Source organism: Serinus canaria, chromosome 5 (assembly GCF_022539315.1).
Source record: "Serinus canaria isolate serCan28SL12 chromosome 5, serCan2020, whole genome shotgun sequence".
NCBI classification, from domain to species: Eukaryota; Metazoa; Chordata; class Aves; order Passeriformes; family Fringillidae; genus Serinus; species Serinus canaria.
In genome coordinates this window covers 13,503,675-13,607,455 of record NC_066319.1, presented here as the reverse complement: position 1 = coordinate 13,607,455, position 103,781 = coordinate 13,503,675, and the positions used below count along the sequence as shown (strand labels likewise).

The following is a 103,781-nucleotide window of genomic DNA, read 5'->3' as shown; positions in this document are numbered from 1 at the left end:
AAGGGCTGCTCGGATGTTTTGTACCAGCTAACAGAGAGTCACAGTAATGCACCAGTAAAGAACTGCAGTGCTTGATAAACACTGTCTCAGCACACTAAGAAACATAACAAAACTTGGAGGTTAGATATTAGAAATATTTCTATTGGTGTTTTTTTTTCAGACACAGAAGGAGCACAGAAGACTGAGCTGGGAAATCTGTGGGAGTACCAGCAGTTGAGTTGTAGCCTTGCTTCTTAGTCACAGAACTATGTTTCTTCTCCCCATCTACCCTGTTAACTTGGTTTGCTTGGATACAGCTTAAAAAGCATGAGAGGCAGTTGAGAAAATAGTTCCTGCTCAGTACTCCAGGTATATTAAGAAAGTGTTGCTTTAGGCAATGTAAGTACGTAGTGTCAGGAGAAAGGAGCCTGTCACTTCTGAAATCTTAAAATTAAGCCATTAGCCAGGTAGTTTTTTACTGTATTTCTGACTTTCAGTGCCCTAGAACTGCATCCCATCTTTCATCTGCCAGCTAGCTCAAGGGGTTGGAAAATGCTGCAAGAAAATACATTTTTCAGGCAACTTCTCTTTCAGTTACTTTGGTGTGTGAGCAGTGTCCCAGGTGTAAGTAATTTAAACAGGAGTGCCCAATTTGAGTTGCTACTGCATTGTTCTTTGGTGGCTGTCAGTCATTACCTGTGCTTGGGCCTCATCCCTGTTCAACAAGGCCAGCTTTGAAAAGATAACAGTAAGAGTAAATGGGACTTTCTCTTGCTCAGCCAATGCTGTTTCCTTTGGGAGTATGGAAACTGTGACCTGATGCACAAAGCAGGAAGAAGTCCAAGTACTTCACTGACAGTATCACAAATGCTTCAAACTACTTTTAAAAGATGGGTTTTTGTTTTTCATTTGCTGTAATCTCAGAGGGATTATGTGTAGTTTCTCAGAGCTGTTTGTTTGGTTAAGACTGCCAAACCACACTATCTCTCTCTATGGGATGATAACTCAGAGGAAGACTTTCTCAGAACTGTTAACAACCATTCTTATTCTCTCAGGAATTTCTTGGCCACGCTGTCTTTAGCAAACCCCCCACAGCTGCTGAACTGGAGCATGAATTACACTAGAGACTTGTGACTTTCACATTGCTCTGTGAGCCTGTGCGTGCCTTTGTGCAGGCAAAAAATGTGAGGCCCTATGGATCAGAACCACGGCATGCATTACAGGGTAGGAAATACCATGGTTTACTACTCATATGGATATTAGCATAGGGAGGTCTTTGATCTATTTATTACTGCCATTCTGCTAATTCATCATTTAGGTACTATTTATCATGTGGCTATGGCATCTTTTAGAAATTGTGCATACATTTCAGAGAAGCTGGGGTTTATTTTAAAAATGCTCTATTCACAAACAAATGTTCAGCATAAGGAGGGGTGTATGCATGTACATACACCAGTAAGGTTTTTGTAAAATCAACTTTATCTGAGGAGCACGCATGTACAAACAATCTTAGAACTTCATAAATATGAGACATAACCTCTGAATATATATAATTTGTTATAATTCCTCTCACCATAGAAAAAAGAGTGAACAATTATGGCTTTGTGTCAAAGGATGCCTATGTGGTTGTAAGGAACTTGAAATGCAATAGTTGATAAATGTCCTCCAGTTTGCTTCTGCTACCTGTTGACCCTGATAAAGTGTGGTCAGATTTTGGGTAGGTGCTGTGGAATTCTTAGCCATCTTTCAACATGGAAAAATCCTCCTGGGATCTCTGTTGATATGAACATACACCTTTACACCACCTAAGGATCGGGTCTAGTGTAGAAAAGCCAGTGTCTTAAATGTCAGTATGTGATCCTTATGATTATAAATCAGATGGATCTCTTGTAGTCAAGAGATGATAGGCTAATAAGTACTTGATCCTCATACTGAGTCTGACCTTCTCTTTTTTCTGCTGTCTGCCATTTTTATCTTTTGCCATTGTCCTTGATCTCACGAGGTTTCTGCTTTTATGACTAATGGAAATTTCTGGAACAGATTTCAAAATTGTTTTTCTGCAGGCTTGAGCTCTGAGGTGGCTCCAGGTGGGCCATTCATAGATCATGCAAACTTTTTTTAAGGACACTGACAAGGATGCCTGCTTTCCTTCTTCCTAGGGAAGGCATCTAAAGGTTTGCTTCTGCTGGAATTCTTCTTCCTCTATCACTAGGTCCACATTTGATGTGTTATTGAAGGACACAGATAATAGCACAACACTTTGGTGAGGCTCAGGAGCTACTTGTATTTACGACAATGTAACTTGAGCTACTTTGGTCTCTGCTGAAATCATCTAGGATGAAAGAGGAAGTGGAGACAGGCATAGGAAAAGCAATCTATAAAATTTCTGTTCTCTAGAAGGGAAGTTTTTGAAATGTAAAGTTTCAGAGGATCACAGCTTACAGTTCTCCAAACTGTGATGATGGATGCATACCATAATATCAATTATTAGTGTAAAAGCCACTGGAAGGAAGTTTTAAGGAGTTAATCTTGGGTAAGTAAGTTGCAGACTGGCAGCTCTTGGATATGTGAGTTTGAATGGCTGTTGTTGAACTCAGAATGTTTGTCTACGTGGAAGAACGTGGAGTCTGATGTCCTGCAGACATCCTGTCCTACTTCATGATTCACAAACCTGCTGCATGATTAGCAATGGGTATCCCTTGCACACCTGACTGTGCTTGACAGATATTTGGCACTTAGGAAGCAATCATAGACTGGAACAAGCAAAGCACTTAAGTACATGCTTAAATATAAGCATATGAGCTAATCTTCTTGACACAAGTTGAGTTCAATAATCCTGCTCAGGCTGGATTTTGCTGGATGGAGGCCTGAAGGCAATTGATGCCTGAAGGGAATCGATGTCTTAGTCCTGGACATGCTCAGTATGGAAACTTGTTAATGCTCAAGTTCTAGTATTCATACTGAATTTTAGTTCCTCCTCATTTTCTCAAATAATCTTCAAAGGTTATTCCTCCCACCAGCTCCAACTGCCCATTTTCTTGGCTTGTCCTCATCTTATCCTTTCTCACCATTTCTCTTCCAAACATCAGTAAAACTCATTAGTCCTCAATAGCTATAACAGAGGTTGTTTATATGGCGCTCAGAGTAAAGTTTGGGAGAAGGAGACTGAGACTTTCCCAACATAAACTGGGCAAGATAGAAATCAGCCTTTTTGAGGACAAGGACATTTCTAAACAGTAAGGATGTGAGAGGGAAAGTTGCTAATGGTTATTCTTCATGCAAAGCCAAACAGACGTATGTAAAACCAAGAGAGTTTCAAACTACTTTTTCTGAAATTTTGTTCTCATTTCTCTGCCTTTCCCCTAAGCAGTTCTGGGTGCTTTAGCACTGAGACCCTATGTTCATGTTGGCAACAGCCTGAGGCTCTTGAGGATTAATGCCACCTAACAGAGAACAAAGAGCATTAGATATAAAACATTTTTAGAAACACTCAAAAGAAAATTAAGCTTTGACAAAAATCTTGTAATTAGGATTTCCCTGACAGACTAAAATAACTTTTTAGGGTTATCCTTTGAAACTAAGTAGATTATAAGATTGCAAATATCAGTATTTTTGTTATTCTTTCTCCCCCAAGATAAAATGTGGAATTTTCAGAGTGGAGACATCCATTAACAGTCTTTAATTAGCAGCAATTCCAGCCTCAAGGAAGGACAGTGGGAAAGAAAGAGAAATGCATCTCCTTATTTTGATAATTCACAGAGAATTGTGATGAAGCAGATCTCTGAATGTTATTAACCTAGGACAGAATAAGTTGCATACTCTTCCTCAGTGGAAATCAGGCAGCTCCATGTAAATGCAGAGGAGTGACATGCAGAGCAAGAATCCATATTGAGTGGACACACAAGTATTTTCTCCAACTAATGTATAAATTTCTCATCAGTCATTTCAGAATTTACAGGTGGATGCAACATAATTTATAATGTTGTTTTTCTTCTTGGAGAATTTGATTGCAACAAATTTCTGTTAACACTCATAGGGCTGATTGAAACAGAGGTGGTGGGCATATTTTGTGGTTGGATGATTCACAGGGGAAAGTTGATTGTGTGTATTAAGTTGCCATTAAGTTGCAGTGATTTGTCCCATATTGTACTGCTGCAGGAAAGCTGTGTTTCTTTGTTGTCAGCTGTGACAATATTCACATTTCTTTGCCTCTAGCCAGACAAACAGATGCATAGATATTTTTTTTTATATTATACCATTGAAGTACATAAGGAATAGTATAACTTCTCAAGGATAAAGTTACCTAGTATTGCCTTTTCTAATGGTGTCTTTAAAACCATGTGTACCTGTTTAAACAGATGTTCAAAATAGTAAACCATAGTAAACAGATGGGGGAAAGTGGCTGGATTTATAAATGACACAAAGGGACAAAATACTTACCTCTTCTTTGCATTAGGACAATGCAAGTGACTTTTGTACAAGGAACATCACATTTTCCTAAGAAAAATCTGAGTATGAAATCTCAAGTATTCTTTCTTTAATAATGATGTGGTCTCTTAACCACAGGGCAATGATCACTGTAGCCAGCTGTGGAAGAGAGAGGAGCTTTTATCTACTTGTAGCATGATCCTTTCCTTATCTTATTCCTTATATCTTGAGCCTTCATTGCCCAAACTACAACCAAATGGGGAAATGGCAAGTGGTTTTTTTATGATGTGGTGAAAAGAACAGTCAGTTCAGAGCTTTAGTTTATTAAAGAAGCCATAGCCAGTTCCAGGACTGGGAATGTGTAAGAAGCAATCTTACTTTTTCTGCCCAGTTGCTGCAAGCATGTCCTGAGGATTTGTCCCTGGCACACGAGAGAATCATCCGTTGTCAGTGCTCTCCAGCTGGATGTGGTTGCTCTTGTCTCCACTGCATTGCTGCTTTGCTGCAGATGAAAAACAGCTGAGAGTTGCACGTGAGAAACCTCCATGGCTGAGCCTCAGCACTTGACATCACCCTTCACATTTGGGCTGCCAAAATGCAGACGTGCAGAACGTTTCCACTGGCTCATATTGCTGCCTTATCACAGGAGACAAATATAGCCCGGGGAAAGCATGCTGAGAAAGGCTACCTACAGCCATGAGAGAAAGAGAGAATTGGGAATAATTCCATGTGGGAGGGAAGATCAGAGTGTGGGAATTATGCCCTACATAGATGGTTCTGACACATCCCCTCGTAGTGTCGGGTGGGCAGCCAAGGGTGTTTGTGCCAGCACATGGCTGCCCAGGTACTTACTGGGACCCATGGCTTAGGCTGAGAAGTACCTGAGGCTGTTTTGGGATGAGTCTCTACCCAAAGAGACTCTGCAAACTCTCCACAACCTGATTCCTGTAAAGAAAGGCATTTCTATCTACTATGTTTTACAAACCGGTCTCATGGGCTATTTATTGGAAAAACTATAGAACCTACACAGTGTTCTTTCATGTTTCTGGTCAATTCTTGTTATATCCTCAGCATGATTTCAGCTCTATCAATCACAGTTGTGTTTACAGTTTTTGCACATTACAAATTGGCTGCTGCACTCACTAGTCACCACTGTTTTCATACCTAATGCTACAGACTCAGTGCAATATATGCTGTTAGGAAAAGAAAACATTCAGCTCTGAGAATTTTTAATTTTTTTTTTCAGAAAATCTACAACAAAAGAATATGGCTTCTCTTTTAAGAAGAGATTTACAATACAAAACATTATCTTCAGCCTTGTGGTATTGCCAGCCAAGAAAAATTAATATGTGGGCTGAGGGGTAAACTACTTCTGAAGGAAATAGAAATTATTCTCTTTATAACCATTATCAGGAATGCAAGGAACTTTCCCAGCTTTTTTTTTTTTTGTTACCACAACAGTGTAGATTTTTTTTTCTTTAATTATATGATTTTTCATAATAGGCACATCATATTTCTACCAATAGCTCATACTTTCTTCAGAGCAGTTCTTGTAGAGAGATCTGCAGCTGCTTTACAAGCTGCAATTATGTGGGTACCTAGAATTTTTGCTACCACTTCTATCGTAATAGTGCATGTAAGTGGCACTCAGCATCAGATTCCTGATATGTCTTAAACATTGTCCCACCTCTAAATATTCTTGTTTTCAGAGAGAGAATAATCCTATGTAGGAATAAAAGCAGAATCACAGAATTGCTGGTTTGGAAAAGATCTCTCAGGTCATCAAGTCCAAGACTTAACCCAGCACTGCCAAGTCCACCATTGAACCATGTCCCTAAATGCCACATTTAAATGGCTTTTAAATAACTCCAGGAATGCAGACTCAACCACTTCCCTGGACAGCCTCTTCCAGGGCCTGAAAACTCTCTTGGTGAAGAAATGTTTCCTGATATCCAATCTAAACCTCTCCAGCTACAACTTCAGGCTATTTCCTTCTGTCCTATTACTTGTTTTTGGGAGAAGATCAGCCCCCACCTGGCTCCAGCCTCCTTCCAGGCAGTTGCAGAGAGCGGTGAGGTCTCCCCTGAGCCTCCTTCTCTCCAGGCCGAGCACCCCCAGCTCCTTCAGCCTCTCCTCACAGGACTTGTGCCCCAGACCTTCCACCAGCCCCATTTCCCTTCTCTGGGCTCTCTCCATCCCCTCAATGCCTTTCTTGCAGTGAGGGGCCCAGAACTGGACACAGGATTCAAGGTGTGGCCTCACCAGTACAGGGGGACAATCCCTGCCTGGTCCTGCTGGCCGCACTATGGCTGATCCAGGCCAGGCTGCCCTCGGCCTTCTTGGCCACCTGGGCACTGCTGGCTCATGTCCAGCTGCTGTCAGCAGCAGCCCCAGGTTGTTTTCTGCCCAGCAGGGTCCCAGCCCCTCTGCCCCAGCCTGTGGCCCTGCCTGGGGCTGTTGTGACCCAAGGACAGGCCCCGGCGCTCGGCCTGGCTGCCCCTCACACAGCCGGCCTCGGCCATGGCTCCGGCCTGTCCCGATCCCTCTGCAGAGCCTTCCTGCCCTGCAGCAGATCAGCACTGCCACCCAGCCTGGTGTGGCTGCAGCTGGCTGAGGGTGCCCTCCATCCCCTCATCCAGGTCACTGACAAAGAGATCAAACAGAGCTGGGCCCAGCACTGAGCCCTGGGAGCACCACTGGCACTGGCTGCCAGCTGGATGGAATCCACTCACCCCCATCTCTGTGCTCAGCCATCCAGACAGTGTTTTACCCAGTGAAGAGTACACCTGCCCTCTCCATGGCAAGCCAGGAAAATGCTGCAGGAAATTGTGTCAAAGTCTTTCCTAAAGTCCAGATAGGAAACATCAACAGCCCTTCCCTCATCTACTAAGCAGGTCATTTTGTCATAAAAGGAAATCAGGTTGCTCAAGCTGGACTCGCCTTTCATGAACCCATCTGATCCCCTGGTTGTCCAGTTTGTGCCATATGATGGCACAAAGCTCTTGTTTCTATCATTTGTTCTTTAAAAAAGCAACTTGTTAATGTACACATTAAAGCTAATCTGAATATCCACTACTCCTACTCACCTATTACTTTAGCCACTTAAGGAATTCAGGTTGTAAGAGTGGAGTATGTTCAAAATACCAGGGCGTGATCAGTCCGTGAGGTGACTTCTCTGTGAGTCACAGTGTGAAGGACCTGTGGTATTTGCATGAACAGCTGAGACACTCCACGACCCTGAATCCTAAGGACAACCTATTTGCTGTCCAGAGGGCTGGAAGCCTGGCCTGTCTCAGCAAAGCCTGTTTCCTGAGTGCTAATGTGACTGCCATGGTGTTATTTTCTGTTATTTGCATTTGCTCCCTTAGAGGAGGAGTTTGGAATTTTCCCTCTTTTCTTTGGCTAAAAACACCAATTAAACGTGATCCAAACTTGTAAATAGTTTTAGCCCCCTTGACTCTGCATTATTTTGCCCAGCTTAAGGGGATTTTTGAAGGTTTGGTACTCAGTTAGCCTTATTTATTGCTGTTACAAATTTTTAACTTTCCTATTAAAAAATATAGACTATGTTAAAAAAAATTTCTCTTGCTGTGAAGAGAGTGAAAAATAATGCCAAATTTCAATACTGGAGGGAGTTGTACAGCTATTTCTTACTTCTTGCCTTTTTACAAAAGCTACTTAAATCCTCCTAAATACTGACTGTGTAAAGAATAATTACCCAGAGCAAAGGATCTCTGGCTGGTTTGAGGGCTGAGGCTGTGGATATCTGCCCTAAGTGAGTATATTCAAAAATTACTGCAGCCAGGTAAGAGTGTCATAAACAATTTAATTTCCTGCAGAGCTTTACACTTAAAAATCCAGGTTTAGCACTTTGCTGTACAAAAAAACAACACTATACTATTCCAAGAGATAATGAGCTTTGAAATCATCATGAAAATAGGAAAAAGATGGGAAAAAAACTTACTGGCTTTAAGTTCAATTACTAAACTATTAAATTAATTTTCTTTATATTTTTTATTGGTATTGATTGTTTTAACTCCCTTGAGCCTCTGAAAATCCTAAATGTAGTCTGCACGTGGGCTGAACTCAAGAGAAATGTCTCCTGGAATAGGCCTTTTAAAATTAATTAGGTGTATGATAAATTGCAACAGGGAATTAGCAGTATTTGCTATACAGGAACAAACCTTTTGTGCATACTCACATTTTGGGTTTTTTTATGAATCCAAAATATGATTTTTTTGTCATTTTTTTAAGATCTGGAATAAATGCTACATTGCAACCTATTAAAAAAGAAATAGAAGAAAATTCTGAAGTTCAAAACTTCATCAAACTACAGCACCTTTCTTGGTAATTTTCTGCATAATTTTGTCAAATAGTGGCACAAGATAAACACATTCCAAAATCAAGTCTGAACTGATAGCTTTGTTTCTCTCTAATTGGTGTGTCGATTTTACCCTCTGGAGAAATTGAGGGTAGCCTGGAACAATCCCTGGTGGTCAATAAACAAATCAACTAGAGCTCTACATGCCTAAGCAGAAAACTGTTTTATATTCTGAGAAGGAAAGATGGTATCTTTGGTTTGTTTCTAATAATCTTCAAAGAGCAATTCAAATCTTAGTGTTCAATCTAATTTGTGGTTTTTGAAAGGGTTCCAAGAAAGGACAGTGACTTTTAGCCCTGTTGGAAATGAATGGATATTTGTTATGGTTATTTGTTAGTGTGTGTAATTTTTTTAGTATAGACAGGCAGAATAATCTTTTATATACAAAAGGCCATATACAAGGCAAGCAGCATAACAGCACTGAACTGAACCAGTAACTAAAATAATATTTGCTGAAGAATACCACACTGGAGCCAGCACGCGAGTTGTTTATTGGCACGGGTTAGTTCACAGCACACAGCTCATTCCCCTGAGGAAAACACAACACTTGTACTTCAAGTACTACACAGGGAGTACTCAACACCTTAACCATTTAGATACTGGAGATGAAACCAAGGTGTGAGGTTAGCAGTGAGATCATGCAGAGATTGTACAAGTTCATCTGTGCACAAGGAGAGTCCAGGAGTGAATAAAAAGTTGGTTTAGCATGCATTGTTGTCGCTATGGAGAATCCTGGTGATTGAGGAGGGCAGGGGAGCATCAAGAATATCCTTAAGTGAAGCTGGTAAGGGAAATAGCCTGCAGCCCTTCAGGTGATTTGCCCTGAGTTGTGCCAGGTAGCCCCAAATGCATCGGTTTGATTAACACTGCAAAGGAGACTGAATGAACAGAAAAGTGAGATTTTTCATCAGGTTTCAGGTGCCAACTCAGCCCTGCTCTGGCTCTATTGAACCAGGAAGCTGCTGTTAAACTGAGGAGCTAGTTCAAGGCAAGATTAATTGACTGAATGTTATATTGGATGTTGGAGAATGTGTCTCATAAAATGACTTAATGATAGAGGTCATTGACGTGGCTGAAGCCACAAGATGTCTGAACACACTTAAAGATAAGCTGCTCCAATCTAAAACACTTGTCTGAAGATGATTGCCCAACAAACAGTTTGTATTTTGTTTCCTCTCCAAGATAGATCTGTTTGCTCATAAGTTCTTTCTTCATTTTTAATGAGGGACAGTAATTAAAAATTAATAAGGTTTATTTAGAGAAAAACAGCTATTTCTGTGAATCTCTTCATTATTATTAAACTGAAAGAGGGAAGGTTTCGTTTAGATATCAAGAAGAAATTCTTCACTATGAGGATGGTGAGGCACTGGCAGAGGTTTCCCAGAGAAGCTGTGGATGCCCTGTCTCTGGCAGTGTTCAAGGCCAGACCAGCTGTGGATGGACCTTTGGACAACCTGGTCTGGTGAAAGGTGTCCCTGCTCATAGCAAGGGAGTTGGAACTGGATAATCTTTAAGGTTCCTTCCATTCCCAACATTCTAGGATACTATGATTATACTCATTGTATGAATTTTAATAGCAGCAGCTTAGACTATTTTTCAAAGATTTTTTTTTGTTGTAGTTAAAAGATGTCTTCTATGAAATGATAGAATAGAGTTCTCTGTTACACAAGAATAAAATAACACTTTTCTCTGGAAGTTATTTTCTCCCATTTTTTCCCTCAGCCTTTCCCAATGTGCTTCAGAAAGGGATTGGTGGCTTCCTCCCACACATGTATATTGCTTTTCCTCTCTTCTTCCAAGAGATGAATTAAATAGGAACCAGAAGTCATAGTTTAGTGCATATTGTTTAGCTAATTCTAAATCACAATGAGAATTTACTTTGTGAGCATTTTTTCCTAAGATTTCCTTTTTATAATTGGTCTCAGTAATGACTTTAAAATACACAGGAAAGTGAAATTTTCCTGTGTGATGCCTAAATTTATTTACCTTACTATCCCAACTTCGAACATGGGCTGTGGCTGTTCAGAGCTTTCAAAACTTTGGGGTTTTTTCTATCTGTGTTTCTAGATGCAAACAAAAGCACAAAGCTGCAGAGTTTGCTACAGAAGCAAACCATGATTTTCAGGAAGAGAGCACTTCATTGATGAAAAAGAGAGGCCAGTGTGAAGCAGCTGAATAAGAGGTGTGATAAAAATGACAAAGGTAGGAAAGAAAAAATGAAAGCTCCCACATAAATGAATATCTTTTAAAAACAACTGAATTCTGACATGTCAATGTTTACTATAAAACCAACACTTGTAGACAAAGACAAATTTCAAGACAAGCATAAAAAGTGTTTTTCCCTTGAGTTAAAAATATTGTCCTTGTCTCTCTGGAAATCAATTTTACGTAATCAAAATGCTTTCAAAACATTTCCAGTCACCTACTGAATGTGCTAGTGGCTGCCAGCATCTAACTTGATGTCTCATTTCTAATAGATACACTGAAATAATGAAGTAGGAAACTGACTTCTTGTGAAATTGAAATAGCCAGGAGTAAGAGAAATGAGATGTAAAGGGACTTTAGTGGAAAATCAGGTTGCATTTGCAACATGCAGATACACATGGCTGTCTACCTGTTGGTTTCATATTTTCTTTGCCTTTTCTGTAGTTTGAAAAGGAATTTTGCTTTCACAAAGCTTCATGAAATTACAGTTTTGAGAGAGAAACTATTCCTCTGTGACCTACTCCAAAGCCCACAGGACCAGCAGAGATAGTCTGGGTAAGGAAGTTCATTCCTTTGACACCACAGTCACATCTAAGCATTTCCTAAGAAAAGGGTCAAACTATGTCTTAGCATTATTTTGTGAAGGCACAAAATGGATGTTTCACCATTTGTGAGTGAAAAGGAAATTGTTATTTAATGCTTTAGTAAGCAAGACCAGTATTTGTCCAGATTACTCACTTCATTTCTTTGTAACTAGGGACAAAACTGGAAGATTGTTATTGGAAGTGTGAGTTATTTAAAGAGTTTGGGTGTCTGTGTGTGTCCCAGTTTATTGCTATGAATGCTCACCTTACCAGTTTCAGTATACCAACTGTTTTGATTTCTGTCAGTCTGGGGTTTTTTCTGTATTTCATTAAGTCATAAATTCCTCATTTAATCCACCATCTCTCTGTTCAGGGTGCCAACACATTTCTGACTCAACTTTAGCTCTGTGACAGATGCAGATCTGTTGTAGGAGAACAATGAACTGAGAACATTAATCTTAACCACCACATTAACTATGCAATCCAGGCTGTGTCTGAAAATCAGTGGAAAGATAAATTTCAAATTCAAAACCATCGAGTTTCCTGACTTATTTGTCTGGGATAGACATTTTTTTAAATGTTATGATCAACACCTTGCAGGTTCAGAAAACATGCAGAGATTTGGCATGTGAGCTCAGTTGGATTTCTTCAGGGATTTTGGCAAATTTTAATTTCTGTGTTAAATTCTCTGGCCAGAGTTATTTCTTCCTCAAATCTTAACCATGATTTCAGCCTCCAGAGTGTAAACTGCCAAGAGTTCATTGTTGCTCTTTGTTCATGGTAACACAGAGATCTTGTGTCACTTGGGGACTCAGGAAATGCTAAAATATAAATTACTTTTAAATTATCTGCATGTAAACTGCTCATACTGTTTATTAAATAACAATTAGGGTAGCAGAGCTGAGCTTGACCAGAAGCTCAAATGAATGCTGGATTCTATCCAAAACTTAAAATAATTATAGTCTTTCCAGCGTGGGTGTAACTTGCACATTTGAGAATACATATACACAGGATTTGGCTTGGGGTTTGTCTTTTAATTTTTATTCTTAACCACACTGCTCTAGCTCCAAAAGACCATATATAGGAATTAACATTCCATGCAGAGAATTGCTTTTTCTTTGCTCCTGTCCAACAGCAAGATCAATAAAAGTAGCATGACAAAAGTAATTTTCAGGTCTATTAGCAAAGCTGTCTGTCCTAGAAATTGAATGTTATGTTGAAAGAAGAAGGAAATTTTTCATTTATGGGTTCATTTCCCTTAGAGGCATTTAGCCAACTTGTAGCTTTTGCATTTTGAAGGGTGAAGCCTGGATATATGGACTCTTTGTTATTTCATGGCTACCTACACACCAGAGATATTTGGACATTGATTCAGCCTGTGCTAGGAAGTGTGTGCCAGGCGCAGATTTCTGATCCACATCACATTTTACTTTCCAGTGCTATCCCCCAGCAGAGAGGTATTTGATCAGAGTTTTTGTTTGGCATTGGCTCAGCTGAGCCTAACTTCTGCTCAAGTAAAAAAGGAAATTTTGATTTGTAGATTACTTTGGTGTACATAAAAATGCTTAGGGAGTGATTTGGAGCCCACTCAGATTAATGATCTGATTCTCAGAGATTGAGGTAGTCTTGGTGGAGGGGGAAAAAGTTAGGGTTTAACAAATTTTAGGGGTAAAAAATGATAAGGCACAAACACAACAGCTGTTCAGGATATAATGTTGAAGTCTCCTTTGAGAGGAGGGTATGGCTGAATCCGTGACTTAATCTAATAATATCTTTACCAAAGTCGAGAAAAAAGCAAAAGCTGACAAGGTCGAAAGAACACACTTTCCGTAATCTGTAATTCCTGTCATCACTAATTTAGCGTTGGATGTTTAATGTTCTGTCATATTAACGATGCATAAACCACTCAATATCGTGTCCCGAGAGCCGTGGAACACGGGTCTGGTGCTCTGGGGTACCGAGGGCTGGCGCGCCCGCATCGGTCCCAGCCGCGTCCCCGCCGAGCGCTCCCGCAGCGCCCCGCTCGGGGCTGTTCGGGGGCGGTGCCGGGGCGGGGCAGCGCCGGGGCGGGCGGAGCGCGGGGCCGGGGCCGCGGCCGGGGCCGCCGCCGCTCCCGGCAGGTGCGGGCAGAGCCGCGGCCGCGCCGGCCCCGCCTGATGTGCGCGGAGGCGGAGGCGGCGCCCGGCTGCGCGCAGGGTCCCGCCATGGCCCTGGCGTTCTGCGGCGACGAGGGCAACTCCACCGCCTACAACGTGGACCACGGCGTGCTCAATAACGGCTGCTTCGTGGATGCGCTCAACGTGGTGCCGCACGTCTTCTTGCTCTTCATCACCTTCCCCATCCTCTTCATCGGTGGGTGCCTGTGCCTCTCCTATTTGCCGCCCTTTTCCTTCTGCCTCTCTGCCCCCGGTGCTGCTTTGCCGTGTCCCCCCGCCCGGCTTTGTCTCGCCGTGGGTTTCCCTCCCCCGCGCGTGTGCCGCGTTTCCCCCCGCCCGCCCGGCCGTCCCTTGCCGTATCCCCCAGCCTGGCCCTGCCCCCGTGCCGCGCGGGGAGGCTGCGCCGCTGTTGGGATGCGGTGCGAGCTGCGGGATGCTCCGGCGGCCCCCTCTCCTCGGGCAGCCCCCGCACCGCCCGCTGTCCGCCCGGGCAGCAGGACCCGTCTCCGTCTGTCGGGGCAGCCCCGCAGGTGAAATCCCTTGCGCAGGCAGGGCAGGAACGGGTGATGCTGGAAGGAACCGCAGGATTTGCTCTGCCGGTGTAGGGCAAGGAGCAAAAATAAATGCGCTATTAAAGCCCAGGAAACCTGACAAGTAAGTGTTGCGTTATGAAATATTAGTCCCAGCCATTACTGCGGGGTCACAGCCGCCTGGCAGCCCCCCTTCATTACAGGTCCTGCCCCGCTGGCTTCTGCGGTACCTGGGGCGGGTGCGATTTAATGTCACAAGCCCGGCGGGGCCGGTAGGTGGCCCGGTGGTTCAGCGCACGGGGCTCTCACTGCTCCGGATAGCCTCGTCCAAAGCCTGGATCGGCCCGCGGAGAGCCACGGCACGGGTTGGAGTAACACTCGCTCCTGGGGATGGGAGAAGGTCCAGTGGGGAAATAGCAGCCAGCGCGACTGTGAAAACGGGGTCAGCTGCTTAGGGTTCCCTGCGTTTATCTGGAATCTCTCAGTATTGCTAATTTTTAGCAAGATAAAGCTTCACACCTCATCCTTTTTTGTTTTGTTTTGTTGGGGTTTGTTTCTTACTTTTTAAAATAATTAAAGGGAAAAGAAGTAGTGCATTTATTAGTGTGACTGCGTGTATTTGTCAGAACGTTAATTTGCTGTTCATTTAAGCTGTGAATAGATTTGAGAAATGTTTAGTGCATGTAATTACTTGATAGTAAGTTGCTAGAAGTATAGGAATTTAAGTCTGTGTCCTGTGTGAATTATTGATTTTATTCCATATGAAGTGAGATAGTGAGAGCATAGTTCTGATAATATTCAAACGCATGTGTGTTTAACACAGCTGTCTCAATATTGATATGCAAGGTTGTTACATACATGGTTTGGAGTGTTTTCTAAGTGGGAACTTTGTGTGACACTCTTGTTGAGAAAGCTCTCTATAATTCTCTTTTCTCTTTTAGGATGGGGAAGTCAGAGTTCCAAAGTACATATACATCATAGCACATGGCTCCATTTTCCTGGCCACAATTTACGCTGGATACTGACTTTTATCCTCTTGTTTGTGCTGGTGTGTGAAATTGCAGAGGGCATAGTGTCTGATGGGTAAGTGCTTGTCTGCCTTCTCCAGGTAGCACTGAGCAGTTTAAAGGTTTCAGGGTAGATATTTCCTCCTTGTCTGAGTTCTCAGCTAAATGATATTCCTTGTGGTTATGAATGTATAATCTGTTTTCTTAGTGATTAACCTACCAACCTTGTATCAGAAATTCCACAGACCTTGCCAAGTGATGTACACAGGCACAACTGACCTTAATCATTTTTAGTTCAGCTTAATGACACTATCTTTCCAAAGAGTAATCATAGATAAATCCTAATGATTCAAGCAGATGGTGACATTTTCATTATATATTTTATGTCCAAAGACCCAATCCCACAGTTGTTACTTAGGAGGAGCTCCCATGTGCACAGTAGGTCACACCATTCACCCCCAAACTGAGTTCATCTAAATAAGAGGAATGAATCTGTTTGGCTTAAGTCAAACCCACAGGGTTTCTTCTGATGACTGTGCACTATATCTCCTATGTTACCTGGAGCAGAGCAGCTGATATTATGTGAGCATGAACCATAATATGTTATTCAGCTGAGGTTGTCACTAAACAGAAATCTGTGGAAAAAGATTATTCCAAGTGAAACAAGTGATACAGGAGAGTGATTTATTATGAAAACAGCTAATTATATAACAATGAATATGATCTTTCCATATGAAAACAGGCATGATTTTTCATAATAATTTTGAATTTGAACGCAAGGATTATGAAATGGAAGCTCCTAATTAAATAAGGAAAAAACTCCCTGATTAGCCATCTATAGAACAAGGATCCACCAACCAGTGTGAAATACACTGCACACTTCTGGTGTAGAAAATGATATCATCATTATTATTTTAACTTCTCTTAAACATATATAAATAGGATGTTTCTTGCTGCCAGTTTTTTTTTTTAAAGGATTTTTTCTCTTGCTTATTCAGAGTTATCAGGGTGTGGGATGCTCAGAGCAAAATCTCCTGCTTTGAGTTTTCTCCATTATTTTTTCTCGTTAGCAATGCCTCTCATTATGTTTATTTGCTACTTAACTTGACTCAGAACACTGCTGTTAAGTAATAGGTGTCACCTGATGAGAATCAAAGCTCAGAGCTCTGCTGGGGGAGTGCCAACCCACAGTCGTGCTTCCCAGCGCTCAGCAGGCTGGTGAGGGCTCCAGTGAATAGAAGAGAGTTTTGAGACTCATCAGCTTTCTAAGAACCAAAATGGATCCTGCTGGTGAGTCCTTTTGGCAGCAACTGGGTGCAAAAGGCTTTGGCATCTCAGCAACAGAAGCGGCCTATTGGAGGTACAGTTATATAGGGGAATTCCAGCAACTGTGAAATAAGTAGATTTTAAAAAGCCTCCCACTGCTGCAGTGTTACCTACTGAAGCTTAGGCTGTCTGAAGAAATCTGTTCTTGTTGGGCTTTTTTTTGTCTTTGCTGAGAATTCAGCCATGGTGTACAAAATCTCCTGGCATTACTAGGAATTTCAGAGGATCTTTTCTCATTTTGCTGTATTGACATTCCTTCTTTTAAACTGAAAGAAATTAAACACTTGCCCAAAATGCTTCTGTAGAAAATCTTGAACTGTGCTGTCAGTTGGTCTTATCTGCATATTTTGATGGACAGCTCCCAAACTAGTTTAGCTTAAATTAACTTTTCTCATTTTGGAGATGAGCTGCTTGTCCTAATTTAAACAAGTGTTCCAATTGATTTCAGTAGAAAATAGGAGTACACACCTTTCATTTTCAGCACAGGGGAGGAATTTGAAACCCAACTGTGTGATTTAGGAGCAAAAATTCAATTAAAGCTTGGAGGGGTTTGCATCCATAACTCATTCTAGAAAATCTTACATCAGAGCAAGGTACAGTTCATGAATTAAAAGGGAAACATTTAAATAGCTGAGAGGTTTGACTTTAACAGATATTTTTTTCTTTTGAAGGGTTTCCGAATCCCGCCACTTACACCTGTACATGCCGGCTGGAATGGCATTCCTGGCAGCCATCACATCAGTTGTTTATTACCACAATATTGAAACATCCAACTTCCCCAAACTCTTAATAGGTATGTCTCAAAATCTATGCACCTGGAAGCATGGCTGTGGTGCTTTGTGTCTTTTTCCTTAGTGACAGGTCACTGCAGTCTTCTATGACCCAAGATCCCCTCTATGTATGCTCAAACATTTCATTCCTTTTAATGCTTTTAACTTCTAATAATAGTCTGTGTAATGTTCTCAGGGATTCAATGAGCCAAAGTCTTCTCTAGGAAAAACTGCTTTTGTGGGAAAAGAAGCATGGGAAATTGTTAACTAAATCAAAACACCCTTGTCAGCCTGTTGTGTGGAAACGTGATGCAAGAGTGAAGAAATCTTTGTGTGCGTGGTCTGTTGAAATATGCAAGGAGCTAAGGAATGACATCCCTGACTTTCAGTTATGAATATATTACTCTGCCTGATGGCTCTTGTTTCATGTTCCTAAAACTCTCTTTGAAAACTGCTTTAAGGCCTTTTGAATGGAAAGTGCTATGAATGAGAACTACCTAGCCTACTCTGTATTTTGCCATATTGTGAGTAAGCTGTAACTGTAGAAAATCCACTGCTGCTGGTGGTCACATGCAGTTGTTCATGTGTTCTCATCTGTTTAAGTAGACTGCAGTCTGGGGACATCTACATGGTTAGTCACATCCTGTTACCTTAAGTTATTTCTTTGGTTCTGGCTCATCAAATTTTGTTTGAGCTGGATTTCTGTATCAATAGATTCTGCTAAAGTTTGTCTTGTGTCATTGTAGCTCTGTGTATCAAAGTTTTGTTCTAGTTTTTGTCAGATGGGGAAAAGTCAGTAATAACTAGATTTGAGAAAGCTTTTAAATATTGATGATTATTTTAATCTACATGTTGGGGTAAGTGAGAGTCCTGTTCTGCAGAAATAGGCTGTTACTCCTGGAAAAAAAAAGTCCTCTCCAAAGACTTAGATTTCTATCCAGGCTTAGCAACCTTTATGTTTTCTCATTTAGGACTGCTTTTCTTCCTGTACGTTTATTTTAAATAGGATCTTTTTTATCTTTTAAGAACAGGTGAGGTCATTTTGTTGCCTTTTAAATAAGTCAACAGAGTATTTTTAATGCTTTCTCACAGGAAGTCATTATGCCTCAGGAAGCATTGCTAGCCTGCTACAGTTGCCTGTAAAGCAAGCAGTGATTTTTGTGGTTTTGTTTTTTAGGTTGTTTTGTTGTTTGGGCTTTTTGTTGTTATTTCAGATGTATAATACAATGTTAAATAATTTAGTGTCACAGCCACATTCCTGCTGTTAAGTCTTTGAGAAGGCTAGCAAAGTTACAGCTGGTAGTTGATTACCCATTTTTGCATAATTCCTGCTCAGTAGAGATTTCTTTTTTATGATAATGTTTTTCAGTTATTAGAGTGCTGATAAACTCTGGACAATACTTGAATACTAAAAAGTTGTACCAACGAATACTGACACTTACTTAAGTATTATGGATGAATTTTAATTTTGCAACAATTTTCAAGGAATAGACTCTCTCACAAAATCCGGTCCTAATAGCTCTTAGGCAAAAAAGAAAATCAGACCATCACAGTCTCTCCCACTTAGTGTGTCTGAATTTGAATTTTAGTCCAAAATCCTCGCAAGCTGATGGTCTTTGGTTTTTATTTTATATTTTGTTTTGTTTTTCTTTTATTTGTCCTAAGACAGATGTTTCTGGAAATCTCTATGCTTTGTTCTTAACTGCACAAACTGGGAGGGTTGTTACTTGTCTTTCAGTCTTAATTGCAACTACTCAGTATTGACATCTGGGACGAGGCAATGAGCACTTCATGGAAATAAGCCCAGTATGGATAGTTAAATTATATCTTTACTCACCTGTCAACCCACTAGAGTGCAGTGTGGCCATGAAGCAGCTTTGCTTTACAGCCTCATTTTATGAGGTAAATGAGAACCAGGAGGGAAAGTTAAAGTTGGTGATAAGCTTTTTGCTGGGTGTATGGGAAACAGGGCTCATCTAGAAGAGATCTAATGTTGCACACAGAGAGCTAAGTAGAAGAGCTGATGTGACATCTTGCTGCTTCTGAACATCAGTGAATTTCCAGCAAACTGCTGGGTATCATCTGCCTCAGCTGCAGGATGAATGCTCTCAGCTGCAAAGAGTTGGTGGCTGTTTAAAACAAAGACTAACAGAGCCTTATCCAAAAACTGTTAAACCCAGCAGGGGAAATCTCACTGGTGCAGTGCAGTAGAGCATTACAGGTCTTATTATTAATTCTAAACAGGGTGAAATTTTCCAATTCCATGAAATTCTGAGATGTGTTGTTTCTTGAAGATGCTTTTCACTCTGTACACCAAATCCATTTGTAGCTATTCATAAACAAGGAAGAGGCAGATACCATGATAGACCAAGGGATTAGTGTGTTTCCTTGGCAATGCAAAAGGAGGACTCAAAGTTCCCCTGCTGATTCTGACCCTGCCTTTCAGCTTTAGCCCAGGCACTTGGCTATTTTGAAATAGTAATTATTAGTATTTCTTATCAATAAACATTGACAATATTTTGAATATTTATTCAATGAAGCTAATGACTGAATTCGTGAATGTGGTTGAATTACCCAACTATTGGAACACCCTGATCTGATGTTCTTTTTCTGTATGATTTTGGTCTGTAATTCTATTTCAACAAATGTAGCTGTTCCCATGTAGTGCTGTTTACCAGGGCACTCTCACAATAATATTAATTTTGATGCTTTTTGCACCACATGATTGCATGACATCTGTACAGTTAAGCAGGACTTGTTTTAGAATAGTTTTCATACTGGATTGGAAAAATCTGCTGCTCTCTCAATGTTTAAAATACACAACTGAATGGTAGCATCTGATTCCACTGTTTTTAAAGTTAGTTTCCTTGTTTTAAAGATAAATGAAACTTAAAAATTAATAGTAGGAGAAAACTACAAGATAACAACAGGACTTTGAGGTGTTAATCTGAAATGGGTGGTAGTGTGGGAACACATGGATGTCTTCATTTTAGAAAATTGTCCTTTTTTTAAAACTAATCCTAATTGTATGACTGCTTTACTGTTTTACATTATATCCCACAGCATATGTCACACTTGAGATGGCCACAATACACAGAGTGTCACCATACAATTTCAGAAAGCTTCAAGCCATACAGAGTCGCATCACTTCAAAAGGCTTCAAGCATCTGCTCTTTCTTGTTCTTTAGCCCAACCTTTTATAGCCCTCATGTTCATGCATTGCACCTGTGTGCCCTCTGTTCCCTTTGGTGATTGGTCAGTGCACCTGGGCACTCCAGGTCTCATTATCTTCAATATTATCCACCTGTCCTGCACAGCTGTAGCCCATTAGGGATGAGACTCTGCTGCAGCTCCACTCCCAATTACCACAAACTATCTACCTACACCTTACTACTACTAGACAAGCATCTATTTTTCTGATTCAAAATTTTTGTCCTTTTGCATTGTAGTTGTTTCCCTTGGAAATGGTTTATTCTCTAAAATGGAATTTCTTGCAGAAAAATATTGCTTATTGCTTAGTACAAAAAAAATTCTCTCCAAACAGGCACAGGTCAATTAATAAATCCCATCCAGTTAAATGTGTGGCTTTTTTGATTGGGCTTAATTCAATAAAGGTGTAGAAGAATTTGAGTTCCACATTGCCTTATTTTTCAGAGGTATGGCCCAGCTGAGAATCTACAACCTGGTGGTGTGGGTTGAGGTGTCTTACATGGCCCAAGAAAAAGCAAGGTCATTTAGGCATGTACAATAGGTCTAAAGCAATCCAGTAAATGTCTCTGTGGTTTGATCACTTCACAGTTCAGACCAGTGTAAGTTCTTAGAGGTAATTTCTAAAAGCTGTCAGCCAAAATGTACTCACCAGCCAGATGATAAAAGCATCATCTATAAGGACCAGAGCCACAATTGCATTTTCCAAGGAGCCTTGAGTGGCCTGTCAGCATTCTCCAGATCAGATTAGATACACTTGTTTTCAAAAGTGAAAAGCTAAGTAAATTCAAATGCTTCTAAGGAAGTGGGACTTGAGAATGTTGTGTTTGGCACTTATAATACTTCTTAGATAAACAATAAATTAACATTATAACAATAATAATAAAAGGTCATATAGACCCTTATTTAAGCCCTAAATAGGAGAATGGCTCTGCTAGTTCCTATTTATAATTCCAAGACCTACATAAATGCCTGTTGGCTTGGTTATTTTTTTGGAAGTCCTCCACTGGTGGATATTTTCAGTGGGCAATGTTTAAGTCCCTTTTATTCCAAGAGGGATGTGTTCTCAGCCTGTTGTTGGAAGAATGAAATAACAAGGTTTAACAGATGAAGGTGGTCAAGAGTAGAGCAGCATGGAATGTAATTCTTGGATGAAGTGAGACTTTATAGGCAGAAGTACTGCAAATAGGGAGGGATAGTGCCTTAAAGGAAGGAAGCAGTCTGAAACAGGATGGGAAGAGATCTAAGTTGGGGAGATGGTAGGAAGCCTCACATAAAAAAAGCTAAAGTTTTACAAGAGAAACTTGGTAAGTATATCTAGTATATCTTTAAATCCTCTCTGCAACCACACTGGCCACTGAAGTGCAGTGTGCAAATACTCTCCACTCAGTGTTTTCCTCTTATGAACTAGCCTCTTAATTTTAGAGGAAGAGAGACTCCCTTGGCAAATGTCCTAATGAACAGTGTTCCTGTACTGTTCCATTCACTGTCCTCATTAAAAGAAGAGGTTTTAACTTAATTTCTGTAGAAGCAGGACTGGCAGTCCCAAATCTCACATGGATTCTCTGCATTGAATTTCGCTTTGCTTGGAAGGCTAGCCCCAGAGCACATCTCCAGAGAGCTTTCTGGTGCCTCAGTGTAGCTGGAACACCACACATTCTTTGAAATTTATGCTGCTTCCTTATGATCATCCATATTTAAGCTAGACTTAGAGTTGCTAATGCCTTGGTTGAAGTCTTCTTTCTGTGGTGTTCCAGCAAGACACTTGGAAAGCACATCCAAGCTTTTCTTGGCAGTTAGAGCTCATTCCATCTGTTGCACCATGGCAGATACAGCAGCAATGAAAGGTTTATTTAGAAGAATATAATCCTGGGAGGCATTTCCATGAGAATAGGGAGCAGGAGCTGGCCTATGGTGTGATGAATGGTATGGAGAGTGCTTCCAAGCCACCAGAGCTTATTCCATGAATTATTTAGCTGTAGCTGCTGGTAGCATGGGCACCTTGAGACAAGAGGTTTCATAGAACACTAACAAATGAAAGTTGTATTCCATGAATGCCAGAATATCCTTCCTTGATGTGACTGTTTTATTTACATTGTGAATTACATATATGGAATTTTTGTTTAACAATACTGCAGCAGCAGTTTGGACAAAGTATTTTGATATCTGTTCCTGACACATCCCAGAGATTCACAGGGAATTTTCCTTCAAGCCACATTCATAGCAGTCTTGCAGCATTAACCAAATCTGAAAAACATTATTCACAGGCACCTTCACTTTTGGAGCAACAGCCTCCCTTGGCTGATCATGTGGACACAGTTTTACAACAGATGAAATTTCCTTCAGCAGACTTACTTTGTGAAACTTTTGAGATATCACTAAATCTAATAGAAATGGCATTTAGAACTAACATTATCTTACTATTTTAACGGTTTTGGAATTAAATTAAGTTTCTGTTAGACATGAGAAAGGCCATTCTCTGGTTTTCTATATTGTGTTGAATTCTTCTTGAATTATATTTTATAATGACTTTGTATATTTTTGCAACTATGGAACTGGTTAATTTGTTTGATTTTTTTCTCTACAGCATTGCTGTTCTACTGGACTTTGGCTTTCATAACTAAAACCATCAAATTTGTGAAGTTCTGTGATAATGGGGTTGGATTTTCTCAGCTTCGATTTTGCCTCACGGGACTCTTGGTTGTTCTTTATGGAATGCTACTAGCTGTAGAAATCAATGTCATCAGGGTGAGGGTAAGTAACTATGCTAGAAGTCTCCTTCTGTAGTTTTTATTGGTTGTTTTTTGGGTTATTGGTATTTTTTAAATCCTTTTTCTAGGTACTTGGTGTAAAATGTGTTACTAAAGGAGAATGAAAAATCCAGTTAGAAATTTGACTATCAAGGGTTAACAGTATTTTACTAGGCCAGATGAATGTGTAATTTCAAAAAATGCCAGACTCTGTTGTTGATAATTTAAGATCAATTTCATCTGTTCGAGTTTGCTGTAATTTTTTAAATTATTCTGTTTCAGTCATGAGAGCCAAGTATTTCTGATGCAAGGGAAGACTGGTAGAAAGGAATTGTCTGCTCTATCAGAGAATATCTTAGACACACAAATAGCATCTCTCATTTTCCAGGAGACAATCACAATAAGTGATTTATTTGGGCTACTAGGGTTCCTCCCAGCTATGGTTTTTTTTTTTCCCTCTGCAGTGTCTGCAGTCATAATCTACACTGAGACTTTGGAGACTGTTGGATATATAAATTCCAAACTTCCCTTCAGCTGGCACTCACCAACTGTGCACACAAAATAAATTTAGGAGGGAAAGAAATATTCCTGTGTAATTTTTTTTTTTTTTTTTTTTTTTTTTTTTTTTTTTTGCTGCAGCACCAGTAGCTCCATGTTCTGAGCTAACAAATGTGTAGCAGTGTGGTGTGGGTGATGAATCCCAGTGATAACCAGAGGGCTGCGCTTTAGCTCCTGTGTCCCATGTTGTGCTATGTGGAACTCAAAGTAATGCTGGGAGTGTCCTGTTTAAATAATTGAGGTGGTCAGTCTCTTCCAACATGTCTCAAGTGAAAGGACAAGAGGAGATGGTCTTCAGTTGCACCATGGAGGTTCAGATTAGTTACTAGAAAAACTTTTTTTAACTGAAACAGGGGGCAGGCACTGGAATAAGTTGTCCAGGGAGGTGATGAAGTCACTGCATCTGGAAGTGTTCCAGAGGTGTCTGGAGATATGGTATAGGGATGATTAGGGTGGTTCTGGCTTGGTGGTTGTACTGGATGACCCAACCATGATGATTCCGTTTCTATAAGGTGGTTTGGGTTTTTTTTTTTCCCCTGCAAGTATGCAAATTTTTGCACCATAAGCAGAGTCATAGTAAATGATAAGAATTACTTATTTCTATGCTGGATGCCTCTGATTATCCTCAGTATCTGAGGAAACTGGATTGCTGTATTGGTTGTACTTGAATGTCTTTTAAGAGACCAAGATTGATTCATTGATTATCTGCAATGTCCTTATCTGTTCTTTGTGCACTTGTATTTTCTACACGTTCACTGTGATTCTGCTGGTATTTTTCTGGATTTCAGAGGTATGTTTTCTTCAAAACTCCTAAAGAAGTTAAACCTCCTGAGGATCTCCAGGATCTTGGTGTGCGATTCTTGCAGCCCTTTGTGAATCTGTTATCCAAAGGAACATACTGGTGGATGAACACATTCATCAAGACTGCCCACAAAAAACCAATAGACTTGAAAACCATAGGCAAGCTTCCCATTGCTATGAGAGCTCTGACCAATTACATTCGCCTTAATGAGGCCTTTGAGGCACAGAAGGTATGCAAAGCATGGAGTTATGTCTGTCTGCTTACTCAGAGCTTATGTTTTTGATTATTTTTATTATCATATAAGCCTGACACAAAGAGATATAAACAGATATGATGCAAATGAAGTATTCATTGGCATAACAGCCCATATACCAAGAGACCACATTCTCAGTTGTGCCTCGTACAGGCAGTGACATTTCTCTAACCAAATGTGCATGTCAAGCACATTACTGGTTAAATGTGTGTAAAATGTGTACAGCCTCTATTTTGATGTGGAAAGCAATCATGGACTGTGTTTACTGCACACCATTATTCCTCCTAATAAGACCCTGGAAACATTCAATTACACAGTCTGCATTAATTAGGCCTTGCAGGGCTATTTTTTTTTCCATGTTATTTCAGTTACAGTTTGCCCATAGAAGAATTCAAAACTGAAGCTACCTCGGCTCGAATTAATTTTCACTCCTCAGTGGGACCTGAGTGCATACAGGATTCTAAGAGGACTTGTTTGCATCCTGCTTAAAAAGTGTATGCTTCCAGTCTCTGGCTTCACCAGAGAACCTGTCACTTCCCTCCCTCTTTTTTTTTCCTTCCTCAGCAGGCCACAAACAACACACTTACTTGGTCCCTATTAAGGGTAGGAAAGAAATCATGGTTCTTTTTATGGAGAAAAGTGCAAATTACTGTTCTAACTCTACAAAAAGAAACAATAAGTTGTAGTTCCTCTGCTTTCTACCTGTGAGATTACAAATGGTTGTCAATGAATTAAAGCAGTGATAAAAATACCAAGTATTTATCAGACCTGAGGTCAATGCATAACAAAATTCTTACTAATTTTAATTTAATTCTGACCAGAACAAAAGATCATCATCTCCCCAAGGATCCAGATCCATTTGGCGTGCTCTCTGCTGTGCTTTTGGAAGACCCTTACTTCTGAGCAGCACATTCCGTATTCTGGCTGACTTGCTTGGATTCGCCGGGCCGCTCTGCATCTCTGGGATTGTTCACAACGTTGGGAAAGGAAATAACACCATCCGCCCACAGGTACTGTCAAAGTGTCACCAAAAGAGAGGAGTCCAAAAAGGGATGCTGTGACTCTGTTTTGTTTGTCCTCAGGAAGGAAAGCGACTCTGTGCTGTGTTGGTGAGTGCTGGCAGTGCCAGTGTGAATGTGCTGCCTGATACCCACTCCTGTACTGTGATGGAGGGTCTGTACAGGGCAGCAAAGGTGATTAAGGGACTGGAGTGTGTCTGGCAAGGACAGCCTGAGGGAGCTGGACCTGTTCAGCCTCTAGAAGAAGTGACTGGGAAGGGACATCATCAATTTATATAAATATGCAAAGGGAGGGTCTCAAGAGGATGGAGCCAGGCTCTGCTTGGTGCTGCCAAGCAATAGGACAAGAAGCCATGGGCAGAAAATGATGCACAGAAAATTCCACCTGAATATGAGGTAAAGCTTCTTTACAGTGTGGGTGACTGAGTGCTGAAACAGGTTGCCCAGAGAGGTTGTGCAATCTCCCTCCCTGGAGATGCTCAAGAGCAGTTGGGATGAAATCCTCTGCCATGTGCTCAGGGAGGACTCTACTTGAGCAGAGAGGTTGGACTAGATGACCTCCAGTGGTCCCTTCCAACCTGATCCATTCTGTGATTCTTTTAAGGGCAAAATATGTGAGCCATGCATCTAGTCAGCCTTGCATTCTGGAAAATAACCTCAGTCAAGAGAACAGTGAAGCATATCCAGAATCCCATCAATATCATAAGGAATTTAGGTGCAGTCTTGAGTAGAGATTGAATCCAGTATGTGGCTGAGTGCTTTCCAGAAAGGAAAAGTGTGTTTTCAATAGGCTTGGCTTTTCATTTCAAAAATGAGGGATGTCTAAGAGGATTAAAGCAGAGTTCTGTCATCATTATAAAATGCCAAGTAATTTAACTGTGACCAAGCATTCCCTCTAGTGCCTTTGGGGAGGTTAGTTTTGAAAGATCAACTGAAACATATTTTTAAAGGATACTGTTTAAATGAATGCTCTCCAAGAGGAAGCAGAATATTTCTTGATTAACTGAAAATAAAGATGTAACTCAGGAAGCATCTTTTCATTATTAGGTGAGGTCACTCAGGCTGGGTTTCTATGAGATAGATCAGTTTATTTCTGCAGCTCACTTAGTGTCTGATGTAGGACTTTTTCTAAAGTCTGTTGACACTAATGGAAATATACCCATCCATTTAAGTACACTTTGGATTAGGTCCACTGTAAATATTGAAGTCCATCAGCTGCAGTGCAGAAAATTTAACAAAGGCCTCAGGCTAAAATTAACTGTTTGTCCATTTTGCAACCCTTATCCTAATATTTGGAAACTTGATTATAGTGAGTAGGTTCAATGGAAACCAGTTATAGCAGGAAATGAGAAAATTAGGACTATAGTATTATGTTGCAACAAAGTACTGTGGAAGCTCTTGAGCTCTGCTTTTCAATAATTTGTTTGGGACACTGTTTCAGCTGAAATTGTGATTTGATATAATTTACAGACTGTCCTATTTAATTTTCCTCTAAGATTGTCAGCAGCTGCTTCTCTGTGAAAAATAAAAAGTTCAGGTCTGGTCCTGACAGGCCCTAAGCAGAGCTTCACCAGCCTAGAATCCTCACTCACTAGCTGAGCAGTAACCTCACTGTTGTCATTGACACCAGTTTGGGATCACCTAACAGCAATATTTACTGATGGTCATAGTCCACAGGTGACACTTAAGGGTGTATTTTAGCTCTGCTTATGTTTTCCTTATGTTTTGACATTGTTTTCTGGTAAGGGTCTAACTACATTGAAGTTTGCAAATTGTTTTTGCTGGGTGAGATGAAATATCTTTCTAATGAAGAGCTTCTATTCAAACAATCTGGAAGCAGACTGGGGTGTTCAGGAGGGCTCCCATGTATATTCACATACCTAGCCAACTTGGTCTGTTTTGGAAAGAAATACCCCAGCTCTGCTGCTAGGAATGCTAAATCCCTGCTTGTAATGAGTCAAAAGAGGAAAACCTTGCCTTATAGTTTGCCCCTGTGAGCCTCATAGGTGTGAGAAACAAGCTTTCTAAAATTGTCATATGAAAGTGATGATAAGTGGAGGGAAATAGTGTTTGTTCTTGATGTGCTGTTGAGTTTGAGGGCTCTGGAAAGAGTTGCCACACAGTGGGACAGAATCAGATAAGCAATAGGAGTTGTGAGTACAATGGAGGGTGTTTTTACCCATCTCTTGCCCAGCTGCATCTTAAATATTTAGATTGAAATATTGAATGAGTCAACTGTATCTTTCAAAGAGAAATTCTCTTTGTGAAACTGAAGGCAAAGAGATAGAATAATTGTTCTGTTCCTCAGGTCCTTTGTGACAGATATAACCCACCATGGAGCTGTAACTCAGATCACATGGGTGTCACAGGCAGCATTAACTGCTCAAGTTAGTGCTGTAGTTAGTCAGAGCACAACAGTGTCCTAAATTCTGTCATGCTCTTCGTGTTTATTTATAACTCCAGTATCAATATTTATGGCCACCCCAGAACATTCCTGTGACACAGATTTCTCTGAGTGTTAATCATTTCAGACTGAAGAAGAGACTGACAGAATGATAACCTTTATCATTTGCTGGTAGCATCTTCCACGTTGCAACTTTAGGATTAGCAGTTCCAGTATTAGGAGTGGCTGCTGACATAACACATTCAGAGATGCAGCAAACTCATTATTTAAAAAGCTCTAGAAGTCATAGGGCCCCATGTAGCAAAAAGCCCAATATTGACACTAAGAATCTATGAGACTTGAGTCTTTAATCATTTAAATAGCAGCTTTTTGCTCAGTCTTTTACTGGTTAAAGCAACTTTTAAGAATTGGTGTTACCCTGAAGTTGTCAGGAAGGTGGGACACTGAATAGTCCCAAAGCCATTTCTGAAAATACAACATATGTCATCTTCTCAAACAAGGTTATTTGCCATATATGTGAAAGATTCAGGAAGTGTTCAGGTATTTCTGTGTCTCCTGCAGGCTGACAAGTGTGTATAGAACCTATTGTAGCTAAAACACAGGTAAGCTCAGTAAGCCATAGTGGCCTGATAATGCATCTGAGGCTTGGCAAACATCTTGCTATCAGCAGGTGTGTCATCTTTATGTATGTATGTTTGTCCTCTTCTTCTCTCAAGGGAGTACTAGAAGGAGGGATGAGAATATTCATCTCACTTTCCCTCCTTGTCTATTATATGTTTTGATGGGAATCAGTGCTGCACCAGAATGTCATTGCTAGACAAGCATGATTTGTCAAACATAGGTGTAGGGGAAAAAAGTGTTCTACATACAGTAAAAAGTGGTATTAGCTGTAGAGATTAGCAATACTGGCCAGATGTGTATGGAGGACACCACTGAAAACCTGAACTTTCGAGGCTGTAAATAATCTGGAAGAGAAACTCATTTTTAGTGTTCTGTAGACTATTTGTAGTATAAAATGCTGCTGTAGCCTATTTGAATTGCTATGGGATAAGTAATAAATTAGGGCTTTAAAATCCCTTCAGGGTGCAAATAGGTAAAATAGCAGTGAAATGTCTCTTTATCTGAACTATAATTGCTGACATGTACTGTAATTGTTCAGAGTTTTGCATTTAATACAGATTTTAAAATCTTCCTCCTTTTACATTCCTTGTCAACTCTGTTCCTCTTTTCTTCTGGCTTTATATCTCTGACACTGTTTGGGCACTTTTTTGGTTCATTTGGCCTATTATTCTTTTCCTGGGCTGATTTTCTTATCTCAATGATTTGAATTGGCTCAGGTAGAAATCCATTTAGCTCCCCAGCTAGTGCACAGTAAGCAACAGAAGCATGGAGGTTGGAGCAACCAGGGTATAAATAAGAGTAAGGAGAAGTTTTTTCTTTTCCAGCTGGCTCAGCCAAAAAAACAGCTGAAAAACCTAATTTTTGCCTCTGTATGAACTTGCCATATGGGGTTTTTATGAAGTTAACTGCAAGGTGCAGATCAGATTTAATAAAATGTACAGACACTGAGAGCTTGTGAAATGTAGCTGATTAAGTGTTATAGCAGTTGTGAAAACTTCAACAGCAAAGAAACTAAGTAGGCAAGAAAAAATGTGCTGAGCAAGGGATGCAGCAGGAGTATAAATCAAGAAGCCTTCTGAAGGGGACTAGAAGGAGTCATCTTCCTAATTTTGTCTTCAATGGAAGCCAAATCCAGCAGTCAAAGTTTTGAAGGAGCCTAAAGGAGAAAGAGGAAGATGGAGACATTTTAGTTACAGAAGGCTTCTCATGGTGAGCCAACCTCTCAACTTGTTGTGGCACCAAAGATGTCAGATTGTTAAATAAATGCACTGTTTTCCCATTGAGCTGTAGACATGCTTCAAAATGCACTTTGGTATCTCATGAGCTTGCTAGAAGGTAATGACCATATATAAAAGTGAACAAGGTGCTGCAGGCCAAACTAATTTGCATGGTTCCAGGAGTTTTGGGTTTTTTAAAAGTTCTGAAGGTCATTTTTAGTGTCCAGTAACCTGAGGTGTTAAAATCGAGAGACTGATTTTTTCCAAAGAATGTTAACTGTTCCTTTTTGATGATGGGCAGTGCATGTTTTTTAATAAATGACCATATGGAGTGTCCTAGAGTTTTGGAAGGATACCAGAAATCCTATAAACATCATTTTGCATTTAAGTGAAGCTTACTGAGTTGGCATGTTATGAGACTGTTTCTTGGAGGTGATAAACTGTGAGGATTCAGACAAGGTTGTGGGAGCATTTTCAAAGTAATAAACTGTGATTATCTCTGCTTATTAATTATGCAAATTACCACTGCATCTGATTTCTAACTTTCTTTTTACAGATTAAAATTCTTGGTGTTTTCTTTATTTCCTCACAAGAGTTCCTGTCCAATGCTTATGTTTTGGCTGTACTCTTATTTTTTGCCCTTCTACTGCAAAGGACGTTTCTGCAAGCATCATACTATGTTGCTATTGAAACAGGAATCAACTTGAGAGGTGCAATACAGGTACCCAATAATCACTAATTAACCTTTTCACACCCTCATAAACATGTAGATGTAAATATAAATTATATAGCTGTTAAATTCTGAAATGCTTCTCTGCTGAAATGTATTGAATGTACCATTGCTGTTAGCAATTGTGTTAGCCCTAAATTGTTTCCTTTGCATCTTATTTTGATGATTTGATGTAATTGCTTATTTTCAATATCCAATGCTGTATTTCTTCTTACCTTTAAGCAAAAATTTGCTGACAGTAAAACTGAATGTAACTTTTGAAGTAGTTTAAGTGTGAACTGCATCTCTCCCATTTCAAAGGTGTTTTTTGGTAGCATCACGTCCCATGCAAATAAAAAATCCTTAAAATGTATTGTAAATATATTTTGGACAGAAGGATAGGTTGTATTCCCAATGCATAAGTAGTGTTTTATCCCAGGGGTCATGCCAGAAAGTCTGCCTGGCACAGTGGAGTCTGTAAGCACTGATCATAAGTCAGATTGCAGAAATGGGGTCTGTAAAATCATTGTGTAGCTGACAACTATAGATCAAAGTTTGATGTGGCATACAAAGCTCTGTGCCTGGAAATGAGAGAATTTAGTGTAAGATTACAGTGTGGGATTGCCAAAGGCACTGACTGAAACCTACCCTGGACAGCATGAAATCCAGGCTTAGTGTAACTTATAAGTTACCCTATTTATCCCCTGAGCTGCATGGATCCTGTGGGGAGTCTCCATGATGGATGGATGCTTTCAATAGCAGCCTAATTGTTTAATTCTCTTTTGATCTTACACTTGGAAGCACTTATCAGCTGACAGACTTCTGGTTTCCATCCATTGGTTTTGCCTGACTAGAGTGAAGTAGAAAAATTCTACAGCAATAAAAATTTGACCCAAAAGTAAAAAAAAAAAAAAAAAAAAAAAAAAAAGTGACTTGTATCAAGTGTAAGAGCTGCAAATAACTGAAAAATACAAGGACCAAAGCAAGTGTAATAGGGTAATAGTTGGAAAAGAGTGCTAAATAAATTTTGTTTAAGAAAAGCTTTGTATTCACTGTTCTGGATAACAGAGGTCCAGATAATGCCAGTTGGACTATTCAAATTAGAAAATTTTTAGTCAGCACTCTAAGCAGCAGATCAGTGTTAATGGCAGTCTCCCTGCCAGCATTTTTATACTTTTTTTACTATGCTTTTTTCTTTAAATATTTTCTCTCCTCCTGTCCTGTATACATCTGCCACTGATTTTTACCAAACTAGGTGGTAAAAGTGTGCTTTCACTATTCTATACTATGTTATTTTTAACCTGGTGCCTGATTCTACACTGAGGCAACTGCTTAATTCAGTACAAAATTGTACCTGAGGCATTCACTGTCTGTGAATTAAACTGTGTAATGGAACTGAGTTCTCTAAGCAAAATGTATCAATGTTCTCAGCCAGGAACATTGTGCTGAGGTTGGATGGGACCTGAGTCAATTGCCAGAAAAAAATAACAAGGATTATAATACATTAAGAATTATATATTGAATCTAATAATATCTTAGTGTTAGTTACAGGAAGGGCACTCTGTGGAGATGCTGGAGGTGTAAATCAATAAGAGAGTGAAACCTTTACTGACCAAAAATGCTCAAGAACCACATTAGCTTGATTAACTATGAAGTTGCTAATGTGTTCTTGGGCATTTTTGGGCAGTAAAGGTTTTATTCTCTTACTGATGCACAGGGATCAAAAAAGGGAGTGCTTAGACAACCACAATGCAGGTAACAGCACTGTGCTTTGTGTCAGTGAAGATGAGTAGCTTTCAGTTTTATGGAATAACATAAAAGGGCCAAACTTTATTCTCTTCATTCAAGTTACTGGAAATGTTATTTGCCCTCAAGATGCTGGGCCTGGGGTTTAGATGGAGCTAGAAGTCTCATTTTATTTCTGTATGCTAGTACCTTTTGATCTCTCTTCCAGACAAAAATATACAATAAAATTATGCAGCTTTCAACTTCTAACATGTCTATGGGGGAGATGACAGCAGGCCAGATCTGTAACCTGGTTGCCATAGACACAAATCAACTGATGTGGTTCTTCTTCCTCTGCCCTAACCTTTGGGCTATGCCAGTACAGGTAAGGTGATTAGATGTGCTTTGGTTCTTAATGCACCTCAGTCTGTAATGGCTCATTGCATGCCAGTTTTATGAAAGTGGGGATATTAAAGAAGTTAAAGAATAACTTGAAATAAAATTTCAAGCTATTAACATCAAGAAATATTTTCTGTAATAGATTCCATATCTGTGACTGGACTTTAGGTGTTTATGATTATATTAGGATCTTGGCTGCTGCCAAAAATGCTTTGCATTTCTAACAAGAATTTATAGGGTGCAGCAGGTTGCAGTGCATTCATTTATTACATCAGGGAAGTTAACTGGAAGATATTGCAATCATTTGTCTTCTGAATCCCAGCAGAAGCAAGAAAAGTAGCATAAATATGATTACATAGAGATGATCCTTTGGACACGCCTTGAAACTATTGCTGCTTTTTGGATGACAAATTCCACAGTTTGTCACTGTTTTGGAGGCCTTTTTGTTGTTGTTGTTATAACATATTTATTTTGCAAAATAGTTTTGCTGCTTTATCCTCTGGTGTCTTTTGGCCTGTATCTAAATAGCAGTCTGATCCCTTCAGTCTCCTTTCCCATTTGGATCATCCTATACTTCTGTTTAGGAATTTCATGAAAAAGCTGGCAGTAAAGCATGAAGTTTCATCTGATACTCAGCATCCTGCAAGTCTTCCTGCTTCCTTCCAGCTGCTTGGTGCACTTTTGTTGGGTGTGCTTTTGGTTGTTCAGTGCTGGCAGTAAATACAAACAGAAGAGGCAGTAGAGTTTAAATTCTCTTTTTGGCGAATTTGGTATTTTCTAGATGTATAATTTCATTTCAAAAACGTGATGAAAACTTCATTGTTTTCATGTCACAAAGGCAGTCTGGTGCCAGCACCACACAGAGACTGATTTTGCTGGTGTGTAAGTCAGAAACCTGCAAGTAATCTATCAAGCAGCTTTGCATTTTGGGTTGCTTGCCCTTGCCCAAAAATTAAATGGTTTTCATAAGACTGTATATAGACACCAACTGGCAGATCATGTTCCCAGACAGTTTATAATGTTGTTTTAGGGGTGTTGCTTATGAATTTGTGTCCATCAGCATGTTATATAAATGATTTTTTTCTGTAAGATGGTAAGCACATAAGAAAATGGCATTGAAAAGCTGGGGGTGGGAAAGAAAAGCCACCCCCATTCAGATAAATTCAGATAATTAGATAAACTGTGTGAATGTCTGTCAAAGAGCGAGGTGTAAGACTGCTGGCCATCAGGACTTTTTCTGATAACAAAGTTATTTACTAAATTGAGTGGATTTTGTAATTGTTCCTGTTGAATACAGGTTTTTGTCAAGCTGCTACAGATCAGTAGAGCAATGCCCCTCAAAATCAGGTCTTCAAATCATCTGATCATGTGATAAACCAGATTAACTTCCTAACCTGGGGTAAAAAAAAAAAGCCTGATTTAGCTATTTGCCCTGATTTTTTTTTTTACCCTCATTGAGGAAAATACTTGGTGGGGGCAATGCAGGTCCTTTTATATTGTCAGTTACAGTGAGTCTTTGATTTCATCTTGTATCCTCTTGTGTAGTCTCAGTCTTGGGCAGTATCCATTCTCTGAAAAACCAGTAAGTGTCCTCCTGAAATACCCTGAATCTTCACATTTTTGCCACATGTTTGAAACCTGCTGTGTTATCACTGGTAGTATCTCTGGTAGTGGAGGTAGGTTGCTTCTGAGACTGCAGTAAGATGTGGAGGAACAAGTAATCTGTCTGAATCTCTGATAAATCTCTTGCTAGCTCCATGAGACTTGTGCAAAGCCTCAAATCAGGATAGAGAACCTATTGAGGTGTAAACAATCAGCAGTTTATTAACTGATGGCTTCTTATAACTGTGCTTTCTACATGTGAGATGAATAAAACCATGCCTATTAAAATATTGAGATTTAAGGTGATTGTGGCCATGTCTAGGTCACAGTGTGGTTGCCTTCACACAGTATAAATAACAGCAGTATAAATAAACAGCATTTCTCTCTTCCAGCAGTTACTCCTGCACAAGATGTATGGACTAGTTTTTCTGATCTACTCTGGAGGAACTTATATGGCAGTTTAAAACACTTGGCTTTCTAGAATTAAGGGAGGGTGATGGCTATAGCAGTTATCATCTGGAATTTTTCAGAAAGCAACTTGACTTGCTTTTGGCATGGTTTCCCTGAAATTATTGGTGGGGGAGGAAAAATAGGAGCCAGATGATTTTAAAGTGGGGATGAAAAAAATTATCAAGGAATATATCCTACTATTGATGTCTATTTGCAAAAGAGAGGATCATTAAAATGAAAATAAATTGAGAGGAAATATCATATTAGATATGGTTACATATTGGCAGTTTGTTGGTAATAATTTGGATGTCAGGGTATTTTCATTCCTAAAAAGCTATGGAGAGTCAAAAAGAGTCCACCCCCTTAATGATAATGTCTAGGGTATCAATTATTATAGACAAACTATGTACAAGCTATCAATTTCATGTATGTTTATTTTCTAAGACCTCTCTGGCAGCTCAGTGTAGAGAGTTTAGTGCAACTGAGAATTAATCCAATTCCACTGCATATTCTGTAACAATATTTTGCTCTAATGGGCCAGAAGTCTCAGACTCATAAAGACTTCCTGACAGTCTGCAGAAAATAAAATTATATTTGCATTAGAATTCCCCCTGTGATGCTCCTTGCCAGATGAGGACGATCAGTGCTGGAGTGTGCTCCTGTTTTGTGGGTGGTGCACTCCTTGCCAAAATCAGTGAATCACATTGGCCACAAAGGCTTCTTCAGGAGGTTTTACCATAGCATTCATTCAGTACCTTGTTTTATGAGGCAGTGAAAACAATTACTGGCTGCTTGAAAAATGGCTAATACTACATTGCACAAACTCCGTTATTATTTAAAACAGGTTTTTAATTGTTTTGTAGCTCTTAGTCTAGCAATCAACATTTCAGCACCTGCTGTAGATTTTATAATAGCCATTCATGACAAGTCCAGATAATTTGAGCCCCATCTTTCCTCTGACTGGACTCAATGGGAGCTTTATCATTGCCTTAAATTACTGTTTGAATGTTATTGGAATCCATGAGAAGAGGCCCGGGGATGCCAGTCAGTTGAAAGATGCCCTCAGTAGGTTTGGCTCAAACCCTGGGAGCAAAGTGAGGCCTTATAATGGCCTTCTCCCCATGTCTCCATTTGATAAACACCCTTGTTTGATTTCATTGTGATTATTAAAAAATCCTGTATTCTCATATCTCTGGCTCGTTGGTAGGGACAGCTTACACTTGTAATGAAAGGACATTTGTCTCTTTCAGAACTGCCCACAAAGCAGTTTCTGGCTGCAAGTATTTGCCATCCTTCACTAAATAATCAAGACAAAATAACCAGAGCTATTGGTGAGCTTTTTGCTCCTGATATTTGTCTTTGGCAGAGAAGAGCTTTGGGATTTTGATGAAAGAGAGCCAGTGTTTCATTACACAGACTTTTTTTTAATATGATTTTTGCCTTCTCAGGAATATTGATGAGAACCCTCCCATCTGCCAGATACTGTCCCCCAGAGCTCAGATGTTATCTGTGTACTCTTTATTCTTGACTCTGTACTTTGTGATGTGATATAGAATTATTTTCAATAAGATTTCATCTCCTTTCAGATACAATTTTTCACTTTTCTTTTTTCCATACATGCTGAAGGTATTTCAAAAGTTTGTCTGTATTATCACATTATAAAGATGAAAATGGGATAATTTTTAAGCTATTGGAAACATAGTATTTTTATTGCCAAGACTGACCCTCTCAGTAGCTAGGATGAGGGTTGGAGAAGCAGCTGTGAGCTAGCAGCTCCCTCAGGATCCAGCTGGGATAGTTTCTCCTTGTCTATGGGAGAAGCTGATGCTCTCTTTTTAGAACCAGGGATCCCATAATGTCCTTTACTATCAACCAGTAGTGAGAGAAAGCAGGAAAATAGGGAGTCAGTGCTCTGCAGTGGCTTCTCACTGTTCAGCGCTTTCCTGTATTTTGAGTGCCCACAGCATCTGCCCATGATGAAACAGTTGGGAGTGAAAATCTTGATCTGTAACAACCCAAGACCAGTTTGTGTTCTGGAGGAGAGCTCTGACAGGGGTATCTGGCAGAGGCCTGGTGTGTTTTGTTTGGTTTCAGACACTCATTACTTTCCTGACTTCAGGTGGAAGCAGATTGCTCACTTACTCATCACTGAAGGATTTTTAATTTGCAATTTAGCCTTGCCTCTTGCTAGATTCCTGGTGCATATACTGTGGGATTTTACTTTCTTGTCAGTACATATTGTCTTTGTCAATACTGTGGCTCATTTTGAGAGCCATGTTTTAGTTCAGCTCAGCTGTAGAAAAGCATCAGAGTTCCTAAGAGGAAAAAAAAATCTTTTTTCTCTCTGTGCTTTAAATTGATGGAAATGTGGAAACTACAAACTCTTTTTTTTCATGTAAACAGACAATTCCTATAAATGTGTGGAAATAGGCATAGACTATTGAGCTTTGAAATGATGGAGGACACTTTCTGTGAATGTTCTGAGAGTGTACAAACATATCAAGAGTAGTAGATAACACATTAAGGAAATTTCCAATTATTGGGGTTTTTTTTAATAAGGGAAATGATGTATGAAATTAACTTTTTATCCCTGTGTCTTCTGATTGATTTATCAACTTACACTTTTAAATACTTAGGCTGCCCGTGTTGCAGATTGTTCAGGAGTCAGTCATTACAATAGTGATAATTAACTTTGGTAGCTTGTATATATTGTTTGTGTTTATTGAGCTGCTTACAGTAAACCATGGATGTGATTTTCTTCTTGATTCTTACTTATCCAAAGACAAAGCTTTTTTTTTTTTCCCCACTTTTTCTCTAACTCTTTTTCAAAAGTAATTGTCTATCTGGCAGTGTAGATCCTTAAAACAGGTCCTTGCCAGTTTGTCAGAGATTATCTGAGGTGAGTGTTCTCAGTGCTATGGTGTGTTATTTGGAAGAATTTTTAAATTAAATTTTATTTAAAGGTGTTTTTTAAAATCTATTTATTTTTCAATAACGTTATTTTAAATAATTTTGAGAGTTAAATTATGGAAGATACACAAACCTGTAAAATTTTCTTTTACTGTGCACAATGGGGAGAAATATAGAAACAAAAATACAGAGAATGCCCAGGCTGGGAGAGGAGCACGGGGTGAGTGTCTGGGTCCCTGAAAGAAGCCCTGACTGATCACATTGGCTGTGCCAGCAGTGCTGAACTTGTCACATTTGGGATGGCTTTAACTGCAGCTGCTGTTGGTTGAACATGGTCCCTTATGCTGAAATTGGTCTTTGTGGTGCATACCCCAAGAGAAGGCAAGGTCTTTCCCTCACCTTCTGTTTTCCCAACAGATAATTGTAGGAGTTCTTCTGCTCTACTACCTTCTTGGAATCAGTGCCTTAATTGGAGCAGCAGTAATCATAGTCCTGGCCCCTGTTCAGTACTTTGTAGCAACAAAACTCTCACAGGCCCAGAGAAGCACATTGGTGAGTGTCTTCAAGCTAATTTGTGATCTAAATATCATATCTGGTAATTATGCACTGGTCTGTGCTTGGAATTACAAAGCTAACCATGGATGTTGGCCCAGAATTGCTCCTCACACGTTTCATAGTGTTCAAGAATGTGAGATGGTAAGTGTAAGCAGTAAATACCTATTTTTGGGGGTTTGTATTTTTCAGCAAATGTGGTTCCCTAAGACCAAAAAAGCCTTTAAAACCTTCTAACTTACAGATACAGATGATCAGTAGTTGTGAACTGAAGTGACTCTGGGCAGTGCACAGAGCTGTTAGTTGTGCAGGGCAAGCTGTCCAAGGGGAAGGGAAGTAGGAATGCTGTGTCCAAACTCGGACCCCAGATGTGGAAATCTATCAAACAGATTTATTTAAACAAACTCCATGCACAGTGTGTGCCTCAGCTGAAGAGCTTGGAGATCTGCTAAGTCACAAGCTGTTCCTTGATCCCTCATTTGGCTTGTCTATAATTTGAATTACCTGCATCACTGCTGAAAATGTTACCTTGCTTCATTGGCATTCCCATGGCCAGCTGCTCTGAGCCTTATTCCCCCTTTCAGCAACTGTTGCACTGCCAGGGAAACCAGGAACTTGTCATGGAGCCAGAGCTTGCTGAAATCTCTTCCACCACAGATCATGGGGAGTGATGAGAGTTATTTGTGCATCTTCCTGTGTGTAGAGGAATTCCTTCCCATCAACAGTATGCCCCCTTCCAGAAATGTGGACAGCATTCATTCTTGCAGCATCCAGCCATACAGTCAGTGTCACCTAGAAATTCCTGCAGATGGGAACAGCGCTGTTTGTGATGGAAATGTCTGCACTGTGCAAGGGGACTGCTTATAATCTGTGTCATCCTTATGCTTAGGGAAGCAGTGTTTTTATTGTACTCTTCAGGTAAATGGCTGTGTAAATGTTGCAGGAGTACTCCAACGAGAGACTGAAGAAAACAAATGAGATGCTGCGGGGCATTAAGCTCCTGAAACTCTATGCTTGGGAGCACATATTTCACAGCAGCGTGGAGGAAACCAGACAGAAAGAAATGACTAGCCTCAAGTCTTTTGCCCTTTACACCTCCATATCCAGTAAGTCTGTTCCTTCACAGTAATCCACTGCTCAGCTAAGTGCTACTGAATTATTAGCTACTAATGAGTTTACCATTTCTCTGTCGAGATTATTTCAGTTGCTTTAGGCTCTGATCTGTACTTCTCACTTTCCATCCAGTCAGACCCTGCATTTAATTCAGTAGAACTTTGCTTGTATGGGAAATATGCCTAAAAGAAAAAATGAGTGCTTCAAAGAATTGACTTTTTCTGGACAAAAGCTTTCAAGGGACAAATGTTTCACAGACTGCATTTAGCCAGCAATATTCTCTTTTAGAACACAGCATTCAAGAGAAACTGATGTTGAAATTCATTTTTTGAGGGTTTTTTTCTGCATTTTGCACAATTCAGAGCATACAAATCATTTGTGAGAGGCATTGTCTTTGCCCTGAAGCTCCAACAGACAATATTTACATGTTCTTACTTTAAACTTGAATTTCTTGTTAAAATAAGTGCTTCTTAAAACCATTTCTATATCCTGGAAAGAAAAATATGAGCATTCTGGCAATTTCATCATTCTGTATCCTGATTCTTTCCTCTCCTGTTATTTTTCAAGCTGCTTAAGACTTTATTGTGTTTTTAAAAAGACCTATAGCAAATTGAACTCTGTGTTTGAGGAGATAATACGCAATACCTATATAATTGCTGTGGTAATATTTTAGAAATAATTAGTAAAGTAACACTGAAGAATATAATGTGAGATATTAATGAAATAGAAAATTTAGCAGGAAATTTTGGAGCACTGCTGGGTACCTGTACAAATATCTCCTGGGATAATAAGGAGGCCTAGTTCTTATGATCACATAGGTAATGTACTCTAAGAGAAAAATTCAGGGGGATCATGATCTATCTGACATTAAATTGAGCTATTCATTGTCTTCTGAGACCAGAAATTCTCTCTGGCAATCCTAAGCACTGTGGGCTTGGAGAGGGGTTTCTGTTTTGACATAAAACAGAATTTGGCTGCATGCTGTGAGAGCAGAAACTCTGTGTTATTCCCAGATCCACATAGATGGGTTCCCTTGGTCTGCAGTGCTTCACATGGCATTAAAATCTATTTATAGTCAGGGCCAAGGGTTCAGCTGTAGGGCTGTGAAGGCTTATTGGATTTTAAATCCTCACAGAGTCATTTGCAACAGCTAGGAAAAGGTGTATTCATCTCAGGGGTACTGATTATTCTGTGAAGCAATGGCCTAAGCAGCTGTATTATTAGAAAAACTTTAAATATTTACTGATGCTTCTTGAAACATTCCAAGTTTGCAATTGCATTCTTATTTTGTATTCAATGTGATATTTAGGTATGGGCAAAACACAAGAGATTAACTTCTCAGCTGGGGTAAAGCAATGCAGCTTTATGTTGATGGTGCTTATAATTTAGGCTTATAAAGGTTACTATTGTTTCAGCCTAGGAATTCCTTACACCTTCAGACTTGAGCAGAAATTACACTTGTCTTTGCAAACTTGCACTTTTTCAGACTAAAAAGGGAATATAAATACAGGAGAATTTTCTTTTTTACCTTAAGTATAATTAGAATGAGAGGCATAATCAGCCCAAAACACGTTGGCTAATATTGTAGTGAACACATGATTTAATTTCTTTAGGGAAAAAAAATTAAAAGGCCTTAGAGGACCACAATTTTTGTATTTGTGATCTAGAGGAAGGCAGAAAGATGCTAGAATACTAAGACAGCAGAAAAGAGATTTTTATATATAGTTCTTTTAACAGAGTGTTGAATAGACTCTGGAATTCTTTTCTAAGTACACATAGCTATTAACAGAAATAGAGAATGTGGTTGGAGCTATTTCATTCATAAGGAATAGATTTGCATTGGATTACAGAAAATATACCTACAAGTTTCAGGGCAGTGTTGGCTAGACTACAAGAAAATTACATTTCAAGACCACATGGAAATTGGATCTGGTGTGTCTCACCCCCGTGCCAGGATCCAGGCTATAAGTATTTGGAATTGTTCATGTGTACTAAAAGAGCCACTATAGAAATTACCTCTTCCTGTATTTTAATGAAAGGCCCCCACCAGAATCAAAGTTGGGTGACATCTTTACAGGATTTAATGTACATTAAAATTCAGGAAAGACAGAAAAAGAAAGGAGTGGTTTTCCTACTTCTATAATTTTCTTGCCTAATCTCTCAGAAGCAAAATAACTCCAGGCTTTCTTACAAGAAAATAACAGTGGTTACTGTTACTAAAATATCCAGACCAACTGAACATTTTTCTTGGTTCTTAGTCCACCTTTTTCCAGTAACAAAGTCCTTTTGACTAAAACTAATGAAATGAAATGTCTTAGCTGCAAAACAGAGTTATTTTAGAAAATGTTTTATTTTTCTGGACACTTGCATAGTTGAAAAAAAAGATTTAAAAAAAAAAAAGGAAAGCACCCCCCAAATTCCAGTGCCTCATATTTGTTTGGTTGAAAGAAGTTTGAAGTCCTTGTATGTACTGGTGATCTCATATAATAGCAAAATTCAGCTCAGCTTCTTGGGAGCCACCAAGTAGTGTAGATGTCCTAACTGCAGCAACCTTTGCCAACCCTACAAGATATTTATTCCATCCAGCTTCCTATTGGACAGGTAGGATCTTGTACTGTGGACAGGAGTAGAGCAGGATCCATCTCTGAGAAGCTGATCAGCTTTGCTAGATTCTCTCAGCAGATTGTCCCCTAAAAGCAAACCCGTGTACTGCAGCAGTCTCAAAGGCACATTGCAAAGGGAAGGATTTAATGGCATTCAGAAGGACAGAGCTGCAGGCAGCAAGCTTCCCTTCTTTACAATTTCTGAGCTTGTATCTACCTCAAGTTGAAACCAAGTGTGAAAACTGGTCAGGAAGTAGAACCATTAAAGAGACATGAGAGGCTGTTTGTGTTCCAACACAGAATATTTATCTCAGAAAAATATATAGGGTGTTTTTCCCAGGGATGAGGTGTAAACTGTGCATTTCTAGACTTTAATGCATGTTAGTCTTTGAAAGCTGAAGCTTTTATTTTGTAATTACACATGCTAACATACTTGTATTTTTAAATTATCCTCTGACAATGAATTAGAGCTACGGGCAATAACTCAGCTATTTTATATAAGCATGAGTACAGAATTTAGGAATATATTGGAGGATTCAATATATTCCTAAATATATAGGAATATATTGAATCCTCCACCTAAACATAGGCAGGAGAAATATCTGACACTGTATAGAGTCCTTCAGGGGTTTATGCCAAGAAAAGGATGACCAAACTGTCAACCAGAGGAGTCAAACAGTGACACTTCAGATGAAGTAATTGGGGAGAGCTTTTACTGTTTGAACGTAGCTATATCTGGGAGAAGAAAAGGACAGGCACATTTTAAACAAAAAAGAAGTGTCCAGCCTTTTTCTGTTACACCTGTACTGTTGCCTGAGTTCTATTTTAGCTCTAGAGTCTATATTCTTTGTGTAGTTTACTTACATGAACTAAAGTTGAGTGAAGGTCAAAATGAAAAGGTGATGATTAAACAATATCCTCAGGTTGTGATAGAGGGGACAGACATGCAGGGTAAGAGCATAGAAAACACCACTGTAAAGCAGTGCTAGTAACATTTTAGCATTTAGCATGTCTGAATGAAAATTTTTCCTAAATGTTCCTATGTGTTTTCCTTCACAGTCTTTATGAATGCAGCAATACCAATTGCAGCTGTGCTCATAGTAAGTATGGACTTTGTAAATGGTGTTAATTATGACTGACTGTGTTTTCAAGTATAAGTGATGTGGAATTGAGGAAGGAGGAGAACAGGATGCAAACCTGCTGCACATTTGCAGTTCCTCTGGGAGAGAATGGAAAATGCCAACTTGCCTTCTGGGACCAGAAGCAGCCCAGAGCGTGCAGCACTCCCTCAAACTATTAGGAGAGTATGAATTAAGATTCTGTAAATGAAATGCTTGTGAAATATGAGGTCTGTTTTCTTCTTCATGGCAAAACACTGAGGTGATGTTTGTCTCTTTGTAGACATTTGTTGTCCATGCTCATCTGACAAGAAAGGCTGACTTCTCCCCATCAGTGGCATTTGCCTCCCTCTCCCTGTTTCATATCCTGGTGTCTCCATTGTTCCTGCTCTCAAGTGTGGTTAGATCCACTGTCAAGGCATTAGTAAGGTAAGAACTGTAAAATTAATCATTAATCACCCACTGAGTTTCTGAGAATGTTTCCATTGCTCATTTTACAATTTCAAGTTTAGAAATAGCATGGTGATTATTTATCTGTAAACTGCTTCCCAACATTTTTTCCTCTTCATCAAGCTTGTAGAAGGGTAAAAGTTAATCACAGAAGGACATGGTTTACAGCCTGTATCTCTTGGTTTTGCCTGTTGGGGTAGAGTTAGACTGAAACAAGCAAACAAAAAGCCTTAAAAATCACTTCTAAGAGTCACAGTAAGTTAATGACTAAATGTCTAATCCAGCCTTGATGAATTCTTACTTTCTGATGAACACATTAGTTTGAGTATTCAAAAGTTCACTAAATAACCAGTAGAATTGCTGTTTCACTGGGGATTTTGAGCATCAACAGATTAGTGTAAAAATCTCCTAATGCTTTTTCATATGCAGTGTAAGTCTACCTGACTGAGTTTGGGCTTCCTTCTTTATTAGGACAACTTTATGACCTCCAGTGAAGCTATCTGACAAGCTTATTTAAGCTGTGGGACTGATACTGACCACCAGCCCTTGCTTAATTGCCTTTGTGTTGCTTTGGAGGTGGAAGGGAGACTGCAGCACCAGGCTGAGATTTCCTTCAGTGTTTGAAAATTCCCTGACAGTGCAAAGTCACAGCTGTGTCCTCTCTCCTAAGAAGTGTGAAATCTGAGAGCATCAGCAGCTGGCAGGAAATGTTTTGCAGCCACTGTGATAGTCCCTAGAGCCATGGCAAATTTTCATGCAAAGATTACAGCCAGCAAAGTGTCTGGGAGCCCACACTGACACTGCCTATTACCAGCAGGCATTTATTTTGCCTTGTCTAAGGATTTCTTTGCAAATGAATTGTGCTTGCTAATGCCACAGGAACAATTTGAAAGCAATTAGTATCAGCCAAGTATTAATTGTTGCTAGCTGGGAGTTCTTCATGGGTTATTTTGGAGATATCTTCTTGTTGGCAGGCTGTTGCCCTGCCATTTGTGGTGTAGACAGGAATCAGACTCTGTAACAAAGCTGACATCATCCTTGCTGGCTGGCTGTATCACCCAGGTAGTGTTCCAGAGTGCATTGCTCCATAGTGCTGGTGGTGCTGCTCTCTCTAGAGTGCCTCACCCTTCAGAGGAATATTTTGGAAGCATGTGCCAGATATTTTCAAGCCATATAAAGATGTGGTTGCTGAAATAATTCAGTAAATGTTAAAAAGCAGACAATTGAGTTTCCACCAATTGAGCACAGCTATTGTTTTCTTGCTGCAACTTGTTACACCTTCCTGCTTATAAGTAGCTGGTCAGGCAGAGGTGACCTAACCTGGCAAATCTGTATTTCAGCTTTTTTAGGCTGTGGTAGTCTGATTTTAGCATGTGTGCAAAGATAGCTTCTTCTGGAGTGACAGAAAGGGACTAAGTGGTACAGAAGATGATCCAGCAGTGAAACCAGCATGGAAAGGACAGTAAGAGTGTTACTGGCTTTGCTTCCCAGGCACTCCACAAGCCCTGCTCTCTTAGTGTTGGCTACAGTCTTTGATGCCCAATGCTGTCAAGGACAATAACATTGATCAATAGCCATATCAGTATCTTTAATTGCCCAATTGCACACATTGCCCAATTGCAAAGCAGCCCCATGGATGGGCACTGACACACTCAGAACCACTGTGTGACTGACAGATTTAAAGCTTCTGTTCCTGTAGGATCCCTGAAAATGTTCCAAGTTATGGGCTTGGGTGTCTGCTTCTGAGAGGAGCAACTGTTTAAAGTCTTCAGGAAGGTGACAAAGCTGATACCTCTTTGTACAGTGGTGCTTTGGGTTTTTTTAATGTGTGGAGTGTTTCTGCCACTGAAAACTGAAACTGAGGAGTCAATGGATGCATTTCTTCAATGTGAGTCTTCAGGGACAAAGAGTGCAGTGTACCATTCTCAATCAGCAAAGGTTAAGCAGCAAGAGTGGTATTATGTCTCTTACTGGGTTTAATATCAAACCATCTTTCCATTCAGCTGTGCAAATGACCATGTTTTAATCAATATGTCCTTTCTGTGGCTTAAAAATAAGTTCCCCTCTGGAGATACTGGAATACTCAAATTGTGCTGTCAGCAGGAGCTTTTCAGAGAACGTCCTTTTTCTATTCTTTAAGTGTTCAGAACAGTCTGGCATCCTAAGTAAGAGCTGTTGCCTCTAAGAAAAGATATTCTCACAGCTCTACTGTGTTTCTTCAATAATTGCCTCAGGAGGAGTAATTCCAGAATTATGCAGAGCATTGGGCTGGGGTTTGCAGAGAGTACAGACACCTGGATACACAACTAGAGAATAAATCAAATTGTTAGATGGCTTAACAGAGACATGCTCTTGTTAGGATGTGTATGGTCTGAGAATGTTTGCTGTCTTCTCCTCCTACCCCTCTAGACCCTGGAGCAGATACATGGGGAACTTCACTTCTCTGTCTGTTCCTTCTATCTTCACAGCAATTTCTCAAATATCAGTGTAATTTTCATGCAGAGAAAATAGGTGCAGCTGCATATCAAATCCATATAGGCAGCATCTAAACCATCATTTGGTCCGTTTAAAAACATTTGAGATTTTCTTTTAAATATTTCATTCACTGAACAAAAAGTGTAAGATTCCTAGCCCTGTTTTCCAGAGCTTTGTGCAAATAGATATTAATATCTCTAGCAATGGACCTTCTAATCACTTCCTTTGAGATATAATATCTTCCCATTAAGGGATCAAAAAATGATCCCAAGTTAATTATTATTCCTCTTGTCACATCCCAAATAGTTATTCTCCCCCTTTTTGTTGTTTAGATTGTAGTACCCCCTCTAGCTAAATTCCCTCCACTGAATCCACTAAGAGATCCACTGATCTCAGTCCCCAGCTGCCATTAGCAATCAGTAAGGTTGACAGAAAAACTCTAGAATCAGTTCTCTCCTAGGGAGTCCCAGGGTGACTTTGATCTCTGCTTGCAGGACAAGTGTTAGCTGTGCAGGGAGTCTGCCTCAGGCAGTTCTGCAGTGCCTGGATCCAGCAATGTTTTGACATCAGTGGGGGATCTCACAAGGTTCTGAGGAGAAACTAAGTCTCTGTCTAAAGAAGAAATCCATGGTAGTGAAATGCAAAATAAATCTTGGCAGGTGAATTCTTATTTTATAAGATTGGCATCCTAACAGATTACCACGTATCACGATGCTTCAGTGGCATTGTTTTTCCTCTTTCTCCCCTGTGAGCCTAAGGCTAAACATTGAAATCAGTTTTTTTCAGCTCTTGTCCATAAATTTATTTTTAGGCCTCCTGGCACTTTATAATTTTGAAGACTTATTTCCAGCTAATTGAGCTCCTTTGATGTTGAGTTCATGATTCAATCCAATTCTCTCACAAATTTCATTTGCTGTTCCTGTGAGTAGATTAGACATACATTTTATAAAGTCAGGTACAGAGATAAAATTGATGCCCTGATCTGTTAAATGTCTTAATAAAGGCACATTATCTCTTTGCTAATTAAATCTTAAAGCAGCTAGTGAAAATTTTATGCCTTCTTTGTTGCTGGTTGTCAGGATTCCTTTTATATCTCATCTGTTGAATACTATTCTGTTGTAGTATATTCCTTTATCTAGTTACCTTATGCACATCATATTTCACCACAGATGGTTGAATTTGGCTCACAGTGTACAGCTTTTATAAGACTGTTCAGTAGGACTGACTGGGCCAAACTTGACCAGCATAAATGACTAAAATTCTATAAAATTCATAAATGACTAAAATTGAGTGAGTGGTTTTAAAACAAGCCACTGCTGTAGCCCTTCTGTGTCCCACCAAATGCCTGTAAAAATCTTTGTGTGAGATCGCTCTGGAGATGTCAGAAGAGAGACGACTTGAGGAACATCTGCACAAACTGTTAAAATATCACTGTTAATAAGCAACAGGAGAGGTTTTGAAATCTTCCTGGAGTAACTTCCCATTGCATGTTTTCATACACCTGTAACCAAACAAGAACAAACAAACTATGCAGCAGACAGCAGCTAAGTACCAGAAGGAATGCTCTGTAATAAACATTGCGCTGAACAAAAGTTTTCCTTCCAAGGCTGAGGTGTCATTGTGGGGTTTTTTTCCCTTTCAGTGTGCAGAAATTGAGTGAATTCCTGTCAAGTGAAGAAATTGGAGAAGAGCATGATAAATCTTCAGAGCTAAGAACTGCAGATAATCACAGCAAGTACCAAGCAGTGGTGAGTAAAGCTGTCTCATTGCTGGTGAAGTGGCTGCAGTCATTTGTACCCAGAATAAATTTTTCACTTCTCCATTTCCTACTGATTATTTCTTGCAATTGCAAAACCTCTATTTTAATACCCTGAACTTCATCATTCACACTATGGTTGCTAGAGTTTGGGACGTGTTGCTGATGCTGCCACCAATTAGTGCTTCTTTCTGTCTCTCTGATTTTGCACAGCCACTCAAGGTTGTGAACCGCAAGAGGCCTGCCAGGGAGGACTGGAACAATTACAGCTCTCACATGAGAAGACCCATTAACATCACAGAAGCAGATGATTTTTGTGTAAAGGTGATATGAAGGTCACTCTAATAACACTTATATTAGCTCACTAATGGTCACTTTTGTGCTCTGATGGCAGTTTCAAGTTCAAGACCCAGCATTTTGTGTGAACTGTCAGGCACTTGTCAGAGATTAACCTCCACCTTTCTTGTATCTGTTTTCCTTTTTAAGAATTAACTACTAATCTCTAGGTTGTGATCAGTTGCAATTATTCCTCTAGATTTCACCCAGCCATTTACTATTTCAAGTGTTTAAGTCATTAGCCCTGTTCTCAGGTCCAAAATTTTTAACTTAGAACAGCCAAGATTAGAAGGAACCTCAAAAAATCATCTGACCCAACCTTTTATGTATGCCAGAGTCTGTCTTCCAGTTACAGGGTCTGTATAGAATAATAGGATGAAGAAAATTGAAAAGAATTTGTTCTAGATGTTCCCAAAATAATGTCATCATGGGTCTTCCTGTTTTGGAATTCCTAGTGGCCTTTCCCCAGATGAAATTAAAAAATTATTCTCAAAGACCTAACTTGTCTAAAGAGAAAAATTACAATTACTCACTTTGAAGCCTGATGCTCTTGGTTTGTTGTGGAAATGGCCAGAAGTAATAAAAATCCTGATGGTTGTTATAGTGATGAAGCTGTTTATTTAGGGAGCCTGCTAATACATTTGCATTTCCAGCAAAAGAAGATGAATAATTCAGTTTCATGGGACTAAGTAGGACAACTGGTAATGTTTTCAGGGGTTTTTTTATACATGGTGAATTGGTGCAGGATCCTTCTTAACATCTTCCAGGAATAGAAGAGGAGTATTTGAAAGAGGGTTTTGGGGGCAATGTTGGGCCAAAAGACTGCCTGGAGTGCCAACAGTGTCACAAAGGAGAGGCCGGTGCAGTGACCTCTGTAAGGCTTGAACAGAAAGCCAGGCCCAGGGATAATTTTTGGCTCCATCTGCTGACACCACTGTCACCAGCAGCCCCTGGGTCAGGGAATTTGTGCAGGTACTGCCTGCCTGCAGCTCATTGCCCAGGAAGGGCATCAGTTGAGAGAGGATGTAATCCAGAGGGAGGAACACCACGCTTGCTTTTGCTCGAGATAGGACTATCAACTTTTCTCCAGGGTGGGATAAAAGTGTCCCCTTCCGTGCTTCTTAGATGGAAAATCGTTGTACCTTGCATAGCTGAAAGGCTTTGAAGGCTTTAGTGGCTCTTAGGAAGTGAGAGAAGAGGGTCCTGTATAAATGCCTTTTAAAATTGTCTCCTATTCCTTGTTTCTCATAGTATCCATGGAAATTCCATTTAAAGTCTGAACAGGCTTTGTTTCCTGGTTTTAGTCTTTTTCAATTAGATTATTTCTTCATCTTTTAAAACCTAGATTATCTGAGAATCATGTCAGAAATACAAAGGAAAATGCTGTAATGGGCAGCAACATCTAATTTCATGGAAGGTTCTGCAGGTCTGCTTGGAATTTGGGGGGTGTAATTGCTGTGTAAGCTGCACTGTGTCTCGAGTGACATTCAGGGCTCTGCAGAGAGCAAACTGGGCATGGATGTAATTTAATTGTCTTGTAGTCATTTCACTTATTACATGTACCCACCTTACAGACAACAGAACAAGAGAAACTCCCAATGGCAACTTTTTTTGCCCTTATGAATTCTCAATAATTTTCTAATAGTCTAATAGTGCTTGTTTGAGTTCAGAGGTTTCTGCCCATCAAAGTACAGTCCTTTACAAAGTCAGTCACTTGAAGATCCATTTCCTGCATTGGGCAAAGGCCAACTCTGTTCCTGTGCTCAGTGTAATGAAAAAAGTGTCTCTGATGTTGGGGAGGGGGGGGAAATAGCGAGCTCTAAATCTGGATTTCTGTTCATCTTATCTCTCCATATTGTTATAGATCACAAATGGATTTTTCACTTGGACACCTGAAGGTCCTCCAGCATTGTCCAATATTGATATCAGAATCCCTCAAGGTACAAAATTACATCAGATAAACAGAATAAGATATCTATCCACAGTTATTTGGTAAATCATAACCTTATGTATACCTTCCACCCTCCCAGGGCAGCTAACAATGATTGTAGGACAGGTGGGCTGTGGTAAGTCATCTCTCTTGCTGGCCATACTTGGTGAGATGCAGAAGATCTCTGGGAACATATCCTGGACCAGGTAGGGGCATTTAATGTAAAATTCTACTTTAATTTAAAAATACAGCTTGAGTATAGTGATAATGCAGAAAAAGCCCAAAATCTCTCCTGAGAACTTGTGGAGTCAAGAATTTTCTAGATACACAGTCAAGATAAAAACCTTACCCTAAGATCAGAAAGAGTCCCCAGCCAGGGTGAAACAAGCTACCTATTCTATTAATAGGAAAGGACAACCATTCTTGAGCTTTCTGCACTCCAGCAACTTAACCTGAGTGAAACTGGAACTAATTTGGAATTAGAATTAATGAGCTTGAGGTGTTGTGCAGCTAGAGAATGGTGTTTGCACTTTCATGCCTGAGCTGATGTCTTTGCATGGAGCTCTGAAGAGGTTCTGGCTCACTAGGAGCAGTGCTTGGCTCAGATGTGTGCTCCATCCCAGCACCAGGCGAATGCCTGAGAATTTGAGGTCACTGCCACTTGAAAGACACTCCTCAGAGTCATCCCCAGTGCATCCTGCCTGATCTGACAGGATGAGTCACTGGGGATGCCATGTCCTGCCCTCCTTCCCCAAGGGGACACAGCACCTGGACTCTGATAGCCACTTAGAGATTCCACTCATGTCTGACTTGGGTATTGGCCTTGAGGAGAGGGGAAAAAATTGTTCTGAACTCCAGCAGCTTCTGTTGCAACAACTTCTCTTGACCTTCAGGTGAGGTGACAGATGGTAAAATATATTGCAGTAAATTCCTGCCATCTCTAATACACAGTTTGATCAATATGTGTGAACATTTTTGGCCGGTTTATTTCACAGTAGCAGACTTCCTACCCCTACAGTCTGCACTTTGCCCTTTGGGCTATGATTATTTGTAGGTAAAACTCAACAAATTGCAGAAGGTACCTAGAGAAACAATTAGTTTTATTTCCAATTGTTTGGGAATGAAGGAAAACCAGGCTACCTATAAATCAAATCCACACACTCTGATGGACAGAGGGTCATTGTTATTCAGTGGATTCTGCAGCAATTTTGTGGAAGGGTTCTCTAAATTCCTTGACTGTTTGTCAAGAGACATGATTTATATCCAGCCTTCATGTGTAAGCCAGTCACACTACTGAGAATTGCACGTGCTTTAATAGCAATAATCTGTGGAAGGAAGGTTGTCTACTTTATAGGTGGGGAAAATGAAACATAAGAAGCTGACCCTTTCAGCCAGGGAGGGAAACAAGCACAGCAGCCAAAGTTCCAGAATGTGGTGATCTATCCATGAGAATATACTTCCATAAGCAGAAAATCAGACTGTGGTGAGGAACCATCCAGAATCCCTGCAGCCTTATTAGGTGAACTAATTTCATTTCAGCAAGACTGTAGTTTTTTACAGATGACATAACATGATTAAGAAGTGTAATTTGAATGTCTGATGCTAAACTAAAACAGATGACATGATGTTTCTGATCAGAAACTGTGTTGTGGTTTTAAATAGCACTTGTTTAGAAGTATGTTCTTCACAACAGTGGAAAGGTCAGAAGTGGTTTTCATGTCTTCTATATGTGCCAAAGTATCACAAGGTGCAATTCAGTTGTTATCACATTTGCTGTGCTATCTGTCAGATGTGTAGAAAGGGACTTGTGGCTGAACAATCTGAGCACTGTAAGTGCTGGCTGCACTGGGGCAGATTAGGTGTTGTCTCATCTTTCAGAGCTGCTGCCATGTGCACTGGTCTATTCAGAGTGATGGATGCAGCCAGTGTGGGCTGCACCCCTGTGTTGTAAAGCTATCAGATGAAAGCTCCCTTAATTTGATAAGAAAATACTAATGCCTGACTGGGAACATGCAACCTTATCCCAGGTTCAAGGAGAGTAGTCTTATCAAGTAATCATCAGGGCTCACAGCCCCAGCTCAGGCAATGAAAAGTGTCACCAAAATCACTTAAGTTCCTTGTTAGAGCTCTTTCTTTGGGAATGCTTGGCTTCAGTCATTCATGTTACAGAATAGACCTGAATTAGTTCATCCAAATTTCCTTCCCCTTCCCTTTCTCCAAGGTCATAGCTATGAAGAATGTATCCTGCTGACATGTCACTCAGGGCTCAGGAAATCTGGATGCTGTTTCTGGCCCTTCCCTTGATCTAATGGATAACAAGTTATTTCCCTACTCTTTGCCTCCATGCTTTATGAGTAAAACAGGATTAACTGTGTATAATTTTTCTTGTTTCTTACAAAAATTCTTTCAAGCCCTTAAAAAGTAATGTATTTTATTCCTGGGTAAGGAGGGAGATAATCAGAAGTGAACCATGGCTCATGTGTGATATTTTTGTTTGTCACAGTGTGTGTCCAGAAGATTCAGTCAGATTAATGCCTCTTGTCCAAAACAGCCTGAAAGCATCTCAGTATAAATATTTTATCATATGGTTAAGGATTTAACAAAAATAGAGGAATCATTATTTACCTTCTGTGCAGGTGGTAAATGATAATGATTTGACCTGTTCTTGAGTAATTATAGTATATGCCATGCTAATTTCTTCTGGGCAGTATCTCACTTTTAATAGTCCCAATTCAAGTCTTGTTGGAGTACATAATACCAGAAAACTGACCTAATATTGCTCAAACATAATTATGCCATTTGTTTTAAACAGGACATACATTCTTGCATGTGAATCTTGAGTTCATCATAGTGTGGAGTTGACTGGTTTCATCTAATTACAAAAAATTGAAGTTGTTTTTATGCCTACATAGTAAATTGGTTTTTTAAAATACATGTTTACTGGAGTTTTCAGAAACATCCGAGTACTTAATTTAAGTGGGAAATCAAAATCTGAAGGCTTGAAAATCTCAGTAGGGTTATCTTTGCATCGTTAGACATCTAAAATACCTTGACAAATTAGGTCTAGACCTCATTATCAAGCATATGTTACTTTGGCATTTCAGCATCCTTAATTGCCAAGAGTATGCAGGAAAAGGGGGAAGGAAGGGATAGGACAAGTGTGGAAAAGTTGGTTGAGAAATTTGAGCTAAAACTCCAAATGGAGAATAATTGTTTTCCTGCTACAGAGCAGAAACAGAGATCAGGGAATTGATTACAATTTGTTCAGGGTCTTTGTGCCATGCAGGGAAGGGCTGGAAAAGGAATTTTCTATTTCAGCCTATCAATCACTAGTTCCTGTAAAGAATGTGTTTCTAGTTAATGATATGCAGCAGGCTTATGGGTGTTTGGAGACTGGACCACTGAGTTCACATGGTCACTAAAGACCAGTGGAGTGTGAGTTTACTGTAGAAAAGCTTTGTGCAGTACACAGACCTTTGGAGTAAAGGTACTGGTGGCTGCCTGGTGCTCTCAAATTGTACAGTAATTTGATTTAGATATGGTCATAGCTTGTTATGCATAAATTTTATTTAAGTGTCTCAAACCAACTTTTTAATCTGCAGGTATAGTTTTCTCTCCTGGATATTTATAAACAAATTGTGTTGGCTCAAAGTTAATGAGGCTGTCCTCTTTAAAGCATCAAAGACTTTGTTCCTCCTTGATTTTGTTTTTATCATTTGACACACAGATTTTTCACTCTTTTGAATGGAACTGAATTTAGCATCAGTAATAAGTATGCCCAGTCATCCTGTCAAAACAACTCTGAACATCTTTTTGCACGTTCAAAAATAGCAAAACCTAAACCTGTCTGTCCTTTGGACCTGCCTGCATTTACACAAGCATCCCAAGGATAGGGCTGGCACAGGACACAGTATGTGGCAACTGAAGGTGGGATTTGGGGTTACAGTAACCCATTATATGCTGTAAAGATGCAATTACTCTTGTGGGAAAAAAAAAAAAACACAAAAACAATAGTATTACAAATTATCATTTGGTTTTCCCAGAAAATGATCTTTTTATAATGGAACATCGTTCTTGTCACAGCAGGACTTCTCAGTTCTGCTAGCACCTCCAGGACAGGGTGGAGGTGATTTTATTTGAGTCAAATTAATGTTTTTAAGGTAAAAAAGGGTCACCACATCTTTTTGCCTGATGAAATCAAGTCAGTTTGTGTAGAAGTAACAGATGCTGCACTGCAGCCCTGTGATAAGTAATGTTTGCAGCCTGTACACTAAGTGGAATTTAATAGTTTTTCTTTCTGGGGCAGATTGCTTGTGCTCACTTAAGTAAACAATCTTTGCTTTCTGTTTGTGATGCAGCTGCACTTCTGACAGTGAGACCGGGGAAGATTTCAGGTATGGTTTATATGCAGTTATTGGCTTTCCTGCTGAATTGATTGCAGTAGAAAAAACCAAAGGCTTCTAAGATCTGTGCTGAAGATATAGAGTCAGAATTCTGAAAATCAGTGAAATTTTAACTGCATTATCTCAGGATACAATTTTTGAAAGCACTTATTCAAGTTATAAAAATTAGAGTTGGATTTCTGTTATGAAAGCATTGCCATTTGGAGATTTTGAAAATTCTATCCTGATATGTCTTTGAAAATCTTTCTCTAAAGATCTGAACCAGGTTATGTTACGCTTTGAAAAATGGTATTAAGTATTTAAAGATCTCATTTATTAAAGCAAATTCTCCCCATTACCCTTCTCTTCATTTTTTCACATCCTGTCATAAGTTTGTTTTCTCACCTACCATTCTTCAGGCACATGCAGAGAAGTGTGGAGAGTAAGGGATTAGTCCATCTGTTGGCACAGAAATTATTTTTACCTGATTAACATAGCTCAGCTTGGATTTTGGGAATATTTTCCAAATCAACTAAGAACAAAGCTTTCTGTCTTTGGGGCACAAGCCTCCAGAATGTAGGAGGTTTACAAGGTTTACAAACCTTGTAAAAGTGATGATCCTGTTCCTGCTGGACTCAGTGAGAACTTTGTTGTTGAAATCAGCAGTGTCACATGGCCTCCCTTACCTTGACTTAGGCTAAATCTTGGGGCTTTTACTGACCAGAATATTTTCTTGGTTCTGTGATTCTCTAGCTATTCCCTTGCCTTTTCTTTAGATTTGCAGCTTCTTCTCTCCCATGTACTTTATTTCTCAGACTTGTTGCCTGGTTTTCAGGCTGAGTCCTGCAAAACTGCTGCTCCCATCTGTGTGTAGTGTAAGAGGAACTTTCATGTACCTCATGTCTAAGCCTCATGGTAAAGGTTACTTTGAAATCTTACAGTCCTTTCTGTGTTCAGAGACTGAAGCTTCTGGGCCAAGTTGAATGAAAACCATTTGAACCCATTAAGATACAAGAGAAGTATGATCAGAGTCATGTTTGAAACTGGTATGGAAATGGATGAGGAAGAGTGAGATAACATGCACAACAGTATGGCAAGAGTATAAAAAGTAGGGAAGAGTATTAGACTGGATTAAACAGTTACCTACATTATCATATGTTCTGGGAATCCTGGTTGATTCAGTGCTGCAAGAATACCTTTGGTGGTTTTGTTGCACTAACATCCTGAAGAACTGTCTTGGTGTTCTCAGAAGAGAATTTTGGGTCAAAGTCTTTTAAGGTCTTGAGCATTTACTCATAGGTGTTGAAGGCTTCCTTTGAAGTTGTTTAGCACTTCTCCAAACTGAAGCTTTAACTCTACCCTCTTTAGGTCAATATCACATGGCACAGAAATAGCATAAAAAGAGCTTTATTTCTGCTATACAGTCATTTTGCTGTATTTTTAATTATAGCATAGTTATATTATTTTGTGGTGTTATTTGCCCTGTCTGAAATATTTATTTTTTAAAAAAAAACCCTTGTGTTTGTTTTCTACAGCCCTGAGAAAGAATCTCCTGTTGACATGGAAGTCAGGTACAACATTTTAAAAAACTAAAGGGAAGCTCCAGAGGTGTGTTCCAACCCCAGCCATTCTGTGACTTGGTCAACATTGTTCAGCAGTTTCTGCACTTTAAGAGTTTAATATTCCCCCTTAAAAGACAAACAAGATGTCTCTGTATGCAGCTACTGCAAGACCTAAAACAAAAACAAACAGGTGACCCTTGAAGTTTAATAATGGCAGAAAGATTTCTTCCTGAATGCTCAGGACTGGCAATACCAGAATGCTCCAATACTTTCCATTGGGCTGAAAATAGAAGAAACATATTTTTTGCATGTGCAGTTATAATGCAGACCAGTACACATTTCTCTCATATCTGAAGAACATTTGGATTTTAGTTTACTGATAGTAGAAGTTAATGAATTGTGCCAAATAATCAAAACAAAACTGTAGTCAGCAATCCCAAAACACACAGGAAAGGCTTTGCAATATATTCATCGTAATCCTAACTCCATTGCATTTTAAGTGCATCTATTTTCTTTTAAAAATTGCCAACATCTCAGATTTTGTAGATTTATTAAGGCACTGAGATTCATATATGAGTGTCCCTTAACTAGGTGTGTTTGATCTTGGAGATCTACTGCACCTGCTGTACTTAACAAAATGAAATCTGAAAGTAGAGATGGATTAATAAGTTTAAGCAAACAATCTTCACAGCAGAATGACTGAAGGAGTCAGTTTGAAGGGACCACAGGAGGTCATCTGGTCCAACCTCCCTGCTCAAGCAGGGCCATCCCAGAGCACATGGCACAGGATTGTGTCCAGATGGTTCTTGAGTATCTCCACTGAAGGAGACTCCACACCCTCTCTGGACAATCTGTTCCAGTGCTCAGCCACCCACACTGGAAAGAAGTGAATGTTGTTCCTTTTCACAGTGTTGTTTCTGATTAATTAACCTGATTCATCATTAGTAAACAGGCTTGATTCTATAGAAGACATAGTTCATATTTTCCAGGGAGTTCAGGGGAGGTTTTCCCTGTTTACTGCAAGGCTGAATTTTTCTGTCTGCACCTCTGTGATAATTAAGAGGCTGTGGTTAGTCTGTTGTGTTATCAGAGGGCAAACAAACACTCTTTATTGCTGAAACACATGGTTATTTATGCATTCTGGGGACAGGAAGCAATCACTTCCACTCACAGAATAATCCCTGAAAGGTCTGTGTCTCCTAAACCATTGGTTTGCATTCAGTCCTAAAACTGTGAAACCTTATGGATATTCAAAGCAGACTTTCAGAGCAAGTCTTGCACGCTTCCTTGCAGAATATTTTGTACTCTGGATTTTCAGCCATGTGTTTTTCACAGTTTCAGTAACAATTGTTGGATTCTCTTTACTGTATGCAGCACTATGGACATGCAATAGATTTCATATATGTGAAAAAGAAGCTTGCAAGCACTTGCAGGCTTTTTATTTATGTCAAAATGTGATCAGTCTTGATATGCCATTCTAGTGTCAGTTTGCAATTAGGATTTAGAGGAATTTACTAAATCCTCGGTCCATAATCAGTTCTGGCAAGCTCACTGCCTGTTGCCAAGTTCCTTGCAGTAATCAATTCTCACTGATGTCCTAAAAGCAGAATGTGATCCACATGTGAGTGATATTTCCAGACATTGTGCTGGTGCTCAGCATGGAGTGCATCACACTGGCAGGACCCCTATCTTCACTCAATCAAAGAACACTTTCTGCAAAAGCTTTTTCCTCAAAACTTTGCTGATATTTTTCAAAAAGTAAATTAGCAGTAACTTTTTGATCACATTGAGAATTAAGAGCTGCAAAGTCACAGTTTCAAGCAATCAAAAGGAGGGGAAGGGAATACGTCTTCATCTTGGAATGCTCAGAGCAATTTTTTTCTCAGTTATTAGGATGAAAATTCCATACAAATTGAAAAAGTGCTGCTTTCTTGAGGCAGACCTAAATGCTCTTTGAATTAGATTTTGGGGCTGCAGGCTGGCTGCCTAGAGGTTATTTTCTGTCCTTTTCCCCCCTTTTGTTTAGCTATTTCTGTTTCATTTTCCAGTAAAGAAAATGCATAAAGCATAATGAAATTCTAGTGAACCATCATAAATTTCAAGTTGGAAGCATGTTAGCAGCATAGTGGAATTGTGTGTTCTTTCAGGTCATCAACAAAAATTGGATCTTATCTTGGTTTCTAAACAAGCTTTGTAAAAGCCTGAAAAAAAAATGAGTAGGGCAAGTGACCTTAACTTATAAAGAGAAATAAAATGTACTTTGTCAAGTCATGGTTGGAATTGCTTTCAGGTCCAACTAGAAATAGGTTGCCATGATGGCTCTTTAGCAGACAAAGGCCACATTTGGGAGAGAGGTCCTGTCTTTTTATTGGATTAACTGATAGAGCTAGGAAGAAAACAAGTATGCTTTTAGGCATATGATCCCTCTAGCTACCTTTTCTGTAGAAAGGATGATATGCCAATGAGTTTCCCAAAAGTATCAGTTGCTCTGATAAAAGATGTTGCCTTTCTCCCAGCTCTGCCTTACTGGGATGCTTAATGCACCACAGACAACAAAAGCACAAATTCTCTAGCAGGCAGGACTTTCCTTTTATAATAATAATAATAATAATAATAATAATAATAATAATAATAATAATAATAATAATAATAATAATAATAATAATAATAATAATAAATTCTGTTAAGTAATATGTGCATGATGAGTAAGATCCTGTTGACTGTACCTGGTAAATTGTTCCTTCTGATGATACATTATGAGGGCCATTTCAGTGGGGGAAATTCAGCAAATATTTTTTTTGTCTGTGTTCTCTTTTCTTGCCTTTATAGGCATAGAAATTACTTACTTGTTTACTTTCTAACTCTAGTTCTCTTCTAAGAATGGGGGGGGAAATGGCAGAGGGAACTGCCTGTGTACATGTGTGGAGTTGTTTGGATCTTTTTCAAACATTTTATCTTTCTAGAATGTCCCTCCTGAAATGTGCTGCCTAACCAGTGATCTGCTACACATTTAATTTTTTATTAATCTATCCAAACAGAGCTGAGAGTCAGTCTTTGGTAATTTTCCTCCTGCCAACCACTCTGCTCAAGAGGCAGCTTTATTGAGCTGGACTCTGCAAATCCCACCTCACAGTAGGAGAAGAGGGAACAAAGTGAAATTCAGTTGGGTAAACAATTCCAGTATTCTGTTGGAAATTTATCATCTTATGTATTTCCATGATGGAAAAGCTATTGATTGTCCTAATGAAAGAAAGGGAAGCATTTTTGAAGACTAATTACTAGTTTCTTCATTTACAAGAAAATGGTTTCCAAAAGCAGCAATTGCAGTGGTAAGCTGGGAACTTTTGTGTTTGTTCTCTCCCCAGGAAAAGAGGTGCAGTAGCTTATGCATCCCAGAAGCCTTGGCTGCTCAATGCCACAGTGGAAGAGAATATCACATTTGAAAGCTCTTTTAACAAGCAGAGGTAACAGGTTCCAGCCATGTTGTGTTTTACTCCCTTTTCCATGAATATTGGGTCATGTGGGTCACACATGGGGCCCCATCTCCCTGTAGGAACAAACCTACTGCACCTGCCTGAAGGTGAAAATCTCCCCCTTTGAGCACGTGTTTCCTGAGTGACACAGGGCACAGGGTTTGTCTCACTTGAACTCAGGTGTACAAATGTTTCCATTTCCAAGGACCGTGTTTGTTTAGCATGCAGTGTTCTCTCACGTGATTGACTAGTTTGCCTCTCCTGGAAGGATACCACCTGTTTGGGAGTGGGAATATTGTTTGTAAAGGATAGTGGGCTGCCTTTTTATTCAGTATAAATGCCCACCAGACATTGGAAAATATTTAGAAATCAGTTGCTGGTATTCCATTCCCCCACCCTTAAAAGAAGTGGTTGATTATGTATTTGCGTCCTACACTTTTTTTTTTTTCTGTCATCCTTGGATATTGAAACAAGAAACAAAGGCCCTGAGTGTGAGAAACAGCTGCTAAAAATAGCAGTATACCTTGAAAGAAGTTATGTTTGTTTTTCCCCTAGGTTTAACTATTTACCATTTTTATTTGGGAAGCTGACATAAGATCCTTTTTCTGAGCTGAAATATTACTTGCTTGCCTGTGATTGAAAGAGATCCCATTAGAACAATTAGTGGCTAACAAATATGTTTTCCACTGTGTGATTTTTTCCAGCTGGTTAATTTTTGTTCCTCTGCAGGTAGGAAATGTGCTTCTCCAGCAGTATCTGTGTGGATTTTGTTGCCTTTTTTGTTTCCACAGGTACAAAGCAGTAATTGATGCTTGTTCCCTCCAGCCTGATATTGACATTCTGCCTCATGGAGACCAAACCCAGATTGGAGAGAGGGTCAGTAAACAGCTACAGGCTTCTATTTTTGGTTTAAATATATAGAGGGGGGTTTATTATTTTGTTGGTTCTTAAAATCTTACAGGTTATTTGGCAACAAAGGTAATCTTTTAGTTAAGTGTATATTTGGGTCATTAGTCTGAAAGCTCATTGCTCAGTGAACATGGAAACACTGTCATTTATGTGAGGTGCAATGATTTAAATGTGCTGCTATCAGAATGTTTGACTGTTCTGCAGCTGCTGTTGCAGATATCCTGACTTAACAGGGTATTTTTTGGTTTCTTTAGAAGTAACAGAAAAATAAGTAATAATACATAGATTTTTTTTTTTTTAAGTTTTTTCATTTATAGAAGGGCAGGTGTTTAATCAATGGCTTTATCACATCAGGGAAGATTAGGGAGTGATGAGAAAGGAAACAGAAGTCACAGATTTGTAAACAATTTACTCTAGCATATACTGGCACTGGTACAAACAAAAGAACCTCAAAAATACCCCCTAAAACACCACAAGGATACATTACAGGCCCGCACATTGGAAAAATTTCTCATGTTTCCCTGCCCAGAAAAGTCTTCAGTGGATAATCCAATCAGAATAAGGAATCTGAATATTCAGTTGATGTATTCTTTAACTGTCTGATGGTTTCTCTCCTGCTTATCTCCAGGGTATTAATCTGTCTGGAGGGCAGCGCCAGCGGATCAGCGTGGCACGAGCACTTTACCAGCAGACAAATGTTGTGTTTCTGGTGAGCAGTGCCCTTCTGTTTATGCTCCCTGCAGAAGAAGGAGCTGCTTTTCCATTTAGAGTATTTCATGGGTCACACACTGAACATTGTGTTTCGCTGAGCTGAGCCAAATGTGCACTGTGTGTTTTAAATCTCTTGTCAGCTAGCCTGCAGGTAGGAAGCATTTTGTAAATGCTGCAGACAGGTAGGTGTTGCACATTGAAATGCTGATGCTTATCCTCTCAGTATGTTGAAAGTTCAATTTGACCCTTGCTTTTATTTTTTGGGTCTTGAAAATGTAATAGTTTCAACTGTATTCATGAAATTCCTAAGCTGTCTCAGGCCTAAAATTAATGTTGCCTCATGTCTGGGGTGATTCCTTTCTGCAGCAAACTAAGCTGCTTTTGCACCCTGAACTGCCCGTTGTATATCCTCTCCCAGCTTCAGCTATGGAAAGAGAGTGACAGCAGGTTGTAACACCTTCACAGATGGGAAAACAGATGCATTCTATGCACTCACTTGTAGTGAGCTTGCTGGCTTTTCAGTTTAGGATTTCCTTCATGAGCTCAGTTTTCTAGAAGATTTGAATCCAGCTGTTATGACAGTGAGACATAAATCATGTAGGATTAGAAAAGCTGTGCACATTAGATGTCATCCCTAAAAGAAAGGGAGGGTATTTAGACATTTCTCTGTAATTAAGCTGATCAGTCTGTGCTTGCTTCATATGTAGGGCATTTCCAGGCAAAGATCAGAGTGCAGGACAGTAGGGAACAATTGGGTCAGGGGCTGCAAATCAGCTGATCCACTATTGGTCTCTAACTTGGTTTTGCCCTTTTTGTCCTTCTGTGAAGAACACTCATTCAACTCCTAATAGCAGCAGGTTCTCTTATGGCTTGGCAATGGAAAAACACCTACAAATAAACTTTATTTCCAGTATTAATATTTAGAAAATAATCGGGAATCCTAGATGTTAGTATTGGCAAACACTCAGTTCTTTTAAGGCTGGTTCTGTAAAGAAATACCTGTGAAACTTCACTCTCACAAGTACAAATGTCATGTGGCTGATGTTTAGGTCTGTGCCAGGTCACAAGAGTACAGCAGCAGCAGAGCTGACTACATCCTTGCTCAGCGAGCACAGTGCACACATAGTTTTGAGAGAAAATTCTGGATCATGAAGTTACTGTGTTTCAAAAGCACTTCCTAGGTGCTTTATGTTGTGATAGTCTGATTTAATAAACTAAGTGAATCTAAGCTGTCATATTTATCTTACTGCTAATTTCAGATATTTTTAATTTCTAATGAAGCCTGGGTTTAGTGTAATATTATAGTATGAAATAGTAACACTAAGTAAATCCTACAGCCAGTATCTCTATTGCAAGCAGAAATAGCAAATCAAATCACAAGGTTTGTGATTCCATATAAATGGGATTAGGTAGATAAGTTTCCCAAAAGATGGTACAGATTAATTTATGCCTAAATGAATTGCATAGAATGGATTGATTCAATAAGATAATGTAGGTCTCAAATCAAATATCTGAGCTGCCAGCAAAACAATCAATATTGTTTCTTTTGTGATTTTTTTGGTGATTCTTTGTTAATAGAATATTGATTTATGAAAAAAAAAAAACCAAAACAAGAAACAAACCAACAGCTGAAGGCAGTGATGTTCAAGGGAAACAGAAATATGCTCATTGTCCCTATCCCTGGAGCAGTAATGCAATATCTGGCACAGACCCACACTGGGACATTTTCTGGAGCCTGACAGAAGCCATGCTCTCCAGCTGTGTGGGCCATGAAAACATCTGGAGAGAGGAGCAGGTCCCAGAAAACCCTACAGAATTGTAGAATTTACACAGCTGGTGTTACTCAGTGCTGTCTGCAAAAACATAGTTCAAGGTTTGGTGTTCTGTAAATTAAGAAAACCATTCCTCACAATTTTGATCGGATGGCCTCTTTTGTGTGTCTCTGTTGATCTACCTGGCTTTACTGATATTAAAACCTGTCAGTTTCCTTGGATCCCACAAGTTCTGGCTCCAAAAGCTGACCCCTTATCCTCATGACAGGATGATCCTTTTTCTGCCCTGGATATCCACCTGAGTGACCATCTCATGCAAGAAGGGATCCTGAAGATGCTGCGGGAGGACAAGCGCACCGTTGTGCTGGTGACTCACAAGCTGCAGTATTTGCCCCATGCTGACTGGGTAAGGAGGCAGAAACATGGCAGGAACAGGTCTTGCTGTAAACAGTGCTTTCACTTTGTCTCTCCACCAAGTAATAGTTCAGTAAAAAGATATGTAATAAAGATCTTTTGGAAATGAGCAAGTTAGGGAAGCCATAATTTTGAGATTCCCATCCTCGAACACCTAAATAGGTCGGTTTTTCTTAGAGCTGCTACTTAATACTCTTATGAAAGCAGATTACATTTAAAATATATTTAATATCCCAAAACATTTGTTATATTGGAAAATTTTGGCTACTTTGTTGGTCTCACACCAGTGAAACGTTTGAGTAACACCTTTGCCTGTGCTGGGATCTTACTAGGAATTTGTGCTATCACAGGAAAAGGTTAATTTATGCAAGGGGGATATTGAGAAGTATGGAAATATAAGGAAAAAACCCAGTGTTTCCCTATGGCTAGTACTAGGATATTAAGTATATACTTTTTTTTTTCTTTGCCCTTTGTGTGTGGGCAGGATTTTAAGAAATGTGTAGTATTTGATTGTTCTGTTAGGTTTCTTTTTTATATTTTCTATTTGAAAGGGGAAAACAATGGAGGTATGCTTTCTATACCAGTTTTTGATTGGAAATGTCAAAGATTAAGAGGGAATTTTTAGGGGTTTGGATTCTTTCTATTTAATTCATTGGTTCCCATTGGCCTTGCACTTATTCCTGCAGTTTTCCAGCCTCCCAGGTCTCCTGGCCCATGGTGATTGATGACTGCAGTTATACCTCCTAGCAGGACTTTTCTCTTTGACATCTTGCACAGGCTATAGCAGCAGTTTCCTGGTCTCAAGAAATAATCATATTGCAGCTGCTTCCTGAGCCTCATGCTGGCTTGGTATAAAATTGCAGATTGACATTCATCTTGTTCTGATCAGGGTTTTGGTGGGCAGCAATTGTTATTTATGGTCTCTGCTGTGACCTTGTCCCTCACATGTTTGTTTACCTTTAGAGTTACCACTGTTCTCAACACAGTCCTGGTTTTCAAATTAGTGTCTCTTGGGATACAGGAATTTTCTGCCTTCTTTCCCTCCCTATGAGTCCATCTCAACTTCTTTTTTATTCTTATAAATCTGTAGTTTTTTTAAAGGCTATGCCTGTTCATCAGTGTAATTATTTTAACTTTCTTTGTGAATGTAAGACCCATTTCTAGATCTTAGTGTTTTAAGACATGTTTGAAAATTGCTTTATTTTTATCATCTTCCAGATATGTGGGTTTTTTTTAATGAAATACACTGTTTCAAACAGTAGCACAGGAAGTATTTGTATAAACTTTATAATAAAAAAGATTTATTACAAAATAATTCAGGTTTTTTTCCCTAACTGTAGGTTTCATTAACCCTTAGCAATTCTTACCCAATGGAGTGAAGAGTGAATATTTATTTTATTAAGAAATTTTAAATAAAAGTACAATTAGAAGTTTGTCATGGTCCCCCTAAATATTTTCAACAAAGCCCTCAGAAGAATTCAAGTTCCAGCCCAGCTGCAGGTTTCCTGGAGAAATTGATCACAAAAAGATCCTTATTTTCTTTATTTTTACTTTCTCTCTGGTGCAAATTCATAGCAATAATTGACAGTAAATTCTTATCAGTAAATGAAATAGTTTATTTCCCCACTCCCTACCTGTGGAAATTTGAGTTTCCAGAGAGAGAGAAAAATAAACAGTGTATTAACTCTTTTGTAATGATGAGGGTTTGCAATCTGCATGCCTCATTTTCCAGTTGTCCCTGTCAGACCCAGAGTGGTGGTAGCTCCATTGTGGGTAACGTAGTTACACTGACACAAACTGGAAACTGCTCCCTGCAGACTGCCTTGCACAGATATTTTTCTTTTCCAAACTGTGCCTGCTATTTTATGCTCTTAAAGCTTTGGGGATTCAAATTGCCTGACTCCTCCTTATCAGTCCATGGTATCAGAGAAGGAGCCAGCATGCTCAGATCTAATTGCCTGAATGAGGGCAAAACCTCCTGCACTCAATATCTTGCTAAAAGCTTTTTCCTTTTAGGAGGTAAGAGAACTCTAAAATCTTATCTTGCTAATGACTTGTATTTAGGAAGAGATCTGCCAACAGGGATCTCATTCCTCTTTCTTCAAAGCAGCCTTTTCTGAAAACATGGAGTGCAGGAAGTTTCTGGGTTTTCAGCATCTTGAATGAAGGGGATCTAGCCAAGAGATAATGCCACTGTCTTTTAAGAAGACAGATTTGTTTGTGGAAATATTATTTATTTCGGAAAAGAGAAAATCCTGTCAAAGCACAGACACATAGCTTTAAAATAAATAGACATACCTGGCTATTTATCTCAGCACTTGTGTTTCTGACTTTTCAGATAATTGCAATGAAAGATGGGAACATCCAGAGAGAAGGAACACTCAAGGACATTCAGAAATCAGAGACTGAGCTCTTTGAACACTGGAAGACATTAATGAATCGACAAGACCAAGAGCTGAAGAAGGTTTTTGATGGGCAGGGCAATCAATATGTGCAAGAAAATGTTGTCCTTTTTTTTTCTTTTTGCCTTAGTTTGAAAGGTTTAATAAGAATTGACATGCTGTGTGTGATGTCTAACTGAATATGAATGTAGTATTGGTGTTACCATTATTATTTATCTCAAGATAAATTCCTTCAGCTGGACATGTCATATTTCCTTGATACTGTTCTAATCCATTCTTGATAGGAAGCCCTATCAAAACATTGTCACCTAAGGAATATAAATATGGCCATTTTAGGAAAAGCTTTGCTAATATTGACAGCTGGTTTTATAGATATGCTTGAATTTACTCATTGCAAAGTGGAAGCTTTGCAGATATGCCTGTATCAAGTTCCCTAAATGATGAAGATGTTTTGTCTTTCATACCTAAAACACAAGAAGAATGAGATATTAATCTTAGATTTTATTAATTCAGGAAAACTTTCCAAGTTAAGATTCCAGGAGGGTTGGGATTGACAACCTGAAATGAATGTTAGATATTTAATTCATGTCCTTTGGTTTTATACAGAGGTAGAAAATCAATCACTTACGGCTGCCTGCTGTGAGATTCCCACTTCTATTTTTCACTGAGTTTTTTCACAAGTGTCAATTTTTTTGTATTAATTCTCTGGTGAAAAACACGAGCTGTGCCTTTTTCAGGAAACAACTATTGAGGAAAACCCTGTTTTGGAAAGAACAAACCTCAGGAGGACGATGTATTCTCGGGAAGCATTGCTGAAGGATGATGAAGAGGATGAAGGTAAAGGGCACCCTTTGAGCCCACTGCCAGTGCATTACTGTTTCACTGCTAAGTGATATTAGAATGAATTAACACCATTCAAACTGGCTGGAGATCAGAATGTTTTCATGTGGGTTATGATTTATAGGAGTGCTTGTTTCCATTGCTTTGACCTCTGGACCAGAGTGATTGCAAGCAGTCACAAGTCATCTCTTCCTCCAGACTTCTGAGGTTTTTTCTTATATGCAAATATGATTTAATAATGAATGAAGAATAGTATTAAACAATATGATGGGTGAACTTCACCTGTCAATAGCTAAACATATTTGCTGAAGGTTTTACAAAAGAAAAAGATTGCAATGGATTTTTATCCAGCCAGTGCTTTTACATTGCAAAAACCTGGTTGAAGAAATTGATCACCAAGTGCTGAGGGATTTTTCATCTTTTTAGTGTGCAATACTATTAAGTTTAGCAGGTTGATACATGCAGTTCTGAGCAGGTGCTTTGATCTTAAAGCCACCCTTTATGCTGGATGGGAGGACCTGGTTTGTAGCTATCCCTTGGATCTGCATGTCAGCGTGGCTGTCCTTTTTTCTCGCACCTTGCAGAAGAAGTAACAGAGAGTGATGACGAAGACAACCTGTCTTCAGTGCTGCATCAGAGAGCCAAGATGCCCTGGAGAGCCTGTGGCAAGTACCTGAGTGCAGCAGGGATCCTCCTGCTGCCCCTGCTGCTCCTGTCCCAGCTGCTGAAGCACACAGTGATGGTGGCCATTGACTACTGCCTGGCGCTGTGGAGCGAGCATGCCATTTCCATGAGGATAGAGCCCGAGACAAGAAACTGCTCCCAGTGCGCGGTAGGCACTGCCTTCTTCACCTTCCTCTTAGGATTTCACTGGGGGTGTTCTCCTGCTGTCAGCCTCTGCTCCAAGATTTGTATGCAATGTCTTATTTTTCTATAAGAGAACCACACCAGAGTATTTTGTAGCTCAGTACATTTTTGCATACACGGCGCAGTAAAATGAAGTTAAGTTTGGTGTGTTCTTCTCCTTTTGCTAGATTTATTCTATATTGATATATAGTGTGTTGATATATTGTATTTTTAAACCTGGGTTTCTAAAGTAGTTTTGATATCAGAGCTCTTTTCTGCTTTCCCTGCCCTTTTGCATTCTCACAGCAACCATTTTATGGCTTTTTATGGTATTCTGTGATTTTAAATTTCTGATTTATTCCTCATTTTCATGCAAAAACTTCCCTTTCTAAAGGATAATAAATTGTTTAAAATGGGTGAAAATCATGGACAGTTTAATTTAGGGAGCAAAAGGATATACTCTCACATTTTTTCACTTTTGTGCTTCTGTGTTTACAATAATATTTTAAATGTAATTTAAAGTGAATATTTGTGTTGCTCTTTGTTTCTTAGGAATTTGACCATTCTCAATATTCAAAAGTTTTCAGCATTCTTTGCTGCCTTGGCATCGTGTTATGTCTTGTCACATCAATAGCAGTGGAGTGGACTGGCTTGAAAGTCACCAAAAAGCTACACTCTTCTTTACTAAATAAAATTATTTTGGCTCCAATGAGGTATTTCTTTGATTGTAATAGAAGTTTTATTATAGTAATTTCGTCTTCTTTACTTTAAGATAGTCTCCTAAGTGCAGTTTTTACTAAGAAATGATTGTGCTTTGCAAATTTTTTAAGATATCAGTGAAAAATCACCAGGTGCCAAGTTTGAGTAGGGTTTGAAAATGGTACCCAGGCTGCTTGAGTTCCTAGACACAAGTCAAATGCCTCCTGCCTGACTGTGACTTCAGAGATTTACTTCCTTGCATGTTTAATTTCTCTTGGCAATTTTTAATTAGGGAGAAAACACAATTATTGATCAATATGTGGTACAGATAATTCATAGCATGCTTCATCATCTTAATCACTGGAGATATTTACTGTCAGGCAGTGATTGTGCAAGTCTAGGAAAGGTAATGAGCTTAGACAAGTGTCATTAGAGGCATCATTAGAGTATACTGGGATGTACTTTGTTCCAGCAGAAGCCTTGGTTGTCCTCTGTAAGTTTTTTTCCCTGTGCATGGAAGGAAAGGTGAAGCTTGATTCAAATCTGTAGCTCTAGCAAAAAAACTTCTTATTTTTAAGCTAACTATATTTGACCTAAAGAACATGGAAAAATTCACATGCATTAAAAACCTCAGACTTTTTTTTAGATTTTTTTTTTCCAGGATAAAATTAGACTTCAGTTTCCACATAAGTTATGGAACAGCTAATAGTTGCAGAACAATAATATAGTGCATTTTGCGTATCCAAATGTCTTTTAATATATTATTCCAACAGTAGTTATTCTTGTTCCAATTTTCTGTTCCCAGAAATATGCAAGATTTTGCAATTTAACTTCTTTTGAATTTTTCCTGAATTGAAGTGGCTTCAAATTAAAATCTGAAAGGATTTTTTCAAGTGCAATCATGTGATGTCCATGGCTTAGGCAGTAGAGGGAGCTGAGGACATGCTGGCAGTTGTAGGGTTCTAAGTGGTTGTAGGTTCATGCTTGTGGTTGTAAATTCAAGACATTTCCATTTAATTGGAAAGCCATAGGTTCTAGACAAAATGAGAAATTTTACTATGGCTGTCAATTTATTTGCTTGTTTCTGTGATATACTAACTATCTTAGATAAGACAAAATAACACAAATCAGTTCTAATATCAGTATTGTAAACTTTGCCATTCCTTGCACCATTTTAGGTTTTTTGAAACAACCCCTCTGGGAAGTATATTGAACAGATTTTCAGCTGACTGCAATACCATCGACCAGGTACTGCTTAAATATTTTTGAGCTCTCAAGTTGAAAAAGTGGGGTTTCATTTTTTACAGACTTACCTAGATGAAGCTTACAGATGAACTGTAATTTTGACTGTATCAGTTTGCATCATGATTTTCTTGATTCTGTATGAGTTCATCATCTTACATGCACATTGAAAAAACATTTATTTTGCTAAGATGTCCTGTATAGAAAAGGTAAGCAAAATAAGATCAATAGTGATATCCCTAAACTAAAGAGTATCTACATTTTGTAAGTGAGTAAACACATTCATTTGAGGAAATTAAATGAGAAAAAAGCAAATGCTAGTGCTCAGAACAGAAGTGACTGAAATTCAAATTACTTACCCCAGACTGCATTGCCAGGATTTATGCAGATGCTAAAATCATCTACTGCATCCCGTCTGTAATCCTCTGACATGAGGATTGTGCTCCACAATGCAGATGTGAAGCAGCCTCACAGAAATCCTTTCACATATCCCCAAACCCAGTGGTAAATTCGAGAGCAGACCTGTATGCTTCAAATACACAAGGAATACAGTTGTTGAGGAAGTGGGACAAAGGAAAAGGAAGTAGTGTTTTAAGCTTGGCATGTTAAAAGGAAGTAGTGTTTTAAGCTTGGCATGTTATGGAAGACTCTGTGTGTTTTTTTCTTCTCTGCACAGCACATCCCAGCTACCCTGGAGTGCTTGAGCCGCTCCACCTTGCTGTGTGTGTCTGCCCTTGCTGTGATCTCCTATGTCACACCCATGTTCCTCATTGCCCTGGTGCCCCTGGCCATCATGTGCTACTTCATCCAGAAATACTTCCGAGTGGCCTCCCGGTAAGGGCACCACCATCCCATCCTGGCACTGGGGACAGCTCCTGCAGTGCAGGGGAGCTTCATCTTTAAATTTGGTCCTGTCAAGGCTGTGGCACTGTCTGCAGGTGGGACAAATGCAGTGCAGGGGAAATGTGTCATTTTTACAAGTGCCTTTGTCAGCAGCTCTTCGAGCAGAACTTGTGTGATGAAGCAGACTCTGCATGAGCAGGGTATTTGTGCATGATCAAAGGTTTTTGGAGTTCACAGGACACAAAAAAAAACCCCAGCTGGATTCTGTCCTCCCTTAAAGGCTGTGTGCTGGGTGCATGCAAGAAAATATGCATAGGGAAACTGAAGTCTGCCTGTGCAGGTGAAAGTGGAAATCTGTTAAGTCAAGGGAAAGCTGCAGAATGCAGCATAACCATGGTGGTACTGCTAGCCATTAAGGATCCAGTGTACATGAGCCTCCTCTCCTGTTCTGGGTGCCTTCTAATTTGTAAAACATGAAAATTTTAATTGTGTCTGAGACCTTACTCCTTCTAAGATGATCGTTTCCCTCTTGTGAAATGTTTGCAGCAATGCAAAAATATGCATATCCCCTCATCTATGCACAGATTGAGAGGGAGTCTGCAACCAATTTACTTCCTGCTGGAAGAAACTGAGACTAAATAGATTTCACCCTACATGTGCTTTTACTGATATGAGGACTAAATATGACATTGAGAAATGCAACTTAATAATGAGTGCAGACTCTCATTTACTGAGTTTGAGATACTGTTGGCTCAGTGGTTGTGCTGTTATCTGGGGGTGCACTTTGTCTTCTGCTTAACTTGCAGCATTCCATTAAATTGATATTCAGTACAGAGACAGAATGGTGTTTAAATCAATCAAAAATTGAGTACAAGAAAAAGGAATGTAGGAGAAAGGAGGGAAGGTAGTGAAGGAAAAAGACCCATTCAGAACTCCAGCTAGTTAAATGTTAGAAGAAAAATCCTGCTGGGGAATTCATTCCCCTGCAGCACTTATGAACCTTATGTATTTGACTATTGTGATGCTATTCCTTTTCACTCCCTGGGCCTGATTCAAGAGAGTAACTGCACAACAAACCTGGTTCTTTACTAAATTCTTTTCCTAACCCTCTCCAGGGACCTGCAGCAGCTGGATGACAGCACTCAGCTACCATTACTCTCCCATTTTTCAGAGACTGTTGAAGGTCTTACCACCATCCGAGCCTTCAGGTACAGATTTTTTTTTTTTAAGAAACATAGATATTCCAAAGTGAGGTAATATTATGTCTTAAACTGTTCTGCCTGGAAAATCCAGGCAAGGGGGGATGTCAACCACTGAAGAATTTTAAGCATTTTATATGTAGAGGAGTTACTGTAGAAAGAACAAGCACGTGTGGGTCATCTGCACTGTGGTTGCTGTCCAGACACTTGCATGCAGCCTGAAAAAAAGAACTTGAGGGCAAATGTGATTTAAGAAGCTAAATTAGCCTGCAATTACCACAGCCTGTGGTGTGGCAGATGATGGGCTTGGACAGTTTCCATGGCATATGCACTAACTTGGTACAGGCTAATCTGTGTCCATGTCCTGGGCAGATGAGCTGTGTGTGCTGCTGACTTCAGAGGCTACAGCATCACCCTACATTGGTTTTCAGGTTACTAGCTGAAAATGTGGGTGTTTACACTGATTTTGGAAATACACAAGCTGGAGACAAAGTATTTCCTTGCCTGTTTTGGTCTGTTTTTTCATCCCCATAAGCTCCCAGGAGGGCAGCCCAGGAATACCTGATAACATGCCTGGGTTCTGTGGGTGTGTTAGAAAACTGGCAGTCATGCTGATACCTCAGAGGTACCAATAAAAAACCACTGCTGAGCTTACCAGCTGCTTTCCCTGAACCAGAGCTATTCTTGTCTTTTCCCAGTTGACTCAAACATGGTCATCTTTTCCACTAGATTCTCATCTAGGTGATGTCTACATAGTTTGTCAGTTAATTATTACTGTTACCCTTCTATCCTTGAAACAGTAGGGTTTTTTTTATTCTTCCTAACATATAATTGTGATTTTTGTAATAGAAGGAATGCACAAAGGTAGCTTAAACTATTTTCAATAGGTTATGAATAGATCAAAGAAAGAGCAATGAAATTAAGAGTTTGTTACTTTTGGACTGAAGGTAGCTTACCCAAGAGTGGTAGAGCAGCTTAATGTTTTCAATTAATTACTATTGAATATTAAATTCATTAAGTTATTGAATATTTAATTCATTAAGTGCCAACAATGTTCTATGGTTTGTAGTTATGTCCATGTTCAATTTGCAGGAAAATCAATTTTTCATTTAATTTCTGCTTTTCTCATTCCTATATCCTTTTACTTGATCAAGAGTATCTTTGAAGCATTATGGCTGTAAATTTTCTGGTGTTGATACAGAAAGCAATGTTCAATGCCATCCAGCTAATATTTTCAGTCTGTCAGAGCATTCCCTCTTGATTCTTCCTGCCACTTTGAAATTGATTCCTCTGTCAAAGAATTGTGTTTGGTGCCTCCTTTTTCTTAAATCCTGCAGTAAGTGATGTGTCTCTGACCCAGCCAGCCGTGTGTGTTCAGTGAGTTCTGTGTTCCATCTGTCTGCCAGCCTCCTGCCTCAGCTGCTAACCCAGTTATTTTTAGGGCTGTGTAGCTTTTCAGCTGCCTAACATATTAGCAGGAGTGGAGTTTAGACTTGCTAGCGTGAGCATCCCTAAAAATAACACTAACTCAGGCATTCATTCTGTTAGGAGGTGCCAGTTGTTCCTGAAGTGTCCTTACCCTTGGTTACTCTCCATTCTGGATTTATTCAGAATGCATATGGAAAGAAATGTACAAAAAAAAAGAAAGACAGCTACTGCTGCACCTACAAAAACACCTTCAGCAGATGCCCTGGCCTGATTTATAGTTTATTTTGATACTTCAGATAGCATTTGTGTTAAACAATCAACAAAATGTAAATATGAAGGATTCTGCAAAGACTTGTCTGTATTCTTAAAAACCTGGTAATCTGGAGACACTTTCTGCAGAGAAATTCTGATATTTTTGCATCAATCCAGCAACTGTGGTTGCATCCCTGTTCCACGTGCATGTGCATGACTGACTCATGATGCATACCTCACATTCTCTGAGGCTATCTGCCTCACATTCTCTGAGTGTCTGCCCCACACAATTCCTCATGGTATCAGATAGGGATGTTAAATGTGGCTGAATTGGTTGCAGCAGCAGCATGGCCACGTCTGTGCAGTGAGGGCTGAAGGCAGGGAGCCCTGAGCAGAGGAAGGGCTCCCTAGCCCTGACAGGGTGACACTAAAGCCTGATTTAGCAACAGCCATTCTGCTGTGCAAACTCACCAACGTGCTCACAGCCAGCCTGGATCCTGGGCTGCACCCAGAGCCCCCTGGGCAGCAGGGCAGGGAGGGGATCCTGCCCCTCTGCTCTGCTCAGACCCCACCTGCAGAGCTGCATCAGCTCTGAGTCCCAGCACAGCAAGGACAGGGACTTGCTGGGGTGAGCCCAGGGGATGCCATCAAGGTGATCAGAGGGATGGGGCACCTCTCCTTTGAGCAAAGGCTGAGAGCTGGGTTTGTCCAGCCTGGAAAAGAGAAGGCTTTGGGGTGACCTAATTGTGGCCTTCCAGTACCTGAAAAGAACCTGTGAGAAAGATGAGAGAGACTATTTACAAGGGCATGTAATGACAGGAATGGCTTCAGGCTGAAAGAGAGTAGGTTTAGATTAGATGTTAGGAAAAAAATCCTTCATTGTGAGGGTGGTGAGGCACTGGCACAGGTTGCCCAGAGAAGCTGAGGATGCCCCACCCCTGAAAGTGTGTGAGGCCAGGTTGGATGGAGCACTGAGCAACCTGGGATAGTGGGAGGTGTCCCTGCCCATGACAGAGGGTTGGAATGAGATGATCTGGGAGGTCCCTCCCAATCCAAGCCATTTCAGTATTCCCCACTGCACACTGCAGATATGTTTCTTGTGTCTTAGCACATGGCTAAGTTGTGGGCAGCTGAATTATTTCTTTTCCTCAAAATCATGAACTTTTTATGTAAAGTCATTCCTGTGCTCAGAAGAAGGATTAAGGTACTCTGCAGTGAATGAGTTTGAAAGCTCCTGTAAGCCATGTAGTTCATACATTGGCATTCTTCTATAGCAGTATTAGGAGAGCTGAGTTTATAAATAACCAGTGCTTGTCACAGCCACAATAGCTAAAGGATAAGGTGAAGTTTCAAAGTTTCAAATCAAATATATTAAACTTTATCATGTAATAAAAGGGGGGAAAAGGCAAGATTTGGGTGCTTTAACTAAATCTTCAGGCTTTTGAGCTTTATATCACTACCCTGGAAAAGACTTTTGTGCCAAGCTTGTGCATTATTAGCTGTAATTGTTGATGCACTTGATTATTGACATCACTTTAATTTACAGCTATGCAATTAAATATGCCCAGCTAAAAGGGGTGACTGGCTGACTTGAACACCTGCCAAGGCCCCAGCAAGGAATCACCTCCCATACCTGCTGAATTCATGGCAGATTTCATTGGCACAGCTATGCAGATGAGTGGGTGCAAATTCACTCTAAAAAAACTATAAACAGGCTTGTTTGTGATTAATCCTGGGTTGTGTACTGTGTACTAATTCCTTCAGGGAAGGGAAACAGTTCTTTCCAAGCTAATACTTTTTGTTTTGCCACGTACTCAGACTTACATTTTCCAAAGTGCCCCATTTGTTTAATGATAAGGACAAATACATTTGTTTAATATGGGTGCTACTATAATGGGAAGTTCTTTGAGTTTATACTTTTTAAATTGTTACTATTTCTAGGCATTATGGTAATATAAATTTTAAAACATGAGTTTATATGATTGAAGAAAACTGAATTCTGCAGCATTAATGCTTCTTTTCACAAGTACATACAAGCATTATTTTTCTCATACATATTTTGAATATTTTAGTTTTATGTTTCTGTCTCTCAATTATTATGTCATAAAATACATTTATAAATAATGCCCAGTGGGATCTGGAAGGCCCAGAGAATTTCAGTACAATAATCAATGCAATAATATCCATAAATTACTTCTCAAGATACTGCACAAATACACTTTGCCTCTGTCTAACACAAAACTACAAATGATGTCACTCTGAACTATTGATAGGTTGATTTATACCCTGTGCCAAGCTGTCCATAAGCACATACCCCAGAAATTAAATTTTACTTTCTATTTTTCTAAGACCCCAAGGACTGACTCCTTTTTTTTTTCTCCTTTCCTCTTGCTTTCCTGCTTTCTTCCTTTTTTTTTGTTTCCTTTATTTTTAGATATGAAGCCAAATTCAGACAAAAACTTCTTGAATACACAGATTCCAACAACATTGCCTCCCTTTTCCTCACAGCAGCCAATCGCTGGCTGGAAGTTCGCATGGCAAGTACAACATTATTATTATTATTATTACTATTATTATTATTACTATTACTATTATTATTTATTTATTTATTTATTTATTTATTTATTTACTTCATATACACAAGGAATTTTTGACTTTGTTCCAAGTAATCTGATGAGGCATCCAACAGTTTTCCAGCCTCACCTCAAAGCCATACCTTTGCTCTCTATGTGTCTCTGGCTGTAATGAGTATATGCCCAGGGTTCATCCTGTGCACTGAATGGGGTATGAATTTTCCCCATAGCCTGCAGCTGTTTTTCCAAGACAGGAATAGTTTTCACAGGTCACATTGGCTCCTCTGTTTGTGAAGAGTGATCAGAGCTAGTTGAGCAGTGCCACCAGCCAGCATGTCATTGTGGGGCCATGTCAGTCACTGTCAGCAGCTTCTGCCTCATGGCTTCCTAGGAACATTTCAATATCTTGGAAGTTCTTCTAATGAGCAGAAGGATGTAGATAAATTTCAGTCTGTTTTGGAGTCATCTGAAGAACACCAAAGACATTCAGTGGCCTGTTTTCTGCTCAGTGAAGTGGCCTGGTATGAGAAATTGTTTATTAAAAATAATTCTCTAAGAAGCAAGTCAAGGAGTTTTATGTTGTGGAATGTTATATCACAGTTTTAAATGCAGGTGTACTGATGCAGTTCTGGTAACATGGGCTTCTTTTAGATGTGCTAGATGTATATTAATTCACTTTTCATGTCACACTCTATGGCTTCATTTTGGACTCCTCCTTAATTGGTACCTTTTGCTAATTTAGTTCAGATATGACTTGAATACAATATTATTACCCTATTATATGTTCAGGGCTAGACCACCTGAAGTCCCTAATTCTGATCAATGCCTATATCACTAAACAGTTCAAACACAGACAAATGATAGTTATCCTCCCACAGAGTTTGTTTTCTAGTCTGTTACACAGTTTTACTCAAAGAATTGTCTGTGGGAAGTCAAATCACCAATGATTTAAATTAAAGCAGAAAAAGGCCCTTATGGCAACGTAGGTGCATGCTGTGCAAGAGAGGCTTGTTTGAACAATTGTGGATGGTAGGGACTCAGCAGCAGCAGCAGCAGAGCCTCCCAGCAGTTCATCATCAGCCACAGAGATGGGATGCATGAGCACTTCCCTCCTATCCCAGGTAACTTCAGCTGCATGGTTTCAGCCACCTCCATTAGATGCTTAAGGTATCTGTGTTGAGTTCCCCAGCACAGCCCTGCTAAAAGCAGTAATAAGGGGTTCCTGGTTGAGTCTGGATGGAGTTCCATGGGGTTTTCTGCCTGTGTTTGGATATTGTGCAATGGGTTTGTTATTTGGTGTGCAAAGTTATGAGAACGTTTTAATCCTTTGTAGACTTATAATGATGGAGCTTATTCATATTCCTTCAGGAGTACATTGGAGCATGTGTGGTGCTCATAGCAGCTGTCACTTCTATTACCAGTTGCCTGTATAATAAAATCACTTCAGGACTTGTAGGCTTGGGACTAACCTATGCTCTTATGGTAAGAATCTCAGGATCCTTTCTGTCTCTCCCAAACATTTTTTTGTAATTCCTCAGGGCACAGAGATGAACAGGAAGATTGAAGGTGTCTGTACATCTATAGTGGGTACTGTAACATCATGTAAAACACCATGTGTTTACTTCAGTTCACATGTGATGGTTGACATATTTGAGTGTATGCTTTCTTCAGCTTTGAGATCAAATCTCATCGAGGGGTTAGTTCAAATATGTCAATGAAACATGGACAAGCTGCATCATAATTTTTTATATCGTGTTGCATTGTGAAGAATACATTTTCAGTGCATCAGCTGTAATTATGCCCTGGTATATCATTCTAGATTGTCCAAACTTGAGTTACCAAAATTGTCTTTTCACCTGTCTTTACTGTTCCCCCACCCTCTTTTCTGTTGGTGTAGATCAGATCTCCACAGTACCAAAGTATCTGTGCACTGCAGTTAGGAAATGTAACCTTTGGTCATTGTTGCCTCCCTGTTGGTGTTGTACCATCCAGTGCATTCACAGCTTCCACTTACTGAGGCATTCCTGTGTAGGGATATAAACTGCATGCTGGTCAGATGATGCAAACTGCTAAAAATCTGGGATTCAGTCATGTATTTGCTTTACATCAGGTGTCCAACTATCTGAATTGGATGGTTCGTAACCTGGCTGACATGGAGATCCAGCTGGGGGCAGTGAAAAGAATCAATGGCCTTCTCAAAACAGAAGCTGAAAATTACGAAGGGCTCCTTTGTAAGTGCAGTTTTGTGCAGCATGCAGAAAGAGCTTGCTGAAATTTTAATGACTTTGCATGGTATTGCCATGAAAAAAGTAGTAAATCACCTAATGAGCCAACTAATTAATTATAAGAGGGTTGATGTTGGGTTTTTCCCCCCCTGTGCCTGTGGTCCAGCTTCATCACAGATTCCCCAGAACTGGCCAGACAGAGGGGAGATCCAAATCCAGAACCTCAGTGTCCGATACGACAGCAACCTGAAGCCAGTGCTGAAACATGTCAATGCTCACATCTCACCAGGACAAAAGGTAATGAACTGCAGTGGTTCCCAGAAGCTCTTTAGAGTAGCACCTCACATAAATCAGAGTTAAAACATATCACAGAATGCTTTGGAGACTGAATTACAGATTATTTTTTTCTCTCAAAGCATGTAGTGCACTGTTAAGGAGTCTAGGGGATTCCTAGCTTGGTGTACTGAGGCAAACACCCTCCCTCTCAGTATCCCAGTGCCCTCCTGTCAGCACACAGTGCCAAATGAAGTGACAGTGAGCCCTTACAGTGCTAGACCTACTTTTCATCCTTCTCACATGACTCTCTTGTCTTTATTACCATCATTGCCATTTTCCTATTGTACCTGTTACAGGACTGGCCTTGATTTATCCTTAAATGCTCAGACCTCTAAAAGACAAAAAGTGAACACAGCGATTCTGTAATGGCTGGTTCAGTTGGACTGATCTGTCAGGAGTAGAAGAGGATCATGTGAATCAGAGCAGCTCCTCCACCCTCTCCTCTGAAGTGTCAAGTACAGATGTTATCCATTTCCTGTATTTTCACTGCCTGATGCTCATCTGCTTTCTGTGTCACAGATTGGGATCTGCGGCCGGACAGGCAGTGGAAAATCCTCCTTCTCTCTTGCGTTTTTCAGAATGGTTGACACCTTTGAGGGTAAGATAACACTTTTGTGTGTCACTCAAGCTTAGCTCCTGAATGTTCTTTGGTAGTCTTTTCCTTAACAGCAGCAGCTCTGAATTGTGATTTTCAAATCTGCAGGGCACACTCTCTGGCCCTGTTTAAAGCTGATATCATCTGTCACCTAACAGCTGTGCCATTTGTAAGCCAGATCAATAAAAATTCTGCTTGATAGAAGCAAAAGTCCAAGAGTGACAGATGACAGCCTTTTGTGCAGCTAAATCACAACAGTAGGACCAAAGCATAAAAGGGCAAGGTGTAATCTGTGCTCAAGGCACAGCTGGGATCCACCAGGCCCAAAAAAAGTCAGCAGTTGGAGGTTGCAGCTTGGCCTCCTGCCCTGGAATTTCCTGCCATATTTCCTGCTCTGTGTGCTTCACAGGGTACGTCTCAAAAAGATGTCAGCCACATCACCCACAGAGCCCCTATGCAGAGACAGACAGTTGTACTCAGAGATAAGATTTCATAGTGCTCAACAGTAATTTGGCTCTCTGAAGGGCTTGTTGTTCCTGGTAATTAATCCCTGATTGAAGTAATGTCTGACCCTGTTGTTTGATAGATGTATACTGATCAAGCAGTGTATCTAATCATTCATAAAGTTCTTCAGGTCCCCTCTGAATGCTTTCCAACTGAGCTTGGTCTCAAGAAGGCTGTGCTGGCTTTTTAGCCAAAGCATGTTTCTTTGGTGAAGAAGGGGCTGTGTGACACAAGGCCTGTTCCTGCTGTCCTGCCTTTCAGCCTGGAAGTGAGCCATGTCTTTGCCAGCAGCTGTGTGTCACAATAAACACCCTCTGCTCTTTCTTTTGAACAGGGAGGATTATCATTGATGGTATAGATATTGCAAAGCTGCCCTTACAGACACTGAGATCCAGGCTGTCAATCATTCTCCAAGATCCTATTTTATTCAGTGGAACAATCCGGTAAGTGTTAAACACCAGCAATAAATAAAAACCATGGAATTGCTTCTATGTCATACAATATAAATTACATGTTATAATTGTACTCTATAATGACTTTTATACCAAGCTGCTCAATTGCAGTCTCCTCAGCTGGAATAGGGAGGGTCACTGCCTTCTGTCTGTGCTTTTAACTCATCCCTGCCAGACCAATCTTTCCATGTGCCTGAGTCTGGACAGGACACTGTTGGCAGAAGACATCCCATGCCTGGGAAGTAGGGAAGGCCAATATTTATTCCTCCAGCATCCAGTAATCAGTTTAGCTCACTGATCAAGTACCCATACCCACCATAACCACCCAGCATTTCTTGAAACATTCTTTCTCCTACATCTGTTTTCATCTGTCTGCCTTAAAATATGAGATGTAAAAAATGCAGACTAAAAAATTGCTGTAGACAGAGAGAAAGCAAAAGAGCAACATGAGAAGTACTGGGAGCCTGGGCTGTTTTATCCTGGAGCTTCTACCTGTGTTTCTTCTGGGTCATTTCATCTGCAGCACCAAATACCTTTACCTTTTTTTTTTCTTTTTTTGGCATTCTTTTCCTACTTCTCTGAGAAGATGCTGTAGTAGAAACAATGGCCAAAGTTTCCAGATTCTAACAAATTCCCTTCCTTGTGTCTGTGCCATTTACAATCCTCAGTGCACAGTTACATCACCTGCAGTTTTAGTTTCTACATAAGTGATTAGAGTTCACTGAAAAGGATACAGGCTTCAGGACATGCCTAAATAGACCATGATTCATTCACATCAGAAGATGATGTCATTGTAGTCCTTTGTTTTATTAATTAATCTATTAAAAAATGTATTTAGGCCAGCATCCATCCTTCACAACTCATACAGCAGGAGTAAAATGTAAAAATAGTGCCATGCACCATTGAATCTTGTATTGTCATTCTACATGCTAATGTAATATGATGTGAGATTCACATTTGTTGCTGTCACTTCTGGGCCACAGCAAGCTAAAATAATATTCATCTGTTCATAAATCCAAGATTTTTTGAATTGCAGTGAAGACTTCAATCTCATAATGCAGTATGAAGCTTGATTATTCTGTTAACGTTTCTACAGCAGTGAAGAACAATGAGACATTGTATTTACAAGGAGGGAGGGTAGAATTTTGGCCTTTGTTAAAACTGAATGTTAATTTAGACTGAGTAATCACAGCTTTTTCTAGTAAAACATGAGATTTCTGTAGTTTATACAGAACAAACTAAATTCCAAAACCATAAAGATAGCCACAAAATAGCAAGCTTTTCCTTTTCTGCTTAACTGACAGTCAAATTTTCATCTTAATCACAGTGGCATAAACATTAAGTCTGGGGAATTCAGTGGATTTATACCAATGATAGATGAGAATCAGGCCCAGACCTTCAGTGTATGATTCTGATTATCTGCAGGCTTGTTCCTAAGCACACTAAAAGAAGAAATCCATTGCAGCAGTTTCTGTTGACTGATTTTCTGGAATTACTCCTGCTGCAGGTTTAACTTGGACCCTGAGAAGAAGTGCACTGACAGCATGCTCTGGGAGGCTCTGGAAATAGCACAGCTCAAGCATGTGGTGAAGGCACTACCTGGGGGCCTAGGTAATGAGACTTCTTTTTGAGATTATTGTTTCCAGCATTCACAATGTTCCTGTTCCACACTTATTTGCTAGAAGGGTAGGTGATGAAGAAAGAGCTTTTGAAATTTGTGGAAGGTGACAAAAAATGCCTGCAGGCAAATGTCCTATATCTATATAACTTCTTTACCTGACTGTACCTGGGGGGGCAGAATCCTCTTTTTTTCAAATGAATGGGTAAATTATTTTATTTCAGTCTGTCTTGGTTTTGAAGCACTGAGGTTTATGGGTCTTATGAATTCAAATAAGCTGTCAACAAGTCAGGTGTTACCTAGAATACTTCTGTGTTTTCCAGTAGTCATGTCCAAGGAGGAAGATTTCTAAAGCTTCAAGGTGTGAATCATTTGGTCATGCAGGAAAAAACCAAACTACAAAAGCTCCCACCAAACACCTAACAAAAAACAAACCAAAAAACACCAATAAACCCCCTTAAAATGTTAAGTTGTACCGCCCTAGGGTAAAGAAATGATGGATGCTGGTTTGACTGGGGGTGCAGTGTCCTAGGCTGTGCATGTTTCAGAGAAACTCGCTCTTGAACATCCTCAGCTGCTTTGATATCCAACAGATAAAGAGAATATAGGGAGACAAAAGTACTGGTTGTGTTGAACACTGGAAATCAGCAGGCAAAAATGTGTCACCAGCAGCTGTAAGCCTAGGAAATATTCCTTTACATTGAAAGTGAGACTCTGTTTTCCAAGCATATGCTCTATTCTGGTCTGACCTTACTGAATTTGCTCTATCACTTCCAGATGCCATAGTCACAGAAGGGGGTGAAAACTTCAGCCAGGGCCAAAGGCAGCTGTTCTGCCTGGCAAGGGCTTTTGTGAGGAAGACAAGCATCTTCATCATGGATGAAGCCACAGCATCTATTGACATGGCAACAGTGAGTTTGAAGTGCTTCTGATTTCTTGTACTTGATATGTGGTGAAAAAGGTGGACAGCAGTTCTGTCTATTCTGCAATGTGCTTACACCATATTTAGCTGCAGACATATTTACAAGCCCAGGTAGTTGTGAGTCACTGTTAACAAATCTAAAGAGCTTTCAAGCCATTTTACTAGGGATTGAGTAGTTATTCCAGGGCTGATTGCATTAGGAAAATGAAGCATGTTATTTTAATTGGCAGTGGGGTTTCTGAAGTAAACAAAGCTAGGGAAGGTCAGCTGGGATGGTCAGTGAAGGGTGAATTGGCAAGTGACAAGTTTTCCCAGCATGACTGGCAGGAATTTAGAAGCCTTGAAAGTAGAGGCAAGGAAATAACACAGACACACAGAAAAGACATATTGGATTATTGCATTAATTGCCTGGAATTTCTAGGCAGATGCTTAAGCATTCAGTAATAGTGCAGTGACTGGGTTTCAGCCAAATAGAATAGTACATTTTTTCATCTGTCATGTTGTTACAGGAAATATTTCCATTTTCTTTCCACTGTAAGTACAGAACATAATTGGAGGGGTTTGTTAGAACAGCTACCATTTTTAGTTCAGTAGAATGTTTGAGCTTCAGTAAGGGAACCATAGTGCAATTAAAACACATTTTGAATTTTGATGCATTGAGCATAGAGTTCCTCCTTTGAAATACCTCTCTGAAGAGCAACTAATAACAGATGAAGGGATCTGTGCTCGTGACACTTCCAGGCAGTTTGGAATGCAGTGACAGTCTCCTAAATAGCAAAGGATGAGTACTTGTTGAGTGAGAGCTATGTAGGTTAAGGCCATCTTAAATATCATCTCCATTGTGAAATATGCCAGGTACAGCACAGTCCCTTGCTTGTCCCAGCCACCCCTTGGTGTGAGATGTCCCCATTGTGCTGGAACATTCCTGGGCTTGCAGCGGGGTGAAGGACACGCCGCAGAGGCGCCAGCATGGGCAGTCTGGCATCACCCAAAATTCACCCTGGATTTCCTCAGTGTCAAACTGAGGCCAGGACAGCAGGAGTTTGGGGCCAGGGCACAGCTCTGGTGTCTGCTGAACCCCAGAGGCAGCGGCAGGAGAGACCTGGCTCTGGCTTAGTTCGGACATGTAGCTCATTTTTCACTTCTTCAATGGACATTAAATAACAGCATGGAATAGTCAGTGATTACTTACTGAAGCCTTCTTATTCTTCATCATGTCTGTGTCTGTCATGCAACTTCTGTTGTTTGAAAAGCACCAAATGTCTTTCCTTCCCTAGGAGAACATTCTCCAGAAGGTGGTGATGACTGCGTTTGCTGACCGCACCGTGGTTACGATAGCAGTAAGTACAGTCCCTGCTGCCATCCTCATGCTAACAAGGATCTGAAATGCCCCATTTGTCACTTCTTGTCAGTGTTAATAAATGTGGTAATTAGGCCAGTCATCTTTTTCTGTCTTTAAGTGGTGTTTAAATGTGAGCTTTCTTCTCCTTTTTTAAATTTCTTACTTAAATTCTTAAGAGTGGCTTCTTAAATGTGTTGCATGATGCTAAGTCAAATTACCTGTAAAGGCATATAATCTAAATATGCTCTCTATCTTCTGTTTCCCATTTTAAGCTAATTTAAAATGCCATATACTTTGCTGCAAAATATAATTTTCATCAAGCTAAAAAAATCATTTAACTAAGGACAAGTAAATGCACATTACAGGGAGGTGAAATGAAGTCATTAGTTTAAAATTCAGCATAAGAAATCTGTGCTCAGGAATCTCTGAGCATCATTTATTTTCACCTAGCAAATGTGTAATAGAAGACCTGATTTATCTTATGGTATCCATCCAGTGTGTCATTATAAAAAAGCAAAGGAATCAAAACCATGACTTCTCCTGATTTCTCTGCATGAAAATTCAGATTTACACTGTATTCTGCATTTATGTATCTTTTTCAGTTTGTTTGGAGGCAGGCTGAAAAAGCTTTATTATTCTTTGGTACTCTTAGTGAGATTTAAACTGCACAGTTCAAACAAACAATATCTTGGAATAAACTTACTTTGAATATTTTTGCTTACTTCCAATTGTAAATGAGGTTTACAGCAGGAAGGTTTGTATTTAAAACATTCTGTGGTAGAAACATAGTACAGGGGGTTTGTGGGATGGGTAGTGGTTTTGGGGGTGTGGGGTTTTTTTTGGTTTGGTTTGGTTTTTTGTTTGTTTTAAGGTTTTTTGTTTGGTTGGTTGTGTTGTTGATTTTCAGGTGTGGTTTTGTTTTGTCTTAGTTTTGGTGGGTTTTTTCCCCAGAAAAAGCCATATATTCCTAATTTCTGGTTAGGAAGAATAGGAATAGTAGGAGTTATAGTACTGGCTCTCTGTTATCTTCTATGTTACTCACAATTACCAGGGTGGCAGCACTGATTGTGTTACACTGAAAGAGATCAGACAAGGACCTCAAATTCAACTAAATGTGATATTTCAGTCCCCTGCCCCTGTCTGTGGACTGGATAAATGTCAAAGAAACTGCAGAAGATATGAGATTTGTATATGCCATCAGGGATTATTTTATGGAAAATCTGGCTAGGAAAGCCAGAGAAGGAAATACAATAGTTGTTTTGATATTGAGGATGCCCAAGACTTGATTAGGAACCTCATGGGTGAAAAGCAGCTGTGTAACAGCAACCATAATATTCTGAGATTAAATATCCCTGCAGGAGTGATGCAGATCCAAAAAAATCCCATGCAGTTACAGTTAACATGAAAATGTGGAATTCTGTCAATATGAAGAGGCTTGCAAAAAACTAAACCCAAAAATAAATGGTAGGGGGAAAAAAAGCTAAAAGCAGCAGCAAAGGATATTTGAATCTGACAGGGATTATGGAAATTACTGAAGCATTTTATTTAAAAAGAAGATGGAAACAATGCATGCTATTTATTTAGGTAATGCTTGAGTTAGGATAGAAAAATGTGATATGGATAAAGAAATAAAAAGGATTATTAGAAACAAGAAGACTGAACTCAGAGTCCATAGTTCACACATACCTTGAATATTTTGTGCAGTTCCAGTCTCCTTTTGCCCAGAATAACACATTACAAATGAAAAATGCTGAGAAGCACAGGATGATTTTGTAGGTGTTGTATTTGCTCCTGGAAGGGAGCAGCTGAGCAGGCTGGGGCTCTTCTGTGTGGAAGAAGGACAATGGAAGGACATGAGAGAGGTCTGCAAAGTCACAGGCAAGAGGTGTCAGCTGAAACTCGGAGCAACACGGCCCAGAGCACACAGAAGAGGGAGTACTTGTTCATCCCGTGGGGAGGAAGTATGGAAAAGCCTTTTCCAAAGGATATGGGTGCAAAATGATTGTGAAAGCTCAGGAGAAGATGTGGCCCAAGTCTTGTAAAACTGACTAGATCAGCTTTCTCAATAGACAAACCACATTATGCTCAGGAACCACCCCAGACCCAGATACAATCCAGGAGTGGAAGAATTCCCAACTTCCCACAGGCACTTCCACACTCATTTGCCCTTTTCCTATCTGCCTGGCTGCACTTGGGAGCAGGACTCTGGGCTGGGGACATTCTAAAGGGAACTTGTAGGACTCCTCATACTCAAGTACCTCTGTATTTTTTAAGTACTTGAGTATCCACCTTGGATACTTTAAGTACTTGAGTATCCACCTGGCTCTTGGGCTGTATATTTATCTGCAGTGTTTACACAGCAATTAGCCTTTGATTAAGTAGCCTTAATCAAACTTGAACTTGATAGGAAAATTAATTTGTGGAAGTCTGTCTTATCCTGGAATATATTGAATAGAGAGATAGACTCACCTGGCATTTTGTTTGTTTTTCAGCACCGTGTGCACACGATCCTCAATTCAGATTTGGTTATTGTAATGAAGAGAGGGGTTATTTTGGAATATGACAAGCCTGAGGTTCTGCTAGAACAAGAAGACAGTGTCTTTGCTTCTTTTGTACAAGCAGATAAGTAATAAAAATAAATAAAGCATTTTTGAATACAATTTTATTATTTTCTAAAAATGTAAAATACCTGTAAATAAATATTATTTCATAATAAATTGAGCTATTCCTTTTTTAATAAAATGAGCCATTTTTTCCATCCAAAGCATTAATGAATTATCTGTGTACTTTACTTTTTGGTATACTACTACTTTTCTTTTTATTTGCTGCCAAAGAATCACGAAATATAGTTGAAAAAAACTACATAGATGAACTACAGCAGGATACACATCAAACAAACATAACCAGCATGGAGTTTTATGTAACTCTCAACCCCTCATCATTTGTTAACATGTTATTTTTTATGTGTCATAGCCCTACTGTAGATAAAGTTCACAACTGACTAAATGCAGAAGGAAAAATTAAATACCAAAGGTATCTCTCAAAAGCTTGTATCTCTTTCAATCAAATGACTCTGTAAAGCTTTAATATCTAAATACAAAACCTATAAAACATTTTTTATATTGTGGTTTATTGATAGTGCCTGAGTTGTGCCTTAGACTCTCCTTTAATACTGTCTAGAAATGAATCACAACGTGATTCCATCTTTCTGCCCACTGAAAACTATTTCACTGATTCCAAGCAGGATGGAGGCAGGCTCACCCCCAAGCTGTGAAGAAGCTGAGAGGAGGCAGGCTGTGATAAAGTATCAGTGTTTAATGTACACTGTTTCCAGACCAGTGCATATGTGCCAATTCATCTGGAAATTATCCCCCCAAGTCTGGTAAATAAACAGCAATAAACCTTTCAGTGCAGCTCAGGGCCACGAGAGCTTGACTCACCATCTCCTAGTTTCACATATTTCACCCACTGTCGTGGTGTCTCTGGATTTAATGTGACCCTTAGCAATAAATTCTTTACACTAAAGATAACTTTTAGCCAGTAAAATTATCCTGATTCAGCTAGACAGCAACTTATCACTGCCCTGTGACAGTCATTCTGGGACTTTTTCATTAATGGAGTGTTACAATGTCAATAACCCAATGGAAGGCTACAATGAGTTTTTGTTTTTTGGTTTTTGTTTTTTTACAGCAAGTTTACCTTTACATCCATTTTTTGTTTTGTTACTTCCCCTATTTTAAGGATTTCTAGTGTTTAGGAGAGCTGTTTATCTTTAGGGTTTGTTGTTTTTTTTTTTTTCTCTCTTTAGCCTGCTCATTTAGTTTGGAACCTCTTTTTAAAAGCTTTATTTTCTAGAAAAAGACACCTCAGTGTTCTCATGGGATGTGTCATATTTTAAGGCATTACTTCTAGCACTTCAGCAGAGAGCCAGGGAAATTGAAGAACTGTTGTTGCTGTTTGTGTTACCATTTCCAGAGCAGAGAGTATTTGCAGCACATCCCTGCTGTTATTTGGGCAATAATGAAGGGCAGGTAAGTGGCACCAGAGGAGAGTGTAGAATGAGCAGTGGTAGAAGTCAGGAGGTAGGATGTGGTTATGCAGATGAAAGGCATGAGCTCTGTCATTGCCTACCCCCCTTTGAGAGAGAAAAAGGCCATTTGGGAGCTTTCTCCTCTTCCAGGGAATTGTTTGCTGGGCAGTGTTCAGGAAAGAAGCAGGATGTGTTTCCACCCTGCAATACCAGGCTTCCATTAGGGTTGAGAGAAGTGGGAGAAGCAGGGCACAGAGCAGGTTTCTGCCACAGCCCCTGGGCAGGCTGTCTCCTGGCTTCCCATTACTGGTCTAGGGCAGGATCTCATCCTGTAAAGGCTCAGGAAAACACCACTCTGCAGCATTCCTCAAACTCACACTGCAGCCCTCTGTGGAAGCTCTTAGAGATTCTAATGGCAAGGGAGAGGTGCAGAGAAGTGAGGTTTTGTGTGCTTTTAATGAAGTGTCTGGGGTTTGACACTGCAATTTGGGCTTGCTCTTACTCCACAAGCTCCTGACAGCCTCACCCAGAAGGGAATGCAGGGAGGAAAGGACAGGAGGCTGGGCTTTATCCTGCAGCATTAATTAGAACTCTAAAGTGCAAGTGTCACATTTCCATTTTAAATGGGGCTTGTAGTTCCCAAAGCAGCATTGCAGGAGAGTAGGGTGAGTTCATCCATCTCCAACAATTACCAGTTTTTAATGGTACCCCACTGCTGAATCAGTATCTGTGAACAGGGAGGCTCTTGGCTGCCACTGGGACAGGGCATTTCCTCAGCACATTTCAGCTGGTCTTGTTTATGTGGGGCCAGGGAGTTCCTGCCCCTAACTCCAAAGGGTTAAGGTCTCACCAGGGACCAGGAGCAGTGCCCAAGAATGTTATTCTGTGGTGTGAGGCTCACTGACATTACCCAAGTCAACAGACCCCATTGCCATGGGGTGGGCAGCCCAGGAGTCACTGTTAACCAGGCTCACAAATGTGTTTGTATGGCACAGAGGCATCACCAAGCAAAGGGCTTTACTGCAATGGCTGCAAGACAGTGCAAGCCAAGCCAGGTTTCAGTTTTCCTGAGGGATGGGACTTGTCCCAGTCCCAAAGGTGCTAGGGGATAGGATGCCATGGAGCTGCAACCAGAAATTTTCTTGTTGATTTGTATAAATGCTTCCACTATACAAAAAACTTTATAGGGTTTATTCCCTTGTCTTAGTGTGGCCAGGAAACACAGCCTGGCTCTGCTCATCAGTCCTTTTCCCAGCTCTGCTCATGCCTCCCCTTGTGGCTTTGCATTACCAACTCTGATCTCTTTTCTTCTGCCTACCTACTCATACTGCAAGGTGATTTATGAGGCTTCATTTCTGTCAGACTAACACTGTGTAGCCTCTGAAGCTTTACTCAGCTCCTAAAGGCAAAGTAATAACATGGCAACAACTAAATTTTAATTTGACAGTTATCATAAGATCTTGTTTGATAGCCATTAAAATTAGAATAAATGGAGGGGGGGAGTTTTGAAGTGTAAAACCTATTAATAAGTGTAAAACCTATTTTGTGGGTGGAAGAACTTACCTCTCGTGATTCAATACTACAGAGTGGGACTGTTCATTCCTGTGAGCCCAATTGTTTTCAACAGCTCTTAACACAAATATGTTGGCTCACTCAGAAGATCTGTCACTTTTTTCTTTTAAGTATCTGTCACTTGATCCATAAAGACAGCTCTAGAAATTCTTCAGCAGAAGCCACTGGCTTTGCTGTCCCATCTCAGCCCCTGAGTGCTCAGAGATGAAAGAAAAGAAGTGGCAAATGGCAGTCCCATGGCAGAAGTGGAAACAAGGAAGCACTGCTCTAGAGAGTTGCTTTTAGGAATCTCAGAATTCCTAAAAGCAGCGTGGTAAGTGTGCACACAAATCACTCCTCCCTGGGTCGTTCCTAGCACCAGGCCATGCAGCAATTCACTCTTCCTCAAAATCCCTCTCCCCGACACGGGTTTTTATTCCACGTTTATGGGAGGTACCGCCCTCTGGAGGAAAAGGCACTGAGTAAAGAACAGGCTTAGGAAAGAGCCAGGAAAAACCGCACAGAAGTCAGGACTGCCTCTGGAATCCCTGTGTCCATGTTTGCAAGGGTGTAAAATGCTGCCCACGAGTTGCCTGGTGTTGTACAGCCTGTTTATGCTCACTGCAAAATTCTGGAAGCAGGACCTGCCATCAGCTGCAGAACTACACATCAGACAAGTAAAACTTCAACTTACTTCATCCTTTGGGGTTGTGGGTTTTCTTTTCTTTTTCATGTTTAGAAAGAAAAATGTTAAAAAAAAAACCCAAACTTTTTTAGAAATTACATTGTCATATAAATCATGTCGTTAACAAACCAAAAGTATAAGTGCAGGTGACAGGCACACCAAGGGCACAAAAAGAGTCTAGGAGATGACTAGATGAAGGGATGTAGAAGAGAAAGGGCTAGAGAAAGGGCTTAGCCACCTTTGGCTAACTCAGTGGCCTGGCAGCCACGTGCCAGGGCACCTTGTGGCTATTCTAGCTTTATTTATCAAAGCAGCAAGAAAGATGAACCAGATTGGGAAACTGACCCCTCCAAAAGGAATCGATGTGTGCAAGGACACGCCACTATTCATACATAAAAAGTACAAACAGTCCAAAGTAATAGTAAACAATTAATTACAAGACCTACAAGAACTGCTCAGAGAGATTACTTCCAAGTACTATTCTAAAATCCCTCGGTGGGCTGCTTCAAGCAGCTGTAGGTGGTGGAAGTTACTTTCAACCCCAACTGGCTGATTCCCAGACATCAGCTGGACAATTGCCTTGCCCAGGGAATCAGTGCCAAGAGCTGTTTACAGTGTGGACCAAAGGACTTAGAGCCAAAACTGAAGGGAAAGTCCATGGACACACTTCCTGCAACTAAAAAATAAATAATCACAATTCACTGGTACTAAAGAAAAAAACTCTTATCCAGAATACCCTGGGATGCTGTAGAAACTCCGCAATGTTGATGTCTAAACTGAAATAGAAACAAAATATTGAAACCAGAGGAAATAAACACATCAATGAGAATATTGCTGTTTATACAGCAGCAAAGCCACATCAGAATGTTTTTACATAATGCATCTTGTCAGGAGGACACAACCTTATAGGCATGCCCCTCTATATATTTATACCCACAGAGACATCCTAGTGTCCCAAACAGGTTCTAGCTTCCTGCCTGCCTTTGTTGCCTCTTCCGAGGATTTTGATGCCTGTCTGGAAGTTCATCTCACTGGGGGTTAACCCTTTCTGGCCAAATTTTTTTTTTTTTTTTTGCAACTTTTGCTCCTGTTTGAACTGTAAACATTTTCCTGAGAAGCCACAGCTCACACCATTTCACGGTCTTCTCTCTGCATTAAAAAAAAAAAAAAATTAAAATAAAAATCCGTGTTTATTCTAAATAACTCTGGCGAAATCTTAAGTAGGATTGAGCCCCTTTAGTTTCAGGTCTCTGTTGAGCCATTACCTCCTTGGATTCAGCTTATTCAAGCAAATTTCCTACCACTGCCTGGCAATTTATCAGATGAATGCTTTCCTCCTACTTACCAAAAGACATGCAGGTGAATTTCAGTATATACACCATTATTATTATTATTATTGTTATTATTATTATTATTATTGTTGTTGTTATTGTTATTGTTATTGTTATTATACTATTGTTGTTATTATTATCAATGCTATTATTACTGTTATTGTTGTTATTATATTACAACAATAATTATGTTGTAATATAATAACATAATAACAATAATTATGTTGTATTATTAATTAACAATATATTACAACAATATATTATGTTGTTATTATATTATTCTTGTTATTATTATCATCAATGCTAGTATTAGTATTAGTATTACTATTCCTTCTTTAAAATTGGCCAGTACCTTTTCCCCCCCGCCCCCATCTCACGGAATAATCACCCGACATGAAGCCACGGCATCCCACAAAGGAGCCCCTGCTAGTGGAAGGCAGCAAATCCGTTCTGTATCAAATGTTTACATACAAACCGCGGCCCGAAACCCTTCCTCCTGAGGGAAATTAAAAAAAAAAAAAAAAAAAAAGGAAAAAAAGGAAAGGAGGGTGAAAAGGTAAAGAAACGCCCCCAGCTCCGGCGGGGAGCGCTCCCGGGCCGGCTGCGGCGGCGGGGGCTGCGGCGGCGGCGGCGCTCCCCGCTCGGCGCCGGGCGCGGCCGCGCCCCCGAGCCCGCGGCGCTCCCTCGGCCGCGGGCGGGCGGGCGGCAGCGCAGGGGCGCGCAGAGCACGGGGGCGCGCAGAGCCCTCAGCGCACAGGGGCGCGCAGAGCCCTCAGCGCACAGGGGCGCGCAGAGCCCTCAGCGCACAGGGGCGCGCAGAGCCCTCAGCGCACAGGGGCGCGCAGAGCCCTCAGCGCACAGGGGCGCGCAGAGCCCTCAGCGCACAGGGGCGCGCAGAGCCCTCAGAGCACAGGAGCGCGCAGAGCACTCAGCGTACAGGGACGCGCAGAGCCCGCGGCGCCGCACGGCCCCTCCGCCCCCCCGGCTGCCGGGGCGGTGCGCGGCGGCGGAGCCATGCTCTCGAGGAAGGGGATCATCCCCGAGGAGTACGTGCTGACCCGGCTGGCCGAGGATGTGCCCGATCACGCCCGGTACCGCGCGAGGGAGAGGCGGGCGCGCTTCGTGGGCAAGAACGGCGCCTGCAATGTGGCCCACAAGAACATCCGCGAGCAGGGGCGCTTCCTGCAGGACGTCTTCACCACCCTGGTGGACCTCAAGTGGCCGCACACGCTGCTCATCTTCACCATGTCCTTCCTGTGCAGCTGGCTGCTCTTCGGCATGGTCTGGTGGCTCATCGCCTTCGCGCACGGGGACCTGGACCACAGCACCCGGCTGCAGCGGGACCCCGCGGAGGGGGCGGCGGGGCCTGCGGCCGGCTTCGTGCCCTGCGTGACCAGCATCCACTCCTTCACCTCCGCCTTCCTCTTCTCCATCGAGGTGCAGGTGACCATCGGCTTCGGGGGGCGCATGGTGACGGAGGAGTGCCCGGCCGCCATCCTGGTGCTGATCGTGCAGAACATCGTGGGGCTGGTGATCAACGCCATCATGCTGGGCTGCATCTTCATGAAGACGTCGCAGGCCCACCGGCGGGCCGAGACGCTCATCTTCAGCAAGCACGCGGTGATCGCCCTGCGGGAGGGCCGGCTCTGCTTCATGCTGCGCGTGGGCGACCTCCGCAAGAGCATGATCATCAGTGCCACCATCCGCATGCAGGTGGTGAAGAAGACGGCCAGCCTGGAGGGCGAGGTGGTGCCCCTCAACCAGATCGACATCCAGATGGAGAACCCCGTGGGGGGCAACAGCATCTTCCTCGTCTCCCCGCTCATCATCTACCACGTGATAGACAAGAACAGCCCCCTCTACGACATCTCCCCCATGAACCTGCACCACCACGAGGACCTGGAGATCATCGTCATCTTGGAAGGGGTGGTGGAGACCACCGGCATCACTACCCAGGCCAGAACCTCCTACCTGGCGGACGAAATCCTCTGGGGCCAAAGATTTGTGCCCATCGTGGCAGAGGAAGACGGGCGATACTCGGTGGACTACTCTAAATTCGGCAACACGGTGAAAGTGCCCACGCCCTCGTGCACTGCCCGGCAACTGGAGGAGGACAGGAGCATCATGGACACCATGCCGCTGTCCCCGAAAGGCACAATTAGGAAAAGGTCTGTCAAGCTAAAGCCCAAGTTTACCATAAGCGAGGAGCCTTCCTGATGCCTTCTGACTGGGAAACTCTGTTAGGGCTTTGTGTCTGAAAGATCTCATGAACTCAAAACACTGAGGTGGCCTCTTACTTTTTTTTTAAAATTCAGGTTGGTAGCACAAGGTATGTTCTGGTGTTATTTATTGTGGGGAAATCTAAAGCTAATTATATTTTTTTAAAGGTGTGAGAGATTTCAAGAAGAACTGGGAGTAGGGAAAATCATGGTCTGCAGCTTTAAATTTCAATTCAGACTATTTAATCGCACGATCATTCTGCCTTGATTCAACTGCAGGTAATGACACATTTTCTCAAAAAATAAATGTATATTTATTCTCAGAGATTGCAGGTTTTTTAGGGTCTTGCAGTGTTTGCAAGTCAGTAGTTTTTAACTGGTGTTTTTTTTCCTAACTTGAACAATCAGCATAGCAAAATAAAATATTAATAATTAATAAAGTAGGCTGGATTTAAATTACAAAAAAAAGGGTGAGGCAATGACATAAGATCAGATCTGGAAGTGTCCCTATATTATACTGTATGTCTCAAAGAAATTAACTGCTGGATTTGCATCATCCATATTGTGTTGTATGGAGCCGCTCCTACCACATGCAGTATGAAATGTATTTGAATATTTACTTTTGTTTATTTTAAAAGCCTTTACACTTCCAAAATAAAACATTCAGGAATACCTTTTTGTACTGTACATTTCTGAAAGTAAGCCATACTTTGCCTTTAAAAGGAGTAGAAGATAATATACAGTCGAAATCAATTATAAACAGGAAAATTCTGCATTTTAGTTTCAAAATGAAGAGAAGCAACATTCCCTCTCTCTAAACCACATGGCAGTAGGATATTCAGTACAAGAATTAACCTCTTCCTTGGGTCACGGTGAATTCTGCTAGATAATCAGGGAATGAAAATAGAATTACATATTTTGAATGAAAGGACAGTGCTGAATGCTGAAAATATATCTGCATGCAGTAGGGAAAACCTTGTACTCCTTTCCCTTTTGTAAAAGAAACAAAGGTTTTTTGTGCTTAGGGGAAGGAAGGGTGCATAAGACAGCGTGTTCACTTCTGGGATGCTGTGTCAAAAACATTACTGCTGCTGAGGAAGCAATTCCCCTTCCAATTTCATCCTGACCTCCCTGTGCAGCTGGTGCCTGCCTTGGTTTTTAGCTGGATCCAAGGTCTGTCATTTGCCAGCAGACAGGAGGGAGCCATGTTCACTCTCTCGGTCCCACGGTGACAACACGAGCAATTCCCCTTCACCCCCTCCTGCAAATCCACTCTGGAGCTCCTGGTAACAGCAGCAAGTTTATTCCTGCACAGGGTTATTGGGACATGGCACCAGCATTAGCTACAGGGCAAACTGCCACCCAGGTAAAAAAACATATAATGTCCAAATAAAACCTATAGAAGCATCACAGGACTGATCCCACACCTGGCTATGCAGGCTGTGCAGAGACAACCAACTTACTTTAAACATAATTATTCAAGGAGGATCTAATATCAAGATTTGTGTGCTCTGTCGTTCACAACAGACACCTAAAATCGTTTGTGTTGGCAATAATTTGGCAAATTTCTGATGCCTTGTCAGTGTAACTGTATGACAAACTCTTTCAAAAGGGTAAGAAAACTTCCACAGTGACTGTGGAATATTTTCAGGCATCTGTAATAGAACAATCAACGTTTGGCTGAAATCAAGTATTGGGTTAAAATGAAAAAACATTTGTTATGTTTTTGGTGTTTATGTATTTTGGTTTTATGAAGCATTACCAGACTGCCAGTTACAGGAATAAATGCCTGCTCAGTTTCCAAATCCCCAGTACACCTATATTATTCTGTGAACAGCTCTGAAAATGTGAAATGAATTTCACAACAAAACGACAGTAAAATTAGCATTAGCAAGTAGTCAGCAAAGAGAATTTGGAAGGGCACATTTTATATTATAATCATACCCCTCCCTCTGCTTTTTTAAAATAGGGCATGATTAAATGCCTTACATGATTAAATTTCTTCTGTAAGACTGAGCTGATTTGTCACATTATTTTCTGGCTTTCCCTTTTTTACTGCCCCTGTCTCCCACTGCCTCTCAGAGGGCACTTAGAGTAGAGCTCCCTGCATTTCCCAGGTACCTTTGTTCCTTTGAAAGTTCATTGTCCTTTATCACTTGCCACAGAATCCCTGCTTTGTTCTCACAAGAGGCATACACAAAATATTAGTTGGCTTTCCAGTGACTTGGGATCCTTGGCCTGTCCATAAATCTCCTTAGTGCCTTATTTCAATGTGTGAGATTCACCTCGAGGTTCTCTCAAAAACCACTTCAGCTCTGGCTGCAAATCTTCTCAAGATTTGACCTAAATGTGAAGCAGTTTCAGCAGCAATACCATGCAACTATTTTCAGGAACTGATGCAGCCTCTTTTTGCCCCGGGGAAGTCTGTGAAGCTGAGAGGTGGAAAATTCTCTTTGTTCCCTGTGAGATGGGAGGAGAGGGATGGGACAAAACAGTTTCTGTTCACTGGGCTGCTGTCAGGAGCATCTTTTATGGCATTTCTTTTACAAAAATCTGCCTAATTTTTCTGAAGTCTTGTGGGAAAAAAAAGGGACCATAATATTATGAGGAAGGCCAGATTTGTGCAGTTGAAATCACCATAGTGAATTATTTGTATCAAAGTGCTGGTGATTTTGAATCTCAGGATTGTTGTGTTATAAAATCCTTCTGTTCTTTCACCATTTCAAATATTCAGAAGCATTTTGGGGACAGAGCAAGAAGGATGAGTGTATTTATTTTGCACTAAAGATATTACTTCTTTTTGGGAATCCTTTTAATTTGTCACTGATGAAGTATTTGGGAGCACAGGTATCTGAAATTGTGCTTAGAGTTCTGCTGCCCACCCCCATTCTCCGTGGGAAGGCTCTGAAGAAGGCGTCAGTGCCATCATTTTTACACAGCAAAGTCCTCGTTCTCAGCAGTGAGCAAACACTGTGTTTTCCATGGCTGAACTCAGAAATGAGTGGGCTTCTGAACTTTCTTTCCCAACCCACGTCTCTTTTTGGAGGTGGTGTCACAGTTTGGATCCTGCGGAGCAGCCGGCAGAGCTGTGGCTCCCACGTGTGCCCGGCACAGAGGGGGCTCTGGGGGAAGCTGGAGGTGGCATCGCCTGCTCAGGGCTTGCCCTGCCTGAGGTGGGCACATGGACGCAGGCAGGAAGCCCAGGGATGGGTTTTGGCTGGGGCAGAGCCACCCGAGTGCATGAAATTGCCTTTTGTGTGCTTCAGGAGACCATTGTCAGTTTGTACTCCCACTGGTTGCTGCTTTTGAGTTTGTGGAGCTGCTTGGATGGGAGAAGGATCACAGAGCTGGTTAATCAGAAAGGGAAGCTGCAGAACACTTGGATGTCACAGCTTTAAAATACTTGTAGTGACTGCTGGTGAGCCACTGGGCATTTCAGTCCATGTTGCATTTCCTAATGAAATCCAAACATTTGTATACAAAATTAGGTTATAACAGGGTCAAAATTCTCTATTTGTCCCTCAAGGCCCATGGTAAGCACAGTGTTAGAGCAGTGTACTTTGGTGGGACATGTCCCTGTAAAATAGATACAAGCCAGAAAGGAAAAGAGAGTCAGGAATACAAAATAAACACATTTAAAATCCAGAAGTTACACAGTGTGGAGACAATGGCAAGCAGTAATAAACAGTTTTATTTTGAAGCACCAGCAAAGGTGTGACAATGCTCGGATGAGAAATCAAAGCCCTAAAAAGCAGATATGGGAGGCTGGAATGAGAGTCCTTAACAAGGCCAAGGTCTCCATGCTAGCACAGATTAGCAACAGGGTCAGTGTCAAAATTCAGGCTGCCCTGAAAAGTGAGACTGGGCTGGGCATGACCAGCATTGCTCAACCCTGTGGGTAAATATTGCTGCTTGTTGAGCAAGGTAGGAGCCACAGCAGAGCCCTGCTGGAGGCAGTGCTAGGAGGACTTGTGGGGGTCTGACCCTGTGGTTAGCTGTGTATTAATAGTTAATAATATCAAACTAATGAGCAATTAACACCTCCTGGAAAACTGAATTTGTTTCTCCATGTTTTCCTTCCTTTTCCACTCTTTGTATCTCAGTCACCCCTGAAGGTAATTACTGTAGGTGTGCTAGCACAGATTGTTTTGCTTTGGGACAAAGCACAAGCATGTTTTGGGGAGTAAAATACAAACTTAAAATAGATACTGGAAACCCAAAAACTTCTATGAAATTGCCCAGCTTGCAGCTTTCACAGTGATTACTTGCACAAAGCATGGAAATATCTATTCTTAGGATATTGATGAACCACCATGGGTTTATGCTCCCTGTTGTTCATTTTGCAGGTCTGAGTGGAAGGGGAAGTGTTTTGGCTCTTCTGAATAGGGTTAAGGAGAAGAGATGAGGGTTCAGAATCACTGCATTTAAGGCTCCCAGGTTACATCTTTTCCCTCTCCCTGTGCTCAGTGTCTCCTGGCATTCCCACTAAAAATGGGCAGGATAAGTGCTCTTTGCAGGGCATGTTCCATGAGGAACTTCATTCATCCAGGGCCAGCTGCCCCATTCCAAGGTGGACATCTCCAAGCCAACAGCCCTGATCCAAACATCCTGGAAGGCAGCAGCAAACTTCCCACCCATTTCAGTGTATTTTTGGATCCACAGACATCATCTGCCAAGCTGCTGGAAGCACGTGCTGCAGCAGAGAGAGGGATTTTCTCCTCCCTGCAGCCTTTCTGGAGCAGGAGTGCTGCTGGAGGTGAGGAGCAGGCCTGGGGGAGCTGGGGACACGTGCTCAGCGTGGCCAGGGACTGCCTGTAACCAGTGACTCAGGGCACTATTTTTGATTCAGCTAGGGGAGAAAGATACGTGATACAAACCTCCCCACCCCTCTAAGGAGAGCTATTAAAAGAGCAGAAGACATTCCTGAGAGGCTGCAGATGCTGCTCTGTCCTGCTCTGAGCACTGCGGGGTGCCTGCAGAATATGCTGCATGTTCTTCTGGCTCGTGCTCCTGTTTTAATTCATAATGTGACTTTAATGAGTTATCACAGGGCAGTGACTCTGTGAAATTCTGCTCTGTTTGAACAGAATTTTCAAAAATCAGAGCCCGCAGCCCCTCTCTGCCACTTGCCCCTGTTGACCTTTGTGCCTGCCTTACTCAGGAGTTGAAATGCAGATGGCACCACCCCGTGAGGTTTCCTAACCAGCCCCCTCCCTGCAGAGCTGAGCAGCATCCAATGGCAATCCCATCAAAACTGGGAGGAGTTCTAGGGGTGCTTTGTGACAGAACCTTGTCCCCTCTCTCCTTCCCTCACTGGGAGTGGGGCTGCCACCCTTTTCCTCCTCTAGCTGTTCATTCAAGTGGCCAATACTTGCTTATAAATTTTGCCTTTGCTCTCTGCCCATCAGAGGGAGGCACACGATGTGAATACCATTATTGTTATATTCACCATAATGTTATTCCTGAGTGGAGGTGTAGCCCTGAAATTGACAGTGAGCATCAGTGCTAGAAACAGGAACCCTTAACTTCAATCAACTTCAACTCCAGCTCCCATTTTAAAGCCTGGGCCTTCAAATCCTAGAAAGATTCCCAGGGAGTTCATTAGCACCAAGATTTCCCTCTTAGGGCTGGACACTGTTAGGTTAATGGGGTGGGAAGCTGACTCAAATAGCCTCTGATGGGGCCTTTGCTCAGTAGTGATGTTGTTTCTCAGCTTCAGCATCTCCTGAGAACTTGTTCTTCTGCCTTATTTTCCTTTTTCTCAAGCTTGAGAGAATATGGCCTTTGTGCATAATTTAAAATCCTTTTTGCTAAGGCATTGGACTTTGTTGGGTGTTTATGTCATGGTCTTGCCACATGCATGAAATGTGGTTGTAGTGGGGTGATGGTGTTGGTCTTTTTTCCCAGTAGCAAGGGACAGGGCAAAAGCAAATGGGCTCAAGTTATGCCAGGGGTAGTCTAGGTTGGATATTAGGGAAAATTTCTTCCCTGGAAGGGCTCTCAGGCATTTGAACAGGCTGCCCAGGGCAGTGTTAAAGAGCTGTGTGGATGTGTTGCTGACTGACCTGGTTTAGTGGTGGAGTTGCCAGTGCTGGGCTAACTATTGGACTTGCTGACCTGGAGGGTCTTTTCCAACCTAAACTCTTCTTTGATCATAAATTCTCACTGTCTCTTGGTGAGTGTGTGTTTATAGTAATGGGCTCAATAAAGTTGTTAGTTCTACTTTGGCTTTACAACCTGAGGAATAAAAGTTGGCAAGGTGACGTTTCTTTTGTGGGATAGGTGGAGAAAAGAAGCAGTGAGATGAGCAGGAAGATCAGAGTGAGGCTCTTACAGATTGTGTGGATTTTGGTGGAGCAGAGTGCACAGAGAGCAGCTTCTTTGTGTAAAGTGATGGCAAATTCTTATCTAAATAATAAGCAGTAAACCAATATTTTACCAAAGTCAGTATCTGGCTTTAGAAGTGAATTTATGTAAAGTATTTGTAGGAAGTATTTGATATATATGTATCACAGATTTCCTTTCTATCAGGTGTTGCCTATTCTACATTTAGAAGCCACCTGCTTTACTAAATGTATGCTTTTGACAGTGGTATTTGATTACTTGGTTTGAAAGTTTTTTCTTTTACGTTTCCTTTTTAAATTACACCAAAGTTGTTACTAATTTAATTGATTCTTTTTCCTGCTTCCTTTGCTCATTGTTGTATGTAGCCTGAAAAGCATGTTGTGCATGTCATTTCTGTTGTGCTCTTGGTTAAGGAGAAAAAGAGAATTAAAAGTTCCCCAGCATGCCATAGCCCCGAGACACATGGTCAGAACTCTTGAATTACAATACTACCCCTCAAGGTATTTCAATGGTATCACAAGTGTTTCTACTCTTACATGTCATTCTGTGTTCACTGAAGCCTCTGCTTTCTCTTCCAAGTGGATCTAAGTCAAATTCTAAAATTTGTGTGTCCTCAAAAGTCTCATCTTCAGTAGAAACTTGTATCTGAACCTACGTTCTTCACTCTATTTTCTTTTTGCAAGTAATATAGGAGTTTAAACCAGACCTATCCCTATCCAGTCCTTATTTTCTACCTTTGTTCTCAAGTGGGAATAGTCCCTTAAACCAGATAACTAAACTCACCCATTTTCTCTTCCTTGCACACAGCAGAACTGGAGTGTTTGTCCCAGTGGCCTTTGGATGTGCAGCAGTGCACTTTTATCTCCAAAGTGGGAGCTGCTTCTTGGCTGGATGGACCAGCACCGCTTATTTCCTTTTTTCAGGGGGAAGTGAATAAATGTTTTGGCAGTAAATCCACTCCATAAATGTGTCACGTTATGGCTGAGTGGTTTGTGTTTTACTATTAAAACTGTAATTTCTGCATTTCACTGGTGTCCTGTAGTGTTAAACAATTACCTGAAGAGACAACTCTAAATATAAGACTTTCTGCCACCTTGTTCCAATTGTTTGGGCTTGGCCTTGAACAGGCCAGGTGTGAAACTTGTGTGCTAAAACCCTTCTCTTTATCTCTGCACCTCTCTGGACTGACAGAGATCCCTTACCTTCAGCTGACTTTGATATGAAAAAAACCCAGCTTGGTTTAAAAACTATTAATATTAACCTGGAGACAGCTTGTGATGGATAATACAGATTCTGTCTCTGTCTTCCCATTCCACATGCATGTTGCTGATTCCAAACCTGGAGTTCTGTAGCCAATACAGGGCCAAGCAGCTGCTGGATTCTCTCACTTTCCATATGTTCCAGATGTTTGCCTGCTGAGGTGAGGATCGCTCAGGGGTGATATTTTCAGAGTGGCCTTTGCAGTTTTGTTCTGTTCTAAAACTATAAAGACTTTGTGTGCCCTAGATTTGCTCTTCAGTAGGTGCAGTTTTTAGCAGCCCTGTTAGCTTCTTCTACAGAGCAGGCAGGAATTAAGTTAATTGCAATAGCTATGTTCTTACACTGACCTGTTGTAAAGGGAGTTAGTATATCCTAGAGAAATCCACAATCCCACACTTTAAAGTATTTCCCAATTTACACCAGTCCACAAACATTTTTAGTAATATTGTTCTCATTACTCAGTGTCCAGTGCTCACTGCTTTTCACATTGACTCTCAGGGAATCTGTTCCAAAGTGTGCTGAATTTAACAGATGTCATCTCACTGGCTCAGAAAAGTCTGGATGTGGTTCAGAGAGTGCCTGGCTAAAATGGTGTGCTGGTGCTCACATTTCATTCATTTTCCTGAAACAGTTTAAATACATGAAAAAATACTGAGCAGCAATTGTTGGGAGGTTTCTCTTGATCCTTAGTGAGTTAGAGGTGCAAAGTTTTGTTAGTCTGTTTTTGAACTTCACTATGCAGCTACAGCTCATTCATTGCTGCAGGGGCGGTGGAGTATTTTGAAAATTTCCACAATTTTCTGGCATACAGAAATACTTTTTTAAAGACATGATGTCCTTTAGGTAAGACTCCAATACCTTTAATAATTTTGTGGGGTCTCTTAGTCCTTTATCCAGCCAAAAAGAAGCTTGAGTGTTTGCAAAACTAGTGCCCAAATTTAATCGAACTTCTAAGAGGTAACAAATAATTATAAAATAATACAGTTTTCCTGCAAGAGTGAGTTGATAGGCTTGTCCTAAACATGTTTGATGTTATCAGGCACAAAGTTTGATTGGAAAGTGTATGACAGAGTCCTGCTGGCTGTGGTTTGTGTAGCAATTCCTCATCTCACAGAGACAACAGAAGGCTTTGCTAAAGCAAGAGAGAAAGTCTTCCTTTAAAAAGCTGCTGCAGTGAAAGACTCCTGGGACACTGAGCCTGAGGGATTTATTGCAGAGGAAGGAGTTGCACCAGAGCAGAAGAATGTGTGTGTTGGGGTTTGGGTGCTGTGCACCACACTGCACTTACATGTGAGTACAAATTGTGTCACACTGGTGGATTGACAGGGAGAAATGTTGCTCCTTCTTAAAAGGGTGTATTTGAAGTTAATTGGTTTTTATTCTGCCAGCAGGAATAAGACCAAAGAATGATTCCTATCAATATAATAGCAATTAAACACTTGATTAGAGCAGGCTGCTTTCAGCCCCATCACCATCATCCACCAATTACAACTTTCTGCTCCTTTGCTACAGAAAAAGAAGAGTTATAGTTTGAGAACAAACAAGAAGTAAAGTTGGTTTTTTGGCTAAAAAACCCAAGCAAAGGTTTGATGCTAACGGTCCTCAGGTATGAAATGCAAAATCTATGGTGCTTTCCAGCCTCTAGGATTTTACAGCAGGGTAAATATGAATTTACATCTTGTGGTTGAGAAGGGAGAAGGAAAGAGAAATTGTTCCTGTCAGATGTGATCTCATGGAAGCCAAATTGATGGTGGAATGGCTGGATTAAAGATAACAGAACCTCAATTTGTGGCTTTTATTCCCCAACCACTTTCAGCATTTCATAGTGGGGAATATACCATTCTTCAGTCACTTAAAATAAAACAATTCAAGCAAAGCAAAAACCCAAGTAAAATTCAGCTTTTGTTTATCCCAGTTTGTTGGAGCTTTTGTAGAGACTCTGAATAGTAAAAATAGCATGCCAAGTAATTGTGGAGCACTGCATGGAATAATTTGATATAAAGCTGCAGCCAGGGTCTCCTGGGCTTGCACAGTGACTCATGAGTTACCTTTCTGGCCCAAATGACTCTGTGCAACTGAAACAAAATTACTGTCCCTTACAAATTGCATCAAGCAGTGCTCTGTGCTGCCCTTCCAGTGAGAGAACAACAGAGATTTATTTTACGTGCCTGACAACCTTAGAAATGTCTTTTTTTTTAAATAGGTTTCTCCAGGCTTTGTATATTACTTTGAAAACAACTTTATTTTTTGACAAATATGAAAGCTGTAGTGACACCTGAAGGACAGGATAAAGGTAGGAGCAGTTGCCTGAGTGGTCCAGTAGCTCTTGTCTGACATTGATTATATCCTTCCCCAATAACCACTGAATTTTCATCTCTTTAGGTCAGAAGCCACTTATTCACTGCACACAGAGATACTATAGACTATTTCCTACTGCAGAATAAAGATGTGAAAAGGAAGTCAAAGAAACTTGACTATTTATCTCTTGGTAGTT

The 103,781-nt window shown here is 40.4% G+C and overlaps 2 protein-coding genes and 1 long non-coding RNA gene across 3 annotated transcripts; 2 read left to right on the top strand and 1 right to left on the bottom strand.

Moving 5' to 3' along the window:
• The first annotated feature begins 13,725 nt into the window (after window positions 1–13,725).
• ABCC8 (ATP binding cassette subfamily C member 8) lies at window positions 13,726–86,901 on the top strand. The gene is made up of 39 exons (XM_030240026.2): window positions 13,726–13,929; window positions 15,205–15,346; window positions 17,268–17,389; window positions 23,161–23,327; window positions 24,670–24,912; window positions 25,758–25,946; window positions 30,754–30,918; window positions 32,861–33,016; window positions 38,410–38,544; window positions 39,488–39,650; window positions 43,320–43,360; window positions 43,662–43,807; window positions 47,946–48,051; window positions 48,273–48,383; window positions 50,260–50,335; window positions 50,426–50,531; window positions 54,684–54,719; window positions 56,243–56,278; window positions 59,635–59,733; window positions 60,534–60,618; window positions 61,280–61,360; window positions 63,403–63,540; window positions 65,887–66,012; window positions 66,688–66,787; window positions 67,375–67,622; window positions 68,189–68,349; window positions 69,514–69,583; window positions 70,254–70,411; window positions 71,536–71,628; window positions 75,734–75,836; window positions 77,241–77,354; window positions 77,983–78,103; window positions 78,264–78,394; window positions 78,953–79,031; window positions 79,867–79,975; window positions 81,492–81,595; window positions 82,380–82,513; window positions 83,802–83,864; window positions 86,359–86,901. The coding sequence occupies exons 1-39, from the start codon at window positions 13,734–13,736 to the stop codon at window positions 86,494–86,496; spliced, it is 4,791 nt and encodes a 1,596-aa protein (XP_030095886.1). The 5' UTR covers window positions 13,726–13,733; the 3' UTR covers window positions 86,497–86,901.
• Window positions 86,902–90,955: 4,054 nt separating this feature from the next.
• Window positions 90,956–92,038, bottom strand: LOC108961284 (uncharacterized). Its single transcript, XR_001989517.3, has 2 exons — window positions 91,852–92,038; window positions 90,956–91,281 (listed from the first exon to the last, which is right to left on the bottom strand). It is a non-coding gene; the product is annotated as an uncharacterized LOC108961284 (long non-coding RNA).
• Window positions 92,039–92,438: 400 nt separating this feature from the next.
• On the top strand, window positions 92,439–94,354 carry KCNJ11 (potassium inwardly rectifying channel subfamily J member 11). The gene has a single exon (XM_009102486.4). It carries the CDS (start codon window positions 92,478–92,480, stop codon window positions 93,678–93,680), a length of 1,203 nt encoding a protein of 400 aa, XP_009100734.2. The 5' UTR covers window positions 92,439–92,477; the 3' UTR covers window positions 93,681–94,354.
• The last annotated feature ends 9,427 nt before the right edge of the window (window positions 94,355–103,781 follow it).

What these genes read in the sequence shown, in the direction of transcription:
- KCNJ11 (XM_009102486.4), top strand. Translation starts at nt 92,478, where the DNA reads ATGCTCTCGAGGAAGGGGATCATCCCCGAGGAGTACGTGCTGACCCGG.
- ABCC8 (XM_030240026.2), top strand. Translation starts at nt 13,734, where the DNA reads ATGTGCGCGGAGGCGGAGGCGGCGCCCGGCTGCGCGCAGGGTCCCGCC. An exon ending in CCTTTACACCTCCATATCCA is followed by an intron (nt 39,651 to 43,319) that starts GTAAGTCTGTTC and finishes TTTCCTTCACAG; the next exon opens with TCTTTATGAATGCAGCAATA. An exon ending in ACAGCAAGTACCAAGCAGTG is followed by an intron (nt 48,052 to 48,272) that starts GTGAGTAAAGCT and finishes GATTTTGCACAG; the next exon opens with CCACTCAAGGTTGTGAACCG.